This window comes from Polypterus senegalus, chromosome 3, assembly GCF_016835505.1.
Source record: "Polypterus senegalus isolate Bchr_013 chromosome 3, ASM1683550v1, whole genome shotgun sequence".
Classification (NCBI taxonomy): Eukaryota; Metazoa; Chordata; class Cladistia; order Polypteriformes; family Polypteridae; genus Polypterus; species Polypterus senegalus.
In genome coordinates, this window is record NC_053156.1 from 23,624,246 (window position 1) to 23,754,034 (window position 129,789).

Sequence of the window (129,789 nt, forward strand, 5' to 3'; positions counted from 1 at the left end):
GGATTGGCAGACCGGGGTGGTGGTCCCCCTCTTTAAAAAGGGGGACCGAGGATGTGTTCCAACTATAGAGGGATCACACTCCTCAGCCTCCCTGGAAAAGTCTATTCGGGGGTTCTGGAGAGGAGGGTCCGTCGGATAGTCAACCTCGGATTCAGGAGGAACAGTGTGGTTTTCGCCCTGGTCTGAACAGTGGACCAGCTCTTCACCCTTAGCAGAGTCCTGGAGGGTGCATGGGAGTTTGCCCAACCGGTCTACATGTGTTTTGTGGACTTGGAAAAGGCATTCGACCGTGTCCCTCGGGGAATCCTGTGGGGGGGTGCTCGGGAGTATGGGGTACCGGACCCCTGATAAGAGCTGTTCGGTCTCTGTACAACCGTGTCAGAGCTTGGTCCGCATTGCCGCAGTAAGTCGAGCCCGTTTCCAGTGAGAGTTGGACTCCGCCAGGGCTGCCCTTTGTCACCGATTCTGTTCATAACTTTTATGGACAGAATTTCTAGGCGCAGCCAGGGTGTTGAAGGGGTCCGGTTTGGTGGACTCAGGATTGGGTCACTGCTTTTTGCAGATGATGTTGTCCTGTTTGCTTCATCAGGCCGTGATCTTCAGCTCTCTCTGGATCGGTTCGCAGCTGAGTGTGAAGCGGCTGGGATGAGAATCAGCACCTCCAAATCCGAGACCATGGTCCTCAGCCAGAAAAGAGTGGAGTGCCCTCTCAGGGTTGGGGGTGAGATCCTGCCCCAAGTGGAGGAGTTCAAGTATCTTGGGGTCTTCTTCAGTCGACTAGATTACTGTAACGCTTTCCTCTCAGGACTACCCAAAAAAGACATAAATCATTTGCAACGAGTGCAGAATGCAGCTGCTAGAATCCTAACTAAGAAAAGAAAATCCGAGCACATCTCTCCAGTTTTGATGTCACTACACTGGTTACCTGTGTCATTCAGGATTGACTTTAAAATTCTGCTTATGGTTTATAAAGCCTTAAATAATCTGCTCCATCTTATATATCGGAATGTCTGACACCTTATATTCCAAATCGTAACCTTAGATCCTCAAATAAGTGTCTCCTTACAATTCCAAAAGCTGAACTTAAAAGAAGTGGTGAAGCGACCTTCTGCTGTTATGCACCTAAAATCTGAAATAGCCTGCCAATAGGAATTCACCAGGCTGATACAGTGGAGCACTTTAAAAAACTGCTGAAAACACATTACTTTAGCATGGCGTTTTCATAACTTCACTTTAACTTAATCCTGATACTCTGTATGTTCAATTCATCATAATAACTATTCATAGTGGCTCTAAAATCCATACTGAACCCAACTCGCTCTTCTGTTTCTTTTTCCGATTTCTTTGTGGTGGCGGCCTGCGCCACCACCATCTACTCAAAGCATCATGATGCTCCAACATTGATGGACTGAAAGTCCTTCAATGAGAACCCTAAATACAAAGAGGACTGTTTCATTTATGTTAGGTAGATTGCCCAGAGGGGACTGGGCGGTCTCATGGTCTGGAATCCCTGCAGATTTTATTTTTTTTCTCCAGCCCTCTGGAGTTTTTTTTTTTTGTTTTTTCTGTCCACCCTGGCCATTGGACCTTACTTATTCTATGTTAATTAATGTTGACTTATTTTTATTTTTTACTGTGTCTTCTATTTTTCTATTCTTCATTTTGTAAAGCACTTTGAGCCACATTTTTTTGTATGAAAATGTGCTATATAAATAAATGTTGTTGAGTGAGGGAAGAATGGACCGTGAGATTGACAGGCGGATCAGTGCGGCATCTGCAGTGATGCGGGCTCTGCATCGGTCTGTCGTGGTGAAAAAAGAGCTGAGCCGTAAGGCAAAGCTCTCAATTTACCAGTCGATCTACGCTCCTACCCTCACCTATGGTCATGAGCTATGGGTAGTGACCGAAAGAACGAGATCGCGAATACAAGCGGCTGAAATGAGTTTCCTCCGCAGGGTGTCTGGGCTTTCCCTTAAAGATAGAGTGAGGAGCTCAGTCAGCGTAGAGCCGCTGCTCCTCCGCATCGAGAGGAGTCAGATGAGGTGGCTCGGGCATCTGATCAGGATGCCTCCTGGACGCCTCCCTGGTGAGGTGTTCCGGGCACGTCCAAACGGGAGGAGGCCCCGGGGAAGACCCAGGACATGCTGGAGGGACTATGTCTCCCGGCTGGCCTGGGAACGCCTTGTGATTCTCCCGGAAGAGCTGGAAGAAGTGGCCGGGGAGAGGGAGGTCTGGACCTCTCTGCTTAAGCTGCTACCCCCGCGACCCGATCCCGGATAAGCGGAAGAGGATGGATGGATGGATGGACTTTGAGCTACATCCTATATAATTTATTTGTATATAATATAACACATATAATTATGTGTATAAAAATGTGAAAAGCCGTCTGTCCTTAACACACTACACGTGTCCAATGATCGAAGGACCGATAGGATGCCGTCTAATGAATGAATCGACAGGTTAACGTAACTGACAGTCACATCACGTCAGTTGTGATGATTTTAAGGCTTCAAGTCAACACCAGTCAGGAGCACAGAAAAGAAAAATACAAAAACAGCAGCAGCAGCAGTTCTTACTGCACTTGCAGGTGTGTTGAGAAATCGAAATTTGTCCAACTTCCAGTAAGCTAGCTATCATTACATCAATTCCTATTACACTAAAGCTGGTGGTTTACTGGAGTAACCAATGAAGTAACAATAGCATTACGTGTAAAAGTGTTGACATTGAGCGTTTAACAATTATTATCTGATGTTACAGTACCTAGCTGACACATGGTTGTGGATTATTTATTACAGCCATATAGACCTCAGGACCTATACACACACTAGTAGACTACCCTCTTACACCCTGAGCAACCTCGTACCGGACCGAGCGATCTTTTAAAAATCTTTTGTTATATTAGACAGGTGAACTATGCCACTGACACAAATAATACCTTTTTTGCAAGCGATAGGTGTCGACTTCACACTCTTATTAATCAAATTGTTACAAAATTTAAAGCTGACTTTTACTCTGATATGAAATCATACGTGTGGTGTTTCATGTCATGTACTGTTTCATCTATGAAAAAAATCATAGTAATTATTCTGTACAAGGACTACCAAAGTGTTATGCATCAATCAAAAAGTACCGACCAATAGATTTCAACCAATGCAATGAAAAATTGGAAACAGCATTACACCTCTTTCCTGACTTTCTGTGTGCTCTTGCCTATTTCTTCATAAAACAACAGCAAATATCTACAAGTGACACATCAATATTTACAGTAGATTCTCCTGATCAAAGTGAGTCCAAGCACATTATTCCATGGTGCATCAATCATGAAATATCCTCCAAATAAGAGGAGTCACAAGGTGACCTTAGGCCAGTATCACCTGACATTTCTGGGTCATTAGCTCTGACTCAATAGGTCACACACTCACAAACTTTATACCATTGGATGGCAGCAACTGTGACATCTTCAACGATACATTTATGTCCATATAAAGACAAAATGGGACATGGCTGACGGCGTGCATAATGAAAAAATACACTATTTGAAGCAGGAGCAATGTAAATAGTTTCATGTAAATGTGTAGGTGAGGTAGGGAAGTACTTGGGTGTAAGAATATATTAGGGGATGGGGTTCAGAATTTTTATATGATTCATTGTTTTATGTGTAATAAAATTGTTCTGAACCTGGATCCCAGTTTGGAGAGGTTTTGGAAAGGGGAGGGGTACCCATGGTGCCAAATGCTGTCTATTTATTTCTTTGTGTTATTAACATGAAACTTTATACAGGTACAGTTGACATGTATGGGAACACCTCAGAGGTGTCATGGTATTACTTGTACATGAGATATACTGTATCAAAAAACAAAAATTTGAAAATATTTCAGTGAATGCCAGTTTTTTTTCCCTTGTTTCGCAGCAGTTTCAAAGTAAATGAATGTTTAAATTTGACACATACCTGTAGATTCAATCACATCTGAGTTATATGTCAGGTTTTGGTAAAAAATTAATTGTTCTGCTAGTATTTTTTGAACAATAAGGCTGTGTTTTGGGGTACCCCCCCACCAGGTGGAGATTGCTGAAAAATGTCCCCAGGGTGTGAGGATTTTTCAAAAGTTGCTAACGCTATTTGACTTATGAAGTGCTCTGAATGTTGCTGCATTGAGGACACATTTGTAAATTTCATCAAAACACAGACTCTCCTGCTTACTAGTTGTTGGTTGAATTGTGGAAAAGCACTATGCAAGCAACTTTGACGTACAAAAGAGCAATTAGCTTAGATTAATTTGGATTGTTGCTTAATTTTATTGGTAGCTAACAATACTGATTTAGTTAATGTCTTATTGTTATCTACTTCGTTGGAAGGATAAAATTAAGTTTAGATAAACTCATAAGTGTGGATTATTTTTAAATACATACCGTAAATATTCAGCTTCATGTTGACCCTGTATTCACTAAATTAAGTATGGTTATAAAGTATTTTCAGTGGTAGTATTACTACCTTTTACCTTTTATATTATTATTAGTAGAATTATTTTATATATCATTACTATTAGTAGGGAGGCATGGTGGCGCAGTGGTAGCACTGCTGCCTCACAGTAAGGAGACCTGGGTTTGCTTCTTGAGTCCTCCCTGCATGGAGTTTGCATGTTCTCCCCATGTCTGCGTGGGTTTCCACCAGGTGTTCCGGATTCCTCCCACTGTCCAAAAACATGCAGATTAGGTGCATTGGCGATCCTAAATTGTCCCTAGTGTGTGCTTGGTGTGTGGGTGCCCTGCAGTGGGCTGGCATCCTGTCTGGGGATTTGTTCTTGCCTTGCGCCCTGTGTTGGCTGGGATAGGCTCCAGCAGACCCCTGTGACCCTGTGTTAGGAAATAGCAGGTTGGATAATGACTGACTGATTGCTATTAGTAGTAATATTATATATTGTAAATAGGGGAGCTGAACACACCCCTAGAAGACACAGACACTTCTCCAAAGCCTCAATTAAACACTGATACAATAGGTATAAATACAGTTTATCTCCTCTATGCTCCCTTACTTGCTGGACTGGTGCTGCTGCTCTGTAGCGTGATATGCTCCTTTCGTGGAACTTCGAATACTTAAAAGCCTGAACATAAACCTGTCCTCATGGCTGATTGCTTTGTTTCTGTCTCCTCCCCCAGACATCTTTGCTCCTGTTGGGGGTCCCACTCCCTTTGTGCACCCCTATAATGTTTGTTTATTCTTTTAATTGAGAACTAACTACATAAGGAGCTCGTTTTACCTCTGAAAGAGACATGTTTATTTGAAGTATTTGAATAAAGTTCCTGTCTCTACAATCTCCTGTGTTTCTGTGCAATTCTGTGACCCAAGTGTGACAAAATTATTATTACTGTTATTAGGAGTAGTAGTAGTATTTTAACTTTGGTCATTTTTAATAGTGGTTGTATTAAAATTGTTGTGTTTGTTATTGTTGTATCACATCACAAGTGACACTGTTGGCTATTTCAAGTAACAAAATGTAACAGTACATTGATACCCTGAAACATTATTATTATTATTAATTAGGCATTCATTTATAAATGAAACAAATCAATTGGTACACAAAGGAAATAATGAACATTCCAGGGATTACACCACAAATACTGTTGAGATGCTGTTGTTTATCCATGATAATCACTTGGAAAAACTTTATCCAGATCTATAGATTGATCTCCAGATTGCAGCAAACCTTCCAGTTACAACAACATCTGCTGAGTAAAGTTTTTCAAAACGTGCACTCATCAAGACATACTTGAAGTCATCCATGGCACAAAGACGTATAAGCAGTTGGCATATCATCAGCATCAACTCAGACCTTGTACAGAAGCTGTTTTACGACCTAATAGATGACTTTGCCTCCAGAAAATGTAGACGTGTTTTGTTTTGATATGCAACAAAGAGACAGAAGAAACATCTAAACATTCCCTTTCAAGTTTTGATTATATACTTATTTGATATTAAACATTTTAGTTACGTTTGTGGTGTGTATTTCTTTTAGTTATTATTATATAGTGATTGTTCAATTTGAAGCAAGCTGGACAGTTTGGGAGGGATGGGCTCAAGAAAACGATTCCACCTAGTGTCCCAGTTTGGCTAGGGGTGGCACTGAAAATGTGTTATCGAAGTCAATGTCGTTTTTGTTATAGATCAGTCAGATCAGATAACATAATTGTATTTTGCATTTTCGTTTTAGAGCCAAATACTTGAAGGAAAATGGATATTCAACAGATATTTTACACTTTTTAATTTACTTATTAATAATTTTGTACCTTTGTAGCATATTTAAAATTACGAATTTCCATAATAAAGTTTATATCTAAAATGGCATAAAATGTGTGTATTGTTTTCATAACATACAAATATTCTGCAGGTTCATTTCTTTACCTGAGCATTTCAGGGGATAAGAAATGGCCTTCTTCATCACAATAAAAAAAAAATCAAACCATTGCAAACCAACCTAGAGCGCAACTAATCGACGTCCTCAGTCTCGCCCTACGCTGTCGCAATTGGCGTGCGACAGTTAAGACGCTTCGCCTCACTGCGCGCGGTTCCCGCCTACCGTTTTCCGGGTGTGACGCATCACAATCGCAGGACGTTGATTGGAGCAGCAGTGCGCCTATGCGCTCGAGAGGCGGTCATTTCCTCCATGTTGGGTTTGAACGTAGAGTGAGTAAAAAAGAGAGCTAAGCAGCGGCGGGGCGATACAGCTTATGCACTGCCGTGTACAGACCCTCTAATCTCCGGGATCTGGGGGTGGGCAGCACAGCGGCTTGGAGCTGCGCATTTGGATAACAGCGAAAAAGAAACATCCCACCCACCTACACTCATCCTCCCTTCGGGTTTTCCGCCTTCCTCCGAAGCGTGGCCTTTCAGAGCAGTGATTTCTCATTTGACTTGGGGAATATATTTATTTCGACGCAGTTTTTTTGGAGGTTACGCGTGTGGATTTTTTTGTGTGTATTTTCTAACTTTTTTGGTAGCTGTGTGTACGAAAAGGAAGAAGGAAAACCGCTACAAAAGTAATCAACTGGTTGGATCGTTTCATTGTCGACCGAGACCATTTTTTTGGTGTTGCTCTTGTTGAATGTTTTCAAAACAAACTGAGCCAAAGAAGACTACGGTCAGTCACTGCGCATCGCCTTCCTTCTCTGTAAACAGGATACGGTGTTCTTCGACTCATTTTGCTGGATATCGGTTTTTAACTGTCTTTACCTGTGTGTTCCAGCGCTCTTATGGATTTGGAAAAGTAGTTTTTGGTGTGTGTTTACGTATTTTTTGCTTGCAACACGGAGGTCTGTTTTAAAGCCTCACCTCGGCTAAATTAATTTTGGTTTTTATTTTCTTAGAATTCTGTTTCAATTGTTGTCAGTCTCTTATTTCTGTTAGCTTTCAGGAGGAAGATTAACACAAGTCTCATCTTCTCGGTGCGCACTCGGTTTGCGCCTTATTGACACATCCGTACTGGTATAATTTGTTTATAATAAAAAAAATCACATTTCCAGACATTATTGGAATAAGCATTGGGGCTTCTCCCAGCATCCCGGTCAACGCGCGCCCTAGATCTGTTTTAATTTTAAAGAACTAGTGTTTTATTTGCTAAGTTTTGTTTTCAGCCTCATACACCAATAAGCGAGTTTCCAAAAGAAATGCAATCCACTGCCCAAGATTGAAATTGCACTCTGAATCCTCTACTTCCTCATCCTTTACTGCCAAGGCGACTGATATCTTTGTCTTGACCAATTTCTAGACCAGTTTCCTGATTGTAAATCTTTTTATTGAAGAAAGCCACCTATACACTATTTTTTGTCATTTTTTTTCTTAAATCAGCAGAGGAAGAAGGACAACTTGACATTTCAGTTGCTTGCTTTTTGCTAAAATACCAGCTTGTTATCGAGACTATATCTTGCAAAGTGGCGTCTTTCCTTTTTTATGTGAAATTTGGTGGTAATCTTAGTTGGACATATTGCTGCCTTCAGGCAGAGGATTTCATTTCCAGGTGTGCTAACAGCTTTTGCATATTTTGAATGACGATTACCAATGATCGTTTTGAGTGACATGCTCCATGGTACTGTTCTGTTTTGGATGTATTATTTGATTTGAAGGAAGGAGCTTCAACTTGTATATCGTTTAGCACTACGATGCATCATTCAGACTCAGTTGTAAATTGCAAAAAGTGATCCATCCCTGAGGGAAACTACTATTGGAGGAAACTGGTTACTGCTCATCTAGAGATTTCCTGGTTGATTCAATTTGGATTCAGTTTTGCACATCCGCATTATCAATAACTGTTATCAAAATGGCCTGGGCTTTGAAATTACCCTTAGCAGATGAAGTGATAGAGTCTGGCCTGGTGCAAGATTTTGATGCAAGTCTTTCTGGGATTGGCCAAGAGCTTGGGGCTGGCGCCTATAGTATGAGGTATGTTGAGTGTTGCAGGGAATGGGGTGGCCACATTACTGATGGTTTATGTTGAAATGTGTCATAATGGCCTATGTTTGGTCAAACTCTTTAAGGTATAAGTCAGCTTAACATGCAGTTGTAAATTGAAAACGCTTAGTGGACAAGTCTTTGCCTGTGCTCAAATTAAAAAAAAACAAAAAAAAAACAATATCCTGTAGTGTCTCTGATGTTGTAAGTCTCCTTGGATAAAGACATTGGCCAAATCAGTAAATAATAATTGCATGCAACCTCACTTATCACTGACAAGCTCAGTAAATAGTAATTTACTTTTAATTTACTAATTTTAGAGGTGAAATATTAGCCACGTTGTAATATTTGGACATTACCAGAATTATAGTGGACATACTGTAAATCTAGTCTTGCTTCTAGTCCCAGTCTTAAGAGCCTGCAGTTGAAGATGGAGTTTATTTTAATTCTTTCAATTAGACTATTGTCTCAGACATGGTCGGTTATTTTCTAGTTTCAAACTTTTGTGGCTGCCCATAAAGACTAAAAACGATTTGTCCAAGGAGTGTATGTATATATAATGTGTTCTGTATATGTACAAATTAAGATAATGTTATTTATTTTAAAATGTTGTTGTTAAAAATGTTGAATTGTTGCTTACATGCAGGAGTATAATGGTAGTTCCTTTTCAGCATTACCATCTGTAACTGATTCTGCAGTTTGTCATTGTTTAGTTACATTTAAAGGGGCAAACTAATAAAAAGTACTTGGGTGAAAGTGAAAGGTAGGACAATACCCGATGCATTCAAGTATCCATAATACAAAAACATTTTTTTTGACCTAATGAAAACTGGATAAAGCCAGCTACAGAAACTGAGGATCAGATTATTAATTGTGTCCAGAGAGTGATAATGAACAAAGAGCAGACATGGGTGCAAACAATAATGAGCGCTAAATAGGAACAGCTCCTTCTTTGTTTTTGCCACCTAGGTAGTGCCACCTATTTGATCTATGGCTTAAATGACCTTGATATTAACAAAGAAATCACAAAAAAAGTAACTGTATAACATATAGAAAGACACAGGTTTCTTTAAAAAATGATTAAACTCTCCAGCATTTATGCACAATTTATAGGCAAAAATTGGGGTATGTATACAAAATATTCAAGAATCAAATTAAAAGGAGGAAATGGTTGAAACAAAAGTTTGCACCCAGTGCATCCTTCTATAACACATTTTCATACAAATGGTGTAGCTCAAGGTGCTTTACGATATGGCAATGAAATAGTTGCATGAAAAGAAAAATGAATTAAAATTAGACTACAATAATAATACATAAATAGTATAGATAACATGGGTTTAAATCCATTCATTTTCACATACTAAGGTGTCCCCATGAATTGGTTTTACCTTTGTTTGAGTCTTGTTGCTTTAGAAAAGGGTAAAAAACCTGGAGGCACATGCATTTTATACTCATAATTGGTCTGAAATTGTGTTGCTGTGGTAATGGGGATTAGTGACAAAGTCACCGGCAATTGAACTTGAGTGTACTTGTCTGTACACACCACAAGACACTGAAAATGTCTCCCCGCCAGCTTTGTAAAGATTGACTGTACTTTTAGAATTAAAAAATGGATTAAAACTATTTTAAGAGAAACTTGGTTGATTGGTGAGCTATGTTTCTAGGTACTTGGAGTCATTAGCATTTTGTTTTAATAACTGGGTAGCTTGAATAAAAATATACAACTGTTATAAATGCTGCTTTGTGATAAGGAAAAAAAGACAATGTTTCTTCTCTATTAGCTTCTTCCATAATTCTTGCATGATCTCTCCTGATCTGAACTAATGTATGTTAGGTAAAGGTATGGATTGGAAACCCAAGGTTACTCCATGGCCAGTGACTTAAGTTCCCCGTCTTCTGATTGAATAAAGTGTTTTTTTTTATTTAACCTCTTACTTTATCATTACCTTCAATCAACTTATTATATATAGTCCTATGAAAAAGTTTAATTCTTTGGATATTTGTTTATCATTGGCTGAGGTTTCAAAGTAGCAACTTCCTTTAAATATATGACATGTCCTATGGAAACAGTAGTATTTCAGCAGTGACATTAAGTTTATTTGGTTAACAAAAAATATGCAATATACATCATAACAAAATTAGGCAGGTGCATAAATTTGGGCACACCAAATATTGATTTTACATCAATACTTAGTTGAGCTTCCTTTTGCAGACATAACCACCTCTAGACGCCTCCTATAGCCTTTAATGAGTGTCAGGATTGTGGATGGAGGTATTTTTGGCCATTCTTCTATACAAAATCTCTCTAGTTCAGTTAAATCTTATGGCTGCCGAGCATGGACAGCCTGCTTCAAATCATCCCATAGGTTTTCGATGAGATTCAAGTCAGGGGACTGTGACAGCTATTCCAGAACATTGTACATACTTCTCCCTCTGCATGAATGCCTTTTGTAGATTCTGAACTGTGTTTTGGGTCATTGTCTTGTTGGAATATCCAACCCCTGTGTAACTTCAACTTTGTGACTGATGCTTGAACGTTATCCAATCCCATGCTGTCACTCTTCAGAGGAGAGTCAAAGGGAAGCACAACTTGCAATTGACCACCTTAAATCCCTTTTACCACTCATGATTGGACACCCCTGTCTATGAAGTTCAAGGCTTAACGTGCTAATCGTACCAATTTGGTGTTGCAAGTAATCGGTATTGAGCAGTTACATGCATTCAAATCGGCAAAATTACAAGGGGACCCAAATTTTTGCATAGCCACTTTTTCACATTTGATTTAATTTCATACAACTAAATACTGCTTCACTAAAAATCATTGTTCGGAAAACACCTCAGTACTCAGATTTTCCTAGGAAATGAGACATACCAGTTATATATATACAGTGGAACCTCGAGATACGAATTTAATTCGTTCCAGCACTGAGATCGTATAGTGAATTTCTCATATCTAGAACAAACTTCCCCATTAAAAATAATGGAAATCCAGTTAATCCGTTCCGCACCCCCAAAAATATCAACATAAAAATCAATTTTCCTAACAAATAACACTGATAAATAATTATATACAAGTGGAACCTCGGTTTGCAAGTAATTTGGTTTAAGAGTGTTTTGCAAGACAAGCTAAATTTTTTAATTTTGATTTGATAAAACGAGTGATGTCTTGCAATACAAGTAGTATGGATACACTTTGCTGAGCGTCATGTGATCATAACTGAGCTGATGGTTCTTTTCTCTCATGCGCGTCTCTCTCTCCTTATCTCTCGCGCATGCCTCTCTCTCTCTCTCTCTCTCCCCCCTTATCTCTCTCACCTCTTGAGGGCAATCGTCTCCTATTCTCCGTCTGCATGTCCACGAGATTTTTGGATATGCTTATACGGCGAACTGCTACAGCGAAACAATGAAATCACAAGCGCACAAACGCGTAGATCCTCACGCTATGGGAGAACAAGGAACACTGAGTGAGCTGACGGGCTGGCAGTGTCAGCTTGGGTGAATCCCCGAATCGAGGTGAATCGGGAAACGCGTCACGCATACCCACAGCCTGGCTCGTGGCTCTTTACGTGAGCCAATGCTCGTATTTAGATCCGAATTTTTCGCTCATACTTTCCTCTTATCTTGAATTTCTTGTATACAGAGGTGATCGTATCTCAAGGTTCCACTGTGTGTGTGTGTGTGTGTGTGTGTGTATATATATATATATATATATATATATATATATATATATATATATATAATATTATAAATAAATCTGGCCTTTCACAGAACACATCATCACAGCTTGTTATATAGTGTTGTGAAACACTGTTAATAATTCAGTAAAAACTAATTTAAATTGCTTTGTTTTTATAGATTAAAATGTTTAAAGATTAAAAACTAGAACTGGCTCAAAGGCCATGACACATTAGATCATTTTTCCAGTGATATTGGTTTTCTGGTCATAGCCTTCATTTACATAATCATATCAAGTTGGGGACAGTCAGCAGTGTGGTCTCATGAAGACAGTCATGTAGTATGACATACCCAGGGGTTCAATCCAGCTACTCTGTAACTTCCCTTGATAAAATCAGGCAGGTTTGATCTTTCCTTAGTTGTAGGAGTGGACTCTGTGCTATTGAGAGCGAACAACCAATGAATGCTCATCTTGTATTGGACCTTGCAAACAGAAGAGAAACTTGTTTGTTTTACATACTGCAAATGAATGAAAAAAAGAAAGGGGGATTGTCAGAGATTGCAACTGAACTCGCCATACCTATTAACCCTTTGTGCTGGTTACAGGAAGATAAGTGTTATTTCCATAGTCTACCAACATACACCATCATATTACTGATATGCAGAGGAGGTCAGGGAGAAATTTTGGCAACCCAGTAACATGAATGCATGAAGTGCAGATTTTTTTGCACTAGCCTTAACACAAAAATAATTAAAATGCGTCTTCTTGTGCAAAACTTCTGAAAACATACATACACACACATTAGTGGAACAGTGTTTTGCTCAGAAGTGCACAACTCTGCCAGTTACTGTTTTGAAGTTAGTTCTTCATTATGAATAATGTGGCATAGTTGAAGCTTGAAAAATGATAACTTTCACATACATGAAATAAAATATTTTGTCAAATACGACGATTTAGGTACATTAAAAAAGACACAGTATCGTAGTTGAAAGTAGCATCCAGGGAAACGTGCTGATTCTAATCACTGGCAGATTAATTGCCACATCTTTATTGTTATCAGTTTCACAATCTCAACATTGATGTTTAGCTCACCTGAACATTGACTTGTAAAGGATCTGTGAGATCTTTAGGTTATATTACTATCCATCTTAAGAGACATTATTTTCCTTAGTTTTATTCTGGGAGTCTTTTTAAAACAATGTATTTTAATAAGTTGGGTCTATACTTTAAGATGCATTGTCCAGCAGAAGATACCAATAAAATATCAGAGTGAATTAAACACAGCAGTCACTACAGATGAACAATGGTAAAGACCAAGAGGAAGCAGAAACCTTAATGAAATACTTTGTCAACACATCTATTAGATAACCATATGAGTTTAACCAATTGGTCTTTTTCTTTTGGAAGGCAAATGAATGTACTGAAGAGAAATTAATATTTATTTAAAATATTTGGTTTTCAGTTGAGGTTTTAAGTTTACAGTGTTTTATTAAATGGGTTTGAATTATGTCGACATTAAGACTGAAGCAATGTTGCTCTGTGCATAGTTTTAAAACTTGGTTTAGCTGATGGTATTTTTTTTTTTTAGTAATAAACATAATTATTTGAATTTATCTGGTGCTTTTCTAACTACTCATTAAAGTGCTTTACATAGACAGTGGGGACTAACTTCACCCACCACCAATGTGCAGCATCCACATGGAACATGTAGCTACAGCCATTCTCACCCCAGTACACCCAGCATATATTAGCTATTAGGTGATGAAAGAGTGAAGCGAGACACGGTTATTAAGGGTCAAGAATGGACAAGGTCATAATGGGCATTTAGCCAGAACTTCAGGGTATGGGGCATCCTACTTTTTTCGAAAGATGTCCAGGGATCTTTCGTGGCCACAGAGAGTCAGGCTTTATGTCTCATCCAAAGGATGGCACCATTTTGTTTTTCTTTCAGCACTTTGTTCATATAACTGCATTGGGACTTTAGGATCCTCACCCTGACCTAACAGTAAGCACTTCAGCGAGGCCTAGATATGCTTTGCTTCAGGCGGATCACCTGTTCTGAAGTGCAGATAATGTGACTGCTGAGGTACTTGCATATTTGTTTTTTAGGAAAAAGTCATAAGTGCAGTGATTTACAGATATGTGTTTTTATTAGGTTTATGTTGATAAATATTTTTGTAGAATAAAAAAATAACTAAATCATAAAGTCTGAAAAAAAAAAAGTGCTTTTGAGAAAAATATAAGTATCTATGGACAAAAATAACAGCACCACATTAGTTTCCTCCAGGTCCTCCACCTGTATAATTATACATTTATTCATTGATTGTATTTGATGTGATCAATGTCCTAGAAATGCCAGGTATTCTTGCTTGTTATAGAAAAATTAACATAACCAGACTGTCAGCCCAATTTAGGTTCCTCGTAGTGATTTATAGTGTTGTACTATTTGAAAATTTTTAAAAGGCTAATAGACTTTCTATTGCCAACAAGCTGTGTAAAGTGCAGCAGTAGTGTTTCCTCTTGTTAAAAAAGTATCTGTGAATAAATTGCTATATCGAAAAATGTTAGATTATTGAACCAAGAGCATGTAACAGAGGATGTTTATGTGGCCTCTTGAGTTTTGTTTTTTTGTTAGCCTAATATGGTAACAGGCTGCTTACTTTAAAAATATATTTATGAAAAATGAGAACAACTTCTAAAGCTATTCTGTAATGAAGAATTAGAAATTAGTTCAACATAAATTAAAAATTCATTTGTCATACTGTAGTTGCATGTGGTAGGGCCAAAGCTATGGAGTTGATACACAAGACCTTTGACTCTGACTCCAACTCCTGCTCGTCAATTTATGGTACCTGTGACTCTTCTATTTGTAATTTAAGTACTGGTTAAAAATTTTGGGGTCGCCCATTAATTTTTGTGGTTTTAATAGAAATTGATTCTGTTTTTTTTATCAAGACACCATTACGTTGATTTAAAAGTATAGCCAAGGCTTTAATTCTGTATGATGTCTATTACTCATTGAAATTACTGATTTTTAATTTATTTTTCACATATAACTTCAAAGCTTCATTTTCAGCAACCATTCCTTAAGTGTTCGTATGGTAAACTCCCTGAACTAACCCTCAAACCTTTCAACCATAGTGTATTTACTATATTGAATGAAAGCATGCAACATACAGGATACAAAGCATTTTATAACTGCTAATGTGAATCATCAAGCTACTTTTTAGCATTCTAACCTTTTAAATTTGGGGTTAAAGACTGTAGAGACACCATCATGTTTATGTTTCTTTTAATATTATTTATTAAAGATATTATGAACATTGAGTAACAAATGACAAAACTTAAAAAAAAAAAAAAGTTATATTTTATCAAAGTTAGAAAACAGTTTATTTGAATTAGAATTAGTATATATGAAACTGGAAATTATTTTACAATTTACATTTAGTCAATCTGTACATTTTTTACCAACTTGTTCGTCGTGTGGTGGGTGTGGCAATGTGCTGTATCAACCCAACCACCACCATCAACTCCAGTAATTGCTTCCTACTAAAGAGTCCAACTCCACAGCCCTGTGAAGCAGTTGAGCCTTTTCACTTTAAGCAAACAGATTAAGAGGTGATATGATTGTAGTGTTTAAAGTTAGCACAGTGGTTCCCAGTTTTTACTTTAAAACAAATTCTGCAACAAAAACATAGGCACATAGTTCGAAACTTGTTAAGGGCAGAATTGATAGAGCGCTTTTCTTCACGCAAGGACCATAGACACATGGAATAAGTTACCATGTAGTGTGGTGGACAGTAGGATACTTGGGACCTTTAGATCTAGACTTGATGTTAGTTTGGACAATCCAGATGAATAGGAAGGATGAAGTTGTTAGACTGAATGGCCTATTCTCAGTACAAGTTTCCTAATGTTCTAATCAATGTTGAACTTTTGTCCAGCCTTAACTAAGATGATGTTGTTTATATTGCATTATTTTCCTTAAGTTAATAGCAATCACACTTGGAGGCTTATGTTGACCTCTCAATTGTCTTAACGCTGCAGAAAATTATACCGTGACAGGAAAAACATTAGAGCATAGTATTTTAAAATTTTTTTTTGTTCTTTATTTCGCCGTATATAATTTCTTGTATTAGGAATTTGTTAGTTTTTCAAATACTCCTTGGGGTCAGAGCGCAGGGTCAGCCATTGTACAGTGCCCCTGGAGCAATTACAGGTTAAGGGTCTTGTTCAAGGGCCCAGCAGAGTGTGATCTCTTTTGGCAGTGATGGGGATTTGAATCGGCAACCTTCTAGATACCAGAACAGATCCTTATCCTCAGAGCCACCACTCCGCCCTGTATTATATTTTACATTCTATAGGATATTTTTTTATTACTGTACTGAATACATTTTTTATTGGCAAGTCTAGATTTGTGTCTAAATATCAGTTTCAAGATAAATTAAGAATTATTTACTGAAAGTTAAAATAGCAAAAATTAAACAACAATTGAAAGACTGACTCAATTTTATAAACTACTGTAAAATTACAAAGAATAAGTTGTGATATTTAAAAATGACTAAATATTGATATCAGATTGCTTTTTAAACTGTAGGTTTTTGTGCCCCCACCCCAATTCTGCCTCAGTCTGAAATCTCCAGTTATTTTCCTTTAAGGTGTGATCTCCCCCTCGTCCTTCATTTCAAAAACGAATCACTAGCCCTAATTTGATTACAAAGCTAAAAAATGACAAAGAAGGCATGAAATGGCACAATATTCTGCTAGTTTATTCTCTCACCTTATTTCCTTTCATTGTGGGGGAAACAAAGTGTGTATAGTGCCTGTTGAGATGGGGATGCATAAAACCTTTTAGAGGTATACCAGCTGGTTAGCCAGTAATTGGAAATGGCCGTCTACTAGTACTGGGCGGTATGACCAAAACTCTATCATGGTATTTTTCAAAATTATACCGGTTTCACGGTATTGGACGGTATCTTTTTCCCATGCATGATTGGATGTTAATCACATTTTCCACTGCAATTACTGGCTATGAATAATCTATTCCACTGTCATGAGAATTGTACAGTGGCACTAATGAAGAGAAGGAATCACATTGCATGACAGATGCAGTCAAAATATAGAGCCTTTTTATTGAACAAAGTTTGCAAACAACTTAAACTAAAATTTTAACAACATATTTCAACCATCCATAGAGGCACTTAGACTTAGTCAGATATCCAGAGGTGCTTGTCAAAAGTTGTATTGAACTGAGTATGTCTTAGAAAAGGAATAAATATTGAATATTTTTTGTAAACCAGCTACACTTTCTGTTAATGTTAACAATCTCTGTCCACTGACACGTTAAAGTGACTTTTTAAACAACTTTACCATCATTAAACTACATAATATTTAAACAAATAAATAATAACAATAAAATAAATAATAGTGCAACTTCCTGTAATACTATTACTTCCAAGACTTCAAGCCCAGGTACATTACACAGTATTCATCAAATTAAAATAAAATAAAACAAGTACAAGTTGGTGATGACATCTTTACCAACTGAACCATCATTAAGGCAAACTGCATTAATATGGACTTTGCTTCAAGCTAAGCTATATACATAAATAATAAAACTGCAACTTGCATTTATAATGCTATTTGTGGTATATCCCTATGGAAGCATATTGGGGCCACGGTGAAGAAAAAAAAATACGAACACAGTGAAGAAAAAAAAAAGCTATATGTCAAGTATAAAGTCAACATGTTGACTTCATTCTCGACATAAGCGTCAAGATTAAAGTGGAAATGTCGAGAATAAATTCAACATGTCATCACACTATTACATAGTACCCAGGTAAATTACACAGTATTGAGAAGAAGAAAAAAAAAAACCAAAACAAGTACAACTTGGCTTGCATTATTATCCAGTAGTATAGAAACAGTATTCATACATCCGACCTTTTAAAACCAAAGTATCTCCAGACAACAGACATGGCTCCTTTTTTCGGCAAAAAGTTCTTCTGTCATCATGTTCAACTTTATCGTCTGCTACAGCTTCACCATTCAATACCTCTACTAACGCAGGCACACTAATGCATCCTCCTTTGCTTGCATGTTTAGCGGTGCAGCAGTGAAAAAGGGTCCCCCCTTTAAAAGTTTCCCTCTGCGCCATGTTCCGAACGTTGTTTAGGCTATTTAAACCGGTGTTGCGGTATAAGAAAATTCCATACCATTACAAAAATAAACAGCAGTTTTTGGTATGAACCAGTATACCGCCCAGCACTACCATCTACCCTAAAACACAGATGGCTAGTTGGGTTTTGAGTGTATGATTTTTCAGCCAGCTATTTGAGATAATGAGCATGAGCCAAATACATTCTCTGGTAACACTCTGTGGTTGAAATTTGATATCCTGTACATTTAAAGGAATGGAATACATTCTAGCAGGTACGCGTGTTCTGTTTTCTTAAGGTTTTATCCCTTGAGTCCAGATGTCATTACCTTTACTTAAATGCCTGTTGTTATCAATGGAAGTGGCATTAATTTGTTTTTACTTGCATTTATTTAAATTGGTGAAGTGTATAGCACCCTGCATTTTCTTAGAATGTACCATATATTCATTACCAAATGAAAATAAATAGTAGATAAGGTAGTACTTTATTGATTTACCCAAAAAGAAAAATCAATTTCTTTGAGCATCCACATTGAACATGAAGATGTAGTGCAAAACAGTAAAATATAATGTGCAACAATTAGAATTATGGTCACAAAATACACATTGTACACTAAATGTATAGTGTCTATTAGGGCTGTCAGGTCAAATTTCTCTATTTGAATATAATTTGTTAAGATATCGCGGGTTGGATAATGGACTGATGGATATTTTTTATGTGAAGTAGCGTTCAAGTGTAATCAACAAAAAAATCAAAGTGTGATGCCTTGTACTAGTTTGGCATCATATTACTTCAGACAAGCTAAGAAACTATTTGATCAGACAAGACAAGCTAAAATACTTTAAGTATTTGTATATGACTTACAGCAGCGGTTCTCAAACTTTCGTGTTTTGCGACCACACCCCCACTTTTCAACCTGGAATAATTCTGTGCCTTCTTCATAATATAAGATAGATAAGGATAACCCATGATGCAACTAACAATGGTATGATACTTGTGCGGTGTTGCGGTATCCTATCATTTTTACTTCCATAAGATTTGCATGTGTTCGGCTAACTTCGATGAAATATTTGCAATTAATTTTTTTTAAAGTGCTTTAATAACTGTTAAAATGCTTTGTGTCGTTTTTGATAGTAATTCTAATCCCAAAAACAAAGAATAAATTATTCTTGTTTAATTATTTTTTTATGTAAAGAAACGATTAAATATGTTTTATGTTTTAAAAATCTCATAAACGAGGACACCGATGAAGTCAGTCTGCGCGAGACAAACATATTTTCGTCCGACAGATATTATACCGCTGTTAGTTGTATCATGAAAATAACCCAATAAGCAGTAAATTATTTAACCCAATATTGGCTACGCTGCCAATGTGGTGCAGTCGTGCCGCATTATCACCTATCATGCTGTTACCTGAATTTTCGCGACAGATACCGATATCGTCTCGAACTTCTGGATTAAAAATACTATATGCTTGCAAATTTAAATTTGAACTAAAAATGTAAAAAATTAATTTTGATGTCTTGAACCACAGTTTGAGAACCGCTGACTTAAAGGATCATCCATCCATCATCCAACCCTCTATATCCAAACTTACAGGGTCACGGAGGGTCTGCTGGAGCCAATCCCAGCCAACACAGGGCTCAAGGCAGGAAACAAACCCTGGGCAGGGCGCCAGCCCAACGCAGCTTACAGGATCAACCAATTAAGATTTCTGAATGGTTAGCTAGAGCATTGTCATTAGTACAAAGTTACTTTTAAAGGTCCCTGACTTACTCCTGTTTTATGATAGAACTGTTAGGCTTCCATCATTTCAGTCAAAAGCTGGCTTCCTTTTCAATGAAAGAAAATGGAAAATAACTGCAGTATTTATAATGTTTTTTCTTTTGTTGTTATAAAGGCTCTATTTTAAAGAGCCTTTTTGATGTTGGCAATGCTTGTTTTATTGTAGCTACCATGGCCAATGCACGATTTTAGACAGTCTGTGATGTACTGTAGTTGGCTACTGACTTGACATTCATTGTCTAACCAGCAGTTGACAGATTGTAAGTAGATGTGGTAGTCTGCTGGACTATTGCATTACTTTGTACTCGCAAGGAACCCTGTGTTTTCAAATGTCACCATTGTTGGAAATGTGCCATTTTCACCTGCATCTTTTCAGTAGCAGTGTTGTAAGTCATTAACACTTAAGGCTTTACACATGCATCACAAGCAAAACGAAGAAATGTTGTTTCAACAAAAAAGTAGCACATGCAATATAAACATACATGTAGCACAAATAATTTTTAAACTTTATTTGAATATAGTCTATCCAAACGTGAATTTATTTTAATGTGATTTTTTTTTATTTAATTTTTTGGCTAATTTGTCAGCATTAGAGACATTCAAAATATGTCAATCTCTCTTTATTAGTGACTGTTGTTAGTGAGTACAGTGAGGATGGACACAACAACAACATTTATTTACAGTGGTGTGAAAAACTATTTGCCCCCTTCCTGATTTCTTATTCTTTTGCATGTTTGTCACACAAAATGTTTCTGATCATGAAACACATTTAACCATTAGTCAAATATAACACAAGTAAACACAAAATGCAGTTTTTAAATGATGGTTTGTATTATTTAGGGAGAAAATAAAATCCAAACCTACATGGCTCTGTGTGAAAAAGTAATTGCCCCCTGAACCTGATAACTGGTTGGGCCACCCTTACCAGCAATAACTGCAATCAAGCGTTTGCGATAACTTGCAATGAGTCTTTTACAGTGCTCTGGGAGAATTTTGGCTCACTCATCTTTGCAGAATTGTTGTAATTCAGCTTTATTTGAGGGTTTTCTAGCATGAACCGCCTTTTTAAGGTCATGCCATAACATCTCAATTGGATTCAGGTCAGGACTTTGACTAGGCCACTCCAAAGTCTTCATTTTGTTTTTCTTCAGCCATTCAGAGGTGGATTTGCTGGTGTGTTTTGGGTCATTGTCCTGTTGCAGCACCCAAGATCGCTTCAGCTTGAGTTGACGAACAGATGGCCGGACATTCTCCTTCAGGATTTTTTGGTAGACAGTAGAATTCATGGTTCCATCTATCACAGCAAGCCTTCCAGGTCCTGAAGCAGCAAAACAACCCCAGACCATCACACTACCACCACCATATTTTACTGTTGGCATGATGTTCTTTTTCTGAAATGCTGTGTTCCTTTTACGCCAGATGTAACGGGACATTTGCCTTCCAAAAGTTCAACTTTTGTCTCATCAGTCCACAAGGTATTTTCCCAAAAGTCTTGGCAATCATTGAGCTGTTTCTTAGCAAAATTGAGACGAGCCCTAATGTTCTTTTTGCTTAACAGTGGTTTGCGTCTTGGAAATCTGCCATGCAGGCCGTTTTTGCCCAGTCTCTTTCTAATGGTGGAGTCGTGAACACTGACCTTAATTGAGGCAAGTGAGGCCTGCAGTTCTTTAGACGTTGTCCTGGGGTCTTTTGTGACCTCTCGGATGAGTCGTCTCTGCACTCTTGGGGTAATTTTGGTCGGCCGGCCACTCCTGGGAAGGTTCACCACTGTTCCATGTTTTGCCATTTGTGGATAATGGCTCTCACTGTGGTTCGCTGGAGTCCCAAAGCTTTAGAAATGGCTTTATAACCTTTACCAGACTGATAGATCTCAATTACTTCTGTTCTCATTTGTTCCTGAATTTCTTTGGATCTTGGCATGATGTCTAGCTTTTGAGGTGCTTTTGGTCTACTTCTCTGTGTCAGGCAGCTCCTATTGAAGGGATTTCTGGATTGAAACAGGTGTGGCAGTAATCAGGCCTGGGGGTGGCTACGGAAATTGAACTCAGGTGTGATACACCACAGTTAGGTTATTTTTAACAAGGGGCAATTACTTTTTCACACAGGGCCATGTAGGTTTGGATTTTTTCTCCTAAATAATAAAAACCATCATTTAAAAACTGCATTTTGTGTTTACTTGTGTTATATTTGACTAATGGTCAAATGTGTTTCATGATCAGAAACATTTTGTGTGACAAACATGCAAAAGAATAAGAAATCAGGAAGGGGGCAAATAGTTTTTCACACCACTGTATATAGCACATTTTCATACAAACAGTAGCTCAAAGTGCTTTACATAATAAAGAATAGAAAAATAAAAGACACAATAAGAAAATAAAATAAGTCAACATTAACTAACATAGAATAAGAGTAAGGTCCAATGGCCAGGGTGGACAGAAAAAACAAAAAAACCTCCAGACGGCTGGAGAAAAAAATAAAATCTGTAAGGATTCCAGACCATTAGACTTCCCAGTCCCCTTTGGGCATTCTACCTAACATAAATGAAACAGTCCTCTTTGGATTTAGGGTTCTCACGGAAGGACTTGAAAATGATGGTCATGTAGACTTCTGCCTTTTAATCCATTCATCATTGTTGGAGCATCTTGATGCTTTAAATAGGTGGAGGTGGCGCAGGCCACCATCACAAAGAAACCGGAAAAAGAAACAGGAGAGAGTAGGGGTCAGTACGGATTTTAGAGCCACTATGAATCGCTATTATGATGAATTGAACATACAGAGTATCAGGATTAAGTTAAATTGAAGTTATAAAAAGGCCATGTTAAAGTAATGTGTTTTCAGCAGTGTTTTAAAGTGCTCTACTGTACTAGCCTGGCGAATTCCTATTGGCAGGCTGTTCCAGATTTTAGGTGCATAGCAGCAGAAGGCCGCCTCAACACTTCTTTTAAGCTTTGTTCTTGGAATTCAAAGGAGATACTCATTTGAGGATCTAAGGTTACGATTTGGAGTGTAAGGTGTCAGACATTCCGATATATAAGATGAGGCAAGATTATTTAAGGCTTTATAAACCATAAGCAGAATTTTAAAGTCAATCCTGAATGACACAGGTAACCAGTGTAGTGACATCAAAACTGGAGAGATGTGCTTGGATTTTCTTTTCCTAGTTAGGATTCTAGCAGCTGCATTCTGCACTAGTTGCAAACGATTTCTGTCTTTTTTGGGTAGTCCTGAGAGGAGTACATTACAGTAATCTAGTCGACTGAAAAGAAATGCGTGAACTAATTTCTCAGCATCTTTCAGTGATATAAGAGGTCTAACTTTAGCTATGTTTCTTAGGTGAAAAAATGCTGTCCTAGTGATCACAAGGGGAGGAGCCATTATGCAGTATGATGGCTCAGGGCAAAAAAATAGTTGACTAAACTAGCTAGCAGTGTAAGTGAAGCAGATGGCTTCTGGAAGCATTTCTCTAGGTTACATGTTAGTATAATTGTTGAAATTATCTGGCTTGTTAGTTTCTGTATATAGTCTTCTTACTGAAGACATTAAACCGTAAATATATCAAAGCAGGCGTTGTGGTGCAGTGGTTAAGGCTTTGGACTTCAAACCATGAGGTTGTGGGTTCAAATCGCACCACTGACACTGTGTGAACCTGAGCAAGTCACTTAACCTGCCTGTGCTTCAATTGGGGAAAAAAAAAGTAAAGAAATGTAACCAATTGTGTCTCAAATGTTCTAAGTAACTTTGGATAAAAGTGTTGGCCAAATAAATAAATGTAAACAAAAGTTCTTATTAAAGTTAATACAAAATACTCAGAAGGGGGCACAAAGTACTATTTAACATATTTGTCACAGTGGAGAAAAAGATGAATTCCCTACTCAACACAACTGTCCACCAATGCTACCTTTTCTTTGTCTCATTTATCTTCTCATTTGTATCTCTTGGTACTTCTTATCTTTTTCATTATTTTTATCACTCCAGATGCAAGTCTTTCTTTCACCACACACTTTGTCTGGTCCTTCAGTCAGGCTTAGTGTGGATTTAGACAACTGTTGTGATGCAGCTGCTGGTTTTTATTTGCTGGTGTGTACAGTAGTGGATCAATACTCTGTCCTTCAGAGATTTTTCAGCCTGGTGCCTGTTCCTTTGCAGGTAGAATTTTTTTTTTTTCAATAATTAGAATTGAAGTGTGTTTTACATTCTAAATAGCTGGTGTACTCTGCCTATAAGAAATTTCTATATGAAAAAAAAGTCAAATCTGGGAAAAGAAGCACCACAGTCATGTACTGGATTAATCAGGATTCAGAAAATGGCTAAATCTGCGAAGTTACAATTAGTGATCATCAAGGAAGCTGACAGTGCATCTTGAAGCATTTTGTGTTTGTGTGTATATACCTTTTTCTTTTTAGCACTAAAATTCTGTTTTGTCATTTAAAATCTTAAAATATTTAATTTTGCTATTCTCACTCCATGTTTGTTTTTCTTTTGTGATACAGTTCATGGAACAGATTTATTTTCCTTGAAATAAATCAAAAGGCTACACTTGAGAACATGAAACTGAGCATAGGTATCTCATACAGCATAATACTTAGAAATCTTGCATGGTTTTAATCAGGCTGCGCTTTTAAGGCAAAAAAGGTTTTCATTTATTGCCTCTTTTATGCCATCTTAGAATTATTTGTGAAGTAAAAATACACGTTTAGTGCACGTTTTGGGAGCATGATGTTGTGACCCAGTCAAATGACCGCATTATTCACTTAATACAATATCATCACAGCTGCAATTATGGAATGAACACTTTGAATTTATCCTCCAGCTATTCTGAACATGTCTTGAGTTGTCAGTACAACCATCCATTTTCTGACCAGTATGTCCACCAGTTCAGTTGAAATTGGTAACTACCCCAGGTGCACTGCACCCTAGACAGAATACAGCCTTGGTGGTGCACACGTCACATGACACATCATTCCAAAATAAAATGTTTAATTTATAAAAAATCCCACATCAACCAGGTATTCACCAATATTTTGAGGCAAACCTTTCCACTCATACACAATGCAATGTTACTAGAAGTGCATAAGCTCCAAAATTTCCAAAAACGATATACTGAATCCCTGAAAATGAATCAGATAACTCTAAATTAATATTTTTCATTGTGTGTATATGTTTTTGTTCTCTAATATATTGTTTATTAATATAACAATTAAGTTTTTCTAAAGCATACACTACACTCTTTTGAATGATACCAGAGCAAATGCAATGCCTTCCACAGCTACAAGTAGTTTTTGCCCTTAGCCAGTCCAATTCAGTGATTAATCCTGCATTGAAACTGTATATAGGCACTATACAATAGCAGAGTCTAGCCACTTATATAAGGTAACATGAAAACAACAGATCAAATACTGTTTTATACGAATTCTGAAATAACCTTAATTGCCAAGTGTATTTTGCACAAAGGTAGCTGTAAAGTTGAGTTAAATCTAAAATGGAAGAAAAAGATATGTAAAATTAAAGTATCATTTATGTGACATTTTACATTTGAATTAATTTGAGTTGTCCAGTAAATTTTACTCTTAGTATCGTAGATCCCGGAATATAAGCCGACTTGGTATATAAGCCGACCCCCTTTTCTACCTACTAAATCACATGTATTTGCCGATGACCGGTATTTAAGCCGACCCCCTTCTTCAAGCAAAATTTTCTAAATTTCCTTAAAAGTGTCTCTTCAGGTATATTTATCATGTTTATCGGTGAGAATTTGAGACTTTTTGATGGAAACCAGGAAGTGATTGCGGAGAAGTTTGGTAAAATGAAACCTTTGTGTTGAAACTATATACACGCAAATATGGTACATTGACGGGTGGATTTCCGGAGACTCGTTATAAATTTGATTAACTTAAATACGCAATAAATGCAGTGGACTCTTGACTTACGAACTTAATTTGTTCGCGAGGGCTGGTTGTAATTCAAGTTGGTTGTAAGTCAAGACTATTTTTCCCCATAAGAAATAATGGAAATACCCATAATGCGTTCTGAACTTGCCACTGCAACAGCTACTTAACCTTTTCATAATAAAATAGGGTTGTATAATGTGCATAATTTACCAGAACACCAATAATTTTTCTAATGTACTAACCAAAAAGTTATAAAAAGTGCCTAGCCTACCAGAAGTAGGCTAGATTAAGCTAGGAGCATGGCGGCACGCATGGTTGCAGCGGTTCAGGGCTCTCCTTTTCAGTGAACTTTTTTGTTGTTTTTGTACTTTTTTTTTTTTTGGCTTGTTTGTGCACGATCGGTTCAGCGAACATCCGCTACACCTGTCAGAACCTTATAGACATCGGTGTCCAGAGCCAGACATCTGTTTCGAGTGTTTTTAATCACACACACAACATCCCAGACAACATAGCGAGACCAGCGGGCTCTCCGTGGATTGTTGTCGGGCCTAGGAGACGACGCAGACGGAGGAGGGAAATGAAGCAGAAGCTGGGCCGCATGTCCGGCGTTATGCTAAGGCTAAAGAGACAACAATACAAGCCCTATACAGAACTTTGTTTTTGCAACTTCTTTGCATCTTTTCGCACCATTTGTTTGTTTGTTTATTTACTTGTTGTGTTCTACCCACATGTCTGCACTGAAGGAGCTGCTTTTAATCTCATTGTACATGTGTATAGTGACAATAAAAGGCATTCTATTCTAGAAACAACAATTTCATACTGTACTCACCATTTAATTTGACATCTTTGGGCTGCAGGAAGGGAGGAGGAGGAGAATGAAACAGAAGGTGGTAATTGTTTAGAAGGAGCCTCCTTATGCAAATCTTTTCTTTGTAAAATTGTCGAGATGGTGGATTTCGACATGCTGTACATATTTGAGCGATCGGTCACATGAACAGCACTCTCATATTTCCGCACAATTTCCATCTTTGTTTCGATTGTGATCGCTTTCTTTACCTTCGTTACCTTCTCTTCCTTCCTTAGCAATTATGTGCCTTGCTTGCATGGTCTTAGTGAATTATATATATAGGTAAATCACTGCAATGACCGAAATTACATCCACAAACACATATATCTAGGCTCCGAATGACGCTTACTAACGCTCTCGGTTGTTTTGTTTACAATCAGCAAGCGGATACGTGACCGCAATCGGTCGTAGCAATATGTTGGTCGTAAATCAAAACAAAAATTTTTATTTTAAACTTCCCGATAATTTATTATACAATTTATTAATAAAATCAACAACTAAAACACTTTTTTGAATAAATTCTTTATTTAAAGTACCTGCATGCAAAGTTACTTCTTCATCTGAAAGATGGCGCTGTGGTTTCATCATTAATTACTTCCTTATTCATTGGCAAAACCGGCATTGTGCTGGAAATCTTGAATCTGAAACGATACTCGTTGTATAAGCCGACCCCCAAACTCCAAGCCAAAAATCTAGGACGAAATTTTCGGCTTATATTCCAGAATCTACAGTAATTATTAACCACCTAATATCTCATCCTTATATTGATACAAACATAAATCTCACAAGAATTAATGTCACAAACCTGACAGTCATTTTTCTGATAAACTTTGTATGAAAAATACAGTATGGGGTTACCAAAGAGTTTGTTGAAATAAAACACCTTGAATTGTAAATGTCAAGTAATGTGCTATCATGGCATTTCCAATGGTGTTTTCAGGCACATAGTTTGTTTGCTCTGTTCTGAATCAGGGGATAATTTGTTATTTTGTTTCAATTAACAATTAGTTTGGTTGTGTTTCACACTGCAAACTTTCAAACAAACTAAATCTATCAGTAAACCTCTAATGAAACTGCCATGGATTTCTTTCATTGGACAGAAACATTTTTTACCGGGAAAAATACAATGTAGTGTCGACAACAGTTGTGTTTATACACCGCCACATTTTCCTTTAATTATTTGGTTTATTTACCAAACACAACTCTATGAGCAAAACGGCTGTTATTGAACAACTAAAAGACTACTTGAAAATTATGCCCACCTACACATGGTATGAAAAGGTCACCCTTCAAATAAGCTAGTGTACAAAAGAAGTGAAGCTGTTCGCTGGGCATTCACTGGTATACTTCATTTTTATGCTAGGAGATGTGTAAGGCAAGTTTTATATGACTGTATAATGTTCAGCACTTACTCTCCAGTAGACAGCATATAATTGTAACTTCAATTTAGTTTTTATCTCAGATCACCTGTCTACTGTCTTAACTCTTATAAACATTTATTAATGTTCATTTTGGAATGTTTAACATTGACTACATATGTCATAGTGTGCCTTCTTGACCGCATGGCATCCAAAAAGTGATCACAGTGAGATGACTTGTGTACATCACTGGCATGGCATAAAATAGATAGATAGATAGATAGATTAGGGGGATTGTCAGTCTCACAGGGCAATGCTATTTGTTTCTCACCACGTCTGCATGTACTTTGATAGAGACGATCGCAAGTGAACTTACATCTCAACTCCCCACATCCTGCCTGCCTCTTCTTTTTTTTTTATGCTCCATGTTAACTCTCAACTTATGTTATGAATAAGATTCCCTAATTACCGACAACATGCAATTAGCCAGACTACCACAACATGCACAATTTCACCTATAATCCATAGTATTTCAGGTAGGTAAATTAGTCGTGTGTCTGATCACATTCATACCACATGTGAGTCAATCAGGGGTTCACTTGGTACTGCACCAAGACCAGCCTTTCCAAAGGGTCTTGGTGTGATTGTTTTGGTCTGCACCAGAGTGCAATTAGCATATTCACATCTGACAAAATGAACTGTACTTTTTAGGAAGTCCCAGGTTTTGGCAAGCAGTCATTTTTGGGACAGTTTAGATATTGCCTACTGTATTAACAAACATGACTTGAGTGCTCTTTTCTTTTTTGTCAGATTCTTATGTTTTTAAGAAATTGCACCAGAGTTTGAAGGAAAAAAAAGCCCACACCAAATTAACTAGATGTGAAAGTACGTTAATACTAGAGTAACTAGAGTTTTAACTACCACCTTTTCCAAAATCTGAAGGTCTGCCTCGGTGCAATGTACTATTATACTATTAATAAAGTCAGATGCAGAAGACTGGCCACACAATAAAAAAAAAAACAATTACAATTTTTACCTAGTAAACTACATTGCAGTTTTAGATTTTTTTCTTGCACAAAATTCAGTTCTTCTTACAGCCGCTACTTATGCACAAGTTTACATCAGCCTCTTAACCTAGTGGAGGCTATGGACTAACTTAATAGTAAAGTGTCAGTAGAGGGCATATGTGAACATATGTAGACATTTTGGAAAAACTGCCCCTGCTGTTTCCCAGGTCAGATTTTTAATATACCGGTAATTCATTAATTAGGAAGGAAAACAGGAGTTCAGAGAAATACACACATGGACATAAAGAATGTGCAAACTCCACTCAGAGTTTGCTTTAATGAAATCCAGAAATGTAATTAAAGTAAAAATGTAGATAAGCCAAAAACCCAACTATAACTACTGATACTAATAGACCATCTTTTGATTTCACCCTCTGTGCTCATTCATTGAATGTAATAAAATTGACAAACATTCACTGTTTTTTATGTTATGTTGAAAATAAGGACAAGCACTTTGCAATACCGAAATGCTGTCAAGCAATAAAGTGAGAAGAAGAAATAACATTTTATGCTGAAAAGATCTTTGTATCTATCTGCCTTTGTACATTAGATTGTATAAAGAATGAGAACACTGCTTCTAAAGATCATCTTCAACTAGATGTGCCTCATTTACTTTATTTACTCTCTCATCTTAGTTAACAAATGTATTTCCATCAGCAGCAAAAGCAATCTGCTCCATAATTTGGACATTGTGTGCCGCATCACTGATGGGTTTCTAAGGTGAGCAACCTATGATATGTAACTGCATGGAATATAACAAAAGTTGCCATAAGTTTTTGACAAATATTTAATATGAATTTCTCAACCTAGTATAGTTTATTGATAAAATATCAGCCAAGTAGTTTATAAGTATTATTGTAAACATAGCTTTTAGAATGAAAATTCCATTTTAGATTACGGGTGGACACTGCTTCACAGACACAGAATTTAAATACTTAGAAAATGTTTATTTTGTAGTTTATGCTTAGCTGTTCACAGTTATGAAATTGCTAATGTGTTAAAGGTGTTCATCTTCAATGTGCAATGACTTTAGGTACAAAATTCTTCTCAGGTTTACATTTGTTAGATTGGATTTAAATGGAATGTTTTCATATAAATTTCTGGAGAAGGGTGAACAGGTGTCATAACTGGTCTGATATTGAACTGGTGGACCTCAAAATCCCAAGAATCAATGATTTAGTTTGAGTTTTGACATGCATGACTAGCTTGTCCCCTAACTGCTACGCTGGTTCTTAGAATTTGAGTTCTTACATTAGCTCAGTACTAGTCCATTCATGTCACAGGTCTGTGCCTTACTAGCAGTTTATAAAAAAAAGGGTAGAATCCTTTCAGAACTTGATTTTTATTTTATCTCACACCAAACCCCAATGTTCCCAACATAATAAAGCACTTTTTTTCTATTAAAAGATAGAAGAATATGACTGTTCCCTTGGTACTGGTATGCAAAGCACATCTGTTATATTTCTCTTTAGGCAAGTCAAGATGGGTCTGATGAAGAAAAATGAGAGATAAGAGAATGTTCTTGTTAACAGTTTCTCCACTACACAAAGTCTAGTTTGCATACAATTACTGTATAATTGTGATAATCTGCTGACCAGCTGAATGAGGCGACGTGGAGTACACTTTCAGAGAGCAAAGCCAGACGATAGCCCCACTGTTTCAGTGTGTTTACACAAGGCACACATGCCAGTTTATTTGACTTGGTTCCTGAAAGGGACAGATCGATATTCCTTAGCAACAAGGCAATAGGTACCATAAGTGAAATAGCAACTGCTCACCTCTGGCATAATGCTGTCCTGCAGGGAGAGTGAAAACGCAGAACAAATTACAGAAATCATTTTGCGCCATTAGCAACCAACTCATCCATGTGTGTGCTGTTCCTCTAGTAAAATGTTATTTTAGCAGTGCGCCAACAGGTGGTACAAACAAAAAAGTGGCGTAAGATAGGGACACTGACGCCAATTATTATTTTACTGTACGCCTAAATAAATTCAATTTGAGACAAAAAATAATGGTATACCTTTGGCTACTGAATGTTTTACTATTTTAGACCATTCTAAGAACATTTAGAGGTACCCACTCATTTTTAACAAGTGTAAGTACGACAGGAGCTGAATCCCTTGACAATGCAGCACAAAGGTGAAAATCAGAGGGGGTGGGAAAGGCTAAACAAATCAGCTTAAAAGTTGAAATCCGATAATAATTCAGTCGTTACAAAGGAGCAGGTATTAAGCAAACCATAACTGACAATTTTGAAATTCATGCAAACAGTTACCAGTATACCATTCAATTAACTACAATCGAGTAGGCCAAGACAAAAACACTTAAAGCTATTAGTGATATTGCCAGCAGACTTCACAGTGCTGTAGTGTTGGCATAATAAAGACTGTACTTCTACTTGAAAATCTCTCATTACCACAAATCAGATGAGACAAACTAGAATTGGAATAATTTAGTGTACTGTTCATTGACTACAGACACTGGAGGAATCCAAATGTGGCTCCAAGCTGGTAACACAAAAGCTAATTACAGTAAACAAGTAACAAGACTTGTGAGCATCGAGTGCTAAATTTCCCCAATGCACTTGTTTCATAAAGGGTTATTTGATATAGAAACAAAACTGGAAGAATTTATAAATAACAATGTGAAATAGAAGTGGAGAAATACTTGATAAAAGTAGAGCAATGACTTTCAACCATTTTTACTCAGGGCTGCACTGCTAGTTGTCAAAAAACTTAGTGAGCTGCATAATCGGAAATCAGTATGTTTACTTGAAAAGAACAGTAAATGTTAGATTTACTCATAAAACAGAACATATATATTTACCTGGTAATTGCATCAGTGTTTAAACATTTTTAGATGAACTTTTCTTTAAAAAAAAACCAAAACAGCTATGAAGAAGAACACTGAACAAAGTGAAACTAGAAAACCTTATAATTTGTAGGAACAAACCAACCCCCAGGCTTTGTTTGTTTATTTCAGTTTTCAGTTTAAGCAAAAGACGTTTGAGAGGTGACATGATTGGAAGTTGATTAAAATCATGAAGAGAGTCCAGTGAGTCAAGATTGTTATTTTAAAATGAGTTAATCAAGAACAAGGGGACAGAGTTGAAAACTTGGTATGGGTAAATTTTGCAGAATCATTAGGGAGGTTTTCTTTACTCTGAGAATCATGAATACTTTGAATAAGCTATCAAGTAGTGTGGCAGACAGTAAGACTAAAGGGACTTTCAAAACTGGACTTGATGTTTTTTAGAAGAATTAAGTGGATAGGACTGGTAAGCTTTGTTGGGCTGAATGGCCTATTCTGGTCCAGATTGTTCTAATGTTCAAATTTAATAATACCCTTCTAAATAAATTGCTGACTCACTAAAACAGCATTTACTTATATAGCACATTTTCATACAGACAATATAGCTCAAAGTGCTTTATTTGATGAAGAAAGAGAAAAAAAGACAAAATAAATAATTAAAATTAAGGAACACTAACATAAGATAAAAATAAGGTCCGATGGCCAGGGAGGACAGAAAAAAACAAACAAAAAAAAAAAACCCAGACGGTTGGAGAAAAAAATAAAATCTGAAGGGGTTCTAGGCCATGAGACTGCCCAGCCCCCTCTAGGCATTCTACCTGACATAAATGACCTCAATCAGTCCTCATTGTGTTCAGGGTTCTCATGGAAGAATCTGATGATGATGGTAATGTGGACTTCTAGCCTTTAATCCATCAAAGTAAGGACATCGCGGTGCTTTGATTAGGTGGTGGTGGCGCAGATCACCACCACAGAAAACCAGAAAAAGAACAGAAGAGAAAGTAGGGGTTAGTACGGATTTTGGAGACAACATGAATAATAATGATAATTAATTGAATATACAGATCATCAGGATTTAACTAAGATAAAGCTATGAGAAAGCCATGTTAAAGTATTGTGTTTTCAGCAATGTTTTAAAGTGCTCCACTGTATCAGCCTGAAGAATTCCCATTGGCAGGCTATTCCAGATTTTAGGTGCTTAACAGCAGAAGGCCGCCTTACCACTTCTTTTAAGTTTAGCTCTTGGAATTCTATACAGACACTCATTTGAAGATCTAAGGTTGTGGTTTGGAGTGTAAGGTGTAAGACATTCCGAAATATAAGATAGAGTGCGAGTATTTAAGGCTTTGTAAACCATAAGCAGTATTTTAAAGTCAATTCTAAATGACACAGGTAACCAGTGTAGTGACATCAAAACTGGGGTGATATGCTTGGATTTTCGTTTCCGAGTTAAGATTCTAGCAGCTGCATTCTGTACTAGTTGCAATCGATTGATGTCTTTTTTGGGTAGTCCTGAGAGAATTCAGTAATCTAGTCAACTAAAAACAAAAGCGTGAACAAATTTTTCAGCATCTTGCAATGTTATAAGAAGTCTAATTTTTGCTATATTAAGTGAAAAAATGCTGTGCTAGTAATCTGAGTAATATGTGATTTAAAATACAAAAATAAAAACAAGCATTTGGTATCTGTTGCTGTCTAGTGATTAATTTTCATATTATGGAGAGAGTTGTGTAACGGCACATGTACTGTAAGTTGTGATAGCAGATTACTATCTTTGAGATGTGCCTGAAGATGTGACCTGCCCGTTTCCTATGTGATCAACACTGAGTGAGTCAATAAACAGTCACTGTATTAACCAATTGGACTAAAAATCAACTTTTGTTTTTTTGCACTCAGTATTCCAGAAGTGGGTAGACTGTGAAAGGTTGTTCGTAGACTTGGATGAAATTTCATGAAAAAAGTAAAAATAGACTGTTGGGACTTCTGGTTTCTTTGTAGATATGTTTGGCAGTGTTTTAAACTGGAAAAAAGGCATTTAGAACAACAACTGAATTTTCTGCACTCCTGTATCTTGTATAGGTATGGCATACTATGAATAGTAATGTTTATGATGTGCTATCTGTTGGAATGAAAAAAAAAAATCTATATACATTTATTAATAAATGCAGTGGATTAGACTCTTCAATGTTATCACTATTTAAAAGTGTAATTTTAAATGCTCTTTGTGCATATCTAATTTGCGCTTTTGAAGTCATTTTGGTTTTCATGCAGTTTACAAGGATAAATAGAACTGTCTCTTCAAGTCCGGCTCAAAGTAATATTTGAAGACTGATTTATAGTGAATTAACATTTCATAAACTAATGTGATTACAGATTAAGTGGGGATACCAAAAATCTTTGCTACTTTGCATCATGCCAAATTGTCCAAAGTCATGTAAATAATATAAATAAAAATATATTTATTCACTGGCATTTGGCTCATAGTAAAGGTTTTATTCTTCGAATGTAAGATTTTATATATTAATATTGTGCTTAGCATTTTGGTTATTAATTTGTTTGTTTGTAGCTTTTGATTGGGTCTTCAAAACAAAAAAAATGTCTCAGAAACATTGTCCAGAAGCTTCCAATTCCTGATAGCATTGCATGTCTTTGCTTTTAACAAATTAGCATAAATAATGTGGTCTGCTAGTCATCTATACTAATAAAAGGCAAAGCCCTCACTGACTCACTCACTCATCACTAATTCTCCAACTTCCCGTGTAGGTAGAAGGCTGAAATTTGGCAGGCTCATTCCTTACAGCTTACTTACAAATTCTACGCGTAATGGTCATAACTGGAAGCTATTTTTCCCCATATAATGTAATTAAGTTGAGCTGGATGGCCGTGGGGGGGGGCGGAGTTTCGTGTGACATCATCATGCCTCCTACGTAAGTACGTAGAGAACAAGGAAGACCTCCAAAGAGCGCTGAACAAAAAACGCCATTTCACAATTGAGAAGGCAGAAAAAGATTATGAAGCAAGTGATGCATACAAGCGTATTCATAAATACAAGCATATTCATAAGTACAGCTACTGCGGAAACAAAGCACAGCATGAACTGTAAGTTTATATTAAATTAAGTTCATAGACAGGCTGCCGCTGGCGTTTGTAATTTAGTGCCTGCCCATATAAGGCCGTCCGTCAGCGGCAATCCAATAGAAACACTGCCGGTAAATATTCACGGGTGAAGGACTGTGCTTATGCAGAGGAAGATGAGATGGTCAGGGTGGTGTTTGGCACAAACTCAGCGAAACTGCGAGAGAAACTTTTAAGTGCCGAGTCTTAGCTGACATTACACGAGATGGCACCAGCACAGCTGGGAACCTTCGATGCAAGAACACCAAGCGGCTCACGTGAACTGACGCAGTGCACAGACAAAAAGCAACAGTTCCAAAGAGTGCTGAACAAAAACCGAATTACACAATTGAGAAGGCAGCAAAAAAATATGAAGCGTCTGATACATACAAGCATATTCATAAGTGCAGCTACTGCGGAAACAAAGCACACGGTGGAAAAAGTCAATGTCCCGCTAAAGGATGACAGTGTAAAAAAAAACAGTGCATGTAGTGTGTCACATCCCAGATAAAGAGGAAGACGAGCTGTTTATTGATGCAGTAAGAAACGAATCGATGAACTAAACCTCTTCTCTTTACAACAATTGACAAACACAGAATGTAACTTGAACACAACACATTGTACAAATACGACCCTGATTGAAACAAATAATGATAATCAAATCCTTGATGACAGCAACACTCAATAACACTCACAAAACAATTACTGTATATTGACAATCATGTTACGTTATTTTTAAAATGTTCCCTTTTCTTTTTCATAACTTCTTTAACACACTACTTCTCCGCTGCGAATATATATATCCCGATCTACATACTCTCAAATAGACAAGCCACACGCTGTGTAATTGTAGAGCTTAAGCTTTAGCGCCAACATCCGAGGTTCGATTCTCGAGAGGGGATGTACTGAGTATGTACGCGCGTTTCCCGATTCATTTTAACCTCGCATCTCCTTGGTTTGGAACGTATGAAAAAATATGCGGTTAACGCAGAATTTTGTTACTTTATTTTTAAAATCTTTCCTTTTCTTAGAACAAGCACAGCTGAGAAGCTTCGATGCATGTACTCCATAACAAAAAATAACGCATTTAATCACACTTTCAATTCCAAGCAAAGGGGAACTTTTGTCAATGCATGATTTCCTGGTACATCGATTACACTGATGCACACATCACAGCTACAAAAATGTTAGAGTCGGAATGAAGCGTGTTCCTACGACTGATCGGAGGAAAATTTCATTTCAAAACTACCCGAGCGAAGCCTTGATAAAAGTATGGTTTTGTGCACACTGAAAAGCAAGCAAAATTAGATGCATTACAGAAAGCGGGCTTTGTGGCTCTTACTGGGGATCATTGGACTTCCGTGACCGTTAGTAATTCTAATTACAAAATGTTCAATGATCACACTGTTTTAGCCTAATGTACAAAATAATTTTGGCTAAGGTTACTTAGAGTTTAAAGATTAAGTTGGTCAAATTACCTTTTATGTTTCTGACTTATTTTTTTAAGAAGAAAAACTGCACTTTATGTTGAAATTTTGGTTATTATTATTTAAAGACAATACCATTCTGAAAATGTACTTAAAGTACTTAAACTACCACTTTATTTTTAAGTCTGCCTAATTTTAACCAGGGATGATATTTTTGTTTCTGTTTTGAATTCAAATGCAGTTTAAAAGCATTTTTTTTTTTCAGAAATTAAAGAGCTTGAGTTTACAATATTCATGTCCATGTCTATTATTTGATTCTGTCGCCCACTAAAACCCTTTTAAATTAAAAAAAAACATTTGCGATTTGGGGCAAATTTACGTGTGTGATTACATATGATTAATCAAGATTAATTATTACACAGCCTCTAATTAATTGGATTAATTTTTTTAATCGAGTCCCACCCCTAATATATATATATGTAGATTTGTATATATATGTGTATATACAGTATATATGTAGATATGTGTATGTGTATATATATGTATATATGTATGTATGTGTGTGTGTGTGTATATATATGTGTATGTGTATATAAATATATATATATATATATATATATATATATATATATATATACTGTGTATATATATGTTTATATATATATATGTGTGTGTGTGTGTATATATGTATGTGTATATATATATATATATAAAAAAAATATATATATATACGCCAGCAACACTCATGACAGTGACAAAACAATTACATTGTCAATCATGTTACGTTATTATTAAAATGTTTCCTTTTCTTTTCATTACTTCTTTAACACACTACTTCTCGCTGCAATATATATATATATATATATATATATATATATATATATATATATATATATATATATATATATATATATATATATATACTGCTCAAAAGAATTAAAGGAACACTTTTTAATCAGAGTATAGCATAAAGTCAATGAAACTTATGGGATATTAATCTGGTCAGTTAAGTAGCAGAGGGGGTTGTTAATCAGTTTCAGCTACTGTGGCGTTAATGAAATTAACAACAGATGCACTAGAGGGGCAACAATGAGATGACCCCAAAACAGGAATGGTTTAACAGGTGGAGGCCACTGACATTTTCCCTCCTCATCTTTTCTGACTGTTTCTTCACTAGTTTTGCATTTGGCTACAGTCCGTGTCACTACTGGTAGCATGAGGCGATACCTGGACCCTACAGAGGTTGCACAGGTAGTCCAACTTCTCCAGAATGGCACATCAATATGTGTCATTGCCAGAAGGTTTGCTGTGTCTCCCTGCACAGTCTCAAGGGCATGGAGGAGATTCTAGGAGACAAGCAGTTACTACAGGAAAGCTGGAGAGGGCCATAGAAGGTCCATAACTCATTAGCAGGACCAGTATCTGCTCCTTTGGGCAAGGAGGAACAGGATGAGCACTGCCAGAGCCCTACAAAATGACCTCCAGCAGGCCACTGGTGTGAATGTCTCTGACCAAACAACCAGAAAGACCATGAGGGTGACCCAAGGGCCCCATGTCCTCTAATGGGCCCTGAGCCCACTGCCCAGCAGCATGCAGCTTGATTGGCATTCGCCATAGAATACCATAATTGGCAGATGCACCACTGGTGCCCTGTGCTTTTTACAGATGAGAGCAGGTTCACCCTGAGCACGTGACAGAAGTGAAAGGATCTGGAGAAGCCATGGAGGACATTATGCTGCCTGTAACATCATTCAGCATGAGCAGTTTGGTGGTGGGTTAATGATTGTCTGGGGAGGCATATCCATGGAGGGTCACACAGACCGCTACAGGCTTGACAAAGGCACCTTGGCTGCCATTAGGTATCAGGATGAAATCCTTGGACCCATTGTCAGACCCTATGCTGGTACAGTGGCTCCTGGTGCACGACAATTCCTGGCCTCATGTGGTGAGAGTATGCAGGCAGTTCCTGGAGGATGAAGGAATTGATACCATTGACTGGCCACCACACTTTCCTGACCTAAATCCAATAGAACACCTCTGGGACATTATGTTTTGGTCCATCCAATGCCACCAGGTTGCACCTCAGACTGTCCAGGAGCTCAGTGATGCCCTGGTCCAGATCTGGGAGGAGATCCCCACAACACCATCTGTCATCTCATTAGAAGCATGCACCGATGTTGTCAGGCATGTATACAAGAACACAGGGGCCATACAAAGTGCTGCGTACAATTTTGAGTTGCTGCAATTAAATTTTGGCAAAATGGACTAGCCTGCCACATAATTTTTTCACTCTGATTTTTGGGGCGTCTTTGAATTCAGGGCTCTGTAGGTTGATCATTTTCATTTCCATCAAACGATGTGGCATCCTTTCGTTCCTAACACATTACCCAGTCTATATCAGTATAGATATCCAGGAGGATTTCTTTTTCCCATTGAGATCTGATGTGTTTTCAAAGTGTTTCCTTTTCTTTTTCATTACTTCTTTAACACACTACTTCTCCTTTGCGAAGTGTTTTTGGTGGTATATATATATATATATATATATATATATATATATATATATATATATATATATATATATATATATATATATATATATATAGATATAGATATAGATATATATAGATATATATAGATAGATAGATAGATATTATACAGACAATGTAGCTTCCCCAATGATTAATTAACATGGAACTTTTATCAGTATTTGATATATTTTTTTGTTGTGAAATTTTAAATTTAATAAAAATGGCATTTGAAAGTTCTGCATGCACAGTCATGTGAAAAAGAAAGAGTACTGTCTTTAAATTCTAAAGTTTTACATATTGGGACAAAATAAAAATCAACTAGGGCCTTATGCATAATGCCGTGTGTAGAACTCACACTAAAACATGGTGTCCTCACAAAAGTGGAAATGTGCACACAAAGAAATTATAATGCACAAAAGCGTGCGTAAGCCCGCTTCCACGCACTTCAGCTCCATAAATCCCAGTCAGCGTGAAAAGTAACGCACGTACACGCGCCTGCTGTCCCACCTCGACTCCTCCCATAATTTTACGTATTTTAATAAGCAAATCATTATAAATACCACCTTTCCCATTCAGTGTTTAGTTAAATGCAATGGCAAAAGCACATGAAAAACAGAATTTCAGTGAATACAAAGTGAAGGCAAGGAAAAACATACTATTTATTGGCTTAAGCATGGGTACAAACAACAAAAGGAAGTTGATCGAATGATACACAGTGGCGGAGACACTTGAACTTCAAGTTCAAAAAGTTCCACAGTGCTCAAAATAAAATAGAAGTGGTCGGATGTCAAAGTCATTGAGAAAAGGCTACTTGTAGCCACCCTCTTCGTGTCATACGAAGGCGTATTAGGGAACAGAGAAAAGAAAGAAAAGAGGGACACAGTGAAGAAAAAAGGTTCAAATGTCATCTTTAATCTAGAAATTTTCAGTTTTATCTCATAGTTTATTTTGTCATTAAAGTAGATAATTGTACACTTCATCTTAAAATCGATGTTTAATTTACTACAATTTCTCAGCTCCCATTGTAACTAAAATAACATGTTAAATGGTTTGTATTCTATGTGTTTCTATGTGTGTGTGAGAATCACTATGTGCATCTTAAACGAGCTTTCTGTTATGGCATTGACCTCTACTTATATTACATTACATTCGTGATATTACAGTTCTCTGAACATTTTAGAATACTAAGATGTACAGTACACCCACAAAATTTGAGGGGGTTATGTTCCTAGAGCACCCACGAATTGTGAAAAACCACAACTTTTGGATGTGGTTAAAAAATGCCTATTTTTATAGTTTAAACCCTAATTACAGTATGCCCCCAAAGCACTTTAATTCCGTTGCAAACTCCGCTTAATACATTAATAGATTACCTAAAAAATTACCTTAGTACATTACCTAAAAAGAGAATGTAAAGGTAAACCCGTCTACTGTACAGTACTGTACTGCTATGTTACCGCTATAGTACTGTAATTCACACGCGCGTTTTCTTTGGTATGTGCTGTTGTTTTCTTTGTTATAAATAGAGTACATAATAGTTTCATTTAATTGCAGTAAAATGTACGGGTTCTCACCAATGATGAATGATATTGATGATGATGATGAAGTAGCTGTGCAGTACGATGCAGAGGATTTAAAACTCCTCGGGTGGTGCCTCTTCTTCAAGTTCTTCAGGAGGAGTCGTATCTTTGGACGGGCCTTCTTGTTGTGGGGTTTTGTGCTGGCTTTTCTTTATAGGTTTCAGGAACATTGTCATGGAAAGTTTCTACATTGTCTCCTGTAGTGAACTGCTGGTACAATTTCCGTGCCTTCTCACGGATGATGTTACCTTCCAAGGGAACGTTCTTCCTGCAGTCGGTGATCCACAATGCCAAGGCAGGTTCCATCCTGACGATATTTTTATTCCTTACGGTCATTACCTTTTTGGCACTATCACAGAAACTTACAGATGTGGTACTCCAGATCGCTGCTTCATTCTTCTTTATATAGCGTGTGGTGCTTTCATTAATACCATAGTGTCGCGCTACTGCAGCATAACATTTTAGCTCCTGGAGCAATTCCAGTAGTTCAGCCTTTTCCTGGAGTGTTTTAAACTTCTTCTTGTGCTTAGGCTCAGTGCCAGAAGTCGCTGAATCGCCCTGCACCTTCTAAGGCATCTTGTGTGTTTAAGAATAACAAAATGAATGCAATAACAAAATGGAAAACGCGAGAACACTCCGCTGGAGTCGAGTCACAGGGCAGCAATCAATCAGCAGCAAGGAGAAATGAATAATGCTCTCGGGTTGACTGCTTTCACCATCCCAATCCGTGTTTCTGTCAGCAGTGGTAAATCCACACTGCTGGAGTCGTGTCAAAGGGCGCAGCAGTCAATCAACAGCAAAGAGAAATGAATAACGCTCTCGGATTGGCTACTTTCACCTTCCCAAACCATGTTTCCCTCAGCGGTTGCTTCCTGTTCTCTCTACAGCACAGTATTGCCACGAAAAAAGGCATAAAAAATTGTGGAGGATATTTGCGCTTTCCGCTAACAATTAATAGTTAGGTTCTAAGTAAAAATCTGCGAACGACTGAGTCCGCGAACCCTGAACCACGACTTCGCGGGGGTCTACTGTATACTGGATATCATTTTCATGATGAAATGCATTGAAGCCCTATATTAAACATGGGGACACGGTGGTGCAGTGGTAGCAATGAACTGGCGCGACCCTCAGTAAAATAATTTATTACAGCAGTACTGTGTCTGTCAAACACCAACCCCTCAATTCCTGTCCTGTCCTTTTCGTTCTCCATGTGACCAACTGCCACACTTAGCTCTGAAATGTCAAACTAGCTGTAAGCTTAGAACACCAATTCTTCAACATTTTTAAGGAACATTGAAAAATGTTCGTAATACGTGTTTAATTATTACATCCAGGGTCACGCCAGTCCCAGCAAGCATACAGCGTGAGGCAGGAACAACCCCTGAACAGGGCACCAGCTCATAGCTACCACTGCTCCACCATGCCCACATGTTTAATTATTAATATTATACATCATTTAAGTGAAGTTAAAAATCTATCTGTAATAATGTAATATAAATACTTTAATGCATTTCATCTTAAAAATGATATCAAGATCTCCAAGAAGATAGCTCTTGGAAATCTAAATTTATTTAGAAGCCAGTTGTCATCTGTAAATATATGCTCTCTTCTATTGAATTGAATTGAATTCCTTTACTGTTATTGAATGGTACATTGAGGTTCAATATGCAAATCCTCCATAAACTTAAAATAACATAATACGACAAAAAACAATGAAGAGTATACAATATGAAAGCATTAGTACAATAGACATGTACATATACTGCAGATAGTGCAATGTTTCAATAACAGTAATGCAAATTTACAGAGAGGTAACTGTAATTATAAGTACAAACAGTTCTACTGGGTGCACTTGATGGACTGATTGAGTGCATTTATAGCTCTTGGGATTAAACCATTTCTGAACCTCAAGGTTCGTGCAGGAAAGACTCTGAAATGTTTGCCGAATGGGAGAAGTTCAAATAGACTGTGCAAATGGCTGAGACAGCGTATGCTATAAATATTCTCCAGGGCTAGATGCTGTATCCCTTTAATCTTCTGCACTTTGGACACAGCCCGCCGAAAAACTTTCTGAACAGCTGCTGTACAGCTGTGATTCCACATTCAGATACAGTGGGTTGAAATAATCTGAGTGGTTTACTCTACTAGGGCAGCAGCCAATCGGCAGCAAGGAGAATTGAATAACGCTCTTGGATTGGCTACTTTTGCCATCCCAAGTCGCGTTTTCCTCTATGGTTGCTTTGCATTCTCTACAGTACAGTATTGCCACGGAAAAAGTCATCAAAAAATTGCAGAGGATATTTGCGGTTTCTGCTAACAACTATTAGTTAGGTTCTAAGGAAAAATACGCAAACGACTGAGGCCGCAAACTCTGAATTGCGAATGAAGTACATCTTGCCTGAAGGGGCCTGAGTTGCCTCGAAAGCTTGCATATTGTAATCTTTTTAGTTAGCCAATAAATGGTGACATTTTGCTTGACTTTTCTCTACAATCATAATGGCTAACACAGTACAACACCCTAGTAATACAGAACCTTTTTATTGAACAAATTTTGCAAACAACTTAAGCTAAAATTTTGACAACATATTTTCAATCATCCAAAGAGGCAGTTAGACAGTAAAATATTCAGAGGCGCTTGTCAAAAGTTGTATTGAACTGAACATGTCTTAGAAAAGGAATAAATAGTGAATATTTTTTGTAAACCAACTACACTTTCTGTTAATGTTAACAATCTCTGTCCACTGACATGTTAAAGTGACTTTTTAAACAACTTTACCATCATTAAACTGCATAATATTTAAACTAATAAATAATAACAATAAAATAAATAATAGTGCAACTTCCAGTAATAATTCTATTACTTCAAGACCTCAAGCTCAGGTGCATTACACAGTATTCACCAAATAAAAATAAAATAAAAAAAACAAGTGCAACTTGGTGAGACATCTTTACGAACTGCACCATCATTAGGGCAAATTGCATTAATATGGACCTTGCTTCAAGCTAAGCTATAAACATAAATAATAAAACTGCAACTTGCATTTATAATGCTATTTGTGGTGTAGCCCTGCGGAAGCGTATTAGGGCCACAGTAAAGAAAAAAAATTTAAATAAAGTCGACATTCCAAATTTATTCTCATAGTTTATTTTGTCATTAAAATAGAATGTCGTAAACTAAACTACAACCTAAAATCAATGTTTAATTTACTAATTTTCTCAAACCTCGTCATAAGTTAATGTAGCACATTAAATGCTTTGTGTTAAGTGTTCCCCGACCCAGTAGTTAATCGCTATGCGTATCTTAATCTGACTTCCTCTGAACTAAGAGGAGGCACAGGCTAGGATCGCCACACAGAATACATTCACTTCATTATATTCCTTCTGTCTGAAAATTTAGAATGCTAAGATAAATACTTGATATAATTTTCATTATGAAATGCATTAAAGCAGGTATTAGACATGTATGGTAGTGAGGCAGTAGTGCTGCTTCCTCGCAGTAAGGGGTCCCCAGATGTACGTTCAGTGTAGAGAACTTTATGGCAGGTGTGACGAGGCTTCAAAAAACGGGATGTATGAATAGGTATTGCACAGGTTTAACTTAAATATTGTGTAAATGTTGGGTTCGTGATCAGGTGGTCGGAGACACGAACACGGAATTCAATGGATGTTCTTCTTAGCGGACTTTCTTTATTGCATGCGTGCTGTCTCTATCTGACGTACCAAACCCACAATTCCTATCCTTCCTTTTTCTTTCTCCACATGACCAATCACCACACAATAAACGTCTTTGTGAAATTAAAGCTAGTTATAAACTTAGACCATGGAGTGTTCAGAACTTTAAAAAAAATCTTCGTTATACATGTTTAAATATGCCATCCATTCAGGATTGCGCCCATCCTAGCAAGTATTGTGTGCGAGGCAGGAGCAAATCCTGAACGAGGCGCCACCACTTCGCAGGGTGAATACGAGCAACACATACACTAGCAGGGTCAATATAGCATAACAAAACCCCACATCCTACATGACTTTGAAAGGAAACTGAAGCACGCTGTGTAAACCCATCGGAAAAACATGCAAATTCAAGGCAGGGAACACCTGGGACCCCCTTGCTGTGAGGCAGCAGTGCAACCTCCACGCCACCGTGCCCCCACATGATTAACACATGCTTTAACACATTTCATCATGAATGAATGAAAGGTACAAAGGCAAGCTTAATTCTCCATTAGCTGAAGGATTCCGGTGATGAGAACATTTCCTTGTATTTTAGTAGTTTTGTGACACACCGTATTGCCTCTTAATAGGTTAATATACTGTTTTTCTTGCTAATCGCAAGCAGTGTTACTTTGGATTTACTCATTCATTCTGTTTACCCAGACATAAATTAAGTCATTTTTGTGTTGAGTTTTCACACATTTCAGTGACCTCCACCCTCCAACACAGACCCCCTGAGGATATATTCTGCTGTAACAAATACAAAAATTCCAAACACTTGAATAAGTACTGGAAGTCACTGTAAGGTCGAGAGTTTGATGGTAGAGGTATGAAAGTATAAGAAAAGGATAAGTCAGAGCTTTCTTTTGAAATGTAGTTGCCTACTAAAAATTAACCTGCAAGTGTCATCACACATTTTTGAGGAAGTAAATAGACAGATTTAGTGTGTCTGACTGAACAGTTTAAAAGAGGAAAGCTGTTTATCTTTCATTATTGAAACAGTTTGTGGAGTCTGTGGATTTACTATGCTACATTTCCCTTTATGTATCAATAAAGTATGGTTGGTCAGTCTGCCTGTCTGTCTATCTAATCTTAAGAATGAACTGTGGTGTTCAGATTTCTTTTATGTTTAGTTGAGATTGTCGTATTTTTAAAGCAAATCATACTACATACAGTATAGTACTGTGCAACAAACTGAACAGTGCATTTGATTAGAATTCTTGTTTTGTTTCAGCCATATAAAACAAGAGGAGCTCTTGTCTTGTCTGGTGCCAGTAAAATTGAATAGCAGCATAGCCCCTTTTTATGTTTACTCTTTTGAGTTCATGCCTCTCCCCTGCATTCCCAGTATGGTGTTTAACCCGACTTGCAGGAAGAGCAGGTTTGCCATCTGATTAAGAATGCAGATTGTGTGTTCAAAGGCCCTAAATCGTTAGCAAAATCTAGATTTTCGTGCATTGCTTCCTTCTATAATGTCTATTTGAGGTAAATCATTAACATTTTAAAAGAATGGGATTTGGGGCATTCAAATGTATCCAATCTTGCTTTAGTGAGCTCCATTCAGGTAATTTATTTACTTGTTCCTTTTGCCTATGGACTTCCATAATTGAAACTTCACAATTTCCACTTTAGTGCTAGCCTTACCATTTTCTTTTATTTTGGGGCAATGTTTGAGTATATTTTTAACTTGCTAGTGCAAGGAACATTATCCTAGATATACAGACAAAATCTGAACCCTATTTCTATGACTTTAGTTTGGCTTGTGTCAAGCTCCTTGGATGTCACTTTCTAACTATATCTTGAAGGAAATCAACAAATTTTTAATAATGTTTCCATGGCGTTGTTTAGATCAGTATGATGCTGTGTAGATTTTACTCTGGTTACTGCAAAAGTTAAATATTTTTGTGGCAGGACAGCGCTGGTTACAGTATTTACCAAATTGCTTGAGTTCTAACCCTCATTATCTGTCTTTGTTGTCGTTGTATTTGTTATAGTGAGGAATTAGGGTGTTGTACCATGTTAGCCATTATGAATGTAGAGAAAAGCCAAGCAAAATGACACCTTTTATTGGCTAACTAAAAAGATTACAATATGCAAGCTTTCGGGGCCTAAAAAAGGGGCCTGAGTTGCCTTGAAAGCTTATAGTGAGGAATAACTTTTTCACTGCTTGCAGTTGGAAGGTTTCTTTTTGATTACCTTGCACACAAAAGCAGTTAATCTTGCTACAACCTGTTTTCAAGTGACCAGAACAAAAAAAGAGGTCTAACCAAATTAATTCGAAAAAACTAAACAATAATGCAAAGATTTAGATGGAGACATCCAATTTTGGTTGTCCCTATTTGTTGTGAAATGTTTGTTGAATAGATTTGTTGGTTTGAAGAAGATATGACCATAATTACAGCACAATACACTTGAGATTTTACTGCATTAACTTGTACTCAGTGTCATGTTCCTGTGATATTAAAACTGTCATATCAAAAGACGTACTTTTTGCAATGAAGAGACACCCAACACCATTGTATCAACACCCACAATGATGCAATGTTGGTATTTAGAAAGATGGACTAATTAATGAAAGGTGTTCCTCTCTTCAGCATGAATTGCCTAGAACCAATAATTTATCAGGCCAGTCTTTCACAGTTTGTCATCTTTGCCCACCGTGTTCTCATGCTTCTTGGTCTCGCAGAGAGGTCAAGCAAAATGACACCTTTTATTGGCTAACAAAATACAATATGCAGGCTTTCAAGGCAACTCAGGCCCCTTCTTCAGGCAAGATGTAATTGGCCTCACTGAGATATTAAATTTAATTGCAGACAGCAGTATCTACCTGTGATCAGATACAGCATGTGTAATACTCTGCTGTTCGTTTAATGATGCTCCTTATGACCAATTGACAATACTCCCATGATACTATCATGCTGTCACTTCTTTGCCCTACTCTGTTTTACTGCATTTCAGTCTTTCTTCAGTTAGAAGTGATTGTAGACCATATCAACATGTGCTGCTCTTGTCTAAAACTTAAACTAACACTATAACAGTAGTACAAACAGAAACAAAAATGTTTCGGTACTGGGGACTAGGAGGAACTTGCAAAACAATTAGCATTAACAGCAAACATTAATGACATGTGGAAATTAAAATAAGAGTCCCTGTAACCGAACATCTAACTTTGACTTAAATACTAATACATATTTTTCTATAATGATTATGCATTTTAACATTTAGAAGAGGTGGCTGGTAAAGAGCCAAAAAGCGGCAAAGGGAAGGCAAGTATAAAAATCCCTTAAGTGGGTGACCTTAGTGATGAGCAGAAGTACTACAAATATTTCTGCATGCTGCTTCGTTCATCATTTTGGCACCCACATAACCAGCCTCTCCTTAAAATTCACCAACCAAGTACAGTGCACTGCGAAAACCCAGCATGCATCACCGGTTCTGACATCATTTCTGCTCATGGCCCTCGTAACCAGCATAGACACATCAAATATTAACTAGACGTACTAGGCATACACCCACTACTGAGCAATATAACAAAAATGTTCAGCAAGTCTGTAAAGAAAGCAAGAGAAACAGTAATGTTAGCTGTAAAGCAACTGACCCACAGTGAGTTGACTGCACAAAATTTCCAAGGGAGACCGAACAACGACAGCATGAAAACTCCCAAATGCAACTTCCATCCCCACCTCATCATCGATAATGCAAAAACTCGACAGGGAATCTCCATCCCTCTGCTTATACCTTGAGACGTATATGATGAGGTAATGTCTTTATCAGAGATGGGTGCTAAGCCCTTAAGTGCTGAAGCCTGCAGTGCTCCTGGTGCCGAGACATTTCATTAATTGTGCAGTTTGGAAACAGAACCTTACACAGATGCAACTGTTAACTCTTTTCAGCTGAAAAACTGTAGTGTGCATAGCCCTTAAGCACCTGTATTTACTCCTGACAGCGTCTGGACATACTCCTAATGAGATGATGGATGGTGTCCTGGAGGATCTCCTCCCAGACCTGGTTCAGGGCATCACTGAGCTCCTGGACAGTCTGTGGCACTATTTGGCACCATCGGATGCACCAGTGCATTGCATCCCAGAGGTTCTCCATTTCATTCAGGTCTGGAGAACGTACAGACCACTCAGTGACATCAATTCCTTCATCATCCAGGAACTGCTTATACATTCTGGCCACATGTGTCAGGGCATTGTCCTGCACTAGGGCCCACTGTAGCAGCGTAAGGTCTGACAATGGCTTTGAGGGTTGCATCCCAGTACCTAACAGCTTTCAGGGTACCGTTGCCTAACATGTGGTGGTCTGTGTCACCCTCTAATCACATGCCTCCCCAGATCATCACTGACCCACTGCCAAACCGGTCATGCTGGATAATGTTGCAGGCTTCATAACATTCACTCGGGCATCTCCAGACTCTTGTCATGTCTGTCATATATTCACAGTGTGAACCTGCTTACATCTGTGAAGAGAATGGGGTGCCAATGACAGACCTACCAATTGTTGTATTCTCAGATGAATACCTGTCGAGCTTCATGGTGATTAGGCTCTGAGCCTAGGTCCCACTAGAGGACATCAGGTGCTCATACAACCCTCGTGGAGTCTGTTTCTGACAGTTTGGTTAGAAACATGCACGCTAGTAGCCAGGTGGAGGCCATTTTGTAGGGTTCTGGCAGTGTTCCTCCTGTCTGAACAAAGTAACAGATACTGATCCTGCTGCAGATTTGATGCCCTTCTGCGGCCCTGTCCAGCTCTCCTTGTGTAACAGCCCATCTCCCTGTATCTCCTCCATACTCTTGAGACTGTGCTTGGAGAGACAGCAAACTTTCTTGCAACAGCACGTATTGATATGCCATCCAGTATGAGCTGGAGTACCTATTCAACTAGCTGCAGGTATTGCCTCATGCTTACCAGTAGTGACAAGGACTCTAGCAAAATGCAAAACTAGAGAAGAATAAGTCAGGAAGGATTAGAAGAGAGCAATTGTCTGTGACCACCACCATCACCACCATTCCCTTTTTGGGGGATGACTTGCTATTCCCTTTCCAGTGTATCTGTTGTCACTTTCATTTGCACCAAAGCAGGTAAAGTTGATTCACAACAGTTTATGATTTCTATCTGGACAGATTGACATTCCATTCATTGACTTGTTGTTAGTCTGTGATTTAGTGTTTCTTTAACTTTTTGAGCAGTGCATTTAATTTCAGAATAACCCTAGAATGTCAAACTGAAGATGGTTTGACAGAGAAACTAAATGGTGGGGTGTAAATTAGGCCTGAAAACTAATTTTAAGAGTAGAGTATTAATGCAGTACTTCAGTTCATTTTTAATAATTTTTTTGTGTACTTTGGAAAAAGACCACACATCAACGTGACATAATCCTTTGAAAATCTTCTATTTTTTAAAAAATATTCTCTTCAAAGATGCAAATTTTGTGATAGATGTTTGCTATGCACTCATGCACAACACAGCTTTGCAAAAAAAAAAAAAATGCTGTAAAATGTTTCAGATAACCATCCACCCTGTATATAAAGCTGGAGTACCAGAAAATGTTCATTGATTTCCAGGTTTGCAAAGTTGGTATCCCAGCAGACTACAATATGTATTTACAATTTGTCCACCTCCCCAGTAGTTAATTTGTGCAACAGCTCTGGGACCTCTGACTTGATGAGTCCTCTGCGCTCTACGACCTTCAAATTCAATCCAGGATTCAAAAATCTTTGTAATATATTCAAAACAATACAATACAATTTATTTTTATATAGCCCAAAATCACACAAGAAGTGCCTAAATGGGCTTTAACAGGCTCTGCCTCTTGACAGCCCCCTTACCCTTGACTCTCTAAGAAGACAAGGAAAAACTCCACAAAAAACCCCTTGTACAGAAAAAATAGAAGAAACCTTGGGAAAGGCAATTCAAAGAGAGACCCTTTACCAGGTAGGCTGGGCGTGCAGTGAGTGTTCAGTGAAAGCTGATACCGAAGGTGCACCTCTTATAGTAGTAGGCAGATCATTCCACAGTTTAGAGGCCCTGTAACTAAAAGCTCGACCTTCCACTGTTATTTTATTAATTCTTGTAGTCATAAGCAGACCGGCATCTTGAAATCTTAATGTGCGCTCTGGTTTGTAAGTCATGATAAGTTCAGACAAGTAAGGTGGACCTTGGCCATTTAAGGCTTTATATGTTAAAAGGAGGATTTTGAAATCCGCCCTAAACTTAACCAGGTGCCAATGTAAGGATTTAAGAACTGGAGTTGTGTGTTTGTATTTTCTTGTTCTTGTAATAATTCTTAGAGCAGCATTTTAGATTAACTGGAGGCTGTATAAAGAACAATTTGAACATCCAGTGAACAACACATTGCAGTAGTCAATCCAACTAGAAGTAAATGCATGAATTAATTTCACAGAATCCTGTTTATTTAGAAAATGCCTTAATTCCCCAACATTTTAAGATTGAAGAATCAGGATTTGGACAAGTTTGTAAGGTGCACTTTAAATGACATGCTAGAATCAAACGTAACTTCTAGATTGCGGGCTGATTCAGTAAAATTAATGGTGATTCCAGCTGAGTTAAATGATGACAAAATATTGTGATCAGCATCATTACCTCCATTAATTAACATCTCTGCTTTATCGGTGTTTAACGACAAGTAGTTCTCATCCATCCACTACTCTAATTCACTAACACAACTAATTAAAGACAACATTGGAGAAACTCCATTTGATCTAAATCAGGGGTCTCCAAACTACGGCCCGCGGGCCAGATGCGGCCTGCGAGGCCCTCTCATTCGGCCCATGGAGACTTTTTTATCTACGAAAAATTACGGAAATTTACGTGTATCCTGCCAAGATCAGCCGCCGCTTACGTGTACGTTACATTTTTACCGAATGAAAATAGAGGCGCGCAGTAGTGTGTTATATTTTTCAACCGATCACTACATTGCAGAACCTTATTCGCTACTTATTTTTTCTACTTCTGTTCACAGTCAATGAGATGATATAACGCCATCTAGTGGCATAGTTTTTAATAGGTTTGCTGCTTGTTCAAGAGTTGATTATTTTGATCACGGTTTGCCAGTTGCGGTTCACTGCTGCGATGAGGAGGTGTTGGTGTCAGTTAGCGTTTAATTGCGAAACATGTTGCACTCTATTTTATTTAGTGATAATTTCCTTCGCGTAATTACTTACCAGTGTGTATAAAGTATTGGGAATGTCGTTAGTTTAACAAGAATTTTCCGAATATTCTGAAGAGAAAACATTAAAAGCAACAATCTCTCTACCATAAGTGGATATATTTGCAGACTATATTCAGGTAAGTTTAACTTAAGAAATCATAAGAATTTCTAAAAATTGTTTCGGGTCATTTGCAGCTATAATTGCGATGAAATTAGTTTGCATGATCAGATTTTTTGAGCAATATTGTGTGCAAGATACTTTTAGTTTCACTATTTATTCATGTTGAAGTCACTTTATTTTAGTGCCCAACGATGGCTGAGAAGAGGAAAAGAAAAATAGACGATAAGTGTCAGCAATTTCAAGAAGAATGGAGTTTGAAATACTTCTTCATCAAATCCAGCGAGAAAGCATTGTGTGTGATTTGCAACAAAACCGTGGCTGTGACGAAAGAATACAACCTGCGCCGTCATCATTGAAGCAAACATTAGGAGAAATATGCACAGTTGGAGGGTAAAGTTCGTGCCGAAAAAATTTCTAAATTACAAAATCAACTCACATCTCAGAGGACATTGTTCAGTAAATCCTCAAATGAAAATGAATCCTTAACTAAGGCCAGTTATAAAGTTGCCTACATCCTGGCTAAAAATGGCAAACCGCTTACAGATGGTGAAGTAGTGAAGGAATGTTTGTTGGAGGTGGCTGAGGAACTTTGCCCAGAAAAGTCGAAACAATTTAAAAATGTAGCTTTGGGTGCAAATACCATTGCCTGCTGTGTTGCAGACATGGGTGAAAACTGGTGAATTTAATAAGGTCACATAGCTCAACCATACACAGTTCAGAGACATGTTGAAAGATACTGACACAGAATCGCAAGATTTACCATATTACACAGCAGTAAGATGGCTAAGTTGTGAGAAAGTTATGAACAGAGTATTTGAATTAAGAAAGGAAATAGGTGACTTCCTGGAAAGTAAAGGCAAGCCACAGCCATTACTATGTGATGAAGAGTGGGTATGGAAATTGGCCTTTGCTGCAGACATAACTAGTCCTTTACATTTTCTGAACCTAAAACTACAAAAAAAATCTAGTTTCTGATCTATACACCCACTTAAAAGCCTTCAGATCTAAACTTGTCTTGTTTTTGGAACAGGTACAAGCTAACAACTTGACGCACTTTCAGTAGTGCAAGGTCTTCATGGCTGGAGCAACAGCTGAGTTCATCACGTCATTTGCATGCGAGATTATCAAAGACCTCCAGCTGCAGTTTCAGGAGCGGTTTTCTGACTTGGATTCAAAGGCAGAAGAAGTGAGACTGTTTCAAAACCCACTTGAAGCAGATGTGGCCAGTTGCCCAGATGAACTGCAGCTGGAGGTCATTGAGTTGCAAGCAAATGACTTCCTTAGGGACAAGTTCAAAGAAGGACTGGTGGGTTTTTACCAGTTTTTGCCCAAGGAAGACATTCCTAATGTCAAAACTTTTGCATCAAGGTACCTTTCAATCTTTGGAACAACATACTTGTGTGAACAAACATTTTCAAGAAGGAAATACATGAAGAACAATTTAAGAACAAACTTGTCTGATGATAATCTCGGGTCACTGTTGATGTTCGGGACGTCAAATCTAAAGCCAGAAATGTTTGCTATTTTGGCATCCAGGAAACAATTTCACATTCCCACTAATACAGGTGTTCATGTGTAGTGTATCAATGTGTTATTAAATAATAACTGAAAAAAAAAATTAAATAATTAAAAACAACATCTATGTTTTTGATTCTTTTTTATTTGGACCTCGAGTGTGTAGTCAGCCCCCAAACTGCTGTTTGATAGTTAATGCGGCCCTTGGGCTGAAAAGTTTGGAGACCCCTGATCTAAATGAAACGTATAACTGGGTGTCATCTGCATACAAGTGAAAATTAACATTATGTTTACTAATGATAGATCCCAGTGGAAGCATGTAAAGTGAAAACAGTAAAGGTCCCAGTACTGAGCCCTGCGGGACACCTTATCTCACTTCTGTGTATAATGATGGAAAATATATAATAACATATTTGTTTTAAATTTTGTATAATTTGTGAATAAACACAGTATGTTAAAGAATTTATTTAAACTTTGTAAAAAATAGCGTAGTTAACATTACGCCTATCTGTTTTTTGATTGGATGATGTAAAAATAAAAAAATGTGTGCCATGAGCACTGCAAGACACACAAATTTAAAATCAATTGTGGAGCCAGTGTAGCAAGAAAAAAAGAGCCAGTTCTGGCACAGCAGGGCTGGCTGCTGAGATGAGATGGAGGATGAGAAATAAAATAAAAGGAATGAGAGCAAGGAAACTGGGACAGAGTCGCATCAGACAATTTTGAAGAGAACAAAGACTTCAATGCAAGTGTGGACAGCTGAACAGTTTAAAATTGCAAGATATGCAATTGAAATACTAATTTATACTTGAGTAAGCCATAGAGATTTCATGTTTATTTATTAGGCCAGTTAAGCAATGAGAAGTCAAGCAAATTGACACCTTTTATTGGCAAACTGAACCGATTACAATATGTAAGCTATATGTAATCATTCAGTTAGCCAGTAAAAGATGTAATTTTGCTTTACTTCTCATTGCATCCATAATGGTTAACAGTGCTGTGACCTCCTATACAAATTGTCATTATCGGCACAGCTGCATTTCATCCCCAAGCAGCTCCGGTGCCTAATGATTTACACATTAGGCACTGGTTACACCAGTGTCATGTGGACTACAGTTACGATAATTTTCTTTTGTCATTTTTCCTTTACTTATTCTGATGAAGGTCACTGGAACATGGTGAGCTGGCCTGATCAAGATTCCCTGTCCTTAGCAGCTTTTTGCAAAACCTCCTGAGGAATTCTTAGAAGCTCCCTGGCCAAGTGAAAGATGTAATCCCTCCAGGGTGTACCCCTTGGTCTTTATCTCAATGGGCCATGTCTTGAAAACCTTCCATGAAGGTGACAAAAGAACATTTGATTCCTATATATTTGCCCAAACTACTTTAACTGAACTCCAAGGTTCTGCCAATATTGCTGTGATCCTCACCCTATCACAAGAGAGTGATCCCAAAAATCCTAAGCAGGGACATAATTTCAGGTGCTTATACTTCCAAACTCCTTTCAGTTGATACCCACAGCCTGTGACAATGGGATAGGAATGTAGATTGACTGGTGAATCGAAAGCTTCATCCAAGGAATTAACTCCCGCTTCACTGTCTTGATTCATTACAGTGTCAACAAAACTGCTACATCAGTTTGTTTGTTAATCTCATGATCACCTCTTCCCTCACCTGTGAACAAGACCCAAGGTACTACTCCACTTGATGCAGCTGGTCACCTCTTAAATGAGCAGTATATATCACTCTTTTCAAGGAGAGCACCGTGACCTCAAATTTGGAAGTTTGTGATTCTCCTCCTCCAATCCAACTGTTTAAGTGTATGCCAGAGGGGACAGAATTCACTGCAAAAGTCCGTGGTGCAATTCTTCTGGCTCTACCCCGTCTCAGGCAGCCGCAGCCACTGGGTTTCAACAGCATCCCCAATTCAGGCCATCCCACCTTTACTGTGAATAACTTGGGTAAAATACTGCCTACCATTTCAGAGTCATTAAATAATTTGGCACAACCTCTTTAAGGTAATTTTAAAGTCAATCTTTATGACTTTGCCAAACACAGGAGTTAAATCTGAGCATAGTTGTAGCTTCTGCCTAACATTTCCATCTTCCTCATTCTGGTACTTGCACATCAGCTGTAGAGCATACTACATATACTGTAAATTCAACTGTTTTTAAAAAAACAATTGACTGACATTCTGCATAGGCAGTAAAAATAAACAGTCAGTTCTTCCTGTTAAGAGTAAGCATGTTTGGTTGAGTCTCAAATTAGTGTTTTGATGCAAAAATTGACTTCAGTTGGGTTGGGCAATGCATGCAAAAAATCTTATATTTTTTAGCATTTTAGTAACTGCAATTCCACCTTCTACTATAAAAAGATTTCTCAGCAAGTTTTTCTTAATGTTTAAAATGTTATGGTTTTATATAAATGAAAGCTGCAAACGGACATTTAATGCTCAAAAATATCAGAAGAGGTTACTGTAAATATAAAAACAAGAAACAGAAAATATTTGCTCAGTTTTAATCAAAGTGTAAAATCCTCTGGGGAGATTTTCAGTGACCTCCCTGAAAGCCCAAAATAAAAATTGTAGGATGTCCCTGAAAATAAATTTTTGTATTGGTCTTATAAATCACTGTGTGCAATTTACAGGGTTTGCAAGAAAATAGACTAAAACAAGAATTTGGAAAAAGTAATTCTTAGGGATTTTCCTTTTATTTCAGCCTGCTTTACTCTTGAAATTACATATGTCTGCAGAGTGACATTAAAAATGTTTGCGCTCTGAAAGTAAATAAAGAAAAGAAAAAAAGTTCTGTGCTTTTTAGCGCTGAGACAGTGGTTGACTATATCTCCTCCATGGCTGACTGGCTGTTCACAATGTCAATGTAAATAAAAATCACCAATTGGCTCCAAGCATCACGCTCCCCACTAGAAAGCTTTCAGGCAGTCTTATTGTTTTCAGGAAGCACAGATAGAGATTCCTGTGCTATGCATCTTGGCTGTTAGTGTGTTTTTTGGAAAAAGACTAATACAGCAACAGAGGGGATTGGCCAAGTTATCCCTTACTCAGAACCCCAATCTGAGATGTCACTGTGACTCACTAGTGCGCCACACAAATTAGCAAGTAAAGGTGACTTTTCTTTTATAGTATTTTGTTTATAGGCATATAAGTATATGTAGCAAGGGTCAGGACATAGACCACAGAACCTTGGGTGGCACATGATTGCCTTGGCTAATTTTTACTTCATATTAGTGACGAGCTATCAATTTAAGGGAAATTAAATTTGTTTCCCTTAGTGAAAATAATTGTGAAATGATACCATTAAGCGTCTAATCAAGTTTGTCATGCACAAAGTTTGAATCGGAAGAGGGCAGGTATATTTATGGTGCTGCAATGCTCACAGGCTCAGATTGCCCATGGTTTCTTGCTTTTTTAGGTAGCTTACTAACTTAATGACCACTCACCGTTGCTACTGTGAAGCTGGTCATTTGCATTATGAAGTGCCAGCTCATTCTATGGGTCACTGATCCTCAGGCTAAAGCAACTTGCTAGGCTTTTTTTTTTCTTCTTCAGCAAGTCGTTTGCACATATAGTAAGAAAAGGCAAAATATGTGCTAACAAGCCACAATAAAACAAGTGAAGTTATTTATTTTTTTTTTATAAACAAATCTCATGTTTCCCACGGTACATGGGTAGAGCAGCTAATTATTTCTAAATCCTGCACAGGCAATTGTATCATACATTAACAATGTCTTACAATGACAATGTGAACTTTTAATACATCACATAGCCCTATTGCTTGTACATTTTGGATTTACTTTAAAAAAAATCAAATTGTCAGTAGCAAAGAAATGTCAACTGAAAGTTTTGTTGCTGTTGAATCCTGCATCGGCACTACTACAGCAAGTCAACTGGTAGCTTTTCCTGTCCTACATAAAAGTGCACGTGTCATGAAAAGTGGCCATTTGAAAACTGCGTGTGATGCGACTTGTATAGTTAAAATATGTATATCCTAAGTAATAGCATTAAGTAGAACTAATTGTGTTTTCCATAGTGCCAGGGTAAGTTTAGACGGTTCACTCAGTAAAAAGAATATTAACAGTACCTCCCATTTTACCATGGTATATTTCACACATTGGTTTAAGTGTTGCATAGTGTTATGCAGTTCAAACTTTCATCAAAAGGAAACTGCAGATCCTATGAAAAACTATTTACACATTCTTTGAATCTGTCCCTGTTGATGACCTGAATTGGTACTGTCTTTTGCAGTGTTATTTGTGATCAACTTGTCATGGGCCGCTTTCATATGAAACGATACGGCTAATACCGTTTTTATACAGTTAATTGAGATTCTTCACGAACGGGGGATGTCTCATGAAGCCTTTTATATTATTCCCATTCTTTGCAGCAGTTAACAATTTTGATAAATTGATTTCTTGTTGAACTGTCTTTAACTGCCAGCAACTTTTGATGTATTTTACAAATCACTGTTTCATGTTTAGTTTTTTTTTTTAGTTTCATAAAGAAATAGACATCCATGTGAGCAAAGTTTAGCCCCATCAGATTGTTTTTATTCATTTTTCAAACTCCTCATGCTTCATCAATAGCATGAAATCCACATTATGGGTGCTGCAACATAATCTTGACAACAAATGAGATTATTCAGGCAAATTTACGATTGATAATGCAACATGCCTTTTCTCAAGTATAATAACATTGATATAAACACTACTTTTCACCTCTGCAGCTTCTGTCCAAATAGCAAGTCCAACACACATACATCTTGGTAAAACTGAGACTGGGCTTACAAGATACAATAACTATCGTATCAGTAGCAGCCAACATTGATTAAAAGAGAGATATGTATTAGGTCCAGTGCACTTTAGTAATATGCCACAGTATTGAAACTGCTTGCTGAATACTACCTAGTAAAGTATCTATCCATCCATCCATCCATCTTGCCAGGTTTACATCACCTGTGTGGTAATTTTTCAATATACATATCAATGAAAACAGTACTTGTTTTTGCATGTCTTGAATGTCAGTGAGAGTAAAAAAAAAAGTTACAAATTGATTTAGCTGTGATACAATACTCCTAGGACAATCTCAAAGCCAAATGAGAGCAAACCTTGCTGGCTGCTCCACCGCCTGTTGCTTCTTTGTCAAATGAGCTGCTGTTGGAGAAAGTGAAGACATTTAATCTAAACAATGTAAAGGAAAAATCCATGACTGTTGCTGTAGTAAGCAGGATTTCCAAAAAACAAGTATGACACACCATATAAAGAGCCAATAGTATATAATATCTTTATTTGATCCGTCCGTTCCTAAAGCTAATCTAACAGACCAAAAATATTTTAGGGAAAAAATGCTTATATGATTTAAGTACTGTTCATTCAAGTTATCGGTAATATAGAAACTAAAGTGTAATTTGAATTAAAAAAATTTTTTATATTTGTATTGGAATTGACAGATGTGACACAGGAAGGATCAATTGTCAAAAATGACCTATAATTTTCTCATCAATGCATTTGAATTGGTATGTATCCTTGGTGACTCTTCAGCTTCTCTGTAATAAAAGATCTCCTATACAAGAATGTGAAAATAAGAACCATGAGCATCCTTAACAGTCAATAGAATGGCAGTGCAACAACAGCCACTTTTCTCTGTTGGGTGTTAATTGAAGGTGGAACTTGGGGAGAGAAGACTGATGTGCACTATCTTCTTTTTATATAAAAATAAACAAACCATTAGGTTGCTGGGCAAATAAATGCAAAATATACATACTCTTGCTCCAGCAGCTTCTTTAATGCAATAAGAGGGATATAAAAACTATAAAAAAATCTGTTTATTCTATTAGCCATTTTAAGGACACTCGGTATACATTTAATGAATGCTTCTGGGCCCCACAGCATTAGAATGGACAAACATTGGTCTTTTTTACAGAAGCACTGAATAACAGAATTAACATTGACAAAACATTGGTTCTCGAGTGTATGCATTTTCCCTACTGACACTTTCTTCAGTTCTTACTGAAATGCTAAATGTACTCCAGCCTATGCCTAGAGGGCTTACATTTTGTATTTAACAGCAGGGTGGATTTTTTTCTCTCATGTAGCAAAAAATGGAGGATTTTAATGTAAGGTTTAGAAAGAATGATGTACAATCACAATAGGGTACTGCATATATCTACATAATTTATTCCATGATGATTTCTGTGCAATAGCTGAAAATAATTAGTAAATAATACTATCAACATTATAATATCAAAGATATATAAATCGGTGAACATTATAGTAATGCATTGTGCTTAACCACAATAACTGAACAACTGTGTTTGTCTCAGGTCAAAGTGATGTTACAATATGTGTTTAGTTGACCATTCAGATAAATTAGCTAAATAAACACAAAATGTAAAATGGGCTCTACCTTTCCATCCATTATTTCAAATTTCTGTAAAACTATTATGTGTGGCTGTGTGATATCTTAAACTTAAGGTTCAGATGTTTGGTATATTTTGCTGGACTAAAGCCAATGTCACCTTATGACTTTTAGTCATGGGGCATTTTCAGACTTGCTAACTGCAGTTACTGTCTCCAGCCCATGTTCAAGCAACTGAAAATCAATATTAGATACTGTATCATTAGTATAAAATATTTTGGCCTTTAATTCCAAAGTAGCATCACAGCCAAGTCACTTGAGAATATACGCAGAGTTAAAGGTTTGAAACCCCAGCTCCTGAAATTTATTTTTTAATAAACTCACCATTATAAAATAGACAGAGGAGTCAAATGGTTTGACTTTTGTCTCAGTTTTTACCTTCTACAAATATAAATCCTTTTACATTCATAGGATGAATAAAAAGAATCACTTTCCTAATCAGAACCATATATGTGAAACAGCAGTCAAATTTGCTGTCATTTTTAATTTCCTCATTTGCCAACCATGCAGTGCTACTAGTTAAAATGTCTGAAACTCAAAAGAGGGTTGTTCACCTCATTGTGCTCATAAATTGAACATAAATTATGTTTTTATTTCTGAATTTGCACCATGTGTATTTTCTAGACTCGTAAGAAGACATCAGGGTCTCAAAGAAATGGTTCAGGTTGTGTTTTTTTTTCTTTTTTTTTTTAGTTTTTTGGACAGATATTTAAATAGAAAAAAATATGTTGGTGTTCAGACCTTTTTCAGGTTCCCTACCACCTGGTACCAGTGTTTACTAGGTTGGCTTGAAATGTATGAACAAAAAAAATCCTGGTCTGTTAATTAGAAATGTTAAATTGGAAGTTCACTTGGTTCTATGAGTGAAAAGGGGTAAAGTCTAAAAAACCAGGAAAAAGATGTATTGTTTTCTCACACAAAACGATGATTAGTCATATTGGTGATGCACTGGCTCCTTCACTGAATTAACTCTGTGGTTTCAGCATTCTGTAGAATTAAGAAAAAATTCAATAATTTAGCCTGTAAATTGTCCTCTCTAAAGAGAATACCTGCTTTCATATTTTAATTCGCTACTTTTTAAAAACATCAACATTTTTTCTTTTCAAACTGTGCCGTTTGCTTTTTGAGACTATGTCTATGACTACAATAATAAACAGTGCTTATAAATCACAAAAATCTGTTTTGTGCTGTTGTTTTCTTCTTCAGGGTTGACTAAATTCATTTTTGATATTTAAGCTATCTGTTGCTGTTGTACTGTAAGAAAATCTGTATTATCTTAGAAACTGAAGAATTAACTATTCATTTAGGAAGTGTCTTAAGTGAATAATTAGTACCAAAGAAAGTCTTTAGGTGAGAGCAATTAGGAAGATAAAATTCTAATTCTGTGCAGACGGTGTAAATGATGATGCTAGCATCACAAATTAACATTACCTTCATATTCGTCACTGCTCTGTCAAAAAAGGAACCAATAAGGAGGACCATGGTGAAGCAGAGAACATATTTGTTAATGTTATTTTAACAAAACAATTCAATAACACATTGCTCAGATTTTTATACTGTAGTTTACACCACAGAATAATACAGACTGATACAATTTGTTCTAATAAAAACAAACATATTAGTGAGAATAATTAAAATTGCTTTGTCTGCTCTGCTGTTTTCTAAGAGTCCACTTCTGTTGCTGAATTTCTTAGAGGAAACTAATTCAAAGAATATTACAGCAGAAATAAAATAGGAAAATTTTGGAGCATTGCTTAATTTCTCAGACATTCTTTTCATTTTCAGTGTATAGGTTCCTTGAACTTCTGCTTCAGGCAACTGCAATGGTCCCAAGAATACTGCCAATGGCAGAATGACTGGCATTGTATTGTGTTGTGTTTTTAGATGAGACCCTGTTAAATTTATTTTTACATGATAGCTAAATTCATGTTACAGTTTCCCCCGCAGGCAAATAAAAGTTCTGTCTATCCATGTATGGAGGCACTGTGGCAAAAGGCTTCCAGGGGCATGCATTTTGCAGATCCATACAGTCCCAGCACCAGGTGTAATGGTGTGGATGCCTTTGGGTCCCACTCCTGTTCCTGCTTCAGTTTTTACATCCTGTTGCTTTTCTGTGCTCAGCTATTAGAGATTCAGAATAGCATCTTAACTAGTGAAGCATGGGGCCACAAGAATAAAACTTATGAAAAGCTAGTTTTGAAAGATCTGCAGTACATTTAATGTATGTATATTTAATGCAACACTCATTGTGAATTCCTTCTCTGTTGATTTCTATTACTCATGGTGGTTCCATTGCTTAAAACCTCTTGTATATTTTTTTTCATGTCTTTTCAGTGATGTTCTTGCATTGCCCATCTTCAAGCAGGAAGAATCAAATCTACCACCAGACGATGAAAACAAAATCCTGCCCTTTCAATATGTATTGTGTGCTGCCACATCACCAGCAGTGAAGCTGCATGATGAGACGCTTACCTACCTCAATCAAGGTGGGGTTTGTAAAGATATATTGTCTAGCCATTACACCGTAACCCCATGTGAGTTGCACCTTTGTGGTTTTTTTCCCCCATTGTGAAATGGAAATTGTAGAACACAAAATAAGTAACCATACAACAGATGTATTTTACCTCAACAGTAACATTGGTACTGAGAAGAAGGAAGAAAGAAAACTGATCTTTGAATGTGTGATAAGATCAAGGAGTCTACAACAGTTATGCTATTGAAGCAGGTGTCATGTTGTCTTTTAAGTAGATGGCTTAAATATTTGGTACTTTGGTGCCTTATGAAATCTGTTTTATGTTTTAGCCTTTTCTGAATTTTTTTTCGCTCAACTCTTATGATTTACAGTTTTTTATTTAAATAGTAAATATGTATAGCTTGTTTTATATTTATAGCGTTAAAAAAAACAGACTTAACTAGGTCATTATTGCTTTTAGAAATAAACAAATAGACATTGCTCACAAAGTAACTTTTTTATCATTTTAAAAGTCTTTAAATGCCAACATGTACACTGTTGTGTTACAACTTCAATGTGTAATTTACAGAAATGTATTACAAACCTTATAGTTAATATATATAGTTAATAGTATTATTACATAACATATTGTTTTTCTAGTAAGGACATCCATGTCTGTACCCTTCAGCGTCTTTCGGTAGCTCGTCTAGCATGTGATTGAACATGAGGCTATTCAGTAGTGCTTTTATCTGCTCTGAGTACCTTATTTTTATCATAGCTTTGAATTAAGTTGGAATTGTGGCAGCCATGTTTTAAAATCTTATGAACAAGCTGTTTTTATGGCATACTTGCCCAAAGTCATTTTTAATCGAAAGGTATAAATCATTTCATCAATACTGAGTGTAGGGCAGGAACAAATTCTGAATTGAAAGCTACTTCATTACAAAATACACTTGTGAACATACATTAATTTGCTCCAGAAATATTCTGAATGGTCAGTTAACCTTACCATAACATTTTTTCAAATGTGGGAAGAAGCTGGACTAAATGAAAACTTGGCATAAAATACACCTTGGGTTACTTCAGTGGCAGTAGAGGCTTTAGACATTTAATAATTTGCCAGATTGTCATCCTACACAAAATTAGATACAGAAGATGTTTATGGTATTATATGTTTATAAAAATGTCATTTTGTTTCCTTTTTTTTTTAGATATAGAGTAATCCCTCCTTGATCGCGGGGGTTGCGTTCAAGATCCCCCCATCCCCCCACCCCCCGCGATAGGTGAAAATCTGCGAAGTAGAAACCATATGTTTGTATGGTTATTTTTATATATTTTAAGCCCTTATAAACTCTCCCACACTGTTTATAAATATTCCCCGCACAGTTATACAGCATAATCCCTTTGTATTCTCTTAGATATTAGGTAAGATTCATTGAAATTATGTATATAAACACACTGTTTATATACAGTAAAACCTAAATATTATTTTAAAGATATCGAGTGTCTCCGATATCACACATGTTACAGTCATTACAATAGACAGGCCACCAGCAATAAATACGTACAATGCAAGAAAAATAGTATACAGTAAATGTGTGTACAGTGACACTAAACGTACGTACATGTACTAAGTACTGTAAGTAAAAAGTTAATTATGGTTACTCGCCAACAATGACACGATGACTTGTCCGATAACAATGAGTTTAATTTTACTACACAACAAAGGACAGCGTTACAGCCCTTCTAAAGGAGCCACTTCAGGCGATTGTTTAGCACCGCAGTTGTTCTTCTTCTGGCAGTCTTCAATCCAAATCCCTAAAGCAGATTCCATCCAGATTACTGCCTTTTTACATCCACTTACAACTCGTTTTGCACCCTGGTTAAAAGGAAACTGCGGCTGTAGATCTTATATTCCTTTCCTACTTTTTAAATAAAAAGAATCGTAGCCTCATTGATGCCATAAAGGCGTCCTACAGTGGTGTAGCTTTTCCCTTCCTTTAGCATATCCCAAACGTTTACCTTTTCGACAATCGTTAACATCTTCCATTGGAGCTTGGGCACGGCCCCTGAAGCAGCAGCAGGAGCAGATCGTTTTGGAGCCATAATGAAGGGCTTGACTATGCACAAAGATAAACACAAAAGAGCACAAAAGTTAACTCTTTACACAGCGAAACACGTTGATGCTGAATGAGCGAGACGAGACTTCCTGGTTAACACTGCATTCAGCACACAGGAACTTAACTGCGTGCTCTGATTGGTTAGCTTCTCAGTCAGGAGAACTTAATTGCGTGCTCTGATTGGTTAGCTTCTGAGTCATCTGCCAATAGCGTCCCTTGTATGAAATCAACTGGGCAAACCAACTGAGGAAGCATGAACAGGAAGTAAAAAGACACATTGTCCGCAGAACCCGCAAAGCAGCAAAAATCTGCGTTATATATTTAGTTATGCTTACATATAAAATCCGCGATAGAGTGAAGCTGCGAAAGTCGAAGTGCGATATAGCGAGGTATTACTGTATACTTCAAATGAGAATTTTGGTTATTAATAAAGCCATTCATCAAGTACCATGTAGATGTTTCTATGTTTGTCAATGCATATGCTGTATAGCATAATTTTATATTATGTAGAAGCAGATATAAATATTTGCTGAAATGAAGAAAACAATTCATTTATTTGAACTTTTTTTGACACAGGCACATGTGCATGCATTTGTATGTGTATGAACTTCTCCAAATTAAGTCATATTTCAGGATTTGATTTAATTCAGTTTTCATTTTTGCATGCAATGTTGCCATCCTTTATCCAATTATTGAGAAATCATAGAGCTTTGACTGCACTAAGCAAATACAGTAGGTGTGACAGACTAAATTTCCTCCATTTTTTTTTACAACCTCTCATGTCTTAATCACTATATGACTATTAAGAGACTCATCTCTTAATCCATCTTCTGCCACATCCAGTCTATATGTTAAAGTAGTTTTTGTCTGTTGCAGGCCAATCATATGAAATCCGAATGCTGGACAACAGAAAGATGGGGGAACTTCCAGAAATCACTGGGAAACTAGTAAAGGTGAGACCTTGTTGATGTCCTCATACAGGTGGATTTCTCAATAAAATAATTTTATATATATACATAGATATATTTGCAGCTGGAGATCCACAAAGGGAGAAAATGAATCACATATCAAAAGTAGTTTTTTTTTATTCATGAGCTTTCATCCCCTGCCAGGGGTCTTCATCAGAGGATAATGCTTAGACTTGCAAGAATCAAAGGGAATATATAGCAAAAAATTATGGGGGGAGGGTATTGGGTGTAAACTTTTGTTTATTATGAATATGTTCTTCTTAAGTTTGCATTTGCTGGATTTATGTCCAAGTTTCTGTTGATGGCATTCTCATTTGATAAGAATGCTCTCTGGCACTTTTCGTACTGGCCTTGAATTTCACTTGTACATTGTCCTAGTTAAATGTATGTCCTGTTGATTTAGTATGCGTATAGATCAATGATAGTGAGTCCTTTCTTCTGATGACGTTGCGGTGTTCCTGTATACGTGTTGCGATTCTTTTTGAAGTTTGTCTAATGTATACCGCTGAGCACGAACTGCATGGAATGCTGTACACTGCATTTCGTGTTTCTGCTGTCGGTTTGTGTGCTATTCTGACGCCTGACTTGGCCAGGATGCGCGCTGCACCTTCAGACACCTTGTGGTGATAAGGAAGTGAGTGCCAGGTGGTGTGGGGGTTCTGATTCAAGTCAATTGTTTGCTGAGTTTTCTGGCGTCTTCTGTGTAAGCTTCGATTAATGAATGTTTTTGAGTATCCGTTTGAAGTGAAAAGATGGAAGAGATAGCGTCTCTCATTCATTTTTGTTTTCTTCGTATTACAATGGGTGTGCACTCTTCTGAATAGAGTTTTAATACAGCTCCGTTTATGAGATATCGAGTGGTTGCTGGTGAAGTGTAATATTTTGTCTGCATAGCATTCTTTACGGTAAACACTAGTGGTCAGGGTGGCGTCATTATTTCTTTCGATAGATGTCCAGAAAGCTGATGTGTCGGTTAATTTCTTTTTCTATTGTGAATTGGATTGCAGGGGATATTGTGTTGATGTGGTTTTTGAATTCATTGAGCTGATCATTTTTTAGTATGACAAATGTGTCGTCTACGTAGCGTATCCAAATTTTGGGTGTGATATATATATAGATAGATAGATGTGTAGTTTTTATGTTAGATTTTACTTTTATGTTATGTGTAAAACTTGCTAGCAAAGCAGTATAATTTAATGATTAATATACTGTCCAGGTATCCTAAAGCAAAGTCTCCTTCTGTTTGTTCTGTAGTATCATGGTCAGGCTTAATCCTGTACTAACAGTGTAAATGCCTTCTTATTAAACATGTATTATTTGCATGACTAGCTGACTGGCAGCTTGCAGCAGGATTTCTAATGTAAGATGTCTGTGCATGATAGGTGCTTTTATAATGAAGAGTTCTGATGTGTTTTTTCATATGGTTCTAAGGTGACCAAGCAGTGCCTGGTTGTTCCAAAATGATACTGAATGTCCTATAACAGTGTCAGTATCTTAATTTTTTTGCATGCTTTATATATGGTAACATGGTTGTATTTCCAGGTATAGGCAGATAAATTGCTCGAAAGGCTATCTTTAATAGTGCTGTAGTTCCATAAATTGGGGAAGGATTTGAGCAGTTTGACTTATGAGGCACCTTAGAAGGAATGAAAGCAAAACTATTTCTTTTTTTGCTAGCATTGGAGTTTCAGACCTAAGTATTATGGGATGTCTGTTCTGTAAAAAAATTCCCAGCAGATTTTTTTTTTTAAAGTACAGTTTTACAGGAAATTAAGCCAAAGGCAAAATGCGTGAGAAATTCATTTTATGGCATCTATGGTGTTTCATGTTTGTTTTTCCCTTTACTACTTCACATCTGCCTCTGAGCATCTGTTTTATATTTATGTAATTTTACCTTTTATTGCATTTAATTTTCTGCTCTCCTGGCTCAGTTTTTTATTCACTAAACTGCTTCATCACTTGCTAGTTACATGATTTACAGTACCATATTAAAATAAATTGTACTTAATTCTTTTAATTTGCTTTCTTCTATGTAAAGTAATATAAATGCACCTCATATCAGCATATTTTGAAGAAAACACCAAATATTTTTGTTATTCATGTAGGTTTATAGGATCTTTCCATGTGTGCGTAATACAGTGAAATTCTTGTTTTCATGTGCTAATCAACATGCAACATATTTTTTTTTTGTTTAAAGGAAATCAGAATTTTACCAAGTGTATGATTCCATGACTCCCCCAAACTACCTTTTTCTCATTTCTCCTACTTTTGCCACAGAGCTGCCTCCTCTGATGCACTGTGTTAACAGCATTTCATGATTATCCTTTTATTTGAGCATTGTGACATTATTGACTATACTTACTTACTATATTTCATGTCCCTTCTAGAGTATTATTCGAGTGGTGTTTCATGATCGGCGTTTGCAGTACACAGAACACCAGCAACTTGAGGGTTGGAAGTGGAACCGACCCGGAGACCGTATCCTTGACCTAGGTAGTATTAATTTATTTGCCATGTAAAATAAGACTTTAATTTGAATCTAAGTGCGTTATAATAAGATTGCTGTAGTATACGTTAAGTTATTTGAAATTATAGATTAAATTTTACTTTGTAACGTCAATGGTGAGGAATTTGTTTTGATGAAGGTCATATTTAGCTTTTTAAGAAATAGTTGTGGCCAGTAAAGCAAAACCACCATGTGGTAATGCAAAGTATTGTCCTGATCTCCTACTGCTGATCTAGACAAATGAAAGGTTTCTACTATTTTATTTGTGCCTCCAAATTAGATGTTTAAAATTGTACTCCATTCTGCTTTTCTTTTTAAGATATTCCAATGTCTGTAGGAATGATTGACCCCCGTGCCAATCCAACACAGTTGAATACTGTGGAGTTTCTGTGGGACCCTTCAAAACGGACATCAGTTTTCATACAGGTCAGTTGCTGCCAGACATTTTTAATTGCTATGTTATCCCTCTGTGTGAGTCTGTAACTTCCAAGCTCAACTTTGCAGAAGTCGTTTTCTGTTAAAGGTTTATCTCCCTAACATTCTTCTATGAATAAACTGTTTTGCAGGGAGTATGCTTCTAAATGAATAATTTTGTTCCCATTGCATACACAGGTAGAATGCCATTTAAACCTGTTTTCATCTTTTACTATTATATTTTTTAACAGTATGCAAAAGCCATTTAAACCTGTTTTCATCTTTTACTATTATATTTTTTAACAGTATGCAAAAGTAATTTTTGTTTTGTTTGATTTGTGTTCTGCAATATTTTACACAAATATTTGGACAGTGAAAGAGAAATTGCTGTTTGAGCTGCATACTAGTAATGCACTGGGTACTGTACCTGGTATTTACAAAAGTGCCTGACATAATGCGCTGGAACATGATGCTATGTACTAGGCTCCTCAGGAGAGATAAAAGGCTTAAATCAGTTATTTCTTTTTGTTACCATAAATAATTGTACAAAATAATTGCAAATTACTATCCGTTTAGATCTGACGAATCTGTCGAGCTCAGGTTAATTGTGGGCCAAAACACTTTACATTCTGGGCAGTGTTGGAAGTATATCAAGAAATGACTACTGCTACATTTTCTGTGCAAACAAGACACAGTTTTGTTTCTGCTCATGACAGTTGTATATTCTGCCTCATGTCTGTCATTCTAAACTTTTTTTTTTTGCTCTTTATTAACTTTGCTTGGACATTGCAGCAGGTTAGGATAGCTACCAGCAGAAACAGTGTTAAAATCAGCACTGAGTGAAAAAAATACATCAGCACATAAACTCAAGGAAAAGCTTCAGTTTGGACAAAGGCAAGAATTTGTAGATAAAACAATGTACATTCATCTATACCTGTTTTAATAATGTGCATCACATTTGGATGGCACTTGACCCCATGGAAAAAACGGAGCATGACGTGCTGGTAATAAATCACACAGACCAAATTCAGAACTGTTCAAAAACAGATAGCAAGCACATTTAACATGAGTGGAAATCCAAATGTGTTTTGTATCTACATACGTCAGTTAAGATAGAGGAAAACATAAAAGAATCGTGTTGGGCAGTAACAGCAGTCAGCTAAGCTGTGTAAAGGTGGCCAACCCTGATATTAGTGCAGCTGTAAAATGCTAGCTCAGTGGTTTGTTAAGCTGTTCTACCATATTCTTCACGAGATTGTCAATTGCTTAGCATCATAGTTAAAACACTAAAGATCTTTATGGCATTGTAGCATGATGCTATCTTTTCCATTTTTCGTATTGGTTCCATATGAATTGCCAGTTTCTATTCTAACTACAAGTTAGTAATTACAGTTTGCTATACTGCAAAGATAAACCTGTGTGGACAGTGGAAACGCACTTTAATGCTAGGTGTAAATGTAAAGGGATTAAACTATATATGAGAACAATCTATATGTGAAACAAATGGTAAAAAGGAACACTAACAGGCCATTATTGGCCATATGTAACGTGTCCTGAATATTAATGAAGCATCCTGCTTAAATGTGGCAATATACAGCTCACTGGCCTTGAGTATGACACCCATGGTTTAAATTGTCTATTCATCAGTTTTCCAATGTGCTTCTTACACAACTACTGGAACCAGAGGCTATGATGATAGCATGGGGAGCCATGTAAAAACCTATGCATAATGGAACACCAGTTAATTTTTGTACTGTGCTATGTCTGTGCTACTGTCTCTCATTAAACTAATCTAAAAACTCATCTTTAGGTAATGGGAAATCTAAAATAACTGCGCCCGGACTTGGAAAGACAACCATGGTTCATGGATCTCTGAAGAACCAACCACTGTTGTATTTTGACTCCCTGCTATAAAATACTAAGCTAAATTGACGTCAATGACGATAAGTTTACAGAAAACCACATCAATATAATAACAGTAATTGCATTTCCTATAATTTGCTCTGAAATAGTGTAGCCACTTTATGAAAGATTCTTGATTTTTATGCTCCTCTTCTCCATTAAGTAGACCATCTCTTCCAAACAGACCAGTGTTTTGTTTTTTTCCCCATCCACCATAATTGTCTCTTAAATTACTTTCACAGTTTTGGACAGTGTGCTTTTAACCATGTTAGCTTTTGTGTGCTTGGTATTTCTAATGCAATTTTTGCTCAGGTGCAATGGATCAGTCCAATTTCAATTCAATTCTTTCAATGCTTGTATGTGCCCCTGCAGACAGTGAACATAATCAAAGAAAAAACCCACACATAATAAATAAATTAATTTAATAAGTAAATAAATAAATAAAACCAGAATCCTAGGAATAAATAGAGACAGTGGCAGAAGTATATGTGCAAGTAGCAGTGGAGGTGACACAAGGTTACTGATTGTTCATGAGTCTGATTGCAGTTGGGTAGAAACCGTTCGTGAACCTGGAGGTGCACATCCGAATGGACTTTAGTCGTTTCCCCTATGGGAGGAAGCTGGAAAGTGACAGTGCAGGATGGCTGGGGTCCCGCCTGATACGGTTCACTTTCCTGAGACATGGATCGCAGGGAGCTGTGTGCCCGTAATCGGCTGTGCTGTATTCACCACACTCTGCAGAGCTCTGCAGTCCTGAACTGAGCAGTTGCTGTACCAGGATGTGATGCATCCTGTCAGGATGGATTCCACAGTACACCTGTTGAATCTGTACAGGTTTACGGGGGACATCCCACAAAAACGTGTCCATCGCTTACAATTTATTCAAAATTCTGCTGCCACGATAATAACCTGCTATTCTAAATCCACTGAACATACTACACCTATTCTCTCTCAACTTCATTGGCTCCCTGTTAACTACAGAATACAATACTAAATACCGCTCCTACAGACTGACACTCGTCTCGCTCACTCTGATTCTCATCTGCAGCTGTACTTTCTGTACCACACATCAGACTCTGTGCTATGGAGCTCCTCAACTCGGGAATTCTCTTCTCTCTCATATACATCAGCTCGACTCAATAACACATTTTAAAACTACCCTCAAAATTTATCTTTTCAAACTGGCATACCAATTGTGAATTTTGCACTGTTACTGCCAGTTATCTTTGTTTGTTTGCTAATTATTGCTATTTGATTGAGCAACGGTGGACACGGAAGTAGGATTAGAGATGGCAGGCGGGCGTAACTTTGTCGTGCGTATCCCATGGTCTTAGAGTTAGTGAGCGGGGCTCTGTGAGTTGGCGGGCGTGGCGCTCTGCCTTGCTTGCCCGTAGAGTTGGCGGGCGGGTGTGGCTTTCTGTCTTGCGTGTGCTCTCTGTCTTGCTTGCGCTCACTGTCTTGCATGCCTTTAGTGAATTATATATATATATATATATATATATATATATATATATATATATATATAGATGATTCTGGTTTATACATGAGTGCAATATTTCTCAAAAAGAAAGGATTTGCTATTCTCCTAACATTATATCATTTTATACCTGCTAACTGTTAAGTGAGATCAGTAACCAAAATCTATTTACCTCCTTCGTGTCTGAATAGGTTCACTGCATCAGCACAGAATTCACCATGAGGAAGCATGGTGGTGAAAAGGGTGTTCCATTTCGCATCCAGATTGATACCTTCAAAGAAAATGAAAATGGAGAATATACAGAACACCTGCACTCAGCAAGCTGCCAGATCAAAGTGTTCAAGGTTAGAGACTCTGGGTTGCTTATATGGACTTGCTTATTAATGCTAGGTGTTCATGGCAAAAATATATTGGTAGCATGTGACTCTTATTTGACAGGAGGCCTTTTCGTCCCATACAGGCTCTCTGATAATTGTCTTGAGTGTATCCAGATTTGCAAGTTGTGTGTATGCTACACATATCCCAAGTAGTGTGGGTTTATGCAGATTGGCTAATTGCCCATAAAATTCCTTTCAATCCGAGATTCTTTTGTTCTTGGTAACCATAAGAGTGAAATCCATTTTTCTTTTATTATGTTACACTTGGGGTCATTCCCAGCATCTTTATTGATCTTATAACCCATTTATTTTTCACATCACAATCCCGAATCATTTGCTTTTTACCCGAACAATTAACTTCTCTTAACTTTAAACTCATCTGCATCTTCCACAGTAAAACTAGTATATTGTTTAGGCCAAACTAAATTCATTTGATTTAAATTGCAAGGTTTATAACTTGTAAATCAAAACTATAATACCTTTGCTCAGAATTTTTTTTTTTCTTCTTTTCTCTCGCCCCACCCCCAAAGCCTTCTGTTTATTTGTTTTTTACGTTAATTCTCTGCAGCCCAAAGGTGCAGACAGAAAACAGAAAACTGACCGTGAGAAAATGGAGAAGAGAACGCCTCAGGAAAAGGAGAAGTACCAGCCTTCTTATGAGACAACCATCTTGACAGAGGTGGGGTGAAGGATGAGCAGTTTTCATGATTAATTTTTTGACTAGAGAAGCAACAAGACCTTCTTCAAAAACAAAGGATTCCCACTTATCTACTTTTGGCTTGGGCTGAAAAGAGAGGGTAAAAATATGCAATGTGAGACTACTCCACAAACTTTACATTATGTGTAGGAGAGCATAGTTCTATGACTGGGGTGGTTCATTTGTAGGTCTTTTAGTGCTTTTAATGCATCTGTAGTGAAGGAATGTCTGTTCATGTCATTTTTTTCCTATTTGCAGTGCTCCCCTTGGCCAGAGATCTCTTATGTTAACAATACACCTTCTCCAGGGTTCAACAGCTCTCATAGTAGTTTCACAGTTGGAGAAGGGTATGCATTCTATTTTTTTCCTCCTTTCCTCATTATCTTGTTTATTAATCATTTCCGGAAACATTGATGTCATTTGTCTATAATTACATATGGCAGTACCACATGTTTCCAGTATTCAAGTTTGCTTTGTCAATTGATTGCAGAGAACTATAACTTGAACAACAGGTAACAATTTTGGGTAACATTTTGAGAATGATTTTGTTCCAGCAGAGTTGGCCTTTTTGAATGGAAAATTCACTGTCATTTTCATTGTGAGACATAAACAAGGATACCAAAGAATGTGCTGCCTTCTATTTATGCATATTTTTAAAGTTTGCTTAATAAGGTACTGGCCAACTTAAGTTATTCAGCAGAATATTTGTTTTTCTTTATTTACTTGCAGTACATACTGCAATAACGCTAATAAAAGTTTTTAAATATTACCAAATGTACAATAATTATGTGCTTGTGAATAACCTTGGGATGTCTTTGACTAAAAAAAGAGGGATATCAAATAACATAGTGGTTGTTGATGTCCTGTTGTCAAGACTGCAGAATGTTGGGTAAAGTGCCAACACCATATTAGGGATGCATCTGGAAGATTTTTTTTTTTAAACATCCAACCCCTGCAATGAAAAGTGGAATAGACTAGACTAGAGTAGACTAATGGAATAGATATAAACTGATTAATTGCAATTTCAGTCATGTCTTTTTTCCTCTTAGAGCCTCTCTGAAAAAAAAATATATATATACTAGGGGGTTACCCCATGCTCGCTTCGTTCGCCAACCCCCATGGCCCGCGCTACCCGCCAGCCACTTCACGTCTTTGCCACTCATGTTGTGAAGAGGGGGGCTAAACACACCCCACACATATGAGCTCTAAGTAAAGAAAATCAATTTATACTGTACTTTGACCTTGTAAGTCATTTAGATTGATCTGTTTTCTGGGGTATGTCATTTGGGAGTCATTTTCTCATTTAACTAGACTTTTTTTAACTTGTTGCAATAACAGTTCCTACTCTATCCTTTCTTTTTGCATCTGAAAAGTTTCAACCAGTTTTTATACTGTAGCACTAGAAGTGGATCAACACAGAGTATTAACTTGTGGTAAAAACCAACAAACTAATTTGTTTGGATGGCATTAAAATAGGCAATGGTGAATGTGTAAATTTGGTTCCATTGGAAGGCATTAGTTACAAATTGTCTTTTAAAACTAGCTTCATTCTTAGAAGATGCTAGATATTCACATAGTTTGTTAAAACTTGCATTTTTAAATTTGCTTTAGAAAGTTCTTACAACCCAGATAACTGCACATAATAAGTGAATTTTGGTGGAAGTGCCATCTTTGCATCCAAATGATTACACAAATGAATGCCTGCATTTGTCTAAAATACTTTTCAATAAAGCCTTTCCTAATAACTGTAGTTTTGTATTAATGACATGTTTCTCGCTTGATGTATTTAGATGTTTTATTAATGAAGGTTTAATTACTGCTGTTTTCTTTTTTTTTTTATTAATGTGACTGAATGATTTGCACAATAATAGTTGCATTGAGACGCTTGTCTTGCTGCAGTCTCCTCACCAGTATTGCATTTAAGTATAGACACAAACATTTCTATGTAACACACATACAGTCATTTAACAAGTATCAAAATTATTTAGGGTTGAACAGCTGATAATTTGTAAGGTGGACTACAGAGTAGCAAGATATTTTATATAAATTGCCTATGGAAGCCAAAGTAAAGTAGTCCATAATTTTGTATCATGTTGTCTAAAGATAGTTTAATCTGGCTGGAGTGCAGTTATATTGTGTCTTTCAGTATTGTGCTGTCATAAACTGAAGTGAGATGACAGGCAAACAGCCAGTTCTGTAATTAGACCTAAAGCACCTAAATCGCTTGTTATGTTGTATAGTTGTATGCATTTTCCAAATGCTGTAGATAGTGTTGATTGCAGGTGATACACTGTTCTCATGTACTTGGTGCATTACAATAATGGAATCTGACTTTCCCTTTTTGGAATGAGATCATCAATGAAATATAAGTAATACTGTTTTCCTCTAGCAAAACATGGAATATTGGTGCGTAACACACTACATGACTTTTCCAGTTATGTTAAGTTGTAGCCATCATTTAGATAATCTTTTGAAAACCAAAATAACTTGTGGACAGTCGCGATGCATACCTGTGACCTTTAGTATGACACCCCCAGTGCTCTGCAAATCACTGCAACAAAATCAAATTGGTTTTATTTTATTGTAGTGAGCAGCCAGTTTCAGTAGTGAGTTGTTGTGCGCACAAGAAAAGGAAAGCTAGAGTGTCTGGTTGTTTGAAAAGGAAAGAATATGATGGACATTGTGAGCTGAACTTGGTATAACCTAACTATGAATTTCGCTCTGATTGTTGGCCAAATTAGATTGTTTCCAGATACTTTTTGTGACATAAGAGTCTTGAAACTGAAAGAATCGGGATGAAATCTTGCAGTAGTCACCCATCTATTCTCACAAACTTCTACAAATGCTTACCAGAGTCTATCCTCACTCAGTGCATTACATCCTGGTCCAGTACCTACTCTGCTCATAATTGTAAAACACTGCAGGGTGATAAAGGTGGCCTAGAATATGACCGACACCCAGTTGCCCTTATTTCATGGCACATACCACACTCAGTGCCTTAGAAAGGCAAACAAGAAAATTAAAGATCTCAGCTACCATGCACAGCTGATTCCTACTCATTCATGCTTTCTGGTAAACGGTACAGGACCATTGACACTCGCACCATTAAATTTATGGACAGTTTCTACCCACAGATTATATTCTTGCTATATTGTCAGTTACAAAAAACACAATGAACAGTATGCATGTGTGTATGTATATATGTATAATTTTTGTGTCTGTGTCTTTTGTTGGTGTTGTTTTTATGTTCAGCTATACTGAGGAAACATGCAAGTAAGAATTTCATTATACTGAGAACATACTGTACATTAAAAACATTGACTAAAAAGCCATTGTCAAAAGCTAATCTTGCTGAATATGGGTAAAATGTATCAGCCATTGGCAAAAAAGTGTAATAACGAAAGAGTATGAGTTGTCAGTTACAAATATTTTAAATTTGGATTTCTGAACAGTATTATTAGGCAGATATTTTATATTTCTCCTCTTCATACAGGAAAAATTCTGTTTCCAAAGATTAGACTCTTGCCAGTTCTTTGTTGAGATCTTATCAAGTGACATCTGTTGTTCAATTACAATACAATACAATACAGTTTATTTTTGTATAGCCCAAAATCACACAGGAAGTGCCGCAATGGGCTTTAACAGGCCCTGCCTCTTGACAGCCCCCCAGTCTTGACTCTCTAAGAAGATAAGAAAAAACTCACAAAAAAACCTTGTAGGGGAAAATGGAAGAAACCTTGGGAAAGGCAGTTCAAAGAGAGACCCCTTTCCAGGTAGGTTGGGCATGGAGTGAGTGTCAAAAGAAGGGGGTCAATACAATACACAGAACAGAACAAATCCTTAATACAGCATAAAAATAAAAATTTTAGAAGTACGGAGCAGAATTTAACAGTAGATGATATCACATAATAAGATTTGGATATTTTTAGAGTCCTGGAGACCTCATCCATCAAGCTGCTTCCCCCATTTGGGTATTCCACGGCTGAAACGTTGATCGGCCAGTTAATCCGATGAAAGGACCCCTCTTTCCCATGATTCCTGTGATCCTCAGGGATGACTTTACCATAGGCAGGCAAACAACTTGGCAGGTGGGCCGTGGCACCAATTGCCACATTTGAGTACCGAGAAGAGAAACAGAATAGGTATGGGTTAGTATTCAATTATAACTATCATGTTATTTATGTTTTAGTGCTAATGACTAACAACAGAGATGCAGTATGTACAGTTAATCAGCAGCTCTTGTCAGGATATGCTAAACTGAAGTAGTGAGACTTCAGCTGGGATTTAAAGGCTGGGATCGAAGGGGCATCTCTCATAGAAGCAGGAAGACCATTCCACAGTTTAGGGGCCCTGTAACTAAAAGCTTGACCTTCCACTGTTATTTTATTAATCCTTGGAATCATAAGCAGACCGGCATCTTGAGATCTTAATGTGCGCTTAGGTTTGTATGTCATGATAAGTTCAGACAAGTAAGCTGGACCTTGGCCATTTAATGCTTTATATGTTAAAAGGAGGATTTTGAAATCTGCCCTAAATTTAACCGGGAGCCAGTGTAAGGATTTAAGAACTGGAGTTATGTGTTAATATTTTCTTGTTCTTGTAATAATTCTTGCAGCCGCATTTTGGATTAACTGGAGGCTGTATAAAGATTGCGGGCTGATTCAGTAAAATTAATTGGGATTCCAACTGAGTTAAATGATGACAAAATATTGCTGTGATCAGCGTCATTCCCTCCAACAATTAACATCTGTTTTATCTGTTTTTAAAGACAAATAGTTATCATTCATCCACTCCTTTAATTCGCTAACACAACTAATTAAAGACAACATCGGAGAAACTTCATTAGATTTAAATGAAAGGTATAACTGGGTGTCATCTGCATACGAGTGAAAATTAACATTATGTTTCCTAATGAGAAATCCCAGTGGAAGTATGTAAAGTGAAAACAGTAATGGCCCCAGTACTGAGCCCTGCGGGACACCATATTGAACTTCTGTATATAATGATGGAGTACTGTCAGCACATTTCTGTACATATTGGAATCGATTTGATAAATTGGAACTAAACCAAGCGAGCACGGGGCCTGTAAGCCCAACATCGTTTTCTAGCCTGTGCAGTAAAATAGAATGGTCAATGGTGTCAAATGCTGCACTTAAGTCTAACAACATAATTACAGTGGAATTTCCTTCATCAGAGGATATCAGAATGTCATTTACAACCTTTGTTAGTGCAGTTTCTGTACTACGACCAGTGTGAAAACCAGACTGGAATTTCTCAAATAAATTGTAAGGTGTGACTGAAGCTGACTGGCGACTACTTTTTCTAGTATTTTAGAGAGAAACAGTAAATTTGAAATAGGCCTATAATTATTTAGTATGTGTGGGTCTAGGTCTGACTTTTTAAGTAAAGGTTTAATGACTGACATTTTTAGTGCATCAGGTACAGTGCCATGCAGTAATGAACTATTGATACTGTTTAGAATAGGCGCTGCAAGAACATCCATTGCACTTTTTACTAGTTTTGTTGGCACTGGTTCTAGGGAACAAGTAGTGGGCTTCATTTTAGTAATTAAAGTTGACTTCCTGCTCAGTTACAGGATTAAAATTATTAAAGTGCTGAATGCAATGTGCGGCAGGATCTGCTAAGCTAGTATTTGGTTTGTACTGTGATGCTGAGATCTGGGATCTTACATTTTTAATTTTCTCATTGAAGAAGTTAATAAAGTCTGTACTGCTAATATCTGTTGGTATTTTGCACTGTTGATCTGAATTCCCATTTGTTAATTTAGCCACTGTTCTAAACAGTACCCGAGGATTTTTATTATTGCTATCTATTAATGTAGAATAGTATTCTGAGCGAGCTTTAAAGAGGGCTTTTTTATATTTATTAACACTCTCTGTCCATTCAATTTGAAAGACGTGTAACTTTGTTGTTCTCCATCTGCGCTCCAGTTTTCGACACTCTAATTTCTATGTGCTTTGATCACTTTTGTTTTAAGGGGAGCCACTGTGCCCAGAACCTCTCTCAAGGTCACATTATAATGTGATGTTAGCTGATCTAAATTGTTTTCTACGTTTACATTTGATGTTAACTGATCTAAATGGTTTTCCACAATTACACTCGACTTACTCAAGGTATCTATAAGATATCTAGATGTCGCACTGTCTTTGTTTTAATCTGTGAGTGCGTTGGCATGGGCAGAACTAAATCAAATGTAATTAAGAAGTGATCGGAAATAACTTCATTTAATGGAGCAATATTTAAATTTTGAATTTCAACTTTGTAAGTTATAATTAAATCTAATGTGTGGTTATGATTATGAGTTGGACCACTGACAATCTGACAAAATCCTACTGAATTTAACAAATAAGTAAAACATTTGCTAAAAGTTTCAGTTTCCACATCAATGTGTATATTAAAATCCCCCATCAGAACTACGTGATCATAATTTATAGCCAAATCAGATAGAAGGTTGTTAAATTCAGTCATGAACAATGAATATGGCCCTGGTGGTCTGTAGACTAAATTAGAATTCAATTCAATTAGAACATTAGATCATGAGAATAGGCCAATGGCAAGTCTAAAATAGATGGTCAATCTCCATACACCTAACTCCTGCTATGTATCATCCAGTCCAGTTTTGTAGGTCCCCAAAGTACTACTGTCTACAGTGTTAATTGGTAGCTTGTTCCACATATTAGTGGTTCTTGGAGTGAAGAAAAAAACTATATGAAATTTCCTTTTCATCAGCTTCATTCTTGTTCAAGAACTTTTTTAATGGCTGGAGTCCATTATATTGATTCTCTTCATAAATGGAAGTACTATCATTTCTCTTTAACCACAATTGCTTAAACCAGCAGAATTCAGGTGTTTCAATCTTTCCTCATTGCTAATACCTTGTAGCTATTTTTTTCTATTACTATTAATCAGATTTGACTGTTTGCTATTTTTCCAATACATGTACTTTAATTAAAATAGCAATGAATCCTATCAGAGAATCTCCAGTTTTTTATATGTATGTATGTTTAATATAAATATCCTTTAATTTTCTGACCCACTTAATCCTGTTCAGGGTCACAGGGACTAAAGCCCATCTTGGCGTAGTCAATGGTAGTTAACAGTCCTGTAAAATGACTGTATTTTTGAGGTCACTCTAATGCACACACACATTCAAAATCATAATGGGCTGATTTAGAGTAACTATTTCAGTTTAACTTGTCTTGTCTTTTGAATATCAGAAGAAAATCGGGATACCTTAAGGAAAACCTGCATATGTGGAATACATGTGTTCCTTCTCTGGAATGTATTCCTGCTATGTATGTAAATGTGTATGTACATACTTTGTATGTGTGTATAATATATAAAATATAGTGTGTATGAAACATAATTTAAAACTAAGTATTGGTGTTCTTGCTTATGCAGGTGTGCTTTATTGGTACGCGGCTTTAAATATTAAAAAGAACCTCTGAGACTGTGTGTGCACATACCTGCATGCAAATGTGTGTGCATTTTAAGCCATTTCCATGCTGTCATTGTGCTGCACCACCCCTAAAAGCTTATGGGTTAAAAATTGCTGTAAAGAATTATAAAAAGACTTTCTTTTGAGTTCAAGTTTATTTTTATGTGTAATTGTAAGAATCTTTAAAATTTTTGTGTTTCCAAGGCTGGTGTGACATTGCAGGTTTTAAGGCAACTTCTAGCAAGAGATCATATTATTATACCAAGTGCAGTTATTTCATTTGAAGGTGTCAAATTAGGAATTAGGGTAGAAGCTAACTATTTATACATTTTCATCATGTCATCAAACCTTGTATTGTGCTTCAAAAGTACTCTTAAGTTTTGGTTTCCAGTGAACATGAAAATAAAAGAATAAGAGGAAGAGCACTGTATGAAAGTTAACCATCAACATTAAAAGCAAGCAGGTAGTTACCACCTTTGCTGTAGCTCATTCTTTCCTTTGTGATGAGAAAAAAAACACACTGTTAAACTTAGACCATATTTGTTTTGTTGTTTGCACTGTCCAAAAAACTGACTTTCCTTGCAGCAACCATAGTTCTTCACTGCTGTGTGCATTTTATATGTTGTACTGCTGGTTGAAAATCATTGGAAAATAGAAGCCAACCTTAAAACTTGTGACTCGCTTAAAGAAAATCATATTAGTTTGGTAGGGATTAAGAGAATGTGTTACAATTGTTATCTCACTGCACAGCTGATGGTAGCAAGTGTGCATTGCCTCCGTATGCAACTTGCCATGATTTTATTAAGAATGTAAATGAAGTAAAGAACTGAAATTTGTTGAAAAATCCTTGCAGTGTGATGTTGGCTTTAATGGAGAAGTCAGTGTGTAAGAGCCACGTGCCTTTTCAATGCTCTGAAAAGATCCATTTTTGATGTTTAAAAGTTACATTAATGAGAATAAGCTAGAGAAGGCGCTGTGGCAGTAAAGGAATGAAAAGGTTCAACAAGTTAACCATATTATTGTTCATTTTTATTTTTCTTAAGTATGGCAATGTCAGTTTTCTGTATAGCATATGCATTTAACAGTACATTTAAATTAGATTTTATGCGCAATGAAAATTCAGAAAAAAACAGTTGTGTGAAAAAATAAGTACCCCCCTTGGAAATGGTTGACTCTTTCAACATATTTAAACAGGTAAACATTAGCTTTTCATGTAAACAGTGCCTATAGCTAAGGTCATATACCTAAATAAATGACACATAAAATTGATGCAGATTAAAGGGTGCATCTATTCTCATGATTTCAATGAACAAAAATGCACATTTGTCACATAGACAAAGTAAGCACAATAAAGTTTTTCACCACTTCAGATTCATAAAAGTAGAATCAGATATTCCAGATTGGGTGCCAGTGATTAGAACTTCATTAAGTCATTGGCAAGTAGAACTAGTTTTATTTAAACTGCAGATATGTAAGGGTGGTGTTCTCCTCGCCTTTGACATGTATGGTGTCATTATATCAAAATCAAAAGATCTCTCCAAGTCCCCCAGAAAGAAGGTTTTGAATGCCTATGAGTCTGGTAAGGGAATTAAAAAATATCACCAAATTATTAGAAACTAGAATAGTAAAACCATTTGTTAAAACAGGGTTATTTGTACAATGGTAAGTCTGTCTGTTTCAGTCATGTCATGTATTTACTAGCCTTTGTTCACCAGATATGCCTTATGTCCCTTTCTCTTTGTGCGTCTTGTTGCCGTTACTCATTGGACATTCAAGCCCTTGTATCCCTCTTTCCTTGTGCATCTTTCTTGCCTTTCTTTTGTCAGACATTAAAGTCCTATTTTATGCCCCACTTGCATACGCCACACAGTTTACTATTTTATACCGGACAGTTGCCTTAAGACATTGAACATTCCCATCCTCTTGTGAACGCCAGCACTATGCCTGGGCAAGAGAATAGATACCAGATGGACACTACATATAGAGTGAGAGAGAAACCTTTCCACTGTAAGGTAGATTTCAAACTTTAGATTACAACAATTACTAGTTTGTTCTGGACTGGCCAGCACATCGCAAATTTAGCCCAGGAGCTGACCGTTTAATACTAAAAGAAATCTCCATAATTTACCACTGGATTTGCAGGTAACTTTTGCAACAGTTGGTGTCTAAGTGCCTGCATCTGTAATCGGAAGGGGAACGCCTTTGCTGTCCAAAAAGAATGTTGGAACAAGAATACAGTTTGCCATTGAATATACAGGCATCCTGGAACAATGCACTCTGGACAAAGGAATCAAAAAAGTTGTTTGGCCACCGTAAAAGAAGACATTTCTCATGCAAACCCAAGATTTCGGAAGAAGAGCATCATACCAGCCGTGAAGAATGGTGTTGGGAATGTTATAGTTTGGGGTTCTTTGAGCCTCAGGGCCTGGGCAGCTTGCAGTCACTGAGTCAACTAATAATTCTGCAGTATATCAAAAAGTGCTTGAGGAGAATGTGAAATGTTTAAACCAAAAGTTGACTTTGAACCGGAAATTGACTTTTTAGCACGATGAAAGCAGACTAGCAAATCCACCAAGCATTGTTTTAAAAAGAGGAAATGGAGGGTTATAGGCAGGCCTAGTCAAAGCCCTGATTTGAATCCCATAAAAATGCTATGGGAGATTTGAAATAAGCAGTACATGCAAGAAGCCCCCCAAACATCTTGCAATTGAAGGAATTTTCCATTTAGGAGTGGTCAGACATTTCACAGCCTATGTCAGAGACTGGGGGGCAATTATGCAAAACATCTACAAAAATAATTTCTGCTAAAAGGGGTAATACCAGCTTCTGAATCCAAGGGTGGACTTCCTTTTTCCTCCCAGTAGACCATTATACAGTATCTGTTAATACTATTGTTGAATAAATGACCAAAAAAATCAATTTTTACTTGTGTTTTTATTCAGGTATATCATTTTTGAATGAAGATTTACTGTTTGCCTTTTCAGATATGTTGAAAAAGCAATATCCATGGGGCGTACTTTTTCACATGTATTAGATTTACACTATGTAGAAATGTTTACATGTTAAACCAATCCCATTACCAATTTTCCAATCCTGTCATATCTTGTGTTTTCATCTTGTAGTGGCAAAACACATTCCTTGAGTGTCTGGTGATAGAAAAAAAAAGAAAAAGTAAAGTTTGCTCCCATGCTTTAAAGATGAAAAGAATCTTAGAGACACAATGTTTTGGCTGTGTAGCCAACCCTTCCTTTATTCTCTAAAATAGGTTTTAGGTCAGTTTTATTCATTTATTTCACTGCATTTCATTTCAGTATACTTGCTACTTTAAGCTCTGTCTTTAGAGCAGAAACAGGTATGGCTGTGATAGACTATTTCAGGCCACTTTTTAGACTGCTATTGCAGGACGGTAGATAGTAGTAGTATTGTCACTACTGTTACTACTTACTGTTGTTGATCAATAGGATATGGGAAACTTCCTATTTCAAAGGCTTTGCCTCATCAAGGCCATGAACCCATAAACATAGCATATATAGTAATTTACAAAGTGGTGTTTGAATATTCTGCCATTCATGGCCTTCTTTAGTATGCCTTTGGGTTTCCTGCCTTATGTTTGAATTTTTAAGTTAATTGTGGTTTTAAAAAATTAATGTCTTGCTCATATTTTAAACACAGTAAATTTAAAATGAGTCCTTGAAGTATAGTAGTAATTGAAATGTGTTAAGACTTTGTAACACAAAGGGGGCAGGTATATAGATGTGATGTGGCCATCTCAATGAAGGAAACAAATAAAACCATGGCTAATCTAATAATTAATTTATTTTCCTTTAGCAATGGTTCTCCCAGCCACCAGCCGGAGCCTGTAGCTCAGATCACAGATGTAAGTTTCAATTCTCCTGGGGGTGTGAATTGTTTGGGATGAACTTGGGTACAAGGGACAAAATGGACAGACAGGACCACTACTGAATGATTAACTGGTCTGTGTAATTTTAACTTTGCATCACTTGTTGCTTATTATGCCTGCTTCAAAGGCTTGCCAAATAGTAGTAAATTATTGTATTAGCAGGCATCACCAAATTACCCCTGAGTTTTCTTCACAAGTTAGCAAAACTGCATAATGAAGTACATCTGTCAGAAACCTGTGGATCATTGAAGAGATTATTATTGGGTGCAAGTAAAACTAAGTATTTGCAGTCTTTGATGTGATTGTTGAAAGACCGGTGTACATCACCGGCTCTACTGTATATGATCCACTTTCTCTATAAATATTCTTTGGTATTGAGCAGGCATTTTAGTCACCCAGAATTAATCCTCAAAATATTTTTTTTCTAAAATGCCCAGAATATTCTTAATTGAATTTGCACAACTGAGTTTTGACATGTAAATTTTGTGTAGAAGGCATACTACTAGACTATACAGTCCTTAACTTGAAATTTGTGAGGGTCCTTGTTATTTAAAAATGTACTACATATTTTGGTAATTTGTGACTTAAACCTGCCACATGAAGTTCTTGGTGTTTTAAATTTTTTTGGCACTTTCCAAATTTTTAATTACATGTATATCATTACCACAGATATCATAGTCCTCCTGAAATATGATTAAGCCAAGTTATCACTCAGCAGTTATTATTGTAGGATTGTGGGGCATGGTCAGGTTTAAAGAGCTGCCTGGATTTTGATCAGAGCAGAGAACTCTCAACTACTTTCTGCTCCTGTATAAACTTGAATAGATAACTTTTAGGAGAGGGCTGGACTGGCTGGTGTATCAGTAAAATTGAAGTGAAATTCTGCTTTGCAGTTGTCCTGCCATCTTCTTAGAAGTGACTGCGGGAGCCTTCAGGTATATATGATTTTGTTTTTGCTATTAATGACTTTTAAATGAAGTGGGTGAATTTTACCCTTTCCTGTCACAGGTCTTGTGAGGAGTGTATATATTTTTAAAAGTAATTCAAAGTTGCCCTGCACTTTTGAATCCTATATTTTGTCACTGGCTAATTTTTTAAGAAAGTATAAGAGTCAATTGCATGGATATTTTAAAGTTGTGTGTCTCAATTGATAGTTCTCCAGACATTGTGAGTTATCACAGCAGTTAACAATCTGTCCCAACACTCTTGACTTCTGCCAGGTATCCATATTCTTCTCTGAATGGAAGTGATGGACATTATGGCAGAGAATGCACGTAGTGCTGACTCAACATATTTAGAAAATGAGCTTTTTTTCTAAAACATAGAAAATCAACAGAAAAAAAAATGCTGGGAGTCATGTTTATGCCTTACTGGCATTACTATGTTATGGCACATGAGCAGTGCATACATTCCACATAAGGGGAATGTACATGTAAATGCTTTGGCTATGTCTGGACTGTGTGACGTGAACAACACAGACATAAGGAACGCATTCCTTTGCCAGTTCTAGTCTGGGCATCAATACACCTGGTCATTGTAAATGATGAATATACTGTTAGAAAAGCAAATCTTTGCTCCACTTGTTCCTAAGCAGAAAATATGCTGATTATCAACTTTCCTTATATGAAGCTAAAATGTTATTTTCAACCAATATTTTTGGCAAGATATGTGACTATATATGCTGTAGCTACTTATATGATCAAGGTATACAATAGCTCACTATTCTTACTTAGAAAATAAGGTATTTTGAGTGTAAAATAGCAGCTCAGTCTCTATATTTTGTACCTGCCATCTAACATTAAAAATCTCATCCAGCTTTTTGCTGCTGAATTTATAATGCCCATTTATCATGATTACATTTATTCCTGATCAGATAAACAAGACTCTTAAAAAAAAAAAAAATGTTTTACCAAATCAAATGGCAGTTAAATCTTTAAGTCAAACAGACTGAGTGTTTCATTTTCATTATGTAGCAGTCTTATCTATCTGCTGCTATAATTTGCTATACTTGGATAACCAGTGCCATTAATCCTTGCATGTTTTTAATGGCAGCACAGTCGAGCAATGGTTAGCCCCAACTGCCTCCCAGATTTGCAAGCCTGGCCCTGAACTGCCTAGTTTGCACATTCTCCATGCATATCACTGGGTTTCATTTCTCTTCTTAGTGACATTTTAGGTTAGATGTTGTCTCTAAATTGCCCCTGCTGCTGAATATTAGCTTTTCACACTTGCATATTTAAAAATTTGACATTTTATTATTAAATGCAATCCTTAAACCATGACGTTTAGGTTTTAAAATGCAGAGAGGCACACATTTTTTTTCAATAAAGTCTTGTGAAAAAAGTAAGTACATCCCATGAAATGTTTTTTTCTTCTTCTTCTTTAACATATGTAGACATATGAAGGTTTGCCCATCATTTAAATTGTATCTTTAGATAAAGGTGTGGTAATTGGGTTAACAATTTAAAAATTAGAATTTACAATAATTCATTAAATGAAAAATGAACAGATATGCCATTTTTGCCTTTGGAAAAATTATGTCCATCATTGAGCTCTAAAAGCTGGTATTTCCCCCTCAAGTAGGCATTTCCTCTGTCTATCTTTAACATTAGCTAGGAAGAAGAAATCTAGAAAGAAGAATTCATAATGGATTCTTTGATGGTCAATTGCCCAGGCCCTGATGCAGCAAAGCAGCCCTAAACCAGAAGATTTCCACTACTGTGCTTTACAACTTGCATTAGGTTGTTCTGGTCAAATGCTATCTTTAGTTTTCACCAAACATATTTTCTGGTACTATGGCTAAATAACTCTATATTTGCCTCGTCAGTCCAGAGCACATTTTCCCAGAAGTCCTTGTCTTTGCTGTCCACAAAGACTAAAGTTTGACCTTGAACACATACAAGGTTTCCTCCCCACATGCCTACTATGTAGATCTAATGCTTGTATCCTCTTTCTAATGGTAAGCTAATGCACTGTTGACATCAGCTGCAGCAAGAGCTACCTGTAGATCATGTGATTAAATGCTGAGGTTCTTTTTCTCGGCATCTTGTGGTATTCTTTCAGATTAAGTTGCTAGGGTGCCCTAGCCTGGACATGTAGGTAGTTGTTTGACATTTTTTCCACTTCTGGAAAGTGGAATGATTCTTTTCTAATTTTTTGGAGATCCTTTGTAAATCCCTTCCCAGGCTCACAACAACTCTAGAATTCTTTCTGAAGGTCTCAAATGACCCTTTCCATCTAGACATGGTGATATTGCACATTCAACAAAAAAGGACAAACTAAACTCCTGTGATTTAAATAAGACAGGTTCAGATAATATCCTCTCTAATGATGTTTCAGTTATCTGCACCTGATTCTAATTTTAGATATTTGAATTAATGGTAAATGTAGGTGTGTACATAATTTTTCTATATTCAAAATTTGCATTTGTGTTTATTTAAATTCTACAATGAACTACAAAATGTAAATGTGTCATTTTTATTATATCCCCTTCCTAGATACTGTTTAAATGAAGATCTAATCATGATATGTACATATATATTGAAAAATATTTCATGAGGTGTATTTACTTCTCAGATCACCATTTCATTTCAGCCTCATATACCACATATGCTAAACTTGATGCTTTACTAAACATACTATTTAAAACATTCTAGTGCTAATTTTTTCCCGGCATTGCTATTTAATTAAAAAAAAAAAAAGTTGCTCATATTGATGATTTCTGAAAAAATATTTTTTTTAAATAGACTTATAATGTCTTGGAACTCCCTATTTATTTTTTAAAGACTTTTGGTCTTGAAAGTTTTTAATAGTTAATGTTGACATATTCTGTGACTTTTGTGTTTTTACCATTATAAACTTAAAAATTTTGAAATTGCATAGTTTGCTGGAATGTCTGTTTACAAGGTTCTGTTTAATACAAACCTATAAAATTATTTTGCTTGGATTTTTCTAGAGCTATAAATATTTTGTATTCAGCATTTCATATATCCAAATGAAAGTGCAGGTCAACTTTGAAGGTGTGTTGTCATAACTATGTACTTTATTTGGTGAATGTTTTTAAAAATCATATTTTAACCTTTTTAACTAATTATTGATTTTTGGGAATGTTTCAGTTCCATCCCTTCTCACTATGTTTCTGGTTTTTTTTCCCCAAATTCCTAGAACCTGTTGCCCACAGCCACACCTCAGGAAGCTCAACAGTGGCTACACAGAAACCGCTTCTCCCCGTTCTGCCGGCTTTTCACCAACTTTTCAGGTGAGGAGGAGTAGTAGTCAGGGTGGGTCAAATGAAACGTCCTGAGGCTTAGATATGTGCCTTGAGAATGACTGTCATCTGTTACATGTAGTTTCTGCTGCTTCTCATTGTTATTCTGATCTAGTCAACAAATGTTCAAAATGTGTGGAACAATGAATAAATGTATACCACAAAGTTTAACCAAAGATTCAAGCAGAACTAATAACATGCTGTGTAGTTCTTGGCAAATCATTTATTATGCTTGCATGCAAAATTCAAAAATATATAAACAGTTGTGCTTGGTTGTTTTTCAGTTTTGAGTCAGATAAATACATTTTCTTGAAGGAAATATTGCCACATATTTTGTCCTAACTAAAATAAAAAAAAAACTTTTTGTACATGCAGATGGAAAACTAATTTTAAGTCTTAATAGTAATATAACCTCTTTTCTATTGAGCATTTCTTTAGTTATACATAGTGGTTGTACAATAGTATTCAATCCACAATCTGCATGACAAAAGATCTGTACACATATTTATCAATTTATTGAACTCTTATGCTGTAACAATACATTTCTAAATTCAAAATAAACCATTTTCTGTAGGCATTTAAATGAAGAAGAAATACTCAAAAGTTTGACAGATTGTTTACTGCCTTTTGCTGTTTGCAGTTTATGGTTGTTTGTTTTTACATGTGCTAAATGTTCAACTACTTTCTGTTTTTAGGTTTTCCTTGTCCTGTTTTCATTAAAATTTTATAATTTTTTTTATATTCATGATTGTGTTTTAGCCAGGTTTGGGTAAATCATCTTTGAATTTTTTTCAACTTGTCCTTTCTTTAAAAATCTCTCTCTGGATTGTCACAGGCCAAAATTCAACTAAAAGAGGAAAAAATGCAAAAATGAAACAACAATTTGACTGAGTAATAGCAATCTTTAATATACACATTCAATTATGGTCATATTTTTTTTACATTTGTCAGAAATGTTTGTCAGGTGGTATAAACTTTATTATCAGTGCTGAAATGCTTTTACATCAGTAAATCTTGTCCTTGAAAATCTTTGCTCTCAATTACTGATATACACAACCCTTGTGAGACAGCACATTGTAAAAATCATTTGATTCTTTATTTCTTTTATAACTATTCTCTCCTGAAAAATGGAGGGGAGTCCCCGGATTTTAGCCCCTGATCTTCAAAAACTTCACCACCACCCTTCTCACAGTCTCCATTTTCCAGCCCCAATCTTTGAGACAACAGACCCCTTCCTATTGTTATGTGCTATATTAGACAAGGCCAACTGGCTTGAAACTCCATGGGGGACTCCCAGACCAACCTCAATCTCTACCCTTCCTTCATTAACTGCCAGAAACTTCAGGGGTCATTACTCCACAAAAAAACCACAAACCTTCCACCCATTTTTTTTTATTTTTATTTTTTTTATATATATATATTTAGTTAACTTAAGTAAACATAAACTTGTATTTTAAATTTTAGCTTAAAATTGACTAGTACTTGGTGCATTTTCGTTCTTAGGTAATTTACACTTGGTCTCTTTTTTGATTATTATTAGCACACTGCTCAGTCCCTTTATTGCTGTGTTACCTTGTATTGTGGCAAAAATAATGTTAAACTTCTTCCAAGCTGTAAAGGCCTGGATTGAAGAAGTATCATCTTCCAGTTGATATAACTACAACTAAATATACTGTAACCTCACACCCAGCCAAGGAACAAATGTGTTGGTTGGAAAAAAAGACGATTGGGTTACAATAAAATTTTAACAAATTATTAATGACTGCTGTCTAGAGATGCATCAATGCACTTACTAAGGTCAGTAACTATTGTGTGTGCAACAAAACTTGTTGCATATTGAAAAAACATTTATCAAAGGCAAATTAAATGTTTTTTGACAGTGTTTATATTTGTGTAATTAAGCAAATCATTTCTTAATGTACTGTAGTTATTTAAGCATTTTGTATTAGTATTTGTGATATAAAGAGATATGGTACATTTTTGTAATTTCTATTATCTTCATTTTCCAATCTTTTTCTTTCAAAATCTTTTATTGTCAGGGGCTGACCTGCTTAAACTAACGCGCGATGATGTGATTCAGATCTGTGGCCCAGCAGATGGTATCCGGCTCTTTAATGCACTGAAAGGCAGGTGAGCATTGTGGATTGAAATAATTGAATTTTCTCTTATTTCCCACAGGCATGCACCTTTAAATTTTGTATCTTGTTATTTTTATTATGTTGTGTATTATTTGAGATTTCTTGTAATAATACATTTGCAGGGATAAACAAAGTTTTAATCCATGCTCCATTAGGAAAGTAAAGTGAAACTATAGAAGCTTGATAAAAGTGTACACCACAAATACTCATTGGTTTGCTATATCATTACATGTAGTTTAGCTTGCCTAGATAACAGTTCTTTAAATTGCTTTTCTTTTAGGGTTGTCCGGCCACGACTGACTATCTACGTATGTCAGGAGTCCCTTCTAGTGAGAGAGCAACAGCAACAGCAGCAAAAACATGAAAATGGGGATGGTGCCAACAGCGCCTTCTTTGGTAAGGAAACACTGATACAGTACTCTGTACAAAGCTCTACGCTGGACATGCCCAGTATCTTTGCAGCAGCTGTCAATCAGATAATCATTTTGAGAAAGACATTTCAATTGTTTATTTCTCTGATATTTGTTATTTGTCATTTTAATTTCTCAGTCTACCATGCAATTTACTTGGAGGACCTCACAGCTGTTGAACTAACTGAAAAGATTGCCCAGCTTTTTAGCATATCTCCTCGGCAAATTAACCAGATCTACAAGCAAGGACCGACAGGGATTCATGTGCTGGTCAGCGATGAGGTAAAGGTTCTATAAAACTTTGGGAAATCATTAACAAACAAGTGTATAATCTTGATTAGGTTCTGATGCTATGGTTCTAGTTTCAGCACAAGTAGTCAGCTTGGATGTTAGTATTAAAAGTTATTTTGCTTTAATTCTATAGTCTTCAGCACTATGATGATCATCATTTCAAAAAAGAGGTTAATTTCTGCAGACTATATTTATTTGTATCACAATAGACCTTGTCAATAGAGCTTTGCTGAAAGGCAAGAAAAATGTCTTTCATATAGTGCTTTGAGTGAAATATATAGATCTACATTCCAGTGCATGAAAAGGATATAAGGTAGAAATACAAAGATGTCCGGCACATCAACTTTCCTCTGTGCTTTCTGTTACTTGAACATGGTGTGATATGGCTAATGTCAAGAAGCTTTGAAGTGCTTACTAGGATTTTATTTTTTGCCTTTTCTGTCCTTGATGATTTCTGTTGTGGAAAATAAAGCAATACAATATTTAAAAGTGTAAGTAGGAATAAATAATTCTGTATGTGACAGGACAACAACAGGGACTAAAAGTACATCACTATGTTAATGTTTACAGTTTTTCAGAAGTAAATAGTTCAAATTAATAGAAGAGCATAAACATTTTGGCAAGAATGAATCATTCACTAAAGACAAAATATGGAAAAGTATAAGATTAAAATGTAGTGTACATTTTCAGTACATTATACCACTAACCCTAAGTGTTTTTTTATTTGAAAACCAAAACAACAGGACAAAGCTCAATCATACCAATAAAAATAACATAGCAGATACAACACTATGCTACAGAATCAATCCAAAGAAATTAAATTAAAAACTAATAGAGAAATCACATTTAGGCCCCACCTAATATTAAGAGAGCAGCACAAGTATCAAGTATGGCCATGCAGTGTCTTAAAAGTTTGCATCATCATTTCACAACATCCACAGTGTGCTGTGCCCTGGGGGTAGGGGTGGATGGAAAGATCCTTGTGGATTACAAAGAATAAACTTCTGTACCCATGTACCACTTATAGTGTCTGTACAGGAGAAGGGGCTTTAATTCACACACCACCTGCTGTAAATTTCAGCATTTTCATTTTGACCAGTTTTTTTTAACTGTGGTGCGATTTCCACAAAAGTCTGGTTCATTTAGGTACATGTGAAGATGCCATTTGCACCCAGGTGCGGACAAAAACAACCGTGCCATAATTTCTTTGAAATATTTGTATATTTATTGTGGAGATGCAGTTTGATTCTTCATTCAGACTATCTGGTTTTAAACAGGGGAAAGAGTTACAGAATATTGAGTGGATTGAATTTATAAGTCTAATTTGTATATTGTGTAAAAGATTGGAAGATTAAATTGATTAGAGTGCAATTGGTCGAAAAATGGAACTGTGTTGTCAATGCATGTAATGATTCCCACGTATCTCAATCCTATGCATTTCCCATAGGTTAAATACTGTGTAGGTCTGACAAGGCCAAAAAGATAAGTGATAAGAGCTTATCTGCTTTAAAACGTGTCCTACATCGGTTTTATGTATTTGGTGAACGAATGGATTAGAGCTGATTAGTGCTGTGTAGAGCGCAGAGCATACATACAAAAGAGATTTACGACAGGATATATTTTAAATTGAAAACCATAATAGTATAGATTTGAGGATTTTTGCCAATTTACAAATAATGATTGTTTAATTTTTTGCAGCTCATTATTGAAACTGAAAGTAAGATCCTGACATGATGCATTGTGCTTTGGATCTCTGCAAAGTATCTTTTGATGCAGTTTTGATTTCCTCTTTAAAGAGAGGCTTTCTGATAGCTATATGAACTAGCTCTGGAACAGGTATAGATATTTTGTAAGGATATTTATTTTGACACACAGCTATTAACATCTTGTATGATTTTTTTTTCCCCCATCACACTTCCAATATTTGTATTAAGAGTTTTTTATTTGCTTGTGATTTATTATCCTCAAATTTAAACTGTGCTGATATTATCAACAAACTGTTTTCTAGCCTGGTCTGATATGCCAAAGAATTCAGTTGAAAAAGCTAGCATTTAACTAGAATGAATTTTGAATTCAGAGATCTTATTAAATTATCCTTGCAAGTTATAAACAAATAATACTGGTAATTGTTTGAGATACAAAGTACCATGTCGTCTTCTGGAGATGAACAGCTAATAGTTCATTGGCAATCATGCAAAGTTTTGGTAATAAAGAACATCTTTAAGTCCTGTGTTCTAATTGAAAGAGTTCATATTATTAATACAGACTGAGGTTTCTGCTCTAGCATAAGGTCATTTAATACCTGTAGATATATTTAAGCCAAGCCCACATTTGTGCAGTAAATATACTAAAATACATAACCCCATTCGTTATGATGCACATTGTAGCAAGTATTTATTTTTCTTAGAGAAATTTTAGGTAGAATTTTATTTTCTCTAGCATTTATAAACACTGTTAATTATAATGAGGTTAAACTTAGTTGAAAACGCTTTTGTAAAATTCCCTTGGATCGCCATCTGGGCCTGCAGTTTTTCCACCCTGCAGTATGTTTATGGAACTTGAGTGGAAGGTATTTTTCTCTTGATTTTTGGATACAAAAATCACAATGGGTCCAACGGATTGTGATCCATAATAAACTGTCTGTTTGTCTTTGCATTTTTAGATTTAATAGTTGCAGTTGCCAAGGACCTATTTAAGTCTGGGTTTAATACACAGTTAAAATCTCTAGCCTTTATAATTTTATTAGTATTGTTGGGGGGAAATGCAAATACATTTTGTATAATATTTGGTGTATATGTTAACCAGAATTAATTTAGATTTGAATAAATTTCCCACAACCAAGTTATATCGTCTTTCAGGATCTGATACACCAGATACTATAAATGAAACTATTTCATGGATAAAAATTCCCATATTTCTGTTTTTTTTTTTATCATAGCTACAATGAATAATTTGTCTACCCTTTTTAAGTATTTGAGATATGAATGCACTTGTTTCTCTTGAGGTTAAGATTGTGGCCTTTAACATTCCATCTTAAATTGTACAATTGATCAGAGTTATACTACTTCTGAATTCTAAACAGTCTGTTTGGCATTAAGTGAAACATATTTTAATGTTTAGCCTATGTACTAATTCCACATCTGTATTGCAGAGTCTTGCAGTTAATGAGCTACCAAATAAATTACCTAATAATATTTAAGCATGGGACAAAAATATAACAACATGCTCACATCTCAAACCCCCCTTTCTCTGTATAATAAATCTTCAGTCTGAAATTTATTCCTCCATAATATTGTGGCAGTTCACGTGTTAAAAAAAAAAAAAAATCATTGAAACATTTCATGAATAGAATAACTTGTATATGTAGTTTTACAACAGAGCAACAATTTCAATTAATAGCATGTATAGAATACTTTTAAAAACATATTTGACTTATCACATTTTTCTACAGTTTCATTAGACTTTTTAATGAACCATAGTTGTACATAAAGGACAGTGAGAGAGAAAAGTGCACAAAGTTTGTTTGCTGCTATAATTGTTTTTGGGGAGTAAGTTCAGCAAACATATAGTCTTCAGTTGTGAAAGCTGAATTTGTTTTTCCCATCCCACCCTCAAACTGAACCCAATGAATGGTATAATGTGATAATCTTTTTGAATGTTTTGCTTAAACATCAGAACCCAATGTAAATATGACCTGTCTGATGCCGATTAGACTAACTTTGGTTATTTTAATCAGACAGACGTTGCCTGTTCTCTAAACATATCACTCTGCAGTCAACAGAAATTTTTGAACACCTCTAGACAACATTTTTTCCTGTTTACTAGTTCAGAGATAGTTTCAAGGCCATTTTTAAAGATGTGTGGCGACAACAAATTTTATTCCGTGATGCAGTGTAGGATAATGTAGGTTCGGGACTGTAAAGCAAGGTATACAATTTTTCACAAAGAATCATTGAACATCATTTGAGAATCTGCCCACTGAAGCCTTGGCTAAAAATAGCTCATGGGTCCACTGTTAAAAATACATTTGTAAAAATGTATTTTGATGTTTCTTGATAGTTCTGGAGCTGCTTTCTGTAGTCAGATAATGATTTCCAGACAAAAGGTAACACCAGAATCCACTGTAAGGTCCGCTGTAGTGGAAGTGTCTTAGTTTTCAAGTGGTTTACTGCATCAGTACTTGAATGACCTACCATCCTTGAAAGAAACATGTATTCTGCCCTTAATTTTAGGATTTTTCAAAAAATGTCAGCTCATCCCTCTGACCATTGTCAACTGGCAATAGTTCAACATTTAATTAAATGACAGATATTGCTGGACTCCATTCAGGTTAATCAGTTTTGAACTACTTTGTTTTCTGTCTGTTTAAAGAAATCTTTGTTTTTAACTGTGAACTTATTACAGAGTCCAGTGATGAGTACTATACAAAAATTTACTGAATCAGATTGAATTGATATAAAGTGTAGCAGGGTTAATATGATAATTAAAACACGTCTTCATCTACACCAGAAAATTTATCAAACCTTAAAATAGCCCTTCATGCTTGTAATCCCATTCATGTTAAGGAACTAAAGTGTTTCTATTTAGTGGTTTTTAATTCAATATGGCAAAAACAATATCAAAGTGATCTGCACTTCTGTTTGATATTCAATCACTTCTTCTGAACATCACATAAAATCTGCAGTGATCTTTGTAAGGGCGTCTGCACCAACTCCGGCTGTGTTACCTGACAGAGATGAGCATGAGAAACAATATTGTCCAATGATCAGACGAGAAAGAGTTTAGAACAGGTAGGGTTAACTCTTATGTTTGCAAATTGTTTGGTTTTGCCTGGGGTGACATTTCAAGTTGTGCACATCTAAAGATAATACACATTACTGCATATGAAGAGGAGATCCATGTATATTCATGTGGTGTTATGGGTCCACAGCTCGTTGAGCAAAGGCCATTTTAAATAAATAATCACCGCATGCGAGGCGGCTTCGTGAGGGGGGTGTTGTTGTAGCAAGCCGCGGGTCAGTTGGCGATGTGGGAGTTTCTCACCGAGTGCATAGGTGAGGAACTGCCCACATCCGTGATTGCTCCCCTGGCTAATGCTGCAGCTGCGGTGGCACCTCGCGTTATTAAAAAAGAAGCGCGAGTCGATTTTGGGGAGGATGAAAAAAGATCGAGATCAGAGAGGAAATGAAAGAGGACAGAGGTTACCGGGAGCGAATGAGGAAGCAGGTCGGTGTGTGTGAGAGAGATAGAGCGAGCGAGCGCTCACGGGCAGCTGCGAGGGCCTGGGGTGTTGGGCCTACACCCAGGCGTTGGAGTTAGATGTCGCTCCCGCTGAGCGATCAGGTAGCGGGAGTGACCAAAGGAAGGTGACTGGCCGCAGAGAAGCCACGGAAAGGCAGCGGAAGTCGGGAGACTTGGTGCTGGAATCCTCAACGTGGGCGACCTGGCCGTTGTGGGAATCCAAGTCTCTGAGGCTTGGATGAGTGCCGCCTGAAGCCAGGGTTCGGGAGGTCTCCAGTCTCGAGAGTGAGATGTAGAGGGCAGCTGCAGAGAGCGTCTCGCCTGCTGCAAAGCCCAACCGGGTGAAGCAGGTGAGATGCTAGCACAAAAGAAGGCATCGAGCTTGTTGTTGTTGGTTTTAAGAACTGCTTCCAGAGGAACATTTTAACCTCGTTTTAAAGGATTGTTTTTTTTCTGTTTTAACCTCCACGTTCTTTTAATGGATTATTTATTTAATGAAGAACTTTAAAGTACTGCACTATTTGTTTGAACACCTGTTTTGTTGACTTTTTAAAATAAAAGCACTGTTTCACTTTTAACCATCCCCTTGCTCAGATGCTCAATTGTTGCCTTCACTGACTAGCTCAATCGGTAACATTACCGACGGTGTTGGGTTGAAAGGCTTCCAAATAGCAATGGGAGCTATTGTGTTGCACACAGGCAAGAAGCAGTTGGAAGGAGATAACAGCTGCTGTGACTTACAATATTGCAAAACACTTTCACCTACTTAAGCCCTAAAATACTAATACTTCGTCAGTGCACATGTAAGTACACTAACCAGTAATTGACACCAAAAGTGAGATATCATCATCTGTCCGTTTCACTCTGTCCCCACTCTATACGAACACTACAAGCTGGAATGAAAACAGCACTCATCATAGTTTTCATCATTCATGTATCAGTTATGTGGTAAACAGCTTTACTGGCCATTCTGTTTTTATTTTTAGTTGTTTTTGTTTAGCAGATGAACTGAGGGTGGTTCTTAAAATAAGTTCTATTCAAAATACAGCACATTCATTTTCCAGTAAAATGTATAAAATTGTCCTGGTAAACTTTAAATCTGAGAAAATTAAATATACATATTACATGGTGAGAAGAGGTTAGTTATAGGATAGTAAAATATTAATTAAGGAAATACAAATCTATAATTTATTAATCTGGCATTAGAAAGATAGATGTTACTTCATTGTTCATTGGGATTGAAAGTGAAAGTAAAGTTTTGCTGGGTAGTTGAAACAGCTACATGTCCACTAAAATATCACTATTCTCTTTATTATTTCAAGTGCCCCCTTACAGATTCCTCCCTGACACTGGCCCTGTAAAGATCTTGTATATACTGAAGGATCTACTCAGGAAGCTGTTACGATCACAGGATGCGAAATACAAGTTGCCAAAGTGGCAAATTTAGTACTTACTATGCTGATGAATATTGTAAAATAAATACCTGCATGAATCAAACAGACTGTTACAGACAACAAGAAGCACATATACATCAAAACATAATTTGGAGCCATTTCAAATGATGTAAATCATGAAACAATATATGTATATTATGATCTGGCAATTGCAAGCTTTGTCTTTCCTTATATAAAAACGTCAGTGTTTACTGTCTAACAGACACAGATGCCAGCAAGGCATTCAAAGTGTTGAATGCAATACATGCAATGGAAATTCAAATATAAAATATGCCATGTTTAGGATTATGTATAGAAAATTTGTATTTACATGTCTATATGGTAATGATTTTCTGGCTTTAATATGTTTTGAGAACATACTGAAATATATTGAATATGGCATTTTGGATCAAAATAAATAAAATATCAATTTAACTCCATATCATCCAGCCCTATAAGCAATGTTCAAACGCTAAATAGCGGTTTGTAAGGCAGGGATGTCGCAAATGACCATAATGATTTTGAGCTTAAAGTGACCAGTCAAAAGTTAGACTTGAGGGAATTAAATAACTTTGATCAAGTGTTTGGTTGTATTTATCATAGTGAAACTTATTTGAAATTGTTAACATATAGTAATTGTTAACTATAGTCTCACTAGTATTTTGTAATATTATCTTATTTAAAATCACATTCATTCTCACAGATGATCCAGAATTTCCAAGATGAGTCTTGTTTTGTTCTGGACACTATGAAAGGTAAGAGTCACTAGAACTTCTTTTATTTAAGAAATTGAATTGTTTTGTCCTCAGTTACAGCCATGTATAAAAACAATGTGATCTGTTTGTTAATTCATTTTTGTACAACATTTTCAGATATAACATTATCGTCAATAAGCAGTTTTACAGAAAAAAATGTAATTCATGATGTACTTAAAGTTTGTTAAAGAGCACTAAGAAATTACATGCCGAAAACAGAGTAACATGTGTCACTGCTTTTGTTAAGAATAAGCTAAAAACCTTTAGGTACATTTGTTTGCTTATGTATTTCTCTAAACCATGTGGGTCACTCATGAAGTTTGTGTTTGTACCTGAATTTGCACCCTTTTTTTTTTCCATTTCGGTTCCTTATCCACATCACCATTCTGTGAGAGTAGTGACACTTCTGATTTGAATTTAATGCAGAATAGCGAAAAGTTGAAAATATTAGGTTGTAAAAATAAAGGAAAGCATGCATTTTATCCATGACAGTGTGGGTTTTCCTCCCACTTCCCCAAAGATACATGCTTTAGGTTCATTGCCAATTTGTGATTTCTGAGTTTAACTGTGGGTGTGATCCCAGCAGTGGACTGGGACCCAATCCAGTGATGTTTCCTGTTTTCTGTCTGATGCTTCTGGGATATTCACTGGCCCCACCTAACTCTGAACTGGAGTAAGCGAGTTACAGACTGTTATGTGATAATAGTTTAAGAAGGTTCAATAGGACAATGAGGAGTGAGCTAAGACATGAAAGATTGTGCCAACAGACAATATATGTTTTGCTGTTGATTTGCATGACCAATACTACCATCCTGAAATTATTATCTGAATAACTGGAAACAGAAAATGCATAATATTTAGATATTGTCTGGCTATTAACTTTAACATTATACACACAGCCTCTGACAAAATGACTGTCAAAGAGCAACTTTACAAAACCTCAGAGGAAATTTGATTACATTGTAACAAAGAAAAGCACAACTACACATTGGGTCTAAGCCATGTTATATTCTAATTCAGAGCTCAGTTGTGTATGGAGGTTGAACATTGACAGTGGATGTTTCAAATATTCACAGCAACAGTATATGTTGCTGCACTGCAATGGTTATGTTTGGTTTTTTTTTTCCTCTCGCTTTTTCAAATCCAAAACCGCATAGTAAATAATTTGACTTTCATTGTGGCACTTTGCACAAAGAACCTGCCCAATTTATTGTAGTCATTTTCTGTCCCTTCCCAACTTCCCCTTAGCTTTACCAGGTTTGAAATTAATTGTTAGCCTAAGTATGTATACAACTGTGTAAAAAAAAAAAAAAAAATAAAAACTTTCTGTTGTGTAAGATTTGTGTCAGTCAGTCCCATGCACTGCTAGCATCCTTTTGTCAGGGTATTTGTACGAAAAACAAACTCCTCCTAGTTCGTTGCGTCTATTGTCGCACACCTTGCTCTAATTTAATGAAAATGCTATCAAAGTATTGTTGCTGAGCAACGTTCTTTGCCTGCTGTGAGCACCACAAATGAGCATGCCAGTGCTTATGTATGCCATGTTCCAAGCTCAGCTCCATTGAGGCCTTTGAAAGTTTTATCCTAAAACCTTAATTCATTTGATCCCTGGAGTGCATACTTCACAATTTATCCAAAAAAAGAAAGAAAAACAACCTTTGTTGGCTTTTGTGCGCCAATTGAGGCCTAGTAAAATGGAACCCATTGTATTATTTTAAATGTAATATTCCATACTTGTGCACCTACATGCATAACTTTCACCATATGCATCAGTTGTGCATTCTCTGGTTTTGCTTTAAAAAATACCACCAAGGCAAATTATAAGAGTGACAGTGGCCTTGTTTAATAAGTTATTTTTATATATTCATCAGTACATTAAAAAACATAAAATTCCAATGATAGATGACATAACAAGGTGGATTAAGAGACTTTACAGCCAAAATGTCAGAATCTAATAAAATGCAATTTATGCCAAAATATTGGAATATTTTTATACAAATGTAATATATTAGATACGCAGGGGTTGAGCAGGGGGCGTTATTATACAGGTGCCGGTCATAAAATTGGAATATCATGACAAAGTTGATTTATTTCAGTAATTCCAGTCAAAAAGTGAAACTTGTATATTAGATTCATTCATTACACACAGACTGATGTATTTCAAATGTTTATTTCTTTTAATTTTGATGATTATAACTGACAACTAATGAAAGTCCCAAATTCAGTATCTCGGAAAATTAGAATATTGTGAAAAGGTTCAATATTGAAGACACCTGGTGCCACACTCTAATCAGCTAATTAACTCAAAACACCTGCAAAAGCCTTTAAATGGTCTCTCAGTCAAGTTCTGTAGGCTACACAATCATGGGGAAGACTGCTGACTTGACAGTTGTCCAAAAGACGACCATTGACACCTTGCACAAGGAGGGCAAGACACAAAAGGTCATTGCTAAAGAGGCTGGCTGTTCACAGAGCTCTGTGTCCAAGCACATTAATAGAGAGGCGAAGGGAAGGACAAGATGTGGTAGAAAAAGTGCACAAGCAATAGGGATAACCGCACCCTGGAGAGGATTGTGAAACAAAACTGTGGGGGAGATTCACAAAGAGTGGACTGCAGCTGGAGTCAGTGCTTCAAGAACCACCACGCACAGACGTATGCAAGACATGGGTTTCAGCTGTCGCATTCCTTGTGTCAAGCCACTCTTGAACAAGAGACAGCGTCAGAAGCTTCGCCTGGGCTAAAGACAAAAAGGACTGGACTGCTGCTGAGTTATGTTCTCTGATGAAAGTAAATTTTGCATTTCCTTTGGAAATCAAGGTCCCAGAGTCTGGAGGAAGAGAGGAGAGGCACAGAATCCACGTTGCTTGAGGTCCAGTGTAAAGTTTCCACAGTCAGTGATGGTTTGGGGTGCCATGTCATCTGCTGGTGTTGGTCCATTGTGTTTTCTGAGGTCCAAGGTCAACGCAGCCGTCTACCAGGAAGTTTTAGAGCACTTCATGCTTCCTGCTGCTGACGAACTTTATGGAGATGCAGATTTCATTTTCCAACAGGACCTGGCACCTGCACACAGTGCCAAAGCTACCAGTACCTGGTTTAAGGACCATGGTATCCCTGTTCTTGATTGGCCAGCAAACTCGCCTGACCTTAACCCCATAGAAAATCTATGGGGTATTGTGAAGAGGAAGATGCAATACGCCAGACCCAACAATTCAGAAGAGCTGAAGGCCACTATCAGAGCAACATGGGCTCTCATAACATCTGAGCAGTGCCACAGACTGATCGACTCCATGCCACGCCGCATTGCTGCAGTAATCCAGGCCAAAGGAGCACCAACTAAATATTGAGTGCTGTACATGCTCATACTTTTCATGTTCATACTTTTCCGTTGGCCAACATTTCTAAAAATCCTTTTTTTGCATCGGTCTTAATTGATATTCTAATTTTCCCAGATACTGAATTTGGGACTTTCATTAGTTGTCAGTTATAATCATCAAAATTAAAAGAAACATTTGAAATACATCAGTCTGTGTGTAATGAATGAATCTAATATACAAGTTTCACTTTTTGAATGGAATTACTGAAATAAATCAACTTTGTCATGATATTCTAATTTTATGACCGGCACCTGTATATGTTGGGTCCTGATACAGAATTACTGGGCCCCCATTAACTTCACTCTCACAACTTATTATCCATTTAGTAACACTGTTGTAAACAGAACAGTATTAACGTATATTTCGTAATGTTACAAACCAAATGTAAAACTTTATAAACACATTATGTAACGTTTTAATGCAGATACATTGCTAGCATGTTTTGTTTTTTTTTTGCATTTTAAACCAAATGCAAAAGATTAGTTACTCCTTTTTTTTTTTTTAACACTGCAATCCAAATGCAATAAAATATCCTTAAAATACAATGTAAAACAAATATAGTAAATGACAGGTCATAACCACCTACAAGCAATCTCAGTTGTAAGTCATTAGTAACACCTACAAAATTCACTTGATGCATATGCTGGCATTTGAACATGATTGCAAGACTGTATGCATGGATTTTAGACCAGGGTGTCTTTAAAAGGACTGCCTGGTCAGCCACTGTGAAATAAATAAAATCAGGCTGAGGTTGGAGGCGGTTTTGTACTTTGGTGGGCAGTAAGGCATGGGAAGCAGGGAGAAGCTGCATAATGGCCTGGTCAGTTCAAGTTATTATGTATTCTGTAGCTCCACACAGTTGTCTCCTTCATTCTTGGCAATATTGTCACTGATAGTGCTGTTACAAAAAAAAAAAGCCTGCACAGACTGTCCTGAGCGTCCCACACAACCAGGGGTCTAGTAGAAGTGTGTCTTCTTTGCCTCAAATTCTACACAGTGCAGCTCCTGTGAACTGTCAAGCATTACTACCTTATTTTAGTTTTCTTGTATTTTTGCCAAGATTAAACCGTCATATTCGTGTCGTCGGACTTGCGGGCATATGTCTTGGACACTCGGGTGAAGAGAGGGGCGGAGCTGTCAACTGATCACCACCTGGTGGTGAGTTGGCTTCGATGGTGGGGGAAGATGCCGGTCAGACCTGGTAGGCCCAAACGTGTTGTGAGGGTCTGCTGGGAACGGCTGGCAGAGTCTCCTGTCAGAAGTAGCTTCAACTCCCACCTCCGCAGAACTTCAACCACGCCCCGAGGGAGGTGGGGGACATTGAGTCCGAATGGGCCATGTTCCGTGCCTCTATTGTTGAGGCGGCTGACCGGAGCTGTGGCCGCAAGGTGGTCGGTGCCTGTCGTGGCGGCAATCCCCGAACCCGTTGGTGGACACCGCGTGAGGGATGCTGTCAAGCTGAAGAAGGAGTCCTATAGGACTTTTTTGTCCTGTGGGTCTCTGGAGGCAGCTGATAGGTACCGGCAGGCCAAGCGGAACGCGGCTTCGGTTGTTGCTGAGGCAAAAACTCGGGCATGGGAGGAGTTTGGAGGCCATGGAGAACGACTTTCGGACGGCTTCGAGGAGATTCTGGTCCACCGTCCGCGTCTCAGGAGGGGAAGCAGTGCAGTGTCAACACCGTATATAGTGGGGATGGTGCGCTGCTGACCTCACTCGACGGGTGGGTGGGAGGAGGCCTTCCAATGAGGAAGCAGAGCCTGGGGACTCTGAGGTGGGCTCTCCCATCTCTGGGACTGAAGTCACCGAGGTGGTCAAAAAACTCCTTGGTGGCAGGGCCCCGGGTGGATGAGATACCGGAGTTCCTTAAGGCTCTGGATGTTGTAGGACTGTCTTGGTTGACACGTCTCTGCAACATCGCATGGACATCGGGACAGTGCCTCTGGATTGGCAGACCGGGGTGGTGGTCCCCTCTTTAAAAGGGGACCGGAGGGTGTGTTCCAACTATAGAGGGATCACACTCCTCAGCCTCCCTGGAAAAGTCTATTCGGGGTTCTGGAGGAGGTGCGATGAACCTCGGATTCAGGAGGAACAGTGTGGTTTTAGTCCTGGGAGGAACAGTGGACCAGCTCTTCACCCTTAGCAGAGTTCTGGAGGGTGCATGGGAGTTTGCCCGACCGGTCTACATGTGTTTTGTGGACTTGGAAAAGGCATTCGACCGTGTCCCTCGGGGAGTCCTGTGGGGGGTGCTCCGGGAGTATGGGGTACCGGACCCCCGATAAGAGCTGTTCGGTCTCTGTACAACCGTGTCAGAGCTTGGTCCGCATTGCCGGCAGTAAGTCGAGCCCGTTTCCAGTGAGAGTTGGACTCCGCCAGGGCTGCCCTTTGTCACCGATTCTGTTCATAACTTTTATGGACAGAATTTCTAGGCGCAGCCAGGGTGTTGAAGGGGTCCGGTTTGGTGGACTCAGGATTGGGTCACTGCTTTTTGCAGATGATGTTGTCCTGTTTGCTTCATCAGGCCGTGATCTTCAGCTCTCTCTGGATCGGTTCGCAGCTGAGTGTGAAGCAGCTGGGATGAGAATCAGCACCTCCAGATCCGAGAGCATGGTCCTCAGCCGGAAAAGGGTGGAGTGCCCTCTCAGGGTTGGGGGAGAGATCCTGCCCCAAGTGGAGGAGTTCAAGTATCTCGGGGTCTTGTTCACGAGTGAGGGAAGAATAGAGCGTGAGATCGACAGGCGGATCGGTGCGGAACGGAAGTCTGGGCCTCTCTGCTTAAGCTGCTGCCCCCGCGACCCGACCTCGGATAAGCGGAAGAGAATGGATGGATGGATGGAAACCGTCATATGTAGTTGGATACATTATAACTGAATGATACAGTATCATATTGAAACTGCCACCACTACCTGGTGATTGTGAAACACATGAAGGTTTCTGTTTCCTAGCAGCTACATTCCCCTTGACAGCATGACTGTGACATGAACTTAGGATGTTGAGAATTAAAATCTGTAGGTTCTATCGCTCAGCTAAACAGCCAGCTGCCAATTGAACTGCTTGTGTGTGATGGAGATCATAACATGGTTGTCCACGCTGTCGGTTACATACTGTGACAAATGTGTTCATGAAAGCACAATGTTATTGGAAAAACAATTAAGACAAATACCTAAATGTCCTGTAATGAGGCTCAGCATTAGTGTTGACTGCTGTGCATTCCTCTGTGTCAGAGCTAGTTTATTTGTAAGTAAGAAATAAATAAATAACAGAAGTTGCTAGTTGAAAGTTAAATTTTTCTGATAGTCTTTATCTACAGAGTTGTCGTAAATCAAGATCCCTATAGCCTGAGTCCCGTGTGCATTTGTGTATATAGTGCATGTCATAAAGTATTCAGACCCTTTCCGTTTTATTATGTTTTAGCTTTACCTGTATACTAAAATCTATTGCATTTGTTTTTTCCCTTGTCAAGCAAGACTCAATACCACAGAATAGTGAAGCGAAAAAGGGATTTGTAAAAATTTTTGCAAATTTATGATGGTATTTAAAGAAACTGAAATATCACATTGACACAAGTATTCAGATGTTTTGCTATGACACTTGAAATATGGCTCAGGTGCATTTCATTCTATTGATTACTGTTGATGTTTCAACACCTTGCTTATAGTCTGCATGTAGTAAGTTCTACTGAATGAGCATTTCAGATCTCATATTTGACAATATATATAATAACAAAAAACAAGTTATGAGGTTTAATGGATTGCCTTGCATAGCTTAGAGACAGGATTATGTTGAGGCACAGATATGAGGAATGCTGCAGCAAATGTCTTCAGCATCTAAGGTTCTCAACAACACAGTGGCCTACCTAATGAAAGGCATTGTGGCATAGAGGTTAAGACTTTGGACTTCAACCCCTGAGGTTTTGTATAAAAATCCTGCTACTTGACACTGTGTGACCATGAGTAGTTTCACCTGTCTGTGCTTCATTCAAAATCATACAAAATAAGGTAATTAATTGTTAACTCTTAAATGCAGTAAGTAGGGAACAACTACAGCTCTTTCAAGAACTGACCTCCCAGCCAAAATAAGCAGTGGTGAAAGAGGGCCCTTATAAGAGAGGAGACCAGGAAACTGATTGTAACTCTTGCTGAGCTGCAAAGAACCTGTGCAGAGATATTAGAAACTTCCAGAAGGACAATCACCACTGCATCACTCCAATAAATCGTTAGTGAAAACCTGTTCCTTAGCACCCTTGACCTTAGACTGGGCCAAAGGTTCACTTTCTAACAAGACGATTACCCTAAGCACAAAGGCAGCACAGTGGTGTCTTAGGGACAACACTAAATGTCCTTGAGTGTCTCGGACAAAGACCAAATTTGAACCCAATCAGACATCTCCAGAGAGACTTGAAAACAGCTGGCCATTGAAAGTCTCCATCCAACCTGACAGCATGGAGAAGATCTGTAGAAATGGATGTGTGAAGCTTGTCATGTTAAACCCCAGAAATTTGCAGGGCGTAATTACTGTTAAACGTTGCTTCAACGTAGTACTCGGTAAAAAATCTGAATACTTGTGTTAATGTGAAATTTCATTTTTTTAATTCTTAATAAATTAACAAAGTTCTAAAATCCTGTTTTTGCTTTGTCATTCTGGGATAATATCAAGTGTTGCTTGATGAAGGAATACATGAACTGTAAATGATTTTAATCAAAGGCCACACCATAACAAAATTTGAAGAAAGTGAAGAGGTCTCAATGCTTTATGAATGCATGGTATATCTCTTGGTTCTTCTCTTCTGTCACCAGCTGCTTACCATGTGCTTTCTAAGAGTAAACCTCACACCTTAGTATATGACATTAAGACTGCAGAAAGGCTACTTTCTGAAGGTTGTGTGTGAATGTATAAAATCAAGTTTCTTCAGACAGGGAAATGTTTTTCCAATCTGCTTTTGTTTGATTTTGGTGAGCCCATGTGAATTGTAGCCTCTGCTGCCTGTTCTTAGCTGACAGGAGTGGCACCCGGTTTGGTCTCCTGCTACTGTAGCCCTTCTGCTTCAAGGTTTGATGTGTTGTGTGTTCAGAGATACTCATGTGCATACCTCGGTTGTAATGAGTGGTTATTTGAGTTACTGTTGCCTTGCTATGAGCTTGAACTAGTCTTGCCATTCTCTTCTGATCTTCTGACCCCTTTCATCAACAAGGCATTTTACTCAGAGAACTGCCACTCACTGGATATTTTCCCTTTTTTGGACCATTCTGTGTAGACTGTAGAGATGGTTGTGCATAAAAATCCCAGTTGATCAGCAATTTATGAAAAATCAGACCAGCCTGTCTGGCACGAACAGCCATTCCACATTCAAAGTCACTTAAATCCCCTTTCTTCCAAATTCTGATGTTTGGTTTGAACTTCAGCAGGTGGTTTTGACAATGTTTTAATGTCTAAATGCATTGAGCTGCTGCCATTTGATTGGCTGATTAGATATTTGAGTAAACAACCTAATAAAGTGGCCGGTGATTGTGTACACACACATACATACACACACACACACATAGAGAGAGTGAGAGCGCGAGCGAGCAAAAAAGCGTATATAGATATCAATGAGTCAGTGAAGGAGGTGTGATACATGAGTAAATGAGGTAAGCTAATTTATGCTTTCTATTAAAATGTCAAACTTTTTTTTGTTTCTTATAGTGCTGGAAAGTGACGTTTTGTTAGTCAGCCATGCAAGTAAGATATGTGCTGTACTCTGTGCATGTTGCAATGCTACTACAATGCTATTAACATTACTACTATTTTTAGTGAGAAATCTGAGCTGTCACATTGTTTACTCATCCATTATGGACAGAAGATCTGATTCACACAGTGTTAAAATAGTGACTTAAAGGTTCCAGTCTCAAATAACAGTTTTAGCTGTTCAATAAGACCTTAGAAATCTTTTTTTATAAAGGTCTGCTAATCTTGGACTACAACTGAGCACACACAGGTACCAATTAGCCTGTTGTGTGATTTGAAAGATAGCATGCAACAACTGTCTTTAAGATATTTCAAACCCATCCTATATTTTCAGTTTTTGCTTTGTATTAGTAGATATATTTTCATTAAATATATTTTATTGTCGGGCATCTGGGCAAAAGAAAAAAAATTGAAATAGTTGTGAATTTATTTAGGTGCTATACATTAAAATGCAAAACAATTAAGTACAAAACATATCTTTGCAGTAGAGTTAAGAGTGTTTTAAATCTCTCTCTCTTTTTTCCTGTTTTTCAGCTGAAACCAATGATGGATACCATATAATTTTAAAATGAAGCGGGTGATAATTTGCTGTCCTGCAAAACTCCATCTACAAAAAGCTATAAAATCCCACATGAAGAAATTGCACATCACTAAGTTTTCAAAGGCTGATGGAGTGTGGAACTGCAAAATATAAACTTCACAGGGAACTTTCCTGAACTGAGGCAGGAGGAACACCCTTTCAGTTTCTGTGTTCTAACTCTGAAGCTAAAGAATTACATCTCAACTTGGACCCACTGCATATATGCAGTAGTACCATGCACCTCCTTGTCTTTTTTTTATTTTGTTTTCAGTCTCATACATTTTTTTAATAAAAACAACCTTACTTGTTGCTTGAACGTTTGCCGAACAGAGCTCAGCATTGTTTCTTTACTGTTGCCATTTTAATTATTTTCTGTGTCTCCTAAGTTTTCTCAGTGCTGAAAATTTGCCGGCACATATCAGGGAATAAAACATGGGCAGAATTTGCTCAGAAGGCTGAGAGTAATCGGGTTTTCTTTGTTGAATTTCTAATATTATCTTGCAAGTTGGGTCTGTGGAATATTTTGTGAGATTTATTTATTATTCATAAACATGAAGAGAAGACTATGTGTAATAGAGTGAGCCAGAAAGGTTAATGAGACTATCTGTGTGCATCTTTTCGGGTTTAATACAAGTTATGAGCTGTGTCCTGCACCATCACAAAGATAACAGTGAAGCCTTCTGCCTTCCACAAAACAATTCTTAGAGATGTTTCCATAAACAGCTGCTATATTTGGGAAATTATGTATGTGGAAGAGCCATGGTATTTTAATGTAATTAATCTTTATAGAATTACTTAATATTTTGAAATTTACATCAGATTCATTGAATCCATGAATGCGTATTTTAAAGCAGTTTGATTTCTTCCACTCTAAAATTCCATAATGTCTTGTCAAAGGAAGTGTTGATGAGTCCTTAAAACTGCTGTGGACAGTATTGAGGACTGGCTTCCAGTCCAGGATCATTTCTTGCCTTGCACGGAGTGCAGCCGGGATGGGCTCCACCCCCTGCAAACCTGAATTAGATTAAGTGGATTTAAGAATGTTATTGTACATTGTGTTGCAATGAATGGGACACATGTAAATTGGGCCTCTACCTTTCAGATTATTTGTATAATGTGAACTTATTTTTCGTTGCTTTTACCCAACGTTCAGAGCTAGTTGAAACTTGCGTGTGGGCTGCCCTACCACTCCAAAAAAAACAAAAAAAAAAAAGGTTAGGATGGATGCTGATCTTCAACATTTAATCTCTTCAACTCCTGTGCTGTTAAAACTGTGAATTTTTTATCACTCTTTAGGTTATGTTAGGTTTCTCATTCTCTTCCTTTCTGTTGTTAGTTCTTTCCTCTCCTGTTTTTACTATAGTCAAACTGCTCCAGATAACTGTGTTGTAAGCCAAGGTTTCATGACCCTCTGAGGCTACTAGTTTTTATTGTAAATTTTCTAATTTCTTCCATCAGTCCAAAGTTTTAAATTGGTATAAAACAGCAGGCAAAATTTTATTTACCTTTTGAGTGCAGCAGAGACTGGCATTAGCTTGTTCAGTACAATAATGTTTCTAGGTGTGCCTGCATACTACTTCAGCATACTATACAGATTTTCCTGTTAAAAAAACATTGGTGCCAAATAAAGATTTACCACGGGGTTTCGTGTTGTCTAAAAAGCTTTACTTTCTTGCAGGTGTCCTCACTCAAAACTTTCATAATTTATTGCTCTCCATATTCTCTCTGCCAAGTTCCAACTCACGTAAATTGTACTTGGTAGTAGGAGGAACTTGCTTGCCTTTGTGCTCAAGCAATAGAAAGCACAGAATTGTTGATTAACAGCCTGATTTTTTGTCATCAAAACTCATCAGTTATTCAGAAGGAATTCTGGGATACCTGCCCCCAATCCTGTCTTTATGCCACAGATTCCCAAATGGCATGTATTAGAGAGTGCAATGTACCACCACAGTTAAATGAGCATCATTGAGAAGGGACATTTAATTGTGCAGATTGAAAGTAAATCATGAATAGTGAATGAGGAAAACTTAACAAAAAAAATATTGTGCCAAACAAACTGAGCTGGGTGACCACCCTTTCTAAATTTAATAGTAGAGAACAGTTAGGTGAACTTGTAGATCCCTTAAACAGTAATCCCCTTTCTTGATCACACTGAGTTTAATGTAGCATTTCTTAAACCTAATTTCTTGCTGGCTCGGATACCATCTTCTATTCTCCACTCTATTCTCCGAGATACTTTCACTGTACAGTGTCAACATCCCTACCACTTGTTTGTCCCACATTCATGATGTTAACAAATGGCACAGAAAACTAGTAGAGTCCACATACGCTTCAGACTTGCACAACTTTGAGTGAGTCTTGTAGCACTTACGGAACATTTTCATAAGACTGACTTTTGACACAAATTTGTTGCAAGTTTATTAACTAAGACTTTTGTGAATAAACTGTCGAGCGAAAGAGGGAGGAATGTAGTTGACACTACAGTGACATCCTTTAAAAAGTATCTGGACATCTTAGCTCTTGGCAAACCAAATGACCTTGATGGGCTAAATGGGGTGGTCTTAAATGTTTGTCAGAATTTTTGTGTTCTTACATTAGGCCATTGGGAGATTTTTGATATGGAATTTAAGTGGAGCCACGAGTTGGGGAGGTCAGGACTTGGTGGGTTCCAGAATGTTTGCCTGTGCTAGCACTTCTGTCTTTGCTTTTTCATGATTTTATCTATTAATGCCTAGTGGGGTACATCTGCTGCCTTCACTGCATCCTGTCTGTTAGTGTAACGATTTTGTCTTAAAGGAAAAAAGGGTAACACCTTAGGTACTGCAAAAATGTATCTATTACTCATTTACTGTTATGTAACAAGACCCTAACACACACTTCTTTTGGTCTTCATCACACTTATTCATCACTGTGCTGTGTGCCATATTAACATGACTTGATAATATGAAAGACTGGTAGGTCTTGTACTGAATACACAGAATAATATCAAGAGAAATGCGTCTCAGCTACGTCACCATAGACCACTTAGCAGGTAACATTTCAGAGATGAATAAACACTTTTCTGATGCTTTTAAAGTGTTGAGAAGCCCCAAAGAAGTGTTTGTTACATAATAGTAAATGAGTAACAGACATATTTTTTTGCAGTACCTAAACTAAAATGTTTCTGAAAAGAACTAACTACTTCTGCAAACTGAATCACACAGCAAGAGACACATTTTAACAGAGCGTTCTTAGGGGTTACATTTAATTACACCTTTTTTTTTTTCCTTGTGCTATGAATGCCTTGTGGATTTAATGTTCTTGTGTATTTATTTTTTTTATCAAAGCACAGATGACAGATTTCCTCTCTACAGACTTTTTAATTAACCCATTTAATTCTCTTTAATGATTTTATTACTAATTTCTGGTTATCTTCAAGTACTGCCGATACAAATGACTAAGTGATTATTCTTCTCTGACCTGCATGTTAGCTCGGCTGTTTATTTGTGGTAATTTTATTATACCCACCTTACTTTTAATTTTTTATTTTAATAAATGAACAGGATCTACCGTATGTTACTGCACATAGATATGGTCTTGGTGGTCTGAAGCTGTAAAAGGTTTATCTTAAAACAATAAATAGATGGTCATTCACATGTATTCAATATTGTGCAGAAAGTGTGTCACGGCTGAGAGAAAAGGGGCAATTGTAGCCCACTCTGTAAGTGCTTTGAGTGTCATGCAAAAGTTTGGACCCAGGGCAGAATTACATATTTTGTTGACATGTGGCATTTTTAGGAAAATGTTGATGCACAGTTAGTGATTTATTTGATGAGCTGAAAAAAACACAAAACCATGAAAGAGTAAATGTGGAATTTGAATAAGTTTGGGCGCCCTTTCTGTTGAACGCAGTAGTCTGATCTGGCCTAACCTGTGTGTTTTGTCTGGCCAAGAAATGTCAGTTGATGTCCATTCCAGAGCCTAATATATTCTTCAAACACTGCAACCCTCAAAAACTCTGGGCTCTTCTAAGCACATGACTGAGGGTCTGAAAATTAAAACCAGTTGATGCCTACAAAGCAGGGGAAGGCCGTACAAATATATAGAAAAGTGTTCAAACTTTTGCATGGAAATGTGTATAAATAAAAAGTATTAATTCTATTACTGCTGTCACCAGAAGTATACTGCACAAGAGCAGGAGCCTCAGACCTAACAGTGGCCACCAGTTTTTATTCTAACCCGTTGCTGTCATTGTCAATTGAACGTGTCCTTTGGTAGAATGCCTGTTCTTATCCTCATTCTGTTCTGTTTCTTACCCTACTACAGTGGATTCAGTGCGTATTCTGACCCCTTTACTTTCTGCCCACTTTATTGTCTTACAGATTTAATTATAAATGAATTCATGCTGCCCTTCAATCAACACTCAGTGACCCATAATGACAAAGTGAAAACTTGCTTTCAGAAAAGTTTGCAAATCTATTAAAAAAATCAAAATTTGAAATTTCTCATTTCTTGAAGTATTCAAACTGTTTGCTGTGGCCCACCAAATTGTAGTGAGGTGCCTCCTGGTTGCTTTAAGTCTCATTGAGATACTTCTAGAACTTGATTGGAGTCCACCTGTGGCAAATCAAACTGATTGGACATCATTCAGAAAGGCAGCTGTGTAGAGAAAAGTTCATTATACACACATCTGTGTCAGGACAAAAACCAAGTGGTGAAGTCCAAGGAACTCTCTGGAGACCTCCACAATCAAATTGTGGTGAAGCATATGTGAGGGCAAGGCGATCAAACCATTTCTAAAGTCTGGAGTGTTCCCGTGAGCACAGTGGCCTCAAGAATTATGAAATGGAAGAAGTTTGGAACCACCAGACCCCTTCCTAAAGTTTGCTGTCTGACCAAGCTGAGTAACTGGACATGAAGGGACTTAAGAAGTTCACCAAGAACCCAGTGGTCACCCTAGCAGAGCTTCAGAAGTCATCTGCTGAGATAGGAAAGCCTGTCAGAATGACAACCATCAATCAGATGTTTATGGTAGAGCAGCTGACCTCAGCTTGGAGTTTGCCAAACGCCATTTAAAGAACTCGGCATGAGAAAGAATATTCTCATTCTCTCTGATGAGACGCAAATTGTACTTTTTGGGCAGAATTCTGTGCACTTGTCTGGTAAAGTCCAGGCAGTGCTCATCATCTGCCTAATAACATCGGTATAGTGAAGCTCGGTGGTGGCAGTTTCATGCTTTGGGGTGCAGAGACAAATTTGTTGGAAGGACGAATGCAGTCAAATACAGAGAAGTCCTTGGTGGGAAAAACCTGCTTTTGAGTGCAGACCACCACAGAATGAGGGTGATGGTTCACCTTTTAGCACAGCAATTATCCATTGCATACAACCAAGACAATGCTAGAGTGGCTTCAGGACAAGTCACTGAGTGTCCTTGCATGTCCCAGCCAAAGTCCAGACCTGAAGATGGCTGTTCACAGATGCTTTCCATCCAGTCTAATGGAGCTGGAGAGGATCTGTCAAGAAGAATGATATAAACTGGACAAATCCAGGTGTGAAAAGCTTGTAGAGACTTCCCAAGAAGACATGAAGAAGGAATTAGAGTTAGGCTTAGGATTATAGCTTGTGCTAAAGGGGCTTCTACAAAGTACTGAATTAAGGGTCTGAATACTTGAATGATAGATTTTAGTTTTTGATTTTTTTTAAATTTGCAAACTTTTCTGAAAGCGTGTTCAGTTTGTCATTATGGGTGACTAAAAAGAAAGAAAATGACTGATTTGGTGATTACAATAGCAGAGGGGCATTATAAAGGCATATTTGCTGTTAGTATGAAGGAGCCCCCGTTGCCTTTCTTCTGCTGAATAATTTGTTGCCTGAAATTCCTCACTGTTAGTGTGTCAGTCAGAGGATGTGCAGCATTGTTCATAATGGCACTCAGTTTTGTTTTAATTCTCTCTGTTCTCACGATCTTCAGGGGTTCCAGAGTGCACCCCATAACTGAATTCCCCTTTTAATTAGCTTGTTCATTTGGTGGGCCTGTCTTGAAGTGATGTTACCAGTCCAACACACCACACTTGTCATCACAGAGTTGTAGAAGATGTTAAGAATGTCATTTCCCACATTAAAGGAACACAGTCTCCAAAGGAAAAAGAGCCTGCTCTACCCTTTCTTCTTCAGTTCTTCTGGGTTATGAGACCAGTCCAACCTGTCCTAGATGTGGACCCCCATGTGCTTGCAGTGGCATACCACCTTCTCATCTACTCCTTGAATAGTGACCAGACACAGAGACTCTTTAGTGCTGTGAAAGTCAATAAGCGGTTCTTTGGTTTTGTTGATGTTACAGTGCAGACAATTTTCAAAGTTCTCCCCCTTGTCGATACACACCATAATTACAGAATCATCCGAGAATGACCTGACTTGGCGTTCTATTTGTAGTCCGACGTGTAAAGAGAGCAGGAGACAACACCCCAAAGTATGCATCACAGTAACCTAAGAAAGAATTCCACTCGGACATGGGATTCACATGCAAACGTCACACAGAAGAGGCAGCACCGCCAACCATGGCCACCTTCCATTTGTTAACAGACCCTCATACTTAAATTGTTTCTAAGAAGTCAAACCACTGTATAAACAATACAATAAAGCCTGCAGAAAGTGAAGGGGGTCTGAGTACTTTCTGAAGGCTGGGTGAATAGCACTGATAGCACATTTGCCACACCAACCACACGCCGGACAACAAGTGCAGTGGGTGACACCTCAGCACCTCACTTAAACAGTGTGAGGTTTTTAATGGTGACTGGAGTGCCAGTCCTGCCACCAACCCCCTAGTTTTCCCTGTATGGCGGAGGACCTGTTTGCAAGGCCGGATGCAGATTAACTCGTACCCAGGATGAAGCAATTGCAGGTTAAGGGCTTTGCTTCAGAGCCCAACGGAGTACAGTCACTTTTGGTGTTTACAGGATTCGAACCAGCAACCTTCTGATTACTGGCGTAGATCCCTACCTCAGAGCCACCGCTTTCTAAAGGCACTGTGTATTTTAACTTTACAGAATAATAAGGCAAATGCTTTGCCCAAATTGGGTTGTTACCACTCACTGTAATCCTCAGCTTCTTTTCTTGTTAATACCTCTGTCGTTTTAAATAATAAAAAAAAAAAAATTGGCAAAGGTTTCAAGTTAGCTGTTGGCTACCTTTTTGTTTGTGTATTAGTGATAGCAGATTAATATTTCAAAGAATAAAAATCAGCATCATGGGCATTATTTTTGGCATGCCAAAGTTAATCTGTAATTAAGTTACAGGCTGATTTGTATTTATTTGTAGTTAAAATGTCCGATTCATTGCATCTCCTCACGTGCTTGCGCTCTGCAGAGTGATTTGACGTCTTAGAAATGACTTAAATATGACAGTCTGTTAACAAGTGGAAGGTGACTATGCTTAGTGGTGCTGCCTTGGCATTCCAGTGTGAAGTCTGCATGTTATTCTCTTGTCTGACTGCATTTCTTTCTGGTGCTTTCATACTTTGGGGTGCCAGGCTCTGTCTTCTCTTTTTGTTTTTCCTTTAAAGTTAGTAGCTTTTAATAAACTTCTTTTTTCTTTAAAAATGATTAATGGTTAGGATTAGATTAATAACATCTGGCTTGTCACTAGAAATTTATAAAGGTATTTAAATTGATTATATGTTGGTAGGATCACAAACCTGAGTGTCAGCTTGTCTCAATTGTCTTTTGGCCAAGCTACAAACTTTAGAGATGTCATAGGGTGAGTGTAGAGGATATGAAGGCTACCTCAACTCTACAGCATCTGGGAATGCAGGAGACTCTGAGGAACAAACATAAAGTGGGGTATACACCTTAAGATAAATGTCTGTCCGTGTATCCACCCTGTAGCTATGTCTCTGTCATTCCAACAAATGGTGCACTAGAAACATTGGAAGTGGTAAAATACATTGTCATTTCAACAGATGCCACATCACAAATATTAATGATGATTTAACAAATTCTGTATAAGATGGCATATAACATAGACATGTGCATTGTATTTTCCATTCCAACAGATGGTGCATCACAAATCTTAACACTGCTTTTACAAATCCAGTACCAAATGGCATATGAGAGATACATATTTATTGTATTTGTCATTCCCACAGATGGTACATCACAAACGTTAACACTGCTTTTACAAATTTGTAACAGACGTACGTATTTTATTTGTGTTTTCAGCAGATGGAACATATATATAAAATTGATTTGCATTTATTTATTTGGCCAAAACTTTTATCCAAACATTTGAGATACAGTTGTTTACATTTCTTTTTCCAATTGGAGCATATACAGGGTGGTCCAGATCTAATTATGCAATTATGAAAAGATGAACACATCGCACCCGCTGTTCGACTGACAACCATCTCCCCACCATTTTGGAATGCAGGGCATGTGCTGCCATCTATCGGCAACAACAAGAATGTTTTGTGAATTCTCTATGTAATAAACTTAATAAGTCAAAGCGTAATGAAAATTATATAATTAGATGTGGACCTCTCTCTCTCTCTCTCTCTCTCTCTCTCTATATATATATATATATATATATATATATACTAGGCTGACCCGCCTTTTAAGGCAACCGACTTTTAAGTTGACCACTTCTTAAGGCAATTCAATATGTAGATCAATTTGATATTTTATACAAACTCATTAATTTGGTTACATTGCATTTGAGCGGTATTACTTTAATACTCGTAGTTTCTGTTATTTTTGTGATGAAATGTAAACTTTTTTCTATATTGAGGTCGCCTTTTGAACCCCCTGATATTTACTACGCGTGAGGCATTTGTACTCCATCAACATTAATTATTTCCAGAGACATCATTTTGTCTATTTTTCCAGCGCATCGCTCACAAAAGCAAGGGAACGATGGGAGCACCAGAACTCTGCTCACATCATGTCACTTCGTACCGCAAACTGCAAGTAGTAAGTGTGTGATAAGCGGAATACCGCTACGCTTTCCACTCACGGGATGGAAGGACAATCCCGACCGCTTTTATATTGTAAGAAAGAAGAAGAAGATATCGCACAGTCTGGAGTAGAAAATCATCTTTTACCTGGAAAACGAACTACAAAGCCCATCGTGCATTGCAAAATGGGCGGGGCGTGTGTGAAACTGCGTGCCTGCGTAGCACTTACGGGATGGAAGGACAATCCCGACCGCTTTTATATAGAAGAATATATATATATATATATATATATATAATGTGTCTGTGTGTATGTAAACATTTTTAGTATTAAAATGTATTGCGTTTGTCATTCCAACAGATGGCACATCACAAATATTAACACTGCTTTTACGAATTCCTTACCAAATGGCATATGACAGAGACATATGCATTGCATGTTATTCCATCAAATACAATTCATATAATGTATATTATAATACATATAATGTATCATTTATAACACATAATGTATTGTGTAATGCATGTAGCAATAAAATGCATTGCACTGGTCATACCAACAGATGGCATATAACAAACAGTTGTAGTAATAGAAGATATTACTGTAAATATTTGTGAAATCTGTTGGAAGGACAAATGCAATGCATGGGTCTCTCTTATATGGAATTTGGAATGGGATTCATAAAAGCACTGTTAATGTTTGTGATATGTCATCTGTTGGAATGATAAATGCAATGCATTTTATTACTACAAATGTTTGTGACATGCCATTTTATGGAATGATAGAAACATAGCAACTAAGCAGACACACAGTCACATCATATTTTTAAAATTTAAAATAACCTTTATTAGGTAATTTTGTCTGTAATATATGCCATATGTTGGAATGAAAAATGCAACGCATTGTATTAGTCCACACAACAAACGCCATGTCCAGAATGACGGCGCGGAGTGAGTGTGTTGTAAGTGACGCCATAGCTATTACAGAGTGCAGGGCTGCTCTGTGGAACTTATTTTAACCACATGACACTTCTGCACTTGCACCGGGACAGCTATTGTATTTATATAGTGGTGAAAATGAAAACTATAACAACGTAAAACGGTTAACCTGATTTCCACCTAATCTGGCATACTCCGTTATATTTATATAAGGCATCAGTTTTAATAAAGTAGCTTTAGACATATTTGTTTCAGTCTAAGTTGTTATGGAATCAGTTCAAATCTCCCGGATGTATAAGAAGCGCAGCACTGGCGGCTGACTGACCAGAAAGACAGAAAGGGGCTACAGCGAGGAGAGCGGTGGAAATTCAGTCTTGGGTGGCAATTAAAGGACTGAGCATCGGCTACGCAAACCCAATCTCTGCAAATTAAATACAAATTACATATTTTCAAGTGTTTTATATGCAGACACCATTTGTTATCTTATGATATGAAAAAATATGATTAGGCTGTTCAGTGACTTTATGACTTGTGGCTACAAACAGGTGTAGCAAGGACTGAGAAGAGGGGCTGTGAAGGATGGCCGAGCTCTTCACTTATAAGCATATCAATAATACGTTGGCTTAAACGACAAATATGCACATGCGCAGAACAGCTTTGGAGCACATTTCGATAGGTTGCGTGGTTACCGTAACTAACCATAAGGAGCAAAACTGCAAATGGTGCACTTCAACGAGGTTCCACAAAAAGGGGAATTACTTTGCCTTAATTCGGCCCTGTCCGTTGAACACCTACAGCATGTAAGGTGTCTGCTTCAGCCGACGTTCACTCAGACCGCACTGACATCCATCAGTGAATTTCCCAGACCCTCGCCGTCTCAGTGGCAGACCCGCCCCGTTCACGCCCGCCAGCTTTGATCGTTAATAGTGGACGTACTTTTTTAAAGTAAAACTTTTGACCAGACCGACTTGTGATTGCAATCATTTGTTTTATACATCGTCGTCATAATTCGGTGAGAATCGGCGGACAGAACCCTTCACTGTGTCGCAGTTTTACTTCTCGCTGGTCAGCTTTTGTCACGCACATTAAGCGTCATTGGGGAGCGCAGCAAAATGAAACCGGCGACATCGTAACGGCCAGGCTGTGATTGCCACGGAGGAATTAAGAGAATGTTTAATAAAGAGGGACTTTGCTGCAAAGACACACATACTCGTGAACAGTCTCGTCTTGTAGCTTATCTATCGATCTATCTATCAATAGTGTCTTTCACATCCATCTGTCTATTTATTTTAGCTACCACTTCCTGCTTTGAAAAGCGAAACCAACGTTTTAACATCGCTAAGCAGCAACCTGGAGGGAAGTCCGTCATTAAAAAAATAAAAATCTTTCCACGAATTGCTTCTGCCGGTTCTGTATTCGATACAAGTACGTGATGCACGGCACCAAGGACAAACCATAGAGCCTCTTCTCCTTAATACTTCAGAAGGCACCCCATAAATTCAAGAAGGTGTAGGAAAGAGAATGAAGCGCACGAGGTAAGCGCTCCGGGATTATTTCTCGTCGCCTGGTTTGTTTGCGCTTCGATTGAAAGCGGGTCACGCTGAGCAGACACGACAACACAGTTGGTTACCATGGAGATCGAGACACGCAACTGGAGTTGAGGTCGCCATCACAACCCTTGATTAACACCCCGCCCGATTCGGTATGGCTCATGCACCCTGCGGCTAACCTAATTTACCGCACTTGCCTTTTTAAACCAATGGGATGATAGTTTGTTTTGAATCTGCCTCAGAACCGTGCCCGATATCTTTGAATGTCACACGAAAATTGCTTTTTCTTCAAACTGCGCCCGCAACCCCTCCCGTCTAAAAAATCACTTGGGAGTCGGGTCACGCTTTGTGTGATGTCACGAGTCGAAATCGCTATCGGCTAATGTAGTTTTTGAAAAGGCATGCGCGCACGCGAGCTCGAGTGCGGCTGATTCGCGAACGCACGCACGCACACAGACAGGCAGACAGGAAGGCAGTCTCGCTTTCTCTCCTTGTTTTAAGTCACCGCCCGCGCACGTACACATGACTTGCCTCTCGCATTCTCTGCTTCTTATCCAGGCAAAAATAAACTTCATATTGCAGAAACCATGGCTTGGGATTTTGTTTAACTAAATGGTGGTTGGTTTTATTAAAAAAAAAAGCTCAGTACAAATTAGAAATAAATACAATTTAGACGTGCGCGCTTGAAAAAGTTTTACATTTCAATGACTTTGTAAGGAATAGATGGCCCTTTTAATTTGAATCAGTCAAGTAAGTGCAAAACCTTGCTTGATACTTTATATTACCACTGTGTTTTATATTTTTTGTGGAAGCTCCAGCAGACCCCCGTGACCCTGTGTTCGGATTCAGCGGGTTGGATAATGGATGGATGGATATAAACACCAATCAGCCTCAACATTGAAACCTCCATCTATTTATTATATAGTGCCTTTCATATCTATCTATCTATCTATCTATCTATCTATCTATCTATCTATCTATTATATAGTGCCTTATCTATCTATCTATCTATCTATCTATCTATCTAGTATATAGTGCCTTTCATATCTATCTATCTATCTATCTATCTATCTATCTATCTATCTATCTATTATATAGTACCTTTCATATCTATCTATCTATCTATCTATCTATCTATTATATAGTGCCTTTCACATCAATGTATTATATAGTGCCTTTCATATCTATCTATCTATCTATTATATAGTGCCTGTCATATCTATCTATCTATCTATCTATTATATAGTGCCTTTCATATCTATCTATCTATCTATTATTTAGTTGCTTTCATTTAAAACAATGGATTTCAACCAGAAGTAAAAATTTAAGTGAAGAAAGCAATGACAATGATGTAAATATTCCTAACGTGATAGGATACAATAAATTTGTTTCATCCATTTTGATCGAAGAAGGGTGCTTATTTTCCCTTTAGGCACCAGGCGTCGTTTTGCCGTGTTTATGGCTCTGGTCCCGGCTGTTTTGCCGCAGCTTCCACTCGCAAATTCCAATGCATTCTTACATACGCACACATATGAGCATCCAAAAAATGGTGACGAGAACAAGCCAGCAGCCCAACAAGCTCATCCATCGTATTCACCTACGTAGCAAGTTAAGATTTGAAGGTCCCTAAAGCTCTGCTCTCCTACACTCTACTTGGTCGCCATGTGTCTGTGTGTCTTTGTGTGAAAACGTTTGTGCTAAGCAGAGAGATCGGAGAATAAAAAAAAGATGGGATTGTTCCTGTCTCACACCCGCTGCTTGCTGGGATTGGGTCCAGCTTTTTCATGACCCTTCCATGGATAACCAGGTTTAAGGGTTGGATGAATGGATGGGTGATATTCCACATGTGCATAAAGTCTTTGAAGTGAATTCGGTTCTGGCATTTCACCACAGCACGATGACCTGAACCGTTTTCTTCTTTGCGTGCCATGATGAATCCTCACTTCCTAATAGTTCCGTTCACACAAAGCCCCTACAGCCCTTTTTTGCGGTGATGTTGGCCTGGGTAACAATGGCCAGAGAAGAGCATACAAAGCCAAAATACAACATCAAGATTCAAATTCTGTAAATGTGTTGCTGCACTGTAATACAACAACACCAACCATTTATTTCTTCCATAGCCCAAAATCACACAAGGAAATCCTCAACGGGATTGACCAGGCCCTGTTTTTGTTTTTGACGAGGCTCGACTCTCTGACAAGACAAGAAAAAACTCCAAAAAAATATCCTTCCCTCAGTTTTGACCCTGCATCCCCATAGCATGAAGCCACCACCACCAGCAGGCTTCGCCATAGGGTTGGTAGAATGTAGGTGATGAGCAGCGGGTGGTCTTTATCAGACAAAGTACTTGGAGTTCTCCCCAAAGAGCTTAATGTTTGCATCATCTGACCAGAGAATCTTCTCCCTTGTGCTCTCCGCGTTCCTTTGAACTGTCCTAGGACTTTGACTGAAGAGATACGTCCGATCGATGGAGTGCCCCTGAAATGGTCACCCTCTTCTGACAACAGCGACAATATGTCTTATACGTATAACCCAAAATCACACGACAGGTGTGTGGTGTTATGGGTCCACAGCTCACTGAGCAAAGGCCATTCATTTTAAATCATCATAATCGACGCGGCTTCGTGAGGGGGGCGATGTTGTAGCGAGCCGCGGGGCAGTCGTCGATGTGGGCGTTTCTCACCGTGTGCACAGGTGGGGAACTGCCCACATTCGTGATTGCTCCCGTGGCTAATGCTACAGCTGTGATGGCCCCTCACGTTTTAAAAGAAGCGCGAGTCGGTTTTGTGGGGGGTGAAAAAGAAACGATCGGAGAGAAAAAGGAAAGGAAAGAGGGCGGAGGTTACAGGGAGCGAGGAAGCATGCGGAGCAAGAGAGACGGACAGGCGGTGCGTGCGTGTGGTGAGCGCACGATCGAGGGCAGCTGTAGGGAAGCTGGGTGTTAGGCCAACACCCAGACGTTTGAGTTGATGTTGCTCCCGCTGAGTGACCAGGTAGCGGGAGTGCCTAGAGGAAAGCGACGAGCCGCAGAAGGCCGCGGAAAGGCAGCGGAAGTCGGGAGGCTTGGTGGTGGAGTCCCCAATGTGTGCGTCCTGGTCATTGGTGGACATCAAGTCTCGGGGACTGGGATGAGTGCCAGACCGAAGCCAGGGATCGGGGAGGTCTCCAGTCTCGCGTGTGTTGTAGGAGGGCAGCTGCAGAGAGCGTCTTGCCTGCTGCTAAGCCCAAACGGGATAAGCAGGTGAGACGCTAACAGAAACACTAATAAACGATGCACCGGATTTGTTGTGGTTTTAAAGACTGCTTCCTAGAGAAGATTTTAACCTCTGGTTTTAAAGGAGTGTTTTTTTTTCTTATTGTTGTTTTAACCTCCACGTTTTCATTTTATGGATTATTTGATGAAGAAAGAACTGCACTATTTATGGAACACTGTTTTTGTTGACTGTTTTTAATAAAAGCACTGTTTTCACTTTTAACCATCCCCTTGCTAAGATGCTCAACAATTTGCCTCCATTGACTAGCTCACTCGGTAACATTATCGACGGTGTTGGGTTCAAGGGTTCCCAAACAGCCATGGGAGCGTGGAGCCAGAACCCACATCGTCACAAGGTGCCTCAATGGGTTTTATCAAGCCCTGCTTTTTGACGGCTCCCTATCCTTGACTCCCTAAGAAGATATGAAAAAACTCCCAAAAAAAAAACCCAGTCGGAAAAAAAATGGAAGAAATCTCGGGAAAGGTAATTCAGAGAGAGAGAGAGAGAGAGAGAGAGAGACCCCCTTACAGGTAGGTTGCTGTGCAATATGTGTCCAAAAATTTGGACGTGAGCGTCAGTGGGCTTTACGCCCGAGGAACCAAGAGACCCGAACTATTCTGTAACATTTCAGTAATTATTTACTGCTCTGATCTTTCTGATTGTAAAAGAGGTCACTACGATAGCAATTCATAATGAACTGAAGAATTACAATAGTTGAGGGTTCCTCTGGAGTGCTGCCTCTTTCTCTCGCACGATTTGGCTCAAAAACTAAATTAGCACACCGTCACCTCATAACAGGCGTAAGTTTCGCATCGGACAAACTGAACACATCTGGTAACAGGAAGTTTAGGAGAGCCCACAGCTCATGCAAATTATTCTGTAGCGGGGTACCACTTGGCGGCAATCTGTTGGTTGTCTTGAATTCTCCTACTATATACTATACAAGGTTACACCTTGCCTGATGAAGGGGCCTTAGCTGCCTCGAAAACTTGCATTTGTAATCTGTTTAGTTCGCCACTAAAAGGTGTCATTTCACCCTACTTTCTCCTGTATCAATCTATGGCTCACCCGGTACACAACACTCTACTCCTACTATTTCTGAAAGCAGAAAATCAATTACCATTATAAAAAAACTACACTATATTGCCAAAAGTATTGGAACTCCTCTAAATAATTGAATTCCGGTGTTCCAGTCACTTCCAGGGCCACAGGTGTATAAACTCGAGCACCTCGGCGTGCAGACTGCTGGCTCTGTGAAGGAATGGGCCGCTCTCAGGGGCTCAGTGAGTTCAAGTGTGGTACCGTGATAGGATGCCACCTGTGCAATAAGTCCATTCGTGAACTGTCCTCGCTACTAAATATTCAACTGTTAGTCGTGTTATAACAAAGTGGAAGCAACTGGGTGCAACAGCAACTCAGCCACGAGGTGGTAGGCCTCGTCAAATCACAGAGCGGGGACGGCGCATGCTGAGGTGTGCAGAAGTCGCCGATTTTCTGCAGAGTCAATAACTACAGACCTCCAACAGCTCAAGAGCAGTGCCTAGAGAGGGAGCTTCATGGAATGGGTCTCCATGGCCAGGCACCTGCAGCCAAGCCTGACATCACTAAGTGCAATGCAAAGCGTCGGATGAAGTGGTGTAAAGCCCACCACCCACCACTGGAGTTGAGAGCAGTGCAGATGTGCCCTCTGGAGTGATGAGTGATCCTTAGAATTCAAAGAATAAAACTTAAAAGAAGTGGTGAGGCGGGCGGCCTTCTGCTGTTATGCACCTAAAATCTGGAATAGCCTGCCAATAGGAATTCACCAGGCTGATACAGTGGAGCACTTTAAAACACTGCTGAAAACACATTACTTTAACATGGCCTTCTCATAACTTCACTTTAACTTAATCCTGATACTCTGTATGTTCAATTTATTATAATAACTATTCATGGTGGCTCTAAAATCCATACTGACCCCAACTCTCTCTTCTGTTTCTTTTTCCGGTTTCTTTGTGGTGGCAGCCTGCGCCACCTCCACCTACTCAAAGCTTCAGGATACACCAACATTGATGTACTGAAAGCCAGAAGTCTACGTGACCATCATCAGGTCCTTCCATGAAAACCCTAAATACAAAGAGGACTGTTTCATTTATGTTAGGTAGATTGCCCAGAGGGGACTGGGTGGTCTCGTGGTCTGGAACCCTACAGATTTTATTTTTTTTTTTCTCCAGCTCTTGGAGTTTTTTTTTGTTTTTTCTGTCCACCCTGGCCATCGGACCTTACTCTTATTCTATGTTAATTCATGTTGACTTATGTTTATTTTTTATTGTGTCTTCTATTTTTCTACTCATTTTGTAAAGCACTTTGAGCTACATTTTTATGTATGAATATGTGCTATATAAATTAATGTTGATTGATTGATTGATTGAATAAGATGGACGAGTCTGGGTTTGGCGCTTGCCAGGAGAATGGGACTTTCCTGACTGCATTGTGCCCAGTATAAAGTTTGGTGGAGGGGGGGATTATGGTGTTGGGTTGTTTTTCAGGAGTTGGGCTTGGCCCCTTAGTTCCAGCGAAAAGAACTCTTAATGCTTCAGCATACCAAGGCATTTTGGACAAGACAGTTTCAATGGCAATAAGACTGAGCACACACCAGATAGATAGATAGATAGATAGATATGAAAGGCGCTATATAATAGATAGATAGATAGATAGATAGATGTGAAAGGCACTATATGATAGATAGATAGATAGATAGATAGATAGATATGAAAGGCACTATATAATAGATAGATAGATAGATATGAAAGGCACTATATGATAGATAGATAGATACTTTATTAATCCTAAGTGTAAATTCCGATACTCCAGCAGCAGCATACTGATAAACACAATATTAAATTAAAGAGTGATAACAATGAAGGTATAACAGACAATAACTTTGTATAATGTTAACGTTTAACCCCCCGGGTGGAATTGAAGAGTCGCGTAGTGTGGGGTCTCCTCAGTCTGTCAGTGGAGCAGGACGGTGACAGCAGTCTGTCTGTCGCTGAAGCTGCTCCTCTGTCTGGAGATGATCCAGTTTAGTGGACGCAGTGGATTCTCCATGATGCACACCATTGCACAAAGCAAGGTCTATAAAGACATGGAGGAGCAAATCTGGTGTGGCTGCACAGAGCCCTGACCTCAACCTGACAGACCACCTTTGGGATAAATTAGAGTGGAGATGGTGAGCAAGCCAGGCCTTCTCGTCCAACATCAGTGTCTGACCTTACCAATGCTCTCCTGGTCATAAATTCCCATAAACACACTCACTCCTACACTTTGTGGAAAGCCTTCCCAGAAGTGCTGAAGCTGTTAGAGCTGCAAAGGGTGGGCCAACTCCATATTAAAGCCTACGTATTAAGAATGAGATGGCATTAAAGTTCATGTGTGTGTTGACGGCAGGCGTCCCAACACTTTTGGCAGTAGAGTGTATTTATCTGCAGACTGTGGAGGAGAGATTTTAATTATGCCGCGTTCACGTGCCATCAGACAGACGGTAAACATGAATCTCCGAGTTGAAAATTCCACGTGAACACCCTACAAACTCAGAACTATAAGTCTGACAACCCTGAGGAAAGAAGCTACCCGAGTTCAGAGCTGTTATGCAACACCGGCCTTTCATTTTAGTCAATTTGTATACATTAAAAATTCGGACGTGAGCGTCAGTACCCTTGGAACCAAGTTACCTGAACTCTTCTCTAACATTTCAATAATTATTCACCGCTCTGATCTTTCCGATCATAAAAGAGGTCATTGCAAGAGCAATTGATGAGAACATTTCATAATTCATTGCAGAATGACGGTATTTGAGGGGTCCTTTAGAGCACCTCTTCCTTTTGCACGATTTGGCTCAAAAACTAATCAGCACATCGTCATCTCGTAACACGCTTAAGTTTCGAGTTCGGCATTTTACCATCCAGCCGTTTTAGCTCTGAACCGTCCTCAACACACTACGACACACTCGGACAGACACACACCCATCACCGAGATAGCAGTCTTTTTGGGTATCAGGGGCCGGAGATCAAATTTTTTGACGAATCAAATGTCTCCCCAACCCACAGATGATAGGTTAAGGTGGAGGGGGGGTGGAGACACAAAGCAAAAATGGGGTAAAAACAACAGCCAATCATCAGGCAGAGGACCTCTTTAGCTCTGTTAGTGCGGCACCTGAGCTCAGTTTGGAGGGCCACAGCCAGGGGTCCAAATACTTCTAGGAAGGAGAGATTTCAGGTTTGGATTTTTAATAAATTTGCCAACCTTTCTGTAAACATGTCTTCACTTTGTCATGATGGGTTCTTGATGGGCAGAAATAGCAAATGCATTCATTTCAAATGAAACCTGCAACACGATAAATTGTGCAGAAAGTGAAGGGCCCTGACTGAACTGTGCTGTATTTATTACTTGTCCGCCTCTCTTATTCATGGCGACTGAGCACATTTAAGACATTATTACTTATCCTCAGTTTGTTTTTTTGTTTTCGTTTGGGCACAGGCAGGTGACGTGACTTGCTCAGGGTCACACAGTGGCAGAATTGGAATCCCCACCCTAAGTCCAAAACGTTAACCACTACACTGTACTGCCTGCTCTAAGAATCCCCGTTTAAATTAAACAGATGTTAGCTTCAGACGTGTTTTTTTTTTTTTTACTGTTTTGTAGGAAAAGGATGTTTTCATTAGAATTTCAGCAGCGTCACCTCCCGTCCTGAAAGAGAAGCCGAGTGACAGGGCGTAACAGGATTTTGGGAGTGCTTACATTATTAAACTTGAAGGTACCCAAGCCAATGCCATAAGGACGCCATTTCTGAGGCCCAAAAGAACCATCGGCATGAATGTTCCAGAAATATCCTTCTATGTATTAAAATGGGCGGCATGGGCCTCGCAGTTAGGAGACAGGGTTCGCTTCCCGGGTCCTCCCTGCGTGGAGTTTGCATGTTCTCCCCGTGTCTGCGTGGGTTTCCTCCCACAATCCAAAGACATGCAGGTTAGGTGGATTGGCGGTTCTAAATTGGCCCTAGTGTGTGCTTGGTGTGTGGGTGTGTTTGTGTGTGTCCTGCGGTGGGCTGGCACCCTGCCCAGGATTGGTTCCTGCCTTGTGCCCTGTGTTGGCTGGGATTGGCTCCAGCAGACCCCCGTGACCCTGTATTCGGATTCAGCGGGTTAGAAAATGGATGGATGGATGTATTAAAATGCCTAAAAAGGTTTCACACATAGCAGTGCTCTCCATAATGTTTGGGACAAAGACGCATTTGTTTCTTGAATTCCCGCAGTGCTCCGCAGTTTACAATTACAAATCAAACCGTGCGTGGGTATGTATGTGTGTGCCCTGCAGTGGGCTGGTGTTCTGCCCGGGGTTTGTTTCCTGCCTTGCACCCTGTGCTGGCTGGGATTGGCTCCAGCAGACCCTTGTGATCCTGTGTTAGGATATAGCGGGTTGGATAATGAGTGACTGACTGACTGACCATTCAGACAGCGTGATTGAAGTGCACACTGCAGAATTTCACTGAATGTGATCTGTAGACATTGTAATTAGAGCTTGTAGAAATGACAGCACCTTTTCTGCATGGTCAAGGCACCATAATGTTTGGCCCAATTGGTGTCACAGGTGTTTGTGATCACTCAGGTGGGTTCCATGGCTTCATCAAACACCTCGACCTGCTTCTACCCTTTGGAGTTTGTAGCTGCCATTGTTCAACATGAGGACCAGAGCTGTGCCAATGAAAGTGAAAGAAGCCATCATGAGGCTGAAAAAATGAGAATAAAACCATCAGAGACATCAATAAAACCTGAGGATGAACAAACTGTCTGGAATATCATGAAGAAGAAAGGACACACTGGTGGGCTGAGTAATAACAAGGGGACTGTTAGGCCAAAGAAGACCACCACTGCTGATGACAGAAGAATCCTCACTTTGGTAAAAGAATAAGCCCCTCCACGCCTGTCTGACAGATCATACACAGTCTTCAGGCGGCCGATGTGTGTTTGTCACAGACGACTATCAGCAGAAGACTTCATGAGCAGAAACACAGAGGAGGACACACAGCAAGATGAACACCACAAACACACAACGTCACAAGGACTTAAAGAGCCTGCAGAATTCTGGGAAAAGGTCTTGTGGACAAACAAGACAAAGATGAACCTGATCAGAGTGATGAGTGTGGAGACCAAGAGGAACCTGAGAGCCAAAGCAGACCACCTCATCTGTTAAACATGGCTGTGTTGGGGGTGTTATGGCTTGGGCATGTATGGCCGCTACAGGTCCTGGCACACTTCTCTTCGTTGATGATGGGACTGCTGACAGCAGTAGCACAAAGAATTTTGACGGGTTCACAAATATCTCATCTGCTCAAGTTCAGTAAAGGCCTCCAAACTCAGTGGACGACACTTCATCCTCCAAAAAGATAAGGAGACCAAACACACTGCTGAGGACACACAGGAGATTATCAAAGTTAAAAAATGGAAAATCTTGAATGGCCAAAATAGTCACCTGATTTAAATCCAAAGAAGCAGGTGTTCCATATGCCGAAGAGAAAAGTTAAGGGGGACAAGCCCCCCAAAACAAACAGCAGCTCAAGATGGCGGCATTAGAGGCTTAGTAAAGCAACACCAGAGAAGACCCTCAGCACCTGGTGACGTCTCTGAATTGCAGACTTCAAGCGGTCACTGCATGTGAGGGACACGTGACAAAGAACTAAATATGACATCGGCTTTAAAAGACCTGCCATTGCTGTGTCCAAACATTATGGTGCCCTGAAATGGGGGGACCGTGTAGAAAAAGTGTTGTCATTTCTACAAGCTGTCTGTGACTGAAATGTCTGCAAATCCCCTCAAAGGAAAGTCTGCCACGTGCACTTTAATCATGATGTCCGAGTTGTAGAGGGGTCAGTCAAGGAAAATTGGGTCTTTTGTCTCAGACATTATGGAGGACTCTGTAGCCATGAATAGATGATGACAGATTTGAGAATTCCCAATGGCTTCCTGAT

At 37.8% G+C, this 129,789-nt stretch overlaps 1 protein-coding gene across 2 annotated transcripts; it reads left to right on the top strand.

Annotated features, from left to right (window-relative positions):
* The first annotated feature begins 6,653 nt into the window (after positions 1-6,653).
* Positions 6,654-108,576, top strand: tfcp2 (transcription factor CP2). 2 transcript variants are annotated; one of them, XM_039746794.1, is made up of 16 exons: positions 6,654-8,434; positions 61,968-62,119; positions 65,082-65,158; positions 67,561-67,666; positions 67,999-68,105; positions 71,664-71,816; positions 72,418-72,528; positions 72,805-72,893; positions 83,834-83,882; positions 84,800-84,841; positions 88,071-88,164; positions 90,213-90,303; positions 90,592-90,707; positions 90,861-91,003; positions 98,390-98,441; positions 108,072-108,576. In XM_039746794.1, exons 1-16 carry the CDS (start codon positions 8,313-8,315, stop codon positions 108,107-108,109), a joined length of 1,542 nt encoding a protein of 513 aa, XP_039602728.1. In that variant the 5' UTR covers positions 6,654-8,312; the 3' UTR covers positions 108,110-108,576. The 2 variants fall into 2 exon arrangements, with proteins under 2 accessions (XP_039602728.1, XP_039602729.1); XM_039746795.1 differs by lacking the exon at positions 84,800-84,841.
* The last annotated feature ends 21,213 nt before the right edge of the window (positions 108,577-129,789 follow it).

What these genes read in the sequence shown, in the direction of transcription:
- tfcp2 (XM_039746794.1), top strand. Translation starts at nt 8,313, where the DNA reads ATGGCCTGGGCTTTGAAATTACCCTTAGCAGATGAAGTGATAGAGTCT. An exon ending in GCCAGATCAAAGTGTTCAAG is followed by an intron (nt 71,817 to 72,417) that starts GTTAGAGACTCT and finishes AATTCTCTGCAG; the next exon opens with CCCAAAGGTGCAGACAGAAA. An exon ending in AGTTTCACAGTTGGAGAAGG is followed by an intron (nt 72,894 to 83,833) that starts GTATGCATTCTA and finishes ATTTTCCTTTAG; the next exon opens with CAATGGTTCTCCCAGCCACC.